General features: G+C 43.8%; 4 protein-coding genes across 5 annotated transcripts; 2 read left to right on the top strand and 2 right to left on the bottom strand.

Annotated features, from left to right (window-relative positions):
* Positions 1-7,829: 7,829 nt before the first annotated feature.
* MTMR10 (myotubularin related protein 10) lies at positions 7,830-46,219 on the top strand. Its single transcript, XM_065906842.1, has 16 exons — positions 7,830-8,450; positions 9,001-9,061; positions 20,137-20,273; positions 22,765-22,837; positions 23,287-23,429; positions 29,079-29,169; positions 35,056-35,215; positions 35,686-35,773; positions 35,854-35,942; positions 36,346-36,476; positions 37,520-37,589; positions 38,190-38,260; positions 39,753-39,922; positions 40,993-41,163; positions 42,272-42,454; positions 43,210-46,219. Exons 1-16 carry the CDS (start codon positions 8,391-8,393, stop codon positions 43,804-43,806), a joined length of 2,295 nt encoding a protein of 764 aa, XP_065762914.1. The 5' UTR covers positions 7,830-8,390; the 3' UTR covers positions 43,807-46,219.
* A 1,129-nt stretch (positions 46,220-47,348) lies between these two features.
* FAN1 (FANCD2 and FANCI associated nuclease 1) lies at positions 47,349-70,438 on the bottom strand. Of its 2 annotated transcripts, none has more exons than XM_065906542.1 (14): positions 70,297-70,438; positions 68,295-69,836; positions 65,922-66,062; positions 65,330-65,531; positions 61,524-61,757; positions 59,858-59,989; positions 57,146-57,254; positions 56,088-56,207; positions 54,143-54,307; positions 53,564-53,711; positions 51,935-52,038; positions 50,989-51,183; positions 50,224-50,352; positions 47,349-47,612 (listed from the first exon to the last, which is right to left on the bottom strand). In XM_065906542.1, the coding sequence occupies exons 2-14, from the start codon at positions 69,544-69,546 to the stop codon at positions 47,475-47,477; spliced, it is 3,069 nt and encodes a 1,022-aa protein (XP_065762614.1). In that variant the 5' UTR covers positions 69,547-69,836; positions 70,297-70,438; the 3' UTR covers positions 47,349-47,474. The 2 variants fall into 2 exon arrangements, with proteins under 2 accessions (XP_065762614.1, XP_065762616.1); XM_065906544.1 differs by having other exon boundaries at positions 70,284-70,425.
* A 3,324-nt stretch (positions 70,439-73,762) lies between these two features.
* On the bottom strand, positions 73,763-85,650 carry MPHOSPH10 (M-phase phosphoprotein 10). Its single transcript, XM_065906153.1, has 11 exons — positions 85,496-85,650; positions 82,511-83,192; positions 81,801-81,952; positions 81,166-81,337; positions 78,897-79,038; positions 78,081-78,148; positions 77,113-77,250; positions 76,270-76,380; positions 75,661-75,768; positions 74,384-74,614; positions 73,763-74,003 (listed from the first exon to the last, which is right to left on the bottom strand). Exons 1-11 carry the CDS (start codon positions 85,582-85,584, stop codon positions 73,854-73,856), a joined length of 2,043 nt encoding a protein of 680 aa, XP_065762225.1. The 5' UTR covers positions 85,585-85,650; the 3' UTR covers positions 73,763-73,853.
* Positions 85,651-86,093: 443 nt separating this feature from the next.
* MCEE (methylmalonyl-CoA epimerase) lies at positions 86,094-93,206 on the top strand. Its single transcript, XM_065906572.1, has 3 exons — positions 86,094-86,213; positions 90,174-90,508; positions 92,785-93,206. The coding sequence occupies exons 1-3, from the start codon at positions 86,162-86,164 to the stop codon at positions 92,935-92,937; spliced, it is 540 nt and encodes a 179-aa protein (XP_065762644.1). The 5' UTR covers positions 86,094-86,161; the 3' UTR covers positions 92,938-93,206.
* The last annotated feature ends 32,085 nt before the right edge of the window (positions 93,207-125,291 follow it).

Genomic DNA, 125,291 nt, shown 5'->3' with positions numbered 1-125,291 from the left:
TGACATAGCGACTAAACAACAATTACAACAATCTCTATTTCTGAGGGCAACCAAAAACAGCCAAAGACATGCTTTTGGGTGTCAGCAATAGTTTACTTAAGGGAGTAAGCAGCTATGTGAGAAAGGGAAATGAAAGAAAAAGCAAACAAGAAAGGAGGGGTGGAAGAGAAAACAAACTAAGAAGTGCAAGAAGGGAGGACTGGAAAGTGTACTTAAGTATCATATCTTCTTTATGGGTTTTTGTTTGTTTTATGTTTTCATGTTTTAAAATTACACAATAAGAAGAAAAGGCCACGATTATATATGGGTTTTTGTTTGTTTTATGTTTTCATGTTTTAAAATTACACAATAAGAAGAAAAGGCCACGATTATATCAAAGGTCACACTGTAATAGGGTAAGGTGACCAATAGTTTTGTTAATGTGTAAAGATAGTGTCCCATGTGAATCTTCTTGTTGTCACATAGTCCTGGATGCCAAATACAAATTAATTGTACTTCTGTATATTGCAATGGTCTGTGTAAAACTGCGGCTAAAATCTAAAGGATCCATGTTCGAGGTGGGAGTTCTCAAGAGTGTCAAAGATGAGTCACGGCTAAAAACAAAAGGTGAGGCTCAATTTGGAATTTCAGACATAACATTGCCGTAAAGTGGCAAAGAGTTGGGGAGAGAGGTAGAGAGAGAGAGATACAGTGCCGTTGTGCTAAAGGTACTGATCAGAGACTCTGGAGGCTAAAGAGATTCATGCCCAGATCAGAACCCCTGAACTGGGCTGGATTTATCAGAAAGCACTGCTACACCATTGCGTGGATGATGGGACTTTGACATTTAATAAATGATAACATTTATTTAATAAAGAAAACAATTGCTTATCTATTTCTACATTGAGACTGTTCAATCAATCCTGCTTCCTGTGTTATTTGACCCAAGGATAAACCCATTCTATTTGGCTTCGTTCCTAATTCTTTGCTTTGGATGCCCAGAAAACTTTCAGCCCTTTCAGTTCAGTCAGTTCAGTCTCCAGTGTTGGGGTTTCAGCTTCAGCATCAGTCCTTCAAATGAATATTCAGGACGCATTTCCTTTAGTATGGACTGGTTGGATCTCCTTGCAGTCCAAGGGACTCTTAAGAGTCGTCTCCAACACCATAGTTCAAAAGCATCAATTCTTCAACCCTTTGCCACACCCTTAAAAAAAAGTGTTTCTCAGCATAAGCTGGAGAACCTCTGACAGCCCTAGAGAACAGGTTTGAAGAAGGCAAAGTTTCTCTTCAGAATTCTCCACCTGTCCACTCACTACACAGCCCCCCATTCTAGGTCCCTCCCACCTTGCCTCAGGTGTGGGGCCTGAATCTATCCCCAGGAGTCTCACTGAGTCTCCTGTTGACATACTGGAATGAGTAGCTATTCCCTTCTCTAGGGATCTTCCTGACCCAGGGATTGAACCCAGGTCTCCTATATTACAGGTGGATTCTTTACCATCTGAGCCACCTGGGAAGCAATATTTCTAATTCTGGTTTACCTAATTTATTCATGTTTCCTGTCATTTTCTTTGTGTCTTTTAGCTCCATGAAATGCTGGGCGTTGTTTTGATCTGTATGGAGGGTGTGTCTTCCTCATGTGCTTTTACCGTCTGTAGGAATGCTATTCTGATCTTTTTTATTGTAATACTTGTCTATGGGATTTGACTTCCAGGCTTTCCCTTGATTATTGTCATGTGAAATAGCTTTTCTCAAACTTTTTGAAGACGGCAGTTCTCAGGATAGCTTTTCTAACTTCACAAGAAAACCTTCTTTATTTTTACAGTCTGGCATTAAAATTTTGTAAAAGCCAGGGGACTTCCCTCGGGGTCCAGTGGTTAAGATTCCGTTGCATAGGGCACAGGTTCAGTCCCTGGTCAGGGAACTAAGATTCCCACATGCCCTACAAACAACAAAAGAAATTGTACAGTCAGCTTATTTTCAGAGATTCCTGGTCCTTCATCTTTATTTGGACCTTCCCTTTCCTTTGTCTTGACTTGGCTCATTTTGTTTCCATGCCCAGCAGTCTGTCCTTGGTTGTGGCTCCTTTGCTTTAAAGGAAGTCCAGGTAGGTCAGTTTCAAGAGTTCCTCTAGCAGTTTCAAATTTTCCACCCCTCAGACCTCACCAGGAGCCCCTGCGCTCCCAAACACCATTCTCTACTTGCTCTTCTCCACTTGACTGACCGGGCCAGTAAATACCTTCTGGCTATTTGGGAATTCTCCAGATGCCTCATTGATTCTCTTTGCTGATATCACAAAAATCTTCTAAGTGCTGTGGTTTGCTCCTACTTACCTATATTTTGGAAATCTTGGGGAAACCAGTTCACTTAGATTTGTGGTGAATGTTGTCCATGGGGCTTCAATTTTGCACTATAGTTCCTTTGTCTATTTTCCTGGGGAAACTGAAAAATTATGCTGCTGTTGTCATCGTCTCAGAATTCCCCCTTAGGAAAAAGATGTTTTAAATGACTTAATAGTTATCTTCAAAGGCCATATACTCAGGTAATGACATAGTTTTGTAGACATTGTTGTTGTTTAGTTGCTTAGTCGTGTTCCGACTCTTTGCGACCCCATGGACTATAGCCCACCAGGCTCCTCTGCCCATGGATTTTCCCAGGCAAGAATACTGGGGTGTGCTACCATTTCCTTGTACACAACCACCATACACTACCTCTCCCCCACTGCTTCCACCATCACTTTCTGTTATCTGGACTCTTCTAACAGTTCCTAACTAGCATTGTTAATGAAAGTGGGGTCTGGCTGTTGGCTGCTCTAAAGTCAGTAAAGGAACAAGGTTGGTGGGAAGTTTGCTTTATTTCAGAAGCTGGCAACGTTGCAGGGGGTCGGGGGAGACGAGACTCCTGTTCAAAGGTTGACTCCCACCACTATCAGTGGGCAAGGGCTTTTCTAGGCAGAAGGAGGGGGCTTCATGCAGAAACAGCACAGGCAGCTCTGACAGTCATCTTGAAATTGGTCATCAGTGGTCTGACCAGTGTTATCTTGATCATTTTGAGTACAATTAATCTTCAGTCCTGGAGTTGGTTTGTTCCCATTTCTTTGAGGACAGTTCTAAGAATTGTGGTAGCTAAGGTCATGAACACAGTCTGGTTGTCACGTATTGATAGTTAACCTCTTCCGCCTGGTGGGGGTTTCAGTACCTGTAAGACAGTTCATGCGTTTGAGCAAGCTCCAGGAGTTAGTGATGGACAGGGAAGCCTGGCATGCTGCAGTCCATGGGGTGGCAAAGAGTCAGACACTACTGAGTGACTGAACTGACTGACTGAAGACAGTTCACAGGATATGGCTCAGAGTATTATCTATAGCCCCTGAGGAGGAACTAAAGGTCCTTGACTGTGCTTAATGACTAAACTTATTATTTTGTCCTGTTTGTCTGTTTTCCTTTGCTTCTACATTTTCTCACTTCTCTGATTAAATATATTCTTTGACTCAAGTTTTTCTACAGGCAAGAGGCAGGTTTAGGGCATGGGAGGTGGGGGCAGAAGGAATGCAGGGTCCTGTTCTATTCAGTCTCACAGCTTCTACCATTATGTACCTCTACAGTGGGGTGTGTGTGTGTGTGATTATTTTAAAATATCAGATCAAATCATTCTCAACTCAAAGCACTGCAAAAGCACCTAAACTTTCAGAACCTATGTGATCTGGCTGGTTGCTTTTCTCTGACCCCTTCTCCCACTGGATTAGGCTGCTCCAAACACACCGGCAGGATCTCAACCCAGGGCATTTGTATGACTCTCTCCTCTTCCTCCTAATTTCCACCTGGCTTGCTTCTTCACTCCCTTCAGTTTCTGTCTGCTCCAATGTCATCTGATCAGAAAGGCCTTCCCTGATCACACTGCATCTCCCATTGAAAAAAAAGCCCTCATCCTCTTCCCATATTTTTCAGTTCATGGCACTTGTTATACATTAATTTTGTATATCTTTCCACCTGTAATGAAAGTGCCAGGAAAGTAGAAACTGTCTTCTTAGTGACCCAAGTAGTTTTTAACACATAGTTAGCAATCAGTAGGGCTTCCCTGGTAGCTCAGATGGTAGAGAATCTGCCAGCCAATGCAGGAGACCCAGGTTTGATCCCTGGGTCGGGAAGATACTCTGGAGAAGGGAATGGCATCCCACTTGCCTGGGAAATCCCACAGACAGAGAAGTCTGGCAGGCTACAGTCCATGGGGTCAAAAAAAGTCAGACATGACTGACTAAAGCACACACACACGTAGCAATCAATACAAATTTGGTAACTGACTGAATGAATATATAAATTACCTAGCACATAATAGGTATTCACAAAGTGTTAGTGCGTTTTGTTCCCCTCTTCACAGGGAGAAGGAAATGGTCTGTAGGAATACCACTGTCCCCCACCATTTTTGTTCAGTCACTCAGTCATGTTCAACTCTTTGCGACCCCATAGGCTTTTCTGTCTTTCACTATCTTCTGGAATTTGTTCAAATTCAAGTCCACTGAGTCAAATGATGCCATCCAACCTTCTTATCCACTGTCACCCTCTTTTCCTGCCCTCTATCCTCCTATCCCGCACAACAGAAGAACCAATACAAGAAACAGAGTCAGAAAAACAGGAGGACAAAAGAGTGACATTACGGACAAAGAAGGAGATAGGCAGCTATTTCAAAGGTACAGAGTATCAAGGAGACTAAGACTAGTGCTTGGAATTGCACTGATTCTCCCCAAATTCAGACGCTAAAGCTGAAATTCAATGAGTGTATTTGGATAGGAGATACCTCTTTGCGAGGTAATTTATGTTAAATGAGTTCATAAAGACTGGGATCCTAATCCAACAGGATTAATGAATGCCCCTGTAAGATGAGGCACCAGGAACAAAATTAGGTCATTTGCAGATGTGGATGGACCTAGGGTCTGTTTTAGAGTGAAGTAAGTCAGAAAAACAAACATTGTATGTTAATGCATATATGTGGAATCTAGACAGATGGTACAGATGAACCCATTGTGGGGCAGGAATAGAGACGCAGACATAGAAAATGGACATGTGGACACAATGGAGGGGTGGGATGCATTGGGAGAGTAGCACTGACACATATATACTACAATGTGTAAAACAGATAGCTAGTGGGAAGCTGGTGTATAGCACAGGGAGCTCAGCTCAGTGCTCTGTGATGACTTAGGGGGTGGGATGGGGAAAGTGGGAGGGAAGCCCACCTCAACAGGGAGGGGATATATGTAAACACATGGCTGATTTGATTCATGTGCAGCAGAAACTAACACATTGTAAACCAACTGTACCCCCCAATAAAAATTAACTTGAAAAAGAAGAGGCACCAGAGTGAGTTCTGACACCCTGCACCCACCCACCATCCACCTCCCACCGCTCAACTCTCTCCACTGTCTGCAAGCCCAGAGTGCTCTCACCAGAATTCCATCTTTCCTACTTGATCTTGGGCCTCCCAGTCTCCAGAACTGTGAGAAATAAGCTGCCCAGTCGGGAATGTGACTGATGTTTCCTTAGGGCAACCCAAGCACACTACCACAATTAGATATCTGAAAAGGTCCTAACATTTAGGGTAGGTCAAGACAAATCTGGAAATCAATTTTTTGGTTTTTTAATTGTATGGTCACTTAATAGAATTGTAGATCCTAAAACCTGTATGGCAAAGCCCAAGTCACAGTAAGCCATTTCAGCATAAAGAAAGATCCATACATTCCTTGCAGAGCATGTGTGGGGAAAAAATCCATTTTGTCCAGTTTTATTAAAGTATAATTGACATATATCACTGCACAAGTTTAAGGTGTACAGTCTAATGATTTGACTCGCGTATACTGTAGAATGATTACTGCAGTGAATTTAATTGGCATTAATCATCTTATATAAATACAGTAAAGGGAGAGAGAAAAACTTTTTTTTCCCCTTGTGATGAGAACTCTTAGGATTTATTCTCTTAACTTTCCCATATAACATATATTATATGTTTTATATGTATTTATATGTATTATATTATTTCCCTAGTACTTACTTATCTTATAACTGGAAGTTTGTAGCTTTTAACCACCTCTCTCCTCTCCTCCCACCCCCTGCCTATGGGAACCACAAATATGATCTCTTTTTTCTGAGTTTAGTTTTTTTTAACTACTTAATGCAGATGAAACACAGATAATTCATAAAAAGGTATTAAATGTATGTGTACAGCAGTATCTGTAATACCTATAACTCGATGGACTTGATATTTTAAAGTACAGTTATAGTACCCGAGCAAAATGGAATCATATGTCACTGAAAAGAGTTAACCAGAAAGATCACTGGGGTTCTGGATCCAAGATAAATTTTTTTTAAAGGTAAATTTTGAAGTCTTCTTTAAATTTTGTTGTTTAGTCGATAAGTCTGTCCAGTTCTTTTCGACTCCATGGACTGTGGCCCACCAGGCTCCTCTCTCCATGGGATTTCCCAGGTAAGAATATTAGAGTAGGTAGCACGTTCTTCTCCAGGGGATCTTCCCGACCCAGGGATTGAACCCACATCTCCTGCATCACAGATGGGTTCTTTACTACTGACCCACCAGGTTGTTGTTCAGTTGCTAAGTCATGCCCAACTCTGCCATACCAGGCTTCCCTGTCCTGCACTATCTCCCTGAGTTTGCTCAAACTAATGTCCATGAAGTTGGTGATGCCATCCAGCCATCACATCCTGTCACCACCTTCTCTTGCCCTCTTCCCCATTGTGCAATCTTTTCCAGCATCAGGGTCTTTTCCAATGAGTTGTCTTTTCCCATCAGGTAGCCAAAGTATTAGAACTTCAGCTTCAGCATCAGTCCCTTCAGTGAATATTCTGGGTTGATTTCCTTTAGGATTGACTGATTTGCTGTTCAAGTGACTCTCCAGAGTCTTCTCCTGCACCAACACTTGAAAGCATCAATTCTTCACGCTCAGTCTTTTTTATAGTCCAACTCTCACATCCAGTACATGACTATTATTGTAAAAACCATAGCTTTTACTATACAGACATTTGAACCACAAGGGAAGCCCCTTAAATTTTTTCGTGTTTCCATTAGGAACACTTGTCAGAATGATTGTGACTCAGATGGTCGCACTGGAGCTTCCCTATGGCATTAATTATAAAATGCTAGATTAGGGATTTATTCTTCAAAACATAAGAAAAACCTAGTTTCAATTAATAATTTACCAAAATGTAACATCATCAGTCCCCTTCCACCCAAGTCGGCTCCAGTTCGGAAACATGCTAGAGTTCAGAAATGCTCTGGGCTTCATAAGCTAAAGGTAGCTGGTTCTTTGCAATTATTGGGTCCATAGCCTATTTGGTCCAAACAGTTAAGGTCTACCTCTCGCTGGGCTTTTTGATCTGCTCACTGGTATTTTCACACGTTAGGATAGCCAGAAAAAGAAAGGAAGGTAACTTGCTTAATATCTTTGTCCACACTGGAGTTTAATAAAGAGGGTAGAACTTAAAGTAAACGGAGGCGTTCACGTTGCCTGGCAACGTCCTCTGTCAACAGCCTCAGCATCCCACGCAATTCAGCAGGACACCCCAGTCTCAAGGATCCATGCACGGACAGACACACCGGGTGATGGGAGATGATCTTCCCCATTGTGCACCTTGAAGGCACCGCGCTGACCGTCTGATCCCGGTCACTGCCTGCTGCCCCGAGCCGCCTCCCCGGTGCCCGATCCTCACAGGCTGGCTGCAGACGGCGTGACCGGTCGATCTCGGGCTACAGGGTTCCCTTTCCCCGCTCTGGGCTCCTCCTCACTACGGAAAACACCGATCGCGAGAGCTGGGGAAATAGCGAGCGGCGTCCTCAGTGACCTGTCGTGACCCCCGCCGGCCTCCGTACGTCCCCGTGACCCCCACGGATGGCCTTCGTGACACACGCCGGCCGCCGTACGTCCCCGCGAGCCGCCGTGACCCTCGCGGGTCGCCCCCGTGACCCCAGCCGGCCGCCGTACGTCCCCCTGGCCGCCGTGGACCCTGCCGGCCGCCGTAGGAGCGCCCCCAGCCCCGCCCGGGCCGCGCTCTCAAGATGGCTCCCGGGCCTCACTCCCCCCCGGCGCACTCGCTGAGGGCAGGGCAGCGGCGCTCTGCACAGGCCTCGCGTTCCGGCGCCCGCACAGCCTAGAGGCCAGGAGCGGCCCGCCGCCGGCCCTGCGCGAGCCGTCTCGCGGGCGGGGCGGGGCGGGGCTCCGGGCCCCTTCCGGGGATGGGCCCGGGCTCCTCCCCGCTCGGGCGGGCGCTCGGCCGTGTCCCCGCCCGTCAGCCCGCCCGGCCCGGCTGGCTGCAGACCGAGCCCGGGCAGTCGCACCGGGAGCTCTCAGCCCGCGGGCGTCGGGAGGCGGGTCCCGGACCGCGACCGGGCCGTGCCGAGCGGGCGGCCGCATCATGTTCTCGCTCAAGCCGCCCAGACCCACCTTCAGGTCCTACCTTCTGCCGCCGCCCCAGGTAAACAGCCGTCTCCCCGCTACGCCCTCTCATCGCGCTTCCGGGGAGCCGCGCGCGGGCCGGCCCGGGAGGCTGTCCCGGACTCCGGACCCCGGCCCCGGATTCCGTTGAGGGGAAGCCACCTTCCAGCGAGCCCAGCCGGCTCGGTGGAAACTTGCAAAACTCCGCCGCAGCTGTTGTCGGCTTGGAGACGGAACTCCAGGGAGCGATTGGACCTGGATTTACTTAGCCCTTTGCCCGGCGGCTGTCCATGCTGTGACTGCGGGCGGGATTGCATCGCCTGCAGGCTTCTAGAGGGAGGGGTCACCTACCTGTTTTAAATGTGAACACCTGGAGGCGCCTCAGGCGGTTGTGCAATAGTGTTTTTATGGTCCGACTCCCAATACCTTCACGAACAGATCTTTACAGGGGTTTAGTAAAAATGTGAAAGAATTTTAAGTGGGGGGATACGTGCCTGTCGCGTGTGTCATCACTTAGAAAAAAAATTTGCCTTCCCTCACGAAGTGAGGGGGGGATTTTGATTTTGATTTGTTTTGCTGATGTGTTTCAGACTGACGATAAGAATAATTCGGAACCAAAGATTAAAAAACTGGAGCCCGTTCTTTTGCCAGGTAAGCTTGAGAGTTCTGGCAGATACTTTATTTGACAGATACTGGCCTAAGATTATTTTACCAACTAGTATCATGTGGTTAACTTTACTCATTTACTTTAAACTTTAGTGAGTTAAACATCTAACAACTGTGGAGAGGGGAAAAGTTGGTTAGAACTAAAGGACAGCAACAAAAAGTAATGATTAATTGATGTTTGTCCTTGAAAATTGAAGCATCATAGAAAACTGTCAAGAATGTCATTACCTCATTTTCTTTTTGTCTCCTGAAATGTTCTTTTTTTAAGCAGTCATGAATTGCTTAGGTAGTGAGAGGACACTGCTCTTCATGCCCATCGCAACTTCATGCGTTTGTGGTTAATAGATCATCATTTCAATAGTATGAAAAGCAACTTTTATTATGTCTCAGTCTCTGTACTAATAACAAAGCTTAGTGCACTTTGAATCACTTACTTGGCAGTTGTTTTTTTGAAGGTGTCAGCTGGCTGTGTTTGCAAATCTCCTTGTTTCACTTTAGAATGGAGTTTCCCAACAGAGACACTCCAGACATTTTGGGCCTGGTCATTGTTTTAGGGTTGTCTTGTGCATTGCGGGCTATTCAGCATCATTTCTGGCCTTTACCCCCATATGCTAGGAGCAACCCCTCCTCTACCTTTTGTGAGAACCAGAATGTCTTGCTAAACTGTTTTGTCAGCGGAGCTCTAAGCACAAAACTCTCTCCCTGTGGAGAAGCACTGGTTTAGAACAAAATTAACCTTAAATGACCTTAGAGGTATCAGTAAGAATTGATGGTAAATTGTTACACACTTTAGTTTTAACACATATAAGATATTTATTTGACTGGTAGTTTGAATTGTATAGTAATCATATGACAATTAGGAAAAATCAGTAGTTTAACTCGTTTATTGGGGACAGTAACCAGGAGAGCCCATTTTAAATCTGAAATGCTATCAAATACCAGTCTGTGTGGCTACTATCGACATTTTAAAATCTCAGTCATTACTTAATGCTAAATCTGGTAAAATGACTAAAGCTCTATAAGTAGTAACTGAACAAATATGGAAACTTTAAATTTTGTGCTGTAAAATTTTAAATGTTAAGTAGGAACAAACAAATTTAAAACATCAACCTTTGGTTCCATGTTACAGATGTTAACTTTTAAAATTGTTTCAAACTTAATTATGGAAGTTAGTTATAAATACTTTCTCTTTATTTTGTTAATGCTTTTTAGCCAAACTGCATGTACTAAGTAATCCTTTGCACTTGTCCCCAGAGTGAAGAATAGAATTAATAAATAACCTTTGCTCCTTGTGTGTGATCTGTTTTGGCCTTAGTCACTCTGGTCTTTTAAATGTCCCTGCGGCAAGCAGTGCTCATCCTGAATGAGAGCCTGTGAACTACTGAACTTTGGCTCCTTTTGCTCTGACTGAGCAGGCCCTGTTCTTTGATTCCCTGCTTCCAATACTTGATTTGATTTGACACTAATAAACCACATGGTCTTAGCTATAAATGATAGAGCTTGATTTTCATTAACTTCTGTGTTTACGATATGCTTGTGAAAGTGTTGATACATATCAGTAAGCTCTAAGCACTTTGTGCGCTTAGTCCCTCAGTCGTGTGCAACTCTTTGTGACCCCATGGACTGTAGCCTGCCAGGCTCCTGTCTCCATGGGCATTTTCCAGGCAAGAATATTGAAGTGGGTTGACATGCCCTCCTCCAGGAAATCTTCCCAACCCAGGCATCAAAGCCAGGTCTCCCACATTGCAGGCAGATTCCCTGAGCCACCAGGGAAGCCCAAGAATACTGGAGTGGGTAGGCTATCCCTTCTCTGGGGGAACTTCCCAACCCAGGAATCGAACTGGGGTCTCCTTCATTGCAGGAGGATTTTTTCCCAGCTGAGTTCAACTAAAAACTGGTTCAGTTGCTAAGTCTTGTCCAACTCTTTACGACCCTATGGACTACAGCACACTAGGCTTCCCTGTCCATCACCAACTCCTGGAGCTTGCTCAGACTCATGTCCATTGAGTTGGTGATGCCATCCAGCCATCTCATCCTCTGTTGTCCCCTTCTCCTCCTGCCCTAAATCTTTCCCAAAATCAGGGTCTTTTCCAGTGAGTTGGCTGTTCGCATCAGGTGGCCATAGTATTGGAGCTTCAGCCAGCATCAGTCCTTCCAGTGGATATTCAGGGTTGATTTCCTTTAGGATTGATTGGTTTAATCTCCTTATAGTCCAAGAGACTTACCTTTCTGTTAAAAAGTCAGAGTTTTCTGGGGAAGATGGAAACCTATTTCCTAACTGTCAGTGGTTTACTTGTCTTAGAGATTGCAGCTCAATCTGGATCCTCTTAGCCATGGTAGCATTTTTTTCTTTGGCTCTGTGTGTGCACACATGTTGGCTTGACACCCAGCATTCTGTCTGCACCTAACCTGCTCCTCACAGAACACTTAGTCCTAAATTAGCCTGTCTTTTGCCCTCCTTCCCCCTCCTGTTCATACCTTCTCCTGGCCTTCTCACACCTTTCCCATTCTTCCTCACTAGCCACCTCACCCTGCTTCACCGCTCAGGTTGCATCTCTGACTCCCGCTAGAACCTCTGCTGCTCTGTTTCTGGCCTGCAGCCACCTGCCCTCCACCTGTGAATCCTGGGAGACACATGGAGAGTAACTGCAGCATTGGTGATCTTAAGACCTGGGCTAGCTTAGGGCTTTTACTAAGAGAGCTTAATAATACAGTTCTAGCCTTCTTTATAGTTTAAAAGAGGATACTTGACCAAGTCACCTGTGGCTTTGCATAGGCACATGAAACAAGGAAGTAATTGTTCAGAGATGTAGTATTGGACATTACGCTTTGGCGTGGTGCCTTGGGTTCAAGGATATCCTACTTCAGCTGCCCAAAGTTTGAACTTTTAATTCAATAAGCAGATGAAAATTGGAACACACAATCAATTGTTTATTTGTATGTAGTTACTGTGTGTTCTGTTGAACTTAATGAGGCTATATTAAAATGATCTTCAGCTTTTATTAAGCATAGAAACAGAAGAAACTGACTAGAAATTTAATTTAGATGGTGGTTTATGTCAGTAATTCCCAGCTTGCCCAGTTTATGAAACTCGTTGAGGTGAAGGTTGTACCTAATTCAGCTTTGTGGCCCCGATGTCCAGATTCATCATTACCTAAGTCTCATCCTTAATGCGGAGAAGACAATGGCAACCCACTCCAGTGTTCTTGCCTGGAGAATCCCAGGGACGGGAGAGCCTGGTGGGCTGCCGTCTATGGGGTTGCACAGAGTCGGACATGACTAAAGTGGCTTAGCAACAGCAGCAGCATCCTTAATGACTGTGTTGTGTGTGTAAAATCACCCCAATCTTTTGAAAACAGGGAGAGTATGAATTTTAAACTGCATGTGTGCTTGTGTGTGTGTGTTCCAGCATATATAAGATTGTGTCTGTTTGGTTGCTGGGCTGGCGGATGCCCTCTCTGAGCTCCTCCTGGGAGCCAGGCACCCAGGCTGCAATGGGGGGAGGAGTGGGCTTGAATTGCAGCAGGGCCGGGGCAAGTTCACACAGCCTGTGGGCAAGGCCAAAGGTGACCTGGGCCAGTGGGGCCCAGATTCTCATCAGGGCCTGACTGGCATCACATCTAGATGGAGTTTTTATCCACCCTTGGTCAAACTGAGATAATGAGGGAGAATGGGGCTTTTTTCCATAAAGCTAAATTGATGTGATTAAAAGGATTGTCCTTTATTCTAAGATTATGTCTTTCCAGCTTCTTTGGTGTAGATATGTTCTTCTGTTAGCAGCTGTGACTTTAATTTTTTTGAGTTTTTAGCTTAGCTCTTGTGTCACTTCCCTAAATTATTTTTGTAGTGTACCTGTTTTGTGGAATCTGAACTGGAGATCGTTCTGTAAAATTATTGTTATGTTAAAGGTACAGTTTAATGAGCACTCACACAAAGAACATCTCTTACTTTGTCTGCCTGGAGTCTTTCCACTATCTTCTGAAAAACGTACCTCTTTTCTTTTGACAAATTCTCCTTCCACATCTCCACCCAGCCCGGCGTTCTTGTGTGGCCAGTGAGGGTGATACCCCAACCCTAGACTGACTGGCAGGCACACAGGTTTGCCTCTGGGTATCTTCAGATGGGCACTTAGGGAAGAGCTCCCTTTTGGTCGTGCTGCCTGTAGCTGAGGCTGCAGAGGACCTGCGCGAAAGAGTGATGTCAGATTGAGAACTGCAGAGGCAGAGCCCCAAGGAGGGGGAGGGGGGCAGTCTGGTGGTTCCCTTCTCCTTGAAGTCCAGCCGACACCAGAGACAGAATTCTTCTTCTTGCCAAGCCAGTTCCAGGCGTGTTTCTGACAGTTTTGATTAAGATCCTTAACTGATACATGATGTAGCCTGCAGGTAGCTCCTCAGAGCCACCCTGTGTGGCCGAGCTGAGCTGAGGCTGGTGAAGCACCGTTGATCTCATCGTGGGGGGTGATTGAAAGGAGTGGGGCCTTTCAAAGGAGGTGAGTTCTCCCTCCTCTGTGTCTGGGACGTGGTCTTTCCAAGGATCTGCAGACTGGGAATGAGGACAGCCTGAAGTGTGTGGCCCCCAGCAGGGAGTGGACTGTGGCGCTGGTGCTGCATGTGTGCTCCCTACTGCCTGGCAGAGGAGGACCAAGCAGAGAGGGGGTCCTGCCCTGAGCCTTGGTCCACTGAGGAGGGGCTTCAGTGGAGGGAGTGGAGGTGGTGGGGGCTCAGAGGAAGGGCACCTGAGCTGGACTGGGGAGGCCTGGGCTTGGGAGAGCACGTGCTCGGGGATCAGCTCCACTACCCCTTCTGTCTGCAGTGCCAGCAGCACTTCCACTAGAAGATTAACCAGTAGAGCGATAATGAATGCGTGGATTGTCAGAGTCCTTTATAATCAGATCAGAAAAGGGTACGACCTTGGGCCATCCGGAAATGAAAATAGCCATTGTTGGACAGCTATCTGGTTTACTTGCATTTTTTTTTTTAAACGTATTCACTGCTTGGACCGATCATGTATTGCTGTTCTTTGCCTCACCATAGGTCTTATTTCCTCTATTGAACTGTAAATCCCTTAAAGCAAAGTCTGTTTCAGGTGTCGTTTGTTTTGTTTTGTTGTATCTAGGATTTAGAGGTCACTGTAGACTGAATTTCATAGTATTTTAATTTTTAGATACCCTGCTTTTGAGAGACAAAGGCTTTTAATTGTTCCTTGGAACCGTGAGCAGTGTAATGAGCTACAGTGTCTCCAGCTAGGTCTGTTCCTCACTGGGACAGCCTCCTGAGGATTTGGAGCCAGCCACTCCTTGGCTCCTGCTGCAGGCCACCTTGGCGCTCCTGATCCTACGACTCTCACTCAGAAACTCTTCATGAACCTCCACTCCTGCTCAAGCAGGAGACCATCCCAGGTCTTTAATCTCTGTAATTTGCTGACCTCTGCTCTGCTTCCCAACGTTGATACCTGTCTTTCTCCAACCCAGATGACTTATTCCTTATCCAGGCCTTGGTTACTGTGATCACGTGTTCTCTCTATCTTGACTGTCATCTGCCGTCAAGATTTGCCTCTTCCTGAGGCCTGCCCTGCTGCCCTTCTCCAACCCCCATCATGGGCAGCATTTGCTGGGCCTGGTGCTTCATTCTGTGCTTGTTTGTGTCGTGTGTGACCCTGTGAGAACCAGGGGCAGCCTCAGATGGCTGGTGCAGAATTTCAGCTTTCCTTTGTAACTGGTAGGCCACTTTAATTCCAGGACCTGAATTTCTCTGCATCCCGGGACCCTCAGGTCCTGGCTTTAGTGTTGAAAGTCCCACACCTGGGAATCCTCAGCCCCAGGCCATCTGGAACAGTCACTCACCAGATGTAAGGCCACGACTGAGTTATGCTTTGGGCCTCTGCACATTCCATAGGTTAATTAGCTTCTGTGTATAGTGAGGCTTTGTCTTACGCTATTTTTCAAACTAAAATTTATGGGAAAGTTATTTTAATTCATCAAATATGTACTGACTTTCTAAACGTGTAAGATATTATGAAAGATAATGTGACAGGATTTTTTGGTTCTCAGGGAGTTAAAAACTTGCCTAGCTGTACCATTTAGAGACTTATTAATTTTAATTATATTTCCTTATCTTTACAGATGGAAAGGTCTTGAGAAAACAAACTTTGACGATTTCTTGATCCCTTACCAGGTTGCAGTAGAACGTCTTGGCCTGTCATCTTCTAGTTCGGATTTTTCTCTGGTGCTTTTCACATACCCTGCACCGAAGCTCATTTCCTACTTTTTCTTTCCTGCGGCCCCTGTAGCTTCCTGGCCGTGGTGTGCTGGCAAGTGCCTGAGGCTGAGGATCCTCCCACATGGCTGGCAGCACTTCGGCTTCCCTCCTCAGGGGAAGCCCAGGAGGACAGTCTCTGGGAAACCATCGAGGTTCTCAGGAGCTTTGAAGCTTTTGTGCTGAGTTTCCTCTTCAAGGTCACTAATTTAAAATGTAGCGAGAACAGTCTAGTGGCTCTTGTGTGTCTGTATCTGTCCCCTCTGGGAAGAGGACTTTGTGTCCCCTATTTCTCTCCCGTCTGTGAGCTGGTTTCCTGGCCTACAGCTGCAGGACGTGGCTGGCAGCCGCTGAGGATAGCTCCTACCCAGGGTCCCCGCTTGTTTATAAAGTGTGAGCAGAAGACTGTTTTGCGAGCAGAGAGCCGGCTGTGTGATCCTTGTACTATAAAGCCTGGGTCTATAGTGTCATCAGCTAAGCCTCCAGCCAGGTTAACTTGGCGCTTATTTAATGACGTGCTCACAAGAAGAAGCCCCTGCTCTGCATCTCCCCATGAAAGTGCCCTCTTGTTCTTCTACCTCCATCCCGCCCTCCTGCCTTTTCTGCCAGGGGCTCATTTCCACTCCATGCTTGAAAAGTTGTGCAACAGTTTTCCTTGAAAGACCACAGCCCAGCAGATCTCTATCTTACTTTGTTGTTTTATTTTTGGTTTGTATTGTTTGTTTCTTGTCCACTTTCTTTTCTTTGGTAATTTTATTTTAAAGTAAACGTTGTTGTAAAAGAGTACAGATAGTTAACACATAGTCTTCACCCAGCATCCCCTAATGTAACTATCTTATAACCTCAGTAAATTTAGCTGAACTAATAAATTAATTAGTCAGCCTGGCTGACAGTGGTAAAGAATCTGCCTACAATGTGAAAGACGAAGGTTTGATCCCTGGGTCAGGAAGATCCCTTGGAGAAGGAAATGGCAACCCACTCCAGTGTTCTGCCCTGGGAAATCCCATGGACAGAGGAGCCTTGCAGGTTGCAGTCCATGGGATTGCAAAGAGCTAGACATGACTTAGCAACTGAACAACAAGAAATTAACAGCACTATTAACTAAGCTACAAGTTTTATTCACATTTCCCTAGGTTTTCCTTTCTTTTTTTTTTTACTAATGGCTATTATCTGTTTTAGAGTTCCTGTCAGGACACCATAGTGCACTTAGCTATCTATCCTCTCTCCCTAGCTTCAGTCTGTGACCATTTCTCCATCTTTGCTGATGGATCATGAATTCTTTCATCTTGGCTCCTGTATCCTTTTGAAATATCCTTTCTCTCCTTCTTCCTCTCCCTCTCTCTCCCCCTCTTTCTCTCCCTCCCTCTGTTCCCTGCCCCTCCCCCCCCCCCCCAACTGTGGCAGACACATCCAAGGGAAGTCGTGGATCTTCAGCACTCTGAGTAGGCTTCCTGAGCCCCCTGAGGTCACTGCATCATTGCAGGTTGAAAGTGCCTGTTTTCTGATGGGACGTGCCCAGGTGCTTTTTCCAAGCCTCATTTCACTAATGTTAAGAGTTGTCACTTAAGTGACTATCTCTAGCACAGAGCTGGGCAAGCATCTTCTGTGAAGCCCCAGTCAGTGTTTGAGACTTTGCAAGCCATGAGATCTCTGGTGCAAGTACTTAGCTCTGCCTTTGTCCTGTGGAAGCAGTCCTGACAGTACACACATGAATGAACATGGCTTCATTTCAATAAAACTTTATTTACAAAAATCGGGGGCTGCCATCTGGGTTGGCCCACCTTGAACCCATTAAACGCCTTCTGCTCCTTTTCATGTTTGTCTCATTTTTGCTGCCTTGGTGGACTGCATCTATTATATTTTTGCCTGTGGAAGGAGAGTGCAACTGGTGGGGAAGGGCTGCCCAAGTGCAGATGTCATCAGCACGGTTGGCTAGCAGCACTACTGTGGTCGTATGTCCTGTCCCACAGGCCCACCATCCCTTCCTTTCCATCATTATCCCTGCTCCCCTTTCCAGGATCTTGAAATCCTGTGGCGAGGCTTTTTTTTTTTTAAGCAAAATTTATCTGAGTATAACATACCCCCAAAATGTGTATGAATTATGTGTTAACCAGGTGTGTTTTTGTAGCATTGTTTTGAGACTCCAGGTTAATTGGCTCCTTGAGGAAAGTGGCAGAGCATTGAAGTGTGGGCTCTGCTCAGTGAGCCAGGAGTTTGTGTAAAGAGCTCAGTGTTACAGGAGTGCCACCTCGAATTGTCTGAGCTGGAAATGACTCTTGTAGTTTTGGGGGTTTTTTTCCCCTCCAAGTTAACTGTTCTCTTACGATTGGTAGCTGTGATTTTCTAGTGGAGAGAAAAGGTTGAGTGTTCCGTTGCCAGATTCTGATATGGCATTTGGTAAACATTGTGTCCAGGGGGTTATGGAAGATTTAAATTTTATGTATTTGAGTTATTTGGTGAGAATCAACATATGTTGATGGCTAGCACTTTGAATCTGTAGTTCTGTTTGGTGCCTCCTGCTGCATCTCGATACAGAGCATTTAATTCTGTGTCAGACAGTAAAGAATCAGCTTGCAATGCAGGAGACCTGGGTTTGATCCCTGGGTTGGGGAGATCTTCCTAGAGAAGGGAACAGCTGCCCACTCCAGCATTCTTGCCTGGAGAATTCTGTGGACAGAGGAGCTTGGCAGGCTGTAGTCCATGAGGTTGCAAAGAGTCGGACATGAATGAGCGACTAATACTTTTCATAAAGAAACAAGTTGAAATCAGAACACTTGCTTGTAAGTTCCAAGTATACTGCTTGCTTAAGATCTTGGTCTCTCTCTCAGTCCAGGTCCCTCATCTGACTCTCTCAGCTGATGAGTTACTGAGAGAACCACATAGGAAAACATTGTGACCCTCCCATGGGAAAACATTGTGACCCTCCCACCAGAGGATTTTGCAGCTCTCTGTGGTGTGGCAGAGGAGCAGGATGGCCTGGGGCAGTTTTCCGAATTTGTGGTTACCACTAGCACTTATCTCCTGACCCTCTTGGCGCATGGCCCTATGACATCACTGGTTTCTGTCTGGCTGGAACCATGCCTGCCCCATTGGTGGTGCTGGTCTGGTGAACCCAGAGCAGTGAAGTGGTTCATTCACTTGTGTGCTAGCACTCATTGACTGGGCCCCAGCCCCATGCTCAGCCTTCACCTTACAACTACACTGTCAGCAGTGGAGAAAAATCAATCTGTGCTCTACCTCCAGGGACATGTGGTCCTGAGGGTGGGACAGGCACTGACTTTATGTAGAGTGTATGTCATTGTACAGTAGCTGTGATTAGGACTGAGAATTACAAGTAGATGATGCTGTGATTGAGGGAGTTAATCTCTATAGAGGTTTTTCTCAGGCATTCCTGAGAAAGCGATTAGACTGATGGAGAAGGAAAGAGTATTCCAGGGAATGGGCACAGGGTACGAAGACCCCATGGATGAAAGTAGTCCAGCCCCTGAAAGTGACTAGAAGCCCACTGAGGCTGGAGAGGAGGGAGGGTGTGAGGACTATGCGGGGGCACGAGGGACCTGGCAGGCCACATGGAAGAGGCTTGTCTGCTTAAAAGGGACAGTTACTCCACTGGTCCAAGCCAAGAATTGGACATGAGCACATTTAAATTTAATCCTCAAGTAAATGTTAGAGTTCTGTTCTTAAAATTAGTCTTGCGCATTTTAAGAATTTTGAAAGTTGTCTTTGCAATTCAAGTTTATTTAAGAGAGAAGATTGTTTTGAGACAAGTTGTGCTCTGTGAATTGGTGGGTGTTTGGGTCTTGTCAGCAAACAGTTCTGTCCATCACTATTAGAGGGTTTATCAGGCAAAGTGGATCAGCACCCTAACCCTTCCACCGAGGACTCTAGACAAGGATTATTTAAAAATATCCCTGGGTCTGATTGTATTTTAGAACTTGAAGGATTAGTGATGACCATGGTTTAAATCAGTTACAGAAAATCACTCTTTTCAAAGAACATTATAACTTTTGTTTTGGTTTCTTATATTTATTTCTTTTAACTCTTTTAACTCAAAAGCTATATTGTAGTTTTGTTGCCAACTAGTTATCATGTGAGTGCAGAAGGAAACTCGATTTGGCTTTGTGGGTTTATTTTAGGTTAAATGGGCTTCCCTGCTGGCTCAGGCAGTAGAGAATCTGCCTGCCATGCAGGAGACCCTTGTTTGATCCCTGGGTCCAGAAGATCCCCTGGGGAAGGAAATGGCAACCCACTCCAGTATTCTTGCCTGGAGAAACCTATGGACAGAGGAGCCTGGCAGGCTATAGCCCATGAGGTCACAGAGAGTTGGACACGACTGAGCGACTAACATTTTAGGATAAATAGATTGCATTCTTAATCTTGAGATTAACACTGAACTGTTTCTCATCCCTTATGAAAGGAATCGAAGACATGGTCTTTGGAGATCAAGTCACGTGTTAATAGAACACAACTATCACATCAAATAATACTCTGCAGGAGACAGGGCAGGTCATTTCTTCTCTGGGATGCCTTTCGATAAATAATGAGAGGCAGTGTAGCACAGTAGACAGTGCACACTCCCGCTCAGCCTTTCTGGTGGAACATCTCAGACCCAAGGTCTTTGTGCCTCAGGTTCTGTATCTCACAACTGGAACACAGTGCCCCACTGCGGCTGTTATTGTTGTGAAGTCCTGGCTCAGTGTTTCTTCTTACTGTCATCAGGAAATCTTCCTTCTAGATCACACAGCAACTGTTGACATTTTATGGTGTGTTTATAGTTCGCACAGTGATATGTTTCTTTTTGTAAAGGAGAAATTGTTGTAAATGAAGTCAATTTTGTGAGAAAATGCATCGCATCGGACACAAGCCAATACGATTTGTGGGGGAAACTGATATGCAGTAACTTCAAAATTTCCTTCATTACGGATGATCCAATGCCATTACAGGTGCGTTTGATTTGTATGCTGTTTAATTGTATGAAGGCTTTATACTCTTATACCTTATACCTGGAGAAGGAAATGGCAGCCCACTCCAGTATTCTTGCCTGGAAAATTCTGTGGACGGAGGAACCTGGTATGCTACAGTCCATGGAGTCACAAAGAGTCAGACACAACTGAGTGACTTCACTTTTATACTTTTATGCAATACATATTCTTACACAAAGCACAGATATGGAAAAATTACAATAAAATTATTAATAAGTGAGTAATGTAAGGTTGGATCTCCTTGCAGTCCAAGGGACTCTCAAGAGTCTTCTCCAATACCACAGCTCAAAAGGATCAATTCTTCGTCACTCAGCTTTCTTTAGAGTCCAACTTTCACATCCATAAAAAAAAGCTGAGCACCGAAGAATTGATGCTTTTGAACTGTGCTGTTGGAGAAAACTCTTGAGAGTCCCTTGGACTTCAAGGAGATCCAACCAGTCCATTCTAAAGAAAATCAGTCCTGAATATTCATTGGAAGGACTGATGCTGAAGCTGAAACTCCAATACTTTGGCCACCTGATGCGAAGAACCAACTCATTGGAAAAGACCCTGATTCTGGGAAAGATTGAAGGCAGGAGGAGAAGGGGATGACAGAGGATGAGATGGTTGGATGGTGTCACCAACTCACTCAGTGGACATGAGTTTGAGCAAGCTCCAGGGGTTGGTGATGGACAGGGAAGCCTGGTGTGCTGCAGTCCATGGAGTTGCAAAGAGTCGGACACAACTGAGCAGAGTCGGACACAACTGAGCAAATGAACTGAACTGAACTGAATGCAAGGTTAGGAATGTATTACATTAAAATTCGAAGTAAAGTTTAAGGAGAATGTTGAGACGGGTGCAGTTAGTGAGATGGTTTTAAGTCACAGTGCTATTTTTATCCTCTGTGATCTTTGCTTATGTAACCTTTTAAATAAGGGAGCTATTATTTCCTTCTAAATCTTTTAACCTACATATAAAAACAAAGAGATCCTTTTTGACTGGTCATAAAGAGAAAAAAGTATACAGCAAATAATCTCATAAATGCTGCATGTTTTATGTATTTCATAGTATCTAACTGGTATTTTTCCAAAAAAGTCAAATTCTTATTTTAAATTTCTAGTACAGTTAGAATGAAGAAAATATTGATTAATAACCTCTTGCTATTTTATTTTCTAACTGGATAAGAGTAGCTCCATATAATTTGAGTTCTCAAAAGTTCAGTCATTTAACAAACTTAATAATTCTGGACTTTTCCTCAATTCTCATTTTCTATTTTGATTTGTAAAGTGTTATATACTTTACCCCCTAGACTTTTATTTGTGATAGTTATATTTGGGTGTTAATTCTAAACTTTTGACTGAAGTGTGTAACTATGGATAAGTATATTTCAATCTATTGCAGTGTGTAGGTATATTTAAATTTAAGGCATTTAGAGATACTTGCTATGTAGAGACACTGGCTTATTAGACTGTAAACTTGGGTTTTTCCTTTTGTTTTTAGCTTTATTTCTATCTTTGGCCCCAGATTTCACTGTAAATGAGACCTGTATACCTGGAAGAGCTTAAATCCAGTACCACTAGTAGAAAAAAATAAGCCAGTGCCCCACCAACAGAAGGTTAATACCATCAGCTATGTCCTTAGTTTAAAAGTGTGTTTAAAAAGTGAGTTTAACAAACAAGCAGTAGTTTGACTAAAGATTTTTATTTCTGGTAGACTTTCTGCTCTAAAATCTCCATTGTGAAAATCAGGCCATGACTTTACCCATTAAAATCTGATGACTTTGAAGGCCCATTTCTTTACTATTTTAATGACAGTTTTACCTGAACTAGACATGCACATGTTTGCTGTGAAGTGATTGACAGGCTACTGTGACATACCCTGTAAGTTATAGTGACACTGTAGTGTGTAATCCGCCCTAATTTTATTGTTTAAAGTGTGGGAAAAAGGTGGAGAGAATGTGATCAAAGCAGGCATGTCATGTCTCTCTTCCTCCCCTGATTCCCACTGGAGTGTGTTCTGTGCGGCCACAGTGCCAGCACCGTCATAGCTGCTGCTGCTGCTGCTATGTCGCTTCAGTTGTGTCTGACTCTGTGCGACCCCATAGACGGCAGCCCACCAGGTTCCCCCATCCCTGAGATTCTCCAGGTAAGAATACTGGAGTGGGTTGCCATTTTCTTCTCCAGGGCATGAAAGTGAAAAGTGAAAGTGAAGTCACTCAGTCGTGTCTGACTCCTAGCGACCCCATGGACTGCAGCCTACCAGGCTCCACCGTCCATGGGATTTTCCAGGCAAGAGTACTGGAGTGGGGTGCTGTTGCCTTCTCCAACTGTCATAGCTACACACAGACAAGAGCTTTCTGTTCTTTTCAGAGAGCGTCCTTGCAGCTTCTCATCACACCTAACAGTAAGGCTTGTTATTACCATTGGGAAGTGATTGCTAACAGAATTAACATGAACATACTTTTTTATTTCAGAAATTCCATTACAGAAACCTTCTACTTGGCGAACATGATGTGCCTTTAACGTGTATTGAGCAAATAGTCACACGTATGTATTATACTTCACTCAGTTGCTAAATTCTCGCATGAAGATTTATATCCCTCAAGTGCTTTGGTTGAAATTTTATTTCTGTAGGTTTTTTTCCTTTTTTATTTTTTGAGTCCCAGGAAAATTAATGAGAAAGTAATCAGTAAGTTATTTTAAATAGAGATATAAAATATATGGCTTTTTATATTTTCTGGTATTTGTTCTCTTTTTAATTAAAACTTTAATCATTAAGTATAGATGGTCGTGATTTTGTGTAAAGAGATATCTTTGGTATCATCAGAAGCAGTGTTAAAACTGACCCCCCAAAGTTCTCAGAATCATATTTGAATAGGAAAGATTCCAGAGAAGCAGTACCCAAGTGGTGGGTGATCTTCCAGTTGTTCTCAGCAAGAGTTTGTTAAAGTATATTAAAGAGTAAGTATCAAGAAAGAAATTTTTTTCCTTTTCAGTAAATGACCATAAGAGGAAGCAGAAAGTCCTGGGTCCAAACCAGAAGCTGAAATTTAATCCAACAGAGTTAATTATTTACTGTAAAGATTTCAGAATTGTCAGATTTCGCTTTGATGAATCCGGTCCTGAAAGTGCTAAAAAGGTAATCCTGTTAAGTTCTGTCACAACTTTTGCACTGTGTTTATCAGTTGCAGTTCCTTATGGAAGTTCTCATTTCTCAGCTGCTCAGTTTTGTTGTTGTTTTTTTTGGGGGGGGGGGAAGTTATTAGATGTCTCCTTATGTAAAGTGGATGTCAGAAATGTTTCTCGAACTCTTTTCTTGGACTAGTTTATGGCTACTTTAAGCTATTCTACATAATTTTTTTTTTATCAACTTCTAAAATACAAAAAACTATCGTGTACCTTTTACATTAAGATCATTACCATCTGGTTTTTTTCTCATTAAAAAGATTGAAAAGATGATGCTATATTGTAATTGAGGTTTGGTAAGACTTAATTCAGAATCTCAGAGCTTTATCATCAACTAAAAGCTCAACTGAGGTTACGTAAGGTTAGGTAAATATGCAGTTATAGGAGGGGTCTAATAAATATTGGTATGATAAAGAAATTCTAATGAATTAATTTAAATGATATTCCACAGGGGCAACTAAAAGCTAAGGGCTTTTTAATTGCCTTGTTTTTCCCCTGCCTTCCAGGAAATGTTTACCGCACACTCATGGAGTGAGATTCAAGGGCAGAAATTCCTTCTTTGAGTCCATATTTTGGCTTTAGTAGAGGAGTGAAGCTGGTCCTAAGCAACCTCCCACCCCAGCTAGTCTATGGTGCAGCAAGTACAGAATCTACTAACAGAATCTCCAGGGGAGCCTTGCTCTCATGTATTGGGAATAGAGGAGCGATGAGGGAGTTTTGGGCCATGAGAAATGGGTGCATTTGTTCTCCATGGTCGGTAAACTTACTGTAGTTAATTTTCTGTTGATATCAGTGAGGCTATCAGAAAAATCTTATGGCAGCTGTCTTCATGTACTTTGGTGGGGAGGTGATAAGTTTATTTTTAGAACCAGAGTCAACAGTTTCTTTACAGGAGGGCAAACATGAAATGAATATCTGAAGATGCCTGGCCATTGCAGCTCGATTAGGTAGCAGAAGGGGTGGTGGGTCGGTGGCTGACCAGTTTTCAGAGAGTGTGTTAAGACCATCTTTCTGCATGCTGCAGGATGGGAAATTCAGCCAGATAACTTTTATGGCTGCTGTTAGCCATTCAGTTCTGCAGTTGTGATTTTGGCATTTTTCTAGTTTGAGGTACCTGTTCTTATGTAGAAAGACTTCAGAATTAATTAAGTGGTAGATTGCCTATAAAATAGTTGAACCAAGTTAATTTTTAAAATTCCTCTATAGTTGTTTAATCAAAGCACCAGGAATCTGCTTATGGAAACATCACCTTCAGGATGTATAGCATGTCAAGAATAGGGACACCATTGGAACTGAGGGAATGGAGTTACAACAGGATTTTTTTTTTTTTTAAGTAAGAAATTGATACAGTGGCCCAACAGTCTTCCAGGAAGTTTACGTTTCTCCCATCCTCTATTCTGTGTTTCAGATGACACTTGTGTCAGTCATTGAAAATCACAATTATCTAACTCCTTCTTGCACCATCTAGGATATTTGTTGCTAAGTATAATTGAGGCAATAAAGCGTGAACAAATGAAAAGTAAATTTAACAGTACAAAGTAGAAGCATGAAAGATGTTTCCACATAAATGATTAATTTCCAAATGAATGATACAGAAGTTCAGAATATCCCTTATCTGTTGTTGCTGCTTGCAAGTGCTTCAGGGGCCTCACTGAACCATCTACACAAAACTGGCCAGGCGGCTCCATTTTTTTATGCCCTTTCTGCAGACCACATTGCTGGCAAAAATCCTTTCCCCACTGTCTTAAAATATAAAAAGCAGTTACCTCACACCCAAAAGAAATACTGTTTTTGTACAATCATAAGGGGGGAAATACAGGAAAGAAACATAGGCATTAAGAATATAAATGGAGGGACTTCCCTAGCAGTCCAGTGGTTAAGACTCCATGCTTCCACTGCAGAGGACTCAGGTTCATCCCTGGTCAGGGACTCACATGCTATGTGGTATGGCCAGAAAAAAAGAATACAAGTGGAGAATTTTTTCCCTGATTTACATATCTTCAAACACAGAGGTTAAATCATGTATGGCTGCCAAAGTTTAATGTCTTCATGAATTTAAAACAAAAATTCTAGTATACTCTTTTATTTCATGTGAAAATTTTTGTTTGAAACTAGGTCACAGTCAGGAAGTTACAGCTTGATTCTACCTCCTGGAAACTTTGAATACTGTTTTCTCTGGAAGTGCTCTGATTTTTGTAAATTGTTTTAAAATGACCAGATGCATGTTCACAGTTCTCTGATGTATGAACTATTGATATTTTTGGAAATACAGCAGTTATATTCCTATTTGAATTATAAAATCTTGAAATGTTAAATTGGTTCACATATTGTTAAATATTGCTCCAAAGCCTTCTGGTAGTCTATTTTGTTATTGCCTAAATATCAATCAATAGTATTACAAAAAATTACAATTTCCTACAATAGCCAGGGCAAATGAACCATTTCAGAAGCAGTTTTCAAAGGTGTAGAGTTTTTCTGAAAATTTTTTAATGCTTAGGGAGTACATTACAAGATTGGAATAATTGTATATGAAAATGAGACCTACTTTTTTAAGTCTCTTATTACACTCTTAGTGATAGAACCTAGGAACGTGGACATAGGCTTTTTAGGTAGTGTGTGTGGAAAGGCTGAAGGAAGAGGACTCCTGGCTTTCCTGCTCCTCTCAGAGTGTCCTGCAGTGCCAGTGGGAGTGTGACACAGTTGTGTGCCTTTGTCTGGGTTCCCAGAGGTAGCCCGGACTGAGGTTACCTGAGCGGAGTCACGCGCACTTGTGGTTACACTGCTGACCAAGAGCTTAGGTCCGGCTGTGTCTCCTTCCCCCAGGATCAACTGTAGTGCAAGAGATTAAACTGAGTCAGTGTCAACAGTATTTCTGTAGTCTTCTTTAAATGCAAATGCAAAGGCTTGTTTCCTAACCTTTGTAAATATGATGTTGTGCTATTTTTAAGGACTTTTTAGAAATGGGCTGCACTGGGTTTTGCGTAACAGATAGGCTTGGTAGCCATAAAAAACATATTCCATCGTCAGTGATCTGTGGATTTCTTTTGTGTAAACACGACCCCTGACTGCTTTCTAAAGGTCTCAGAGAAAGTGATAACTAGTATGATGGACTTGGAGTACTTCCTGACTACATTAGGAACTCATTCTGTAAACTGGTATTTTCAGTGCAGCTGTTCTGAAGTGCAGAGCGCCCCCAGAAAGTACTAAGGAGATGGCAGAAGTGTAGAGTCTCCTGGGCTTCTTCAGATGTGCGCGGAGGCGTTGCCTGGTCTTCTCTTCTAAAGGACTAACGTGCTTTTTCCTTCCCTCACTTTATCACCTTACATCCTCTTCCCTCCTCGTTTTACTTTCCCCTTTAGCACTCACACTTGTCTCTTTTACTATAGACTTTCCTGTTGATCTGGTTCAGTGTCTGTCTTCCCCACTAGAATGTAAGCTCAGGGTGAGCACAAGGTTTGTGTTTGTTTTGTTCATCCTGAGTCCCCAGGACTTAGGACAGGTGGCTGCTCCGTAAGTACCTGTTGAAGGGAGGAGACATGGTGTCTGACCTGGAGGAATTGAACTTCATAGTAGAAGTAAAACAGATCCCGGTATCCTCCTCCTTATCCATGCTCGTGACTAGTATGTGAAGCCCTGGAAAGGACTGCTCCACAAGCTCAGTTAACTACAGAGCATTGACCAGAGATGACAGCTTCAGAGAAAGAGTGGTTGGTTGATCACTGGGGAAGGGCTTCTTGAGCACAGTGTGGAGAAGGAGGTGGCTGGGACTGAGTCAGACGGACCATATTCAGACAGGTGCGTCCAGACCAGAGACTGCTCAGGGATGGAGTGGGGGGTGGGGGTAGGTGCAGAGACAGAGGGCTGGTAGAGCCTGCCTGATGGAGGAGATTTAATTCAGCATGCAGGTATCTGGTAACTACAGCAGATAATCCAGAGAACAGAGTTGTTGCTCAAAAGTTCATCTTTAGAAGAGAATCCTTAAGTGTTATTATTTAATTTTTTTTAGAGTATAGGAAAGCCCAGAGAGATGCCATAAGGCAGGTATGGCTTAAGATTGTGGCGCGGGTAGTGCTGAAAAATGGGACAAAAATGAAAAAAGAATCTTGAGCGCAGCAAAGCTTATAAACTTATAAGCATAGTGCCCAGAGGAGTAGGAAGTGACAAGGACTTTTTCAAGGTGTAGATTCTGTAGTTTGCTCCTGGAAGAAGTACTCTAAGGACTGGTGAGCAGGCAGGGGATGGAAATGCAGGTCACTGTCTCCTAATCTTCCCAAGTGGGATGGACTCTCAGAGAAAGCTCTCCCACAGGCATTAAGAATAGCAAGGTATTTCGTATGTTTCAAGGAGCCATTATTATTGTTGTTTTTTGTCAAAACTGAAACTAATGATAACCATTCTCCTAGTTTTGTGTTTTAATTTAGTAAGACAGGAAGCATTTATTCTATAGAAGGCTTCTAACATGTATTTCTAACAACTGACACATACTTACCAGTGAATAGAATCTGCATCAGCCCACCGCAGACATGGCTAATTTGACAAGGACTAACAATTAACTAAACTTCTTGCTTGTTCACTGTCAAAAGCATATCATTCTGGCTTAATGCTTTTTCTTCTAAAGGATAACTTTTTGAGTAAGGTGGTCTGTTCTCTCCTTGCATCTGTCTTCATTTTCCTCTGTCTGTTCATGTGAGATTGTTTTCTCATCTCCCGTCATCTAGTCCAGGGCTCTGTAAGCATGGAATACCATCCTTCAGTCTGTCCAGTAGCAGTTGAGGTTGACCGCAGCCATATCCCCCGTGTGCAGCTGCTTCCGAGGCTGGGCGTGTGCTCGCGTTACCCATCCTTAGTGCAGTCTCGATTTCATCTTCATGGTTCACATGCCCAGACTGAGGCTCCAGGCAATGAGTTGACTTCACAAAGGTTCCTGGCAGGTGCTTGGTGGGGCTGGGATTCAAACCCTGGTCATTGGAATACAAAGACCATGCTTTTCCCAGCACAGGCAGAATCTCAACCATTTTACTTAAACAGTTGTTTTTTTTTTTTTAATGTATCTCTTGTAACCACCCATGAACTTTTGGGTTTCTTACTAATTTTTATTTTTTTGTAAGAAAAAAATTGTAGCTTTTCTGTTTTTAGATTTTTCTAAAATCTAAAATGAGATATGAACATTAAAATAGCATCCCTTATACTGAGCCTTCCGAATTGTTGGTATTAAAATAATTATCTATCGTCCTTAAAAAATGAAAATTTCTCTTTTTTTTTTAGGAGTAGATATGTCACTGCCTTTTTTGAGAATGCTTCATTTACTTTCCCAGTTGTGTTTATCTGAGTAAAATTATTTCCCTGTTAAAATTCAGCTCAGCAAACACGTACTGAACACTTAGCGTGTAGTCACTGAAGATTGAACAGTGTCTGGGGGCACAGCAGTGAATGAGGTCCCTGGCCTGAGAGAGCTCATTCCAGCTCTGGGTCAGCAGGAAAACATGGAAACAAGTGTCCATAGACCCTGCCCCAGATGATGCTCCCCACACCCAAGGCCTCGTTGTACGTTTCATTTAACCACATGTGTTGAAATCAATTCTAAATGTAGAATTTTTCCTAGGTATGCCTTGCAATAGCTCATTATTCCCAGCCAACAGACCTCCAGCTACTCTTTGCATTTGAATATGTTGGGAAAAAATACCACAATTCAGGTAAATATGAAAATATTAACTACTGTGACTAACTTTACATTGTCTTAAGTTTTATTCTTATGTTTTATGAGAAGCCTCCAAGTACCTGAGCCTTAATGATTGTTGAATTATTACCTTCATAACTATTAGAGAATTAAGCAGTCTGTACTAAAAGAGATAATATTTGTCAGATTATTTCCTTTAAAAGTGAAGAACCTATAAGCAACTGTAACAAAAGGCTTATGGGAAGCGTGTTAAGTGTTTTACCTGCAGTCAGTGGCTTGTATTTTATGATGAAGGAAGATAACTCTCCCTCTCCACCACTAATTGGTAGCTTGAGTTAAAGTAATCTTACTTGTTAAGAAAACTGGAGGAAGTTAAAAGACATCTGAAATTCATAATATTTTTTGGAAAGGTGTGATTTCGTGCAAAAGCTGAAGTGGCTGAACTCTTTAATGAACTTCATTAAGTCAAAATGTTGACTTTATAATTATGAATAAGATTCATGAAAGGAAGATGAGCATTCATCTGAAGGACCAAAAAAAGTATATTTTAAACCGATTTTACAAAAGTGAATAGTCTGTTCACATAGATGTCAGTGATGACACCACCAAAGAAAATTGCAAGTGGTCATATAATTCTGAGTTCTTTTATATACAAATGTAATTTTGATCAACCGGTTTCCTTTTTTTAACCTCATGAAAGACTAGAGAAAAATCAGTGAGGTCATGTGTCACTTCACCCCCTCATAGGTTAGTGACCGTCTGTCTGTTGCTTGCTGAGTCTCATGCTTGCCCTGCCTTTAAGGGAGCAGGATGACTCAGTTGCATGTTCATAGTGAAAGGTCCCTTCACTCAACCAGCATGGTCCTGATGGGGAGCCTGTAAGTTACTAATTTTACTGGTCTTTCACATTTTGTTAGAACATGTATAGTAATCTAAGTAATGTGTGTAATAAAAGTGTATTCCAGTATCATCATGTTGTAAGTGCATTAAGATGCAGGAGTAGCACATAGCACTTGCAGATACATGTGGTGTCAGTGCACTTCACTGCTTTAGACGATTCTCCTGAACACTACAGAGATGACAGGTGGAAGTCATACCTTTTGTCTTATGGTACTATACTTGAAGAAATTGGATAACAAAATGTTTGTAACTTAATTTTTAGTATCAGAATATAACTGTTTGTAACTTAGGCTTGAACAATACAAATAATTTTTTCATTTCTTAACATAAGGAAAATCCACTTATTGTCTAAAGATGAGGTGCTGTAAGTCTGCACTAGGAGGTGGACAGATGGCCCTCTGGCACATCATCAGGCTGCACATGCGATCCTCAGGCTTATCCCCAATCACACTCTCACCTCTCCTAGGAGGGCCTTTGATTCCCACTGTTCATGATACAAACCAGCTGCCTTTTTTCTGGTAGGAACAAGTCCAGTGTAGAGACCTGCAAGTTCTGCACAGTGTGATGCCTGGAACTCACTCAGTACAGTGAACTGTCTGATGCATTTGGTGACCCGAGGCCTGATTCCCTGACTACTCATGGTTGTCTCCATCTACTCCTTGTGGGCATCTCTGGGATGTTAATATTTTAAATAGTTTATTCAGTCCATAACCCTTCTACCACTGGGTTTCCTTATTCCCATCCATCACTTCTGTATCTTCTCACTTGTAGCTTGTCGAGAAAGTAATGATTGACGATTAACATGTAAAATATCTAGGAGCACTTACTATTGCATCCTTCAGACTCCTCCTCCTTGGCAGGCACTTTGTACACATAGTACTCAGCCAGAGTTGTGGGAAGGTTCCTCGTAGGGTAACATCCTTTCATACCCTCCCTGCTGTTGCAGAAGGTACACTGCATCTGTAAGATCAGAGGAGGCCTGAAATTTCCACACACTGCAGTCAGAATCCATACTGTGAATGGAAAACCCAGTAACCCTTGACCTTCAGGACGACACCTTGATTCAGCAGCTGGATTAAAGAAGCTCTTACTACAGGCAGGCAGGTGACAAAGCTGTTCTCACAGTTGGGATGAGCAGCAGGAGGATGTGCCCAGCAGTTATCTAAGAGCCTTTTAGCTGACCTTAGTCGTCCTGAGATTTTCTCTTGTGTTCAGCATCACTTGAATACTTCTGGGAGGATCTTGATGCTTGGGAAGATGCCCGGCACCCGTGGGGTGGGACATCCCTTGGGACAGCCCCCACACTGACACCGCGGGAGGCGTAGGCACAAACAAGAACAATAGTTCTGTTTTTCCTCCTTTAACCTGAAAGCAACCACGAGGATGCTATTTTCACCAGTCAGTGTATTATTGGACAAATATCATCCAAAAGATACAGGTCCATCTCTGTTATGAAATTGACAGGAGGTCAGATTGTCCTTCTAGACTAAAGAGTGAAAACCTCGGGTTCCTGGCAGGCCCAGGGTCAGCAGCTCCACCCTGTGACAGATCCCTGCTTACAGATGGGGCAACAAGATCTCGGGGTGCAGTGTAAACGCCGCAGGAAAGTCATGTTTTCAGTGACGTCGTTTTGTCTTGCAATCTTATCCTCCTTTTGTAAGCAAGGGTCTGAGTATTGGATGTTCCTTTCGGTGCTTATTGGAAAACCACTTGCAGAGTATGAACTCCATTCAAAACTGTAGAAAGTTTTAGTTTTTTGTTTGTCAGTTCTTCTAACATTCTCATGTAGCTGTGAATGGTTGTGACTGGTGCTCGTGTCTCTGCAGTAGGAATGCATCAATCTATACATCAGAATCCCTGTTGGGAGAGCTTTTAAAAGACAGTAACACTGGCGCCACCCAGCCCATGAGGTCTGAATGTTACATCCGAACCACTTTGTTGACTCAGCTCTCTGGAACTTCTTCATGATCACAGTTCTGTTTTTCTCTTCCTCGCCCTCTGTGTGACTCTGATTTCTGCAGTGTCATTGAAGTGATGGGCTTTCTTTTCCTGTGTTGACCGTTTTATGGTCTTTACTGTTGCTTGAGGCCATTCTAAATATGGAGGGGCTGGTTACATGGAAACTCTGTAGGGCTGGAGTCTGGGATAAGACCTGTGAACTGTGTCACAGGAGCTAGTGAAGGTCAGGGTGCTCTTGACCTTGCTCCGTTTCCTGTCCCTGTCATCTGGCTGAGGACAGCTATCCTGAGACCTAAGTCAGCAACGTCAAGGTGGCCGACTCTTCTAGAAGACCAGCCCAGCCAGCCTTCCCTGGGCATTCATACACAGGCACGGGCTTCGGTCCTTGGGATCCTGGAAAGCATAAAAATTGCCGGACTCGCTAGTGACAGACTTAGTACCTGCTGCACATCCCATAATAAGCTCTCGCTGGAGAAGATGTCAAGTGTCCAAGAGCCCTGATCCTGGCGGCCAAGACAAGGACAGGTTCTGAACAAGCAGAACCTGTGGAATAGCACACAGTGCAAGACCCTGTAGGTGCCTTCGCTTCATGTTCAGAAAAAGCCATCTCTTCCTCCTCTGATCTTGAGATTTTATATATTTTTGCCAGAGGAGCAGTCTCATAAACAGTGTGTGTGTTCTCAGCCCAGCTTCCTAGTCTTCGACCTCAGGACACTGAGAAGCACGCAGTCCTATCTCCCCGCTAGGGCAGAGCTGCCAGAGTATTTACAAGCTCCTGACGAAAGTCCACGGTGTTCTTTCAGCTTCTCTGTGGTGGTGGTCTCGGTGCGTGGCGGAGACCTCTGTGCGGTGGTGGGAAAGGCAGCGTTTCTTTTCTCGGTTTCAATGTGGATGATGTTTGCTGTTTGTTTCTGATAAATAGGCTTTATCGAGTTAAGGAAATTCCCTTTTATTCCTAATTTGCTAAAATTTGCTATTTTTTAATATCATGAGTACGTGTCGAACTCAAATGTTTTTCTGTTCTTGGGAGGGTTTTTCCCCTTTAATTTAGTCATATGATGAAATACTTAGGTTTTCTAATATTGGATAGTTTGCTGTGGGTTTTGGTGTTTTGGAACACTGTGTAAAGTGGGAATTACCTGGGAGTCCCATGTGGGTTCTGAGTTCTAGAGCAATCATGGGTCCCAGGTTTCCCAGCATGTTCCTGTGGCTGTCACTCTAAGAGCAGGTGCTGAGACAGAGCAGCATGCCAGGATGTGGGCTTAGAAGGAGCATTTTAACTTTTATCAAGCTCTGTTAGAATCATAATCATCATAATTCTGATGCCACTTAAAGGATAAAATTCAAAATTCCTAGCCTGGCGCCTGAGACCCTTCCTGATCTAGAGTCATGAGTGCTGTCCAGTGGTGGCGTGTCCTATGCCCTGCATTGTCCAGTAGAGAAGCCGCTGGCTGTATGTGGCTGTTGAGCACTGGAATGTGCCTGATGCAGTTGAGGAACTGAATTTAAAATCTCAGTTAAACTTAAATTTCAGTTGGAATGTAAACAGCACATGTAGCTAGCTGGTGCTTGCTCTTTGGTACAGCACACCTGTGCAGACGCACAGGCTGGGCATTCCCCAGCCTCCCTGCTGCCACCTCTGGCACCCTTACTGCTCTTAAGGTAGTTAGCTCACTACTCAATGGTGTACAAATCAGCCACATTTCTTAAGTCCAGCTCTGCCCAGCACGCCCCTCTCCTTCTCATCAGCCACTGGGCAGCGCTTGCTTTGGCTGGTTCCTTAGGACTCTGCTCCGAGCATCTCGGGTCAGAAGCCTTCTTGCCCCACCCAGCCTGTGACCCCAGCAACAGCGCAGGGCTTCCTGCTCCTCATCGCTCACGTCCACCCAGTGCACTGTGACAAGCGCCTCGAAGTAGGGGTGAAATCTTACTCATTTGTCCATTTTCAGGCCTTAGCCTGTGGTCAGATCTCAGAAAATATATGTTTTACATCAGGTTTAGTAAGTAGTCCATAGAAACGGGCGTGGCATGTTCACCGGACACAGAAAGGTCTTCACAACTATGGATGGGAGTTGGAGAGCACTGGGCAACAAGGGTCAGGGCAGGCCTGCGAGGGCACTTCAAGAGAATGCAGTTGGAGACGTTGGGGCAAGAGCAGCATCCTGAAAGCCTATTTCTCAGGAAGCGTGTCTTATGGCAGCAGTGGCTGGGCTGAGTGCAGCTCAAGTAGTGAGAGCCCAGGCTGAGAGGGGTGCCCTCCGTCACCCAGATTGGACCCTTCTTTCCCTCTGGTCCCTCTGAGGCCGTGCACATGCTCCCAGCAGGTCGCAGCACTTCTCAAGTGGAAAGCTTCCTTGCTTGGGAAGGTCAGGTCCTGGCCTCTGTAACCCTCCATTGCATCGGCCCTCTAGTGGGGTGTGAGGAGCCCATGTGACTTTATCATCAGAGGAAAGCTAAGTAGAGACCAAGAGTGTCACAGTGAGTCACAGTAGGCAAGGGCTGAGAAGTCAGTTGTGGAGAGATGAAAGGTCCAGAAGGCTCAAGAGTGCAGGCGCTGGTGGATGCATTCATTTCTCTAGGCAAAACCAGCAGTGACCTGGGTTCATGCTTCAGCTTGGGCAGGGGGTCAAGAGTGACCACGAACAGTTGAAAGTTGAGGAGGAGATGACTGGAGAGGAAATGTGGGAGCAGCATCGTTCAAACCCTGAGAAGGTAGTCAGTGAATGTAACAGGCGGTATGTATGATGTAGAGTGAGGGTGGTCCAGGTGGCCACGTGAGCGCCTTCTCTAGTGCTGGAAGGCGCTGCAGGCAGAGCCAGTGGGTGGACAGGGCATGGAGGTGCTGCAGGAGTGAATGCAAGGGCTGTCCTGAGAGAGGAGGGGGCTGCCTCTTGTCCAGGACAGGGGAGGACAGGCCAGGACAGGTGAGGTGGCCTTGGAGAGACCAGAGACAAACAGAGATGCTACATCGCAGTGTGTTGGTGACAGGAGGCAGGAGAGAGGGAATTCAGAGCAGGCTTAATACTGTTGCTTTTTCTTGTAGCCAGCAAAGCTAATGGAGCACCCTTGGGAGCTGGGGGTGGCAGCAGCCAGAAGACGCCACTGTTCGAGACGTACTCAGACTGGGACAGGGAGGTGAAGAGGACTAGCGCCTCGGGCTGGAGGGTCTGCTCCATCAACGAGGGCTACATGATTTCCACGTGGTGAGTTTGCTCTTGTAGGGTGCTCACTGCTGGGGTGCTTCTAGGAGTAGTTGTCAGACTCTGCCGTCATTGGTAACTGGATGGGAAACAGACGAGGGAGAGAGAAGGAGTCGATGCTTCTCGGTAGACTTGAGGGTCAGGTTGGGTTGGTGTGACTGGTGTTTCCTACCCCATAGCCTGTTGAGAGGACCAGGGTGGATTTTGTGTTTTTTTTAGAAATTGCATACATGTTTGATTAATAGTCATTCTAGACAATATTTCAAATGTTTCCTTTGGATTCTTCCTCTGCTATAATACAGCTTTTGGGATAACTGACCACGTTGCATCTGTTTTCGACTGTGTTTAGGCTCCTCAGTGTACCCACAGTGCTCACCAGGTGGGGTGCACATTAGTTAAAGTGGGGTCTGCAGAGCACGCTTGTCCCACTGGAAGCCAAGCTCTCACATCATGATTTGTGTTTTCATCTGCAGCCTCCCAGAGTACTTCGTGGTGCCGAGCTCGCTAGCAGATCAAGACCTGAAGGTCTTCTCCCACTCTTTTGTTGGAAGACGGATGCCAGTAAGTGAGGCCTGCTGGGTCTCTCCAATACTGTGTTCCACTTTCCAGCCGGTTAAGTAAAGACCCTGCTTCTCTCCTAGTTCTGGTGCTGGAGCCACTCGAACGGCAGTGCCCTCGTGCGCACGGCCCTTGTAAGAGACGTGCTGCAGCAGAGGAAGATCGAGCAGAGGTGAGTGGGCCACCGCCCTCGGAGCTTGGGGTATCTTTGTCGTTCTAGCTAGAGAGTCAGAAAGCACCATGTACTTCATACAAGCATTGCCATTGTGGAGAGGATGTAAAACGTATTAAAATTAACTCTCAGGTTATACTAAACGTAGTTTAGTTCTTTGGCATACAAGGATCTTATGTTGCTGACATCTTGCTGTAGTGTTGCCTCTAAAGAACTTTCAGAGTGCAGTGATTCCCGGTCAAGACACTGCAGAATGAATCAGGTTTTTCTTACAGTTCAGTGCGTCCTAGGTTTATCAAGTCAAACCAACTAAGATGGTGGCATAGTTAGCTCATAGTAGGTGCTCAAAACATATATGTTGAATAAAAGAATGAATAGTGACTCAAGGTTTTGTCTTTATTAGGATTTATAATGCAATAACTAAAAGTCATCCACAGAGAAGTGATGTCTACAAGTCAGATTTGGACAAGACCTTACCCAACATCCAAGATATTCAGGTGGCTTTTGTAAAACTTAAACAACTGTGTGTTAATGGTAATTTTATCCTCATTATATATATACATATGTAAACAATGACTAGGTGATTCTATGAGGCATTGTACAAGGCATGTCAGGAAAAATGACATTACTTAAAAATTTAGGAATAGTTAATAAGTAGAGGCTCATTGAGATACCTGTACAAATTATCATTATCTGAGACTGTCAGAAGCTCTTAGAAAATGAAGTTTAAGCTGCGTTTAGTTTTGGAGGAAAAGTGTCTGCTAGTAGAACAGCGTGCGACCTCACAAGTAAACTAAGACCCTAATGTGCTGAATTATGTTTTGAGCCACATGAGAATGTGTGCAGCCTCAGAGTTCCCATATTTTTGCTGGAGCACATGCTCACGGGGTGCTTCGATGTGCCTGCCCCTGGATGGCTGACTCACAGGAAAGGGCCCTTGGTGTGAAGGGTGCGCAGAGAGCCCCTCATCACTGGGCGGTGGAGAGGCAGCATGACTGGAAGGCGAGCTGGAGTGGGGCGGGTGTATGTTTGGAAACACAGCAACTGTATCTTTCAGCCATCCAGTACTTGGGGTGACTGGGGATGGGGTTTGGGAGGCAAGGGGCACCTTGAGACGAGCCAGGACAGGCCCTGGCAGGAAGATGCTCCCTTACCTGCAGGGTTGCACCAAGGCCATGTCAGCCAGGCAGTGGCAGCAGGGAGGGGTGGGAGGCAGGGAGGGCCAGGCCTCTGGTGGGGAGGCTGGGGAGGGAAGGCCAGAGTCAGGGAAGGCCAGGGTCAGCAGCTCTAGAAGGCAGAGATGGTCGGAGCCTCCGAGATTTCCCCGGAAGAGCCAGAGAGGAGACGGAGGCCTGGGGAGTGCTTGGTTCCATTCCTTATAGAACTGTAGTGCGACTTCTTAAATGTTTTTATTATTAAATGCAAATGCATTACACTTCTTGAAGCCAACTTTTAAGTATTAGAAACTGTGATGTATCATCTAACTCTCAATTTGATCATGTTAAGAAGCCCAGAAGTGTTATATTGAATATATATACGAGTGTATAGAATTACATACGGAATTATATTAATTGCAGAACCGTTTGAAGAAACTGAAGAGAAATGGCTATCTTCACTGGAGAATACACGGTGGTTGGAGTATGTAAGGTTTGTACAACTGCTTTCTTTTTCTCCTAACTCTTTATTTTGAAATAATTATATATCTGCAGGAGGTGCAAAAATATTACAAAGCCGTGCACTCCCTACCTGCTTCCCAGTGGTAACAGCTCACACAGTGGGTGATGGCTGTGGAGCCGAGGAGCTGACAGCAGTGTGAGCTGGGCCCTGTTCAGCATTGATAGACAGGTGTTCCTGTGTGCTTCTGTGTGGGCTCATCACGTTTTTAGACCCACGTGACCACCAACAGAGTCAGGATGCAGACCCCCCCATCACTACATCTCCCTCTTGCCACCCCTGGAGGGCTGCGCCCCCCTCCCCTACAGGTCCACCCCTGCCCCCACTCATCTCTTCTCTATCTCTGTAGTTGGGTGATTTCAAGAAGGTCATGTAAATTAGCAAAAGTTAATGAATTTCCCTGATACAGAAACCAAACTGTATTCATATAAATACTGAAGAAACTCAGAAAGGTTACAGAGACTACAAATGGGTATGGTGAGAGATTAGATTTGCTTGACTTCAAGTACTTTAAACAATATATCTGTAGTGGAAGTTTGGTTTTTAACCTGGTGTTTCCCTTTCTGTTTCCAGGGCATTTCTTAAACATGCAGCAGAACTCGTGTACGTGCTAGAGAGTAAGCGTCTGTCTGTAGTGCTGCAAGGTAACTCCTGACCACCGTGGTCCCTGGGCCATAGTATCTTGGGTGCTGTAGCTTTAGGGTACACTTTGAAATTAAGACATGTAAGTCCTCCAACCTTATTACCAAAATTGTCTTGGTTATTCTAGGTCCTTTGTATTTCTGTGTAACTTTTAGGATCAGCAAAAAGCCTACTGGGTTTTGGATAGGACTATGTTGAACTGGAGACTGGGGAGAATACTGTCTTAACGTGGAATCTCCCGATCCACGAAATGAATGTCTCTCCGTTTATTTGGATTTTCTTTCATGTCATGTCAGCTTTATAGTTTTTAGTGTAGAACCCTTGCACTTATTTTGTTAAATCTATGTTTTATTTTTGATGCTGTTGTGAATAGTTGCTTTTTTAATTTCATTTTCAGATGTATTGTGTACTCATTGTGTATAAAATTCCTTCAACCTTAGTAAACTCATTCATTAGTTTTATTAGTTGTTTATGGATTCTTCAGGGGTTTTATTTTACATATGGACACACATTGTCTGCAAATACAGTTACTGCTTGTTCCTCTCCAGTTTGAAATGCCTTGGATTTCTCTCTTGCCTGACTTCCCTGTGTAGAGCTTCCCGGACAACATTCAGTAGAAGTAACAGAACAGACATCCTTGTCCTGTTGCCCATCTTAGGAGGAAAGTGTCCAGGATCTCACTGGCAAGAGTGATGTTAGTTGTAGGTTTTTGTGGATTCCACTTGTCAGGTTGAAATTCCCTTCTCTTCCTAGATTGCTGAGAGTTTTTATCCAGAATAAATGTTGAATTTTAATCAGACAGATGCTTTTTATGTATCTAATGATATGATCATGTAATTTTTGTCCTTCATTTTTTATTATGGTGTGTTACTTTGTTGGGTGTTAAACCAGCCTTGCTTTTCTAGGATAAATTCTTGCATTCCTGAGATAATTTGGTTTGTTTATACTTTGTTGATGACATTACATATAAGGGATACTATATGATAGTTTTCTTCTGATTTTTGTGGCTGGCTTTGATATCAGAGTATTTCTGGTCTTATTATTAAAGGATATCAGATATGAAAGATGGGAGGGAAGCATTTGCCACCTTGTCGGATGATGGTGGATAGTTCCATTTCTCTTGTTCACCTCTGAGTCACCCTGTTGAGCTATCAGTGGAAAGATTGTGGGATATTTAATGCTGTTGCCAAAACAGGAATAGAATGGACTCTTGGGAGATTTTTACCACAGATGATTGACATGTAAAAAGAGTGAGGGCTATACTTCTGATATCTAGAAAACATTCATATGTAAAAGTCCATCTCTCCATTAAACATGAGTGTAAATGATCTGTAGGTAATATTTAGAGTTGCTGGCCTGAATGAAATGTCCTAACACGAATGATCTCGAAGGCCACTGCACACAGAACACTGCAGTGTATGCTCTACCTCCCCTTCCGTCCTTCTCTGAGCATGCTGCTGTGTACTGAGTGTTGTCTTTCCGTTTCACTGACAGAGGAGGAGGGAAGAGACCTGAGCTGCATCATAGCTTCTCTGGTCCAAGTGATGCTGGACCCCTATTTCAGGACCATCACTGGGTTTCAGAGTCTAATACAGAAAGAGTGGGTCATGGCCGGATATCCGTTCCTGGACAGATGCAACCACCTGAAGAGATCGGAGAAGGAGGTAACAAAACCTTTGTGCTTATCATCGGCCCTTCAGTGTGCACAGGGTGCAGCTGCGTCATCATGGGGAGAGAGACTGTGCGGAAGGGGACAAGGAAGCTTCTAAAACATTGCCTTCACTACATCCCAGCTTCTTAGTCCAAGACTGACCCGTGGATTAGAGTTCAAGTTGATGTGTTTATGAAGACTATCATAACTGTGTGATAGGCGACACTCTAAAAAGTAATCTGTTGAGTTTCTCTTAGTTGAAAACTGTTTGAAGAAATGCCATTAATACGGCAGGTCTTCCGTAAGTAGACAGTAGGCACATTAGGTGTTTTGGAAAACCAGCTTTGGAGTATCATAGTTTCTTAAAATGGGGTACGAGGGAGGCTGGGGGGCACATGTAAGACCTGCGAGGTTGGCAGGGCCTCGGGTCCTTGTGGGGCTGTGAGAGCCCTGCGGTGTCCCATGTCAGGGAGGCTCCTAAGAGCACTGCTGACTCGCTGTCGCATGTAACAGTCCCTGCCATCTGAGGAAGCCCCAGCAGGGAATGCTTCCCGTGTTGACTCTGACTCATCAAGGCACACTGGGTGGGTGCAGGGGCTGCTGCCAGCTGCTGCATTGAGGGCGTGCCCTGGGACCCCAAGGCCACACCAGCCAGTTTCTGAAACCCAGTTATGTCTCTGGATGCTGACTAAAGGGTCAGCCAAAAGTTGTTACAGAAGCTGCTTTATGGTTTGGAGGTTTTTGTTTTAAATGTTCTGAAGAACTATTTCCAGGTTTGGCTTAAACATGTATTTCCCTGTTCCCCCTTCACAGGGTGATTCCCTGCCTGTCTTTCTGGTTCACCACTTAAGCGTGGTGGACTTGTTGGACAGAGAGGTGCTGAGACACGTCCCAGGTCAGGCTCGGTCTCAGGGTGGCCATGGCTGTCTAGTCTACTCATGTATGCTGAGCTCAGCTTCGGGGCCACGCACACAGGCCTCACTGTCTACTAATCTCTTCCTTCACGTCAGTGAGAAGTTTGGGGGTAGATGTGGGCCCTGCAGGCCAGCACTGAGTAATCTCATTTCCCCGTGTGTCTGCCAGGCTCCCGTGTTCCTGCTCTTCCTGGACACCACGTGGCAGCTGCTGGAGCAGTGCCCAGCGGCCTTCGAGTTCTCTGAGACTTACCTGGCGGTGCTGCACGACAGCACCCGTGTGGCCCTGTTCGGCACCTTCTTGTTCAACTCTCCACACCAGCGTGTGCAGCAGAGCACGGTGAGCACCCGCTGTGGCATCGTGCAGTAGCTGCCTCCTGTTAAACTGTCTCAGTTGTGAATACCGTTTTAAGCTGTAATTTCAGATGGATAACAGTCCAGGAACCTGAACCTGTTGCATTTGTGAGTGAGCATTCTAGGTGTTTCTCTCTGATATTTATTGAAAGATGCAGCTTATTTTAACCACCGTAAATGTTGTACTTTTGTATTTATATGTTCACGTTTGAGCTGTCTGAATGGGTAATTGGTAAGATCCTGTTTGAAAACATTTATTTCCTAGGACAGTAGAATAAAAGGGGTATAAAGCAAATGATTTTTCTTTGAGAATTCTATGGGGAAGGAATTTGAGAGGAAATACAGGCATGATGCAAGACTGGAACTCTTGCTAGGCACTGCTTACTGAGTATCCTCAGACCCTGATGCTGTGGGGCAAGTCACTTTTACATAGGCCTGTCAGCTTCCTCTCCCAACTCTTAACCCAGAGGAAGAACCGTGACTAGGGAGGGTCTCAAGCCAGACTTGAAACCAGCTTCTGGTTGCCCTGGTGGAGCCTTCTGGAACCACGAGTTCTGTCTTATCCATGTCTGGAGCAGTGGGTGTAGCCACAGAAGCTGCAGTGCCCAGAAGGACGCTCTCATGGGCCTTCAGGAAGACTGTAAGAGGGGCTGCCTTCACAGTGAGCTGTGGCCCTAGCCAGGGCTGGGACTCTGCTGAGTCTGAGTTCCTGATCTGTGAAGCTGCTGCCTCAAACCAGCAGCTGAGCATCCTGAAGACGCATGCTGTTCAAGACTGTGGGTGTGAGCATTTAAGGAGAGGGTTTGTTCAGGCCACTGCGCCAGGGTGAGCTCCCTCCACGAGTTCACACTCATGAACATGCTCACTACCCAAGGCCCCCCTCCTCCTTATGCAAGGGCCATGCCCTCCTCGTGCCAGCTGCCAGCAACATCTGTTCTGGGGAGCAGAGTGTGCTGCTCCAGAGGGGTGGGAATCGCCCTCATTCAGAAAATTTCACTCGTATAATGATGAACAGCTCATCAAAAAGGAAGTTATCAATGAGAAAATCTTGAGTTTGGCATTTTTCACAAATGTTCAAATATTTTATTTTGCAGGAATTTGCTATAAGCAAAAACATCCAGCTGGGTGATGAGAAGGGTTTAAAATTCCCCTCCGTTTGGGACTGGTCTCTCCAGTTTACACCAAAGGATCGCACCCTTTTCCACAACCCCTTCTACATTGGAAAGAGCACGCCTTGTGTGCAGAATGGTTCTGTGAAGTCCTTTAAAAGGACAAAGGTAAACTACAAAAACGCACTAATGGTGGAAACCTGGTGTTTGCTCACACATAACCAAAAACATCTTTTTCAGAAGAGAGTATTGAAAGTCCAGGCACGTCCCACAACAGCATTGCTAATGCAGGTTTGAGGGGTCATTTGCTTTCTTTCTTTTATGGCTGTGCCGTACAGCTCAGGAGATCTTAGTTCCCCAACCAGGGATTGAACCTGTACCCTTAGCAATGAGTGGGAGGAGTCTTAGCCACACAAAGTTTTTTTCATTATTATATTTGTGATGGTGATCTGTGACCAGTGATCTCTGATGTGACTATTGCAGAAAGATTACAACTCGCTTAGGGCTCAGATGAGGGTTAGCATTTTTAGTAGTAAAAGTATTTAAGGTGTGCACATTGTCTTTTTAGACATAATGCTGTTGCACACTTAATAAATTACCATATACTGGAAACATAACTTACATGTGCCGGGAAACCAAAAACCTGGTGTGACTTGCTTTATCGCGAATCCACTGTCTCCCAGAGGTCTGCCTATGACAGATTGAATATATCAGCTCCACCCCCATACAGACCACAGCCTGGCAAAGTCAAGGCCCAAGTGTCCAACTTCAGTGGAGGAGGATTGGAGCAAGTATTACCAAGGGAGGGACAAAATGTCCTTTAAGGTTGAAATTCTACCTGAGTGTATGTTCACCATCACACTTTTACCATCTCTCTGAAAGGGGAAGCTCCAGGAGAATAATGCTAGAATCTCTCTGTACAGAAAAGCTACAGCTCCACACTGAGAGGAATGCCAGCCTCCTTAAAGAACGGCATCATCAGTGAGCAGGAGTTACGGCCAAGGAGAAACTCACTAATCCTACAGGTGAAGCCAGCGCCTCTGGAGCCGAGGGACAGCCAGGACTGGGGTGTGGAGCAGTTCTTCCAAGAACGGGCCTCCAGGCCAGCCGACCTGCATGGGACTATCCTGCCACGTCTCTCAGGGGCACACATCAAGCTGTGGAAACTCTGCTATTTCCGCTGGGTCCCCGAGGCCCAGATCCAGCACGGGGGCTTCATTACAGCCTTCCACAAGCTCTCACTGCTGGCCGACGAGGTGGACGTTTTGAGCAGGGCGCTGCGACAGCCCCGGGGTGGCCCCACGCCAGCCCCTGGCCCCGAGCAGGCCCCAAGCAGGCTGTACTTCCACGCTGGCGGCCCACACGACACCCCAGGCACGCCGGACTTCCTCTCGTCCTCCTTCCCCTTCTCCCCAGTGGGCAATCTGTGCAGGCGGAGCATTTCAGGGACACCACTGAGCAAGTTTCTCAGTGGGGCCAAGATATGGCTGTCCACTGAGACCCTCGCCAATGAAGACTGACCATCCTGAGGGACGAGCGGGACTGCCTACCCATGTGGGGCCGAGATACGGCTGTCCACCAAGACCCTCACGTGGAGACCAAGGGGGTCTTCCTGCACGTCCTGAGGGGTGAGCACAACTCCTGCCCTAGATGTCGGACATGCTCATCATTATCTGTAACAACTGAGATTTGCACTAATTCTTAAAAAAACGTTGAATTATGTTTCCTTCACAGTTTTTTAAAAGACAGGCCTAACTTTTGTTATTTATGTTCTCTTTCTCTCATGCGGGGTCTGGCTCATTTTTAGGTCATTTGCAGGCAGACATTCCCACGGTTTTATTACTGTGATCAGACTAATCAGGTTTTGTGTGTGGCATTTGTCTAACCACCTACTAAAGCTTCCCTGATCCTTGGTTGGATTAGCAGCCCGAGCAGCAACCATCAGGAGAGTCAAGAACTAGTGTCGTGTGTTTTCAAGAAGTATCCAGCAGACCCCAGTGGGTGTTCATGGGTATTTGTGCATTTTGCTGGTCACTTTCATTATCTCTAGTTGAACTCACCTTAGAGTTGTGTGTTCCCACACTGTAATTTATTTTAGATTGCTGTCTGGGACCGTAGATCACTGTGTTTTAAAATCATGAGTTTGCTTAGGGCTAACTTTAAAATGATGTGCACTGTGGACTTCAAAAGCATTTGCTATAGATAATATAATTAAACTTAGAAGTGCCTTTGATTAACTATTAAGATATGAATAACGCAGAGTAGAACAATTTGAGTTAGGATATCAGAGTCCCACCGCACATCAGAAGGAGGCTAGTCACGAAGCCTCCAGCTGAGAGTCAACTGGACACCCCAGGTTTGGGGGTGGGGGGGAGCGGAGCCAGCATTGGCAGTGTTACTGAGACCCAGCCACTCTGGGCACCTGCCCCTGGAAAGGGGTGGTGAGCTCAGGAGTCAGGTCACCTGCAGGGAAGGACAGAGTGCCGGCACTTGGGGAGGGAGGACAGGTGCGTAGAGGTGGACTTCTCTCAGGATATTGCCATTTTAACCAAGAGCACCTGCCCCGCCCCACCTGTGACAGCAGCGCTGAGGAGACAGACAAAGACAGGTGTGCTCTTGTCTGAGCTCCTGATGGCAGGTGTGTCACGGGAGCTGCACCAAAGCTGCAGGGCGAGAGCATGAGCTCATAGCGGCCATGCTGGTCAGAGTCTCCACACCCTTCACTTTTGGGAAAAGATGGATGTTTGAAATGTGGCTGTCATATCGTTGTCTTAAACTGCCATCTTATTTTTCTCAAAAAATGTTTAAAGTGTGCAGTTAGATTATGTCCTTTTCTAAAACAGGTTTTTTCAAAAACAGTGCTTTACCTTCATATGTAAGAAATAGATATTTCTGTTTGAATTACTTGCCTTTAAAAAATTGTTGGATAATGTCTCTGGATTTAAAAGGATGGAAGTTCCTATGCAGTGTCTAAGGAAATCCATCTTGTGGATAAACCCAATGTTTCTCCCAACCTGCCGAGAAAATAAGGGCTTTTTTAGTTTACGTAAGTAGCACTGTTGCCACTAAACATTTTATAGTCCTTGACTGGAACCAGCTCCAGCCCCCTGAAAACCCCAAAGCCCATCTTGCCACTGCAAAGTGTAACAGTTCTTCCCTATTTTTCACTAGGCTGCTTTTTAATTATTACAAATTGTCTTAATTTGTTACTGTTTTTTCAGGTTAAGCATTTATTTCTCTATAGCTTTCTTCCCTATCACATTTATTTCAATTGTTTTAGTAAATGTTTTTACCTTGCAAGTTTTAAAATGATTAGGTACTCTTAATGCTGTTTTAAAGTAGAAAATGTGCATATTTTTGTATGATAATCAAATGTAAAATAGTTTTTTGTTTTATTTTTGCTGAACAGTTGTTATATCATGATTATTGTGCCACACTTTATCGTGCATAATATGAACAACAACTATCCCGGCATTAAGTCCTAGCCCCTGCAGAGCCACTGGCCTCATTGCTGGCCCAGGATATGGGGACAGAGTCCGAGGGCAGCACCGGCCATGGATGCCCAGCTTCTGCTGACAGGGCCATGCGGGCAGACTCTCGGCTAGGACCTCAAGGTGTAAAGTGTCTTACTGTTGTTTGTGATGGAAACCAACTTTAAAACCAAAAGTGTCTAACTTTATTTAAGAAAGTATATTAATTTGTGCTAACAGAGGGTGAAAATTGTCCAACGCATACTTCAACAAACTATTCTTGCTATAGCAGTAACCTCGAGTAGCTGAAACTTGATTTTGAAAAAAAATGAAAACCTTTGTGCCTAAAATTGATTGTGACCTGCATTAAAGTAGGATGGGCAGGAAGGTGAGAGATTATGTTTTCCAGCAGTGATGAATGTGAAGGAAGTGCTGAGTGCTAATAAAATGTCCATAGAAATGGTTTCCTTTGTTATTGATGTGAGAGGCGGGATGTTTTCTTCTAGCTGCTGCTTGTGTCTCGTCCCTCCTCTAAACCTCAGTTCACAACTGGCTGTCGTCACAGCATGGGGGTTCATGGACCAGGCCCTAACTCGGCCTTGCACTGTATACATTAAAAAACTGGGGAGTGGTGTTTCCTTAAGAAGATCAGGGAGTAGGATCCTGGCCGAGCCGCCCAGGCCTCCCATCCTGATCAGTCCCTTCCTGTGTCCATTCCCCTCCCCACCCTGCCCAGGGCTCTGCACACCTTGGAGACACTGCAGGTTGGTTCCACACAACCACAGTAAAGTGAGTATCATCACAGTCTGCAAGTCATGTGAATTTCCTGGTTTCTGAGTACATATAAAAGTGATGCTTCTGGTATACTATAGTCTATTAAGTGTGCATTATATCTAAAAGAAGTGTACACTCCTTTTAAGTATTTTAAAATACTTTCCTGCTGAAATATACTAACCATCAGCTGAACCTTCTGCAAGTCAAACTATAACAAATATAATAACAGAGAAGTCTGAAATCTGTGAGAATCACTGGAATGTGACCGAGACCCAAAGTGAGCAATGCTGGAAGGATGGTGCTGACAGACCTGCTCGATCCAGGGCTGCCCCAGATCTTGGATCTACAAAAACAGTAGTGCTAAAGTGGGTTCTGCCAGCGTGGGAGACTGCCTCAGTCATCGGGGACATCCCCAAGGGTCAAGACGGAAAGGGACAACTAAATGCCTCTGGTAGCGAGTGTCCCTCCCCATGGTGATGCAGGCCCAACTGGAGCAAGCGTTGACAGAAATAACAAGGCACTTGATGACAATGTGTTTCTTAATTCCTAAAAAAATCAGAGAAATCAGAAAACATATAAATTCAAGAATCTGTTTCTAATATATTTTTTAGAAAGAAACATTGTGTGCTACTTTCATAAAAGACCAAAAGTTGTGAATCATCTCGTTTTGCAGTTTTCCAGTTTTCTGTAAATATAACTTAATAACATAATGCATTCAGCTCCTGAAACAGCCACCAAGGTTCTGACCTTTTTGGAAGTTCTTTACTGATACGTGGGATCAGTGAGTGCCCTGAAGCCAATACTGAGGTTGGTGATACAGACACTGTACGATGATGAGTTCTTAAGGTGCCAGGTTTATTATGACAATAACAAAACCAAAATTAAATAGGATGTAGTGACATTCTATGCCCTGATGGTCCTAGATGCTTCCGAGCCCTCAGCTCTCAGTCAGGACCCCTGCTCCTGGCCCCGACTGCAGCCACGTGGCAGACCTCCACGTCCGCCCCCAGCCGGCGCAGCTCGTCCAGCCAGATCATCTGCTTCTGCGACAGCCGGTCGTGGGGTCCCTTCACTTCCACCAGCTGGGAGGGTAGTTGTGGAGTGATCAGTGTTTTATTGAGACAGAAGGGCTATTCAGGTGGGCTGTGGCAGTTCCCACCAATGACCATTTATTTAGAAGGCTTGTCCAGCTGCACTGCTGTACTTACATGTCTATAATAACTAAACATGTACATATGAATTCAGTGAGAAAGTCCCCTATTCTGTAGAAACCAGACTGTCCTCCACAGAGAATTAGGAAATGGATTCATACGTAATACAGCAGCTGAAATAGTTTTCCAGCACATACAGCACTGTTACTCTCCTGCTCAACACCCCTCAGTCACTTTTTTGTTGTGTCTGCAATTAGACCCAAGCTCCTTGCCAGGACCCACAAAACTGTGTGGCCTGGTGTCTTCCCCACGCAAGCAGGGCCCTTGCCCGTGCTTGCCAGTCCCACCACCTAGTACACGTCTCCCTACTCTTCATGTGTCTGACACCTTCCCCCTCAATGCTCAGCTCAGATTTATTTCTAGGAAGGTCCTTCCCCTTCCTGTCTACTTGTTTATGATGTGTATCATAAGATAAAACTGCTCATCACACATCAGCTCCATGGAACCAGAATTGTGTCAGAGTTGTCTACCACAGAGCACCAAAATTCAAAACACAGCGATGGAGACTACCAACATGAACTACAAATGTTTTTGTTTTCTTTTTAAATTAATAAAGTATTTCCACAGCCTAACAGGAGTTAGAGAGATCTTAACAGAGATTCCAAAGGGTAGAACAGAGGGAAAAAAATATTTGAATAGATAATAGCTAAAACATTTTTCAAGGTTGATGGAAATTATAAACCCAAAGATCCAAGAAGCTCAGTGAACTCCAAGTACAGATCCCTAAAGAACACGACTCTAAGAAACATAAGTTGCATATAAGTTTGGAAAAAAAAAAAAAAAAAACGCAGGGCGGGGGGGATCTAATAAAGCAGCCAGAATTTTTAAAAGTCAGAAGAGAGAGACTACAGACTTCTCACTAGAAACAATACAAGCTAGATGACAGTGGACAAATATTTTAAGGCATTAAAAAAAAAATTCTTTGTCTAGGAAAAAATATCTTTCAAAAACGAAGACTTAAAGTCTTAAAATATATAAAACCTAAATAATTCATCATTAGCACACTTCCATTGCAAGAAATGTGAAAGGAAGTTCTGTCAGGAAGAGAATGATAGTACATGGAAATCTGAATCTATATAAAGGAGTAACCATTAGAATTTGTATCTATATGAGTAATTATAAAGGCTCATTAGTACACTGTAGAAAGCAAAATAATGTGTTACAGGGTTTATAACATGTTGAGGCATAATGTATGAATACAGCACAAAGGCTGAGAGAGGAGATATACTGTTGTAGGGTTCTTTATATTCTGTGTGGACTGGTAGATCACTTCAAAGTAGATAAGTGTAAGTACACACTGTAAACACCACTCCAACCACTTAAAACACATGAAGAGTCAGAGCTAACAAGCCAACAGAGGATAAAATGCAAGCTTAGACAAAATGAAGAACTGAGACAAAAAACAAATAGAAGGTTTAAAGCCAAACATGAATAATCACATTAAATGTAATATTCCCAATACTAACAAATTAAGAGCACAGGTTGTCAGATTAGATTAAAAGTAAGACCCATATATATGCTGCCTACAGAATATAAGAAACTCAAATATAAAAACAAAGATAAGTTTTAAAAAAGTATATTAACTGCTGGCAGCCAAGAGAAAGCTGGAGTGACTATATAATAAATTTATATCAGTTGATTTCAGAGCAAAGAACATTACCAAGAATAAAGGAAGGTCATTTTATAAAAGAGTTCAATTCATAATGGAGACATGACAATCCTAAGTTTATATGTTGAATAATAAAGCTTCACAATATATATAAAGCAGACATTGATAAAACTGAAAGGAAAAACACCCAAATCCACAACTGTAGTCAGAGGTGTCACATGACACCAGAAGCATGACCCAGAGAGAACAAATGAGCTGAACTCATCAAAATTAATACTTCAGCTGTTCAATACACTAGACAATGAAAAGTCAAGTCACACACTGAATGAAATGTATCTGATAAAGAACCTGTATCATAAGTTTTCTTTTCATCTCAAAATTCAGTAGTTTAAGAAAACCACTAGCCTGTGACAGGCAGGATGAGACCAGGTGAGGAAAGGGTGGTGGCCAGCCTATAGCATGTGAGCAGATGCTCACTCTCGGAGCTTAAAAAAATCACCCCCAGTCATCCCGGCCTCTTGGTGCTCATACCTGCTGAGTCCCTGCCCTTGACCTGCTTCCAGCAGTGGACACAGCACAAGCAATGGTTTGTTGCTGCCAAGCTCAGCTGATAAAAGAGACTGACTTTCGTCCTGCTTACAGCCTGGCCCTTCTCCCTCACCTGCTTGGATGAAATAGGCTGCCGCATGGGGAGAGGCCAGGTGTCAGCACTGTGGACACCTCTATCAGCAGCCACCAAACAATCCTAGCCCTCAGTCCAGCAACTCTTGAGGGATTCAATCTTGTCTATCACCAAGCAAGAAATGCCTGGATTATGGCCTTTAAGTTGATCATAAAATTACAAACATGACTTTCCATTCTAGCTCAACTGACCTTGACGTGATGACTCTGGGAGCTCCACACAACCAGGTCTGGGAGGCCCCCTCGGCAGTGCCTGAAGTCCACAGCCAGGCGCCGGCACACGCCACTGAGGATGGAGCCCCCTAGGCAGGACACAAGATCCTGGACAGGAGACACAGGGACGGTCAGCCCTCCCCTGGGATGGAGACCCTGGAGCCCCCAGTGATGGTGAGACGGGGGAGACCCCATGTGTCATTCAGCAGAGATGGGGTCCTAGGACACCAAGCGTCCTTCTGCCCCTGGTGCTGGCACCCCGGCCTCTGGGGACGCTTTCTCCTTGGTCAGTTACCAAGCTTTCACCTGGTCAGGAACATCCAGGGAGCAGCTAAGAAGAGAGGATTTGGGGTGAGCACTTAGGATGTGACAGTGGACCATGGAGGCCACTGGTCACAGGACGGGGAGAGTGTCCTCCCTCCAGGGGCCACAGGCCAGACCAAGGAGGCTGCCAACCAGATGGGCAGAAGGCATAACTGGGGCTTGTTCACACTTGGGACTGTCCCTTCAGGAACAGAGGCCTGTGGGCAGGGGTACGACAAGCACATGCATATACACATGTGTATGCATGTGCTTGCATATATACATGAACAGGTACACACATACACACAGGTACATGGGTGTGTGCATACATACAGGTACACATATATGTGAATGTGTGCATGTATGCTTTTTGTTACAATTGCCAAAAGGAAACCCACATTGGAGGCACTTCCTAAGCGAACCCCGCCTGCAGACTCTCACCTGGGCTTGCTGCAGAGAAGAGAAGCGATCCCAGCTGACCAGGGAGGACACCCTGCCTTCTTGGGCCTGCCACGCAGCTGCCACCCAGGCCCGCAGGCTCTCCTCAGGGGCGCTGTGGATCTGCTGCAGCCGGGCTTCCATGGCTGGTGCCCTGCTCTCGAAGAAACTGTCTGTGCAGAGGTCCAGCGGGGCCGCCTGTGTGCAGGGAGAACCAGCTCACACTAAGTCTGGGAGGCTGGGGTCGTCAGAGGAGCCAACACCCATCAAATCTGGAAACTGGCTACTCTGATGAAGTAGACTCAGGCTTTTTCTCAAAAGATATATAAAAATCACCCAAGTAATCTGATATAAAAGCAATTTATGACACTGGTTTTTTAGAGAACTAATTTGCAAAGACAAGCACAATTTGCCAAAAGAGTTCTTAGGTTAAACTAGTGGAGCTCTTGGACTTCCCAAGTGGGGCCGTAGTAAAGAATCCACCTGCCAATGCAGGAAACACGGGTTCGATCCCTGGGTCAGAAAGATCCCCTGAAGGAAAGTATGGCAACAGACGCCAGTATTCTTGCCTGGAAAATTCCATAGCAGGCTACGGTCCATGGGGTCACAGAGAGTGGGACAGGACTGAGCGACTGAACATGCACACAGAGTGGAACTCTTAGCAGACATGTGTGACAACACAGGAGTGTACCTGGGCCCCACCAGGGTGAAGCCAAAGACACTGACACTAAAGGTTTCAAGAGGAATGATTCCAGTAAAGTAGCTTACATTTTAAATTCTATGAATCAGATTTAAAAATTAAAAGCCATTCTTCAAGTGAAATTAGCACTAGGATCCAGAAGAGTATAACTGGGGTCAAGTTTCTGGGGCTGCAACCTCAGGGTCCCAGGGTGGGAGTGACTCACGTGTGAGTACAGAGTCTCTGCGGCCTGAACGCAGCCAGGGTTACCTGATAGGCGTTTCTGAAGGTGTCTGGCACCCCGTCCATGAAGATGATGTCCCACAGCAGGAGGCCAAACAGGGTGCTGAAGGTGGACCCCTCCCCATGGATCCCTAAGACAAGGCACATACGAGAAAAGTCCATCTCTTCTGTTCTCCAAAGACACCGCCATATCCTACTGCCAACTCAAGTTGAAGAAAGTAGCAAAAATATTTCAGATTCAAAGCACAGGCTGTTACTGTTTATAATAACCAGGACATGGAAGCAACCTAGATGTCCATCAGCAGACGAATGGATGAGGAAGCTGTGGTACATATACACCATGGAATATTACTCAGCCATTAAAAAGAATTCATTTGAATCAGTTCTAATGAGATGGATGAAACTGGAGCCCATTATACAGAGTGAAGTAAGCCAGAAAGATAAAGACCATTACAGTATACTTACACATATATATGAAATTTAGAAAGATGGTAATGATAACCCTATATGCAAAACAGAAAAAGAGACACAGATGTACAGAACAGACTTTTGGACTCTGTGGGAGAAGGCGAGGGTGGGATGTTTTGAGAGAACAGCATCGAAACATGTATATTATCTATGGTGAAACAGATCACCAGCCCAGGTTGGGTGCATGAGACAAGTGCTCGGGCCTGGTGCACTGGGAAGACCCAGAGGGATCAGGTAGAGAGGGAGGTGGGAGTAGGGATCGGGATGGGGAATACATGTAAATCCATGGCTGATTCATGTCAATGTATGACAAAAACCACTACAATATTGTAAAGTAATTAGCCTCCAACTAATAAAAATAAGTGAAAAAAAAAAAAAAAGAAAACAAAGCACAGGCTGTTTTCGTGCCATTCCCAGCTCATTTTCTTAACATTAGATTGCTTATATACAGAAGCCTTGCTTAAGGATGAAAGTCTTAGTAATTATGACAAAATTCAAATGCATGTTTCAGAGTGGAAAAACCTAAGGGACGTGTTTAAAAACAAACAGGAGGTCTGATGTGGGAGGGTGAATGCCCAGGAGCCTCTGCCTTCTGACCCCATTCGCCTCCTTCCACAGCACTCCTCTGCCTCAACCTGGACACCACATAGTGCCAGGGTTTTTAAGACTCGGGGTTTTACAGAAAACTTCCAGTCAGAGACCACCCAGTCCAGACCCCCTGTCCCCACCCCACATCCAGACCACAAGATGGGGTGGTAACCTCAGAGAGGCCCAGCCCAGTTCCAGGCCACGTGAGCAGTGAAGCAGGGTCCCCAGGGCTGGAGTCTCTCCGAGTGGGCCCCTCCTGGCCCCTTGGCACACCTGATGCCCCCACCCGAGACCCCGGTGCTCCTCCACACACTGCAGTACCTCTGAGCGGCTGGCTATGGCCAGCATCTTGTGGTCCTCCCCCAATCCTGTCCACCTGCCTGACCCAAGATCTCCAAGAACAATCTAGCCACCCTTGCTCCTCATGTCCCCACCAGAACATGCCACCCTCATGGTGGTAGGTGTGAACACTGGCCATGAAGAAGCACACGGCCCTGATGAACTGGGGTGATAAAATTCTCTCCTGAGCCCTCCAGGGCCTCCCACAGGGACAGGATAGAGTGACAACACCCCCAGTGTGGCCACATGGCCCAGAGTTACCCTGGTCAAAGCCACAGTGTCTATAATGGGCCAGCGCCAGCTCCTCCACAGAGCACAGGAGAGTGGCGGGGGTGGCCCCCCCAGCCTCCAGCACGAAGACAGACTTCCCTGATCCACGCTGCGGGCACAGCCGGCCTGTGACAGTCACCTGGGTGGTGGGGAGGAACAGCCGTTAGCCCCACTCCTGCTCCAGCCCTGAAGCCCCAGACAAACTCTCCCAAAGGCCCCCCAAAGGCCACCTGTCCTTAGTGCAGTGGTGGGCTGGTCTGTGAGGACGTGGGCAGGTCATCGCCTGGCCCCCAGGAGCGCTGCTCCGGGCTGCTCTCCAGGGTCCTGACTGTGCTGTGGGCAGGAGGCCTGGCAGGGGTGTGAGCTGCTGACTGGGGCAGAGTCATAGCCCCTGCTGACCAGGCCTCTTTGACACCTCGATGCCAGGCTGAGGTTGAAGCAAGGCTGGGTCACTGCCAACAGCAAACCAGAGGGCTTTCTATGAGAAATGTGTGCTGGAAACCGCTCTTAGGCTATGTTCAGGAAAAACCCCTGAAATGAACCCACAGTGCCCCCAGAATATTCACGCACGTGTCTGACGTCCTCCACGGTGACCTCTGGGAGCTGGCGGAGGAGGTGCATGTACTTCTGGCCGCTGGGAGAGGCCCGCAGGCGCGCAGCCCTTTGGTACAGTGCCAGGCGGTGGCCTGTCCGGACGTGAGGATCGGCCAGCCCTGCAGCGATGCACTGGACAGCCTGCGGAGAGCACGGCACTGTCAGTGTCAGTAAGGCCCAGGCAGCGGCACCCCCATTTCATGGGACGGGAAGCCCCACCATCAATTAATCATCCCTTTTGCTAATTAGCGGTGGGCAAAGCCGCCCTCCAGGGACAAGGACATTATTCCTGTAGATCTCACGCAGACACGTTCAACGCATAGATGGAGCACAGACCCTGAGGCAAAGGTGTGGGGCAGAAGCAGTCATGTTCCCAACACCATGTCCTGGTCACACGTGTGGACACACTGCCTCAGGAGACTGGGGAGAGGGACCTGGGGTAGGGGTACTCGGGGCCCCAAGGGATGCTCAGGCCAACTGCAAAATTATATGTGGATTTTTGACCATGTGGGGGTGGGGGGGTGGTCAGAACCCCTAACCTCTGAGTTAGTCAAAGGTCAGCTATATAATTAATGCCACTGAACTGTAAAATGGCAAGGTTTTTTTGTTGTTGTTATATATAATTACTACAATAAAAGAATAAAAAGTGACAACAACAACAAAAAACCCAGAAGTCAGTGAAGATCAGACCATCAGAGTGTAGCAGCCCAGAGGAATCCAGCAGAGAGAATGAGGCCCTGCTGGCTACTCTGCAGCCCTAACGGAGCCGGGCTGGCTGTAGGGAGGGGTAGCCTTGGGCTCGGCCTGGCCAAACTGGCTGCTGGGCGGACATGAGCCTCTGCTGGGCTGGCCATTGCCTGCTCTGGAAACTGACATACAGAGGGAAGGAATGGTGACAAAATCACAGGTTATGAGTGGCCAGCAAGACCTCTAGGAAAAGGCTAAAAAAAACCAGGATGCTCCATCAACGTCAAAAATAACCTCTGAGCATTAATGAATACTCCTCTCAGCAGACCCAAATGACGGGAAAGTCTATAAACTCCTCTGAAATTTTATTTCAGGGAGAGAGAGAGGCAGTGTGCACATGCCCTCTGTCCACACTGGGTGGGGGCCAGCAGGGGCCTCTCCTGACACTGGGCAGGGAGCACCATACCCACCTCCAGGAGAAGAACAGTTTTCCCTGGGTCGAAACACTTGAGGTGACAAGGCGTCTTTTAGTTTCAGGCAGTAAATGGAACATGTCCAGGCCCAGAGTCAACTTTTCCAACCCTCCATCACCGGATTCACGTGACCTGCCACTGGAAGAATAAAAGCTCCCAGGGCAGCAGTGCCCTCCGCTGGACGCAGACATGGGGTTGGCAGGGACAGGGGACCACAGGCGGCCACACAGAGGGCCACTGTCGCTGCCTCACAAGGCCCTACCCTGCTGGCCACAGTGGCTGGCAGCCAACAGTGTTCTCAGACTCAAAGTCCCTACCAGAGAGGGCAGCACCCAGATGGGATGGAACCAGACGCCACGTCTTCACCTATGTTTCTACCAGGAGGCCCTGGGCAGTGAGTGAATGAAACCACCATTTCCAAACCCGAGAGCACACCTGTGTGAAGGTGGGGGACACCTAACCCTCCAGCTCCTGACATGATCCACCCGCTGACCCCACAGTCACCCTGTGGTCACACCCCTGCTATTTCTGGGGTTGGCAGAACACAGACAAAGAGGGATATTTAAGAAATCAATGCTTTAAAAAAAAAAAGAAATCAATGCTTTAAATCAACTATAGTCCAATATAAAATATAAACTTAAAAAGACAGAAAGAAATCAACGCCCTAATGACATTTAGAGTCTTAAGGTATTAACAGTTTGCTTTAATGTTTAAATGTACGTGAAGCTGAAGAAAGGTTGGTGCCCCTAGCAGCTACGTACCGGCTCCAGGTGCTTCAGGTGCTGGTGTAAGTTAAGGGCCAGCCGGTCCCACCACCGGCCCCTACTGTCGGGACAGTACACGTCCTGGGACAAGAGGTTTTCAAGCTCTTCCACGGCTTCCTGCAGCAGCAACAAGAAGGGACATGCATTAGACTCCTGCACACTAAGGCCGCTGTTACACTGAGTTGTCAGGAAAACTGGCAAAGGGTATCAGCATCCTTTCCACTCTAAAATAAGGCCCAGATCCAGGACTGCCAGGAGGGGGCCCTGGGACATCCCCCAAGAGTGGCCTGAGCTCCAGAGGCACCCCCACTTCTCAGCAGGGCCCCTGCCAGCTCACGTGGATGCAGCTGTGACACCGCATGGCACTCTCTGTGCACCAGGTCAGCAGCACCGGCCACACGGGGCCAGGCTCTGAGCAGGAGCAGCAGCTGGGCTGCAGGTCCACATGCTTTTGGGAACCCAGCTGGCCACACGGCCAAGGGTGCGAGGAATCGGGGAGGGGGCTGGATAGGTATGAGGCGGGGTCTCCACCCAAAGGCCCCACCTCAACAGGCGGACTTTGTGGTCCATGTTCATGGCTCACGTCTCATGCTTATCTTTTGTGGTTCCTGAATCTCTTTGAAAAATCTGATTCTCCTGAGAAAAATGCACAAACCCCAGAGATGCAACTGCAGATCCACAGACTGCTGAAGCCAGTCCCACGGAGCTGCCCAGGGTCCATGGACCCAGGTGAGGAAGCCCAGCTCTAGCAGAGCCTCTTTGTAAGATGCCGAGTTTCAATACAGAAGTATCTGCACAGCAAAAGCTGAGTCCAGCAACCTCACAGCTCTGAGTGTGAGCAGGGGCGTGACTGGAGCCCTCACTCCTGACTGTAGATTACTTCCAGACTGTCCATGAGTGCTGTCCCGGGAACTTGAGCTGAGGCAAGGCTTCCATCTCAGAGATGTGGGGAGACCCTCCCCATCACACGGGGGCTCTGAAAGCAGCTCAGCCTGGCTGCAGACCACGTTGGCAGGAGAAGTCAAGAGCCAGGGGCGGAGGGCTGGTGCACTCACCTTGTACAGGTGAAGTCTCTGCAGTATTTCAACGTTTCGGGACAAAATCCTCGTGTAAACCCACCCAACAGTAAAACACCGGAGGAAGAGAGGTAAATTCTTGTGGTACCTAAAACGAAGACGTACACCAGGAGTTTAGTGGTTTGGTGTGTATATTGTAAGACAATCCTAAGAGGTGATTTAGAAAAGGCAGAGGAACCAGAGATCAAATTGCCAACATCCACTGGACCATAGAAAAAGCAAGAGAATTCCAGAAAAACATCTACTTTTGCTTCATTGACTATGCTAAAGCCTCTGACTGTGTGGATCACAACAAACTGTGGAAAATTCTTAGAAATGGGAATACCAGACCACCTTACCTGCCTCTTAAGAAATTTGTATGCAGGTCAAGAGGCAATAGAAGTGGATGTGGAACAAAGGACTGGTTCCAAATTGTGAAAGGAGTACATCAAGCCTGTACATTGTGTACACTGTCACCCTGCTTATTTAACTTATATGTAGAGTACATCACGCGAAATGCCAGGCTGGATGAAGCACAAGTTGGAATCAAGATTGCCAGGAGAAATATCAATAACCTCAGACATACAGATGACATCACCCTTATGGCAGAAAGTGAAGAAGAACTAAAGAACCTCTTGATGAAACTGAAAGAGGAGACTGAAAAAGTTGGCTTAAAGCTCAACATTCAAAGAATAACGATCATGGCATCCGGTTCCATCACTTCATGGCAAATAGATGGGGAAACAATGGAAACAGTGAGAGACTTTATTTTCTTGGGTTCCAAAACCACTGCAGATGGTGACTGCAGCCATGAAATTAAAGGACACTTGCTCTTTGGAAGAAAAGCTATGACCAACCTAGACAGCATATTAAAAAGCAGAGACATTACTTTGCCAGCAAAGGTCTGTCTAGTCAAAGCTATGGTTTTTTCAGTAGTCATGTGTGGGTGTGAGAGTTGGATCATAAAGAAAGCTGAGCACCAAAGAATCAATGCTTTTGAGCTGTGGTGTTGGAGAAGACTCTTGAGAGTCCCTTGGACTGCAAGGAGATCCAACCAGTCAATCCTAAAGGAAATCAATCCTGCATATTCATTGGAAGGACTGATGCTGAAGCTGAAACTCCAATACTTTGGCCACCTGATAGGAAGAACTGAGTCAGTGGAAAAGACCCTGATGCTGGGCAATATTGAAGGCAGAAGAAGAAGGGGACAACAGAGAATGATATGGTTGGATGGCATCACCGACTCGATGGACATGGGTTTGAGCAAGCTCCTGGAGTTAGTGATGGACAGGGAAGTCTGGCATGCTACTGTCCATGGGGTTGCAAAGAGTCGGACACGGCTGAGCGACTGAACTGAACTGAAGAGGTGAAAAAGCAGACTGAATTTCTTTCTTCTAAGAAGATACATTCTGAACACTGCCTGTCATGTGCAGTTTTTTACACCACAAATCTATGTTCTCATGGCCACCTGCTTGAAGTCACCAGACGGCGATGTGAAGTGAGAGCCAGAGGTCAGCAGACGCCAGCCCCCAGGCCAGACTCAGGGCCTCCACCTGATTTTAATAAAAGTTCAGTGTGGTTTCCATGTTTATAAATGGCTAAAAGAAGTCAAAAGGAGAAAAAGTGTGTGGCATGTGAAAATTACAAGAAACATACATTTGGTGTCGGAGAACACACCTGCACTGGGACAGTCCCGCCCACTCACTGGCAGAGCCTGACCACTGCCCCACTGGGCCTCCACACAAGAGGCTACTGACTTCTGTCCTACAGGAACCCAGCTTCCCAGCCACGAGGTCTTATCTTATTTTTTAACCAAGAAAATCATCCATTAACTTGTTTTAACCATTTGTTTTGCTGTTTGGTCTGAGAAATGTTTACACATTTGCCCAATTATCTTAAGAAAATCCCCCAGGGTCCATGCACATCATGGGCTAACACTTGTTGTAAACACTGGTTATCTCCTTCCTACAAAGGCCTATAAGTAAATGCCTCACTCTGTCTGAATTACTCCCAAACTAAACACGGAGAAAATATTCAGTTGTTTTTTCTTAACAGTAAAGGCTATTTTCCTGGCTGTGGTTTTTAAGTTTGTATTATTTCTGTGTAGACTTTTGTCCTAAATGTTTTTCTGAAAGAGATATCCAATACTATTAATTTTTCTCATCACTTTGTACTAAGGAAGGAAAAAGTTTCTTAATCCTATGGAACACGTTGAACATTTTTTTTTTTCCCATGTTGAACATTTATTAAACCAAAAAGAAAGAAGGATCATGTGCTGTGTACTTGAACTCTTGAAGTAAATGTTCAATTTCATTTTCTTTTTTTTTTTTAAGGTATGATTCATTTTCTTGTTCAAAACAACAGCTCCTGGAATTTCCACCAGAAGAAGACAGCTTCTGTCCTGCAGCCAGGCTCCCCCCATGGTTGTAATTCAGCTGACCAAACCCCAGAGGGGCCAGTCCCCCTGCAGGTGGCAAGCCACTGTCTGCCACAGACGGACCAGGGTTATAAAAATCACTCCAAACTTTCAGACACTCCCTGCTACACACCCGGCACTTTTGACCCCATGCAAAGCGAGGAGGAAGTTCAACTACACACGCTGGCCTCACCACAGAACAAAAGGAGCACATTCCTCATGAAGAAGATGATCTTACGCAGTTAGAACAACTAGGTCAGTTGGTAACCCTCACAGGCACCAGAGAACCACCTCACCTCAGGGACGGGTGGTCTTTCAGTCCATCCCAGTTCTGCTTTGCACACCGAGCGAGCTCCCTAGCCTCCTCCCAGGCCCCGCTGGCCATCGCCGTGGAGATGTCATTCAGCATGTGCGCGGCCACCGCGTACCTGGCGGGGGGAGGTGGGGGACAGGTGGGAAACCACGACATTCAGGTTTCAGGGGGGGATGAGCACTGATGTACAGAACCTCATATCCCCACATCCCACCCAACACATTCAGATCTGCTTTTGAAAACACAAGGGTTATGTTTTATCTCAGTAATAATTTGACTGTTACTCCATGAATAGCCTAGAAGTGTTCATACAGGCCTCCCAGCCAGAAAGCTGAAGACACACACACCTTACCATCACATCACATGTCCCATTATATGATGCAACACTGACCAGGTCTTCCTCCCTGACCTCCAGTGCCCACTCACTCATTCATCCAGTCAACAATCTGGGAGCAACTATGACAACATGTAACCAATCTCAGGATTATACAGAAGTGTAGGTTTGGTCATTTAATCACTAAGTCAGAGATGGCCACAGGGATACTGCCCAAGCTAAGAGAATTATTTGGGATTTTCAAAAACAACTTCAGGGACAGTATCTGGGAGATGGCAATGCTGAAATGTTCTGAACCCATGTAACTGAAGAGAGACAGCTTCTCAGCATGTCTTTAGATACCAAAGCAAAGATACGGGCCCCATAGTTCTGTAACACTGAGTGCACAGTCACTGTGCTCTGGACTCACCCTTGAGAGAAAAGCACACACCAGCACTGTGTGCAGAAACTGTCAAATAAGCAAAAAACAGTCCCCCAAGTGTAAAAATTTGCTCATGCACGCTTCCAACTAGCTCTCTTTTCATACTCAACTGGACAGCTCTAAGGCAATGAAAAATGGAATTGGAGAAAGCATTCTAACTAGAAGATCTGACTGAAAAAGTTATTCCCACTGAATACAAATAAGATACTGACCATCCTAATAACTAAGGCAAAATGGGCTAAAATCAGTTTACACTGACTCTGTTTTGATCCAATCATTTCAATAGCTTATTTTTTAAAGCACATACTAGACAACACTTAAACATCTTTCCTAAAATCAAATATCAGAAACCATTTCAGCTAACTTTGAATCACAAACCTGCAACATCTATGCAATTCTTTTAAAATCAAAATCCACTTTTGCTAAACACTGGCTAAATCCATGCATCAAAGCAGATTCATGAAAACTTCTATTGTCTGCATGATTCTGGTATATGGTCCACAAGTTGGTTATTAGCTTTATTTTAAGCGTTATTACCAGGAAGACATTCAGCCTTGTTCATGCCAACAACATACTCACAAGGCAGGTTTGTTCAAATGTCTATATTTAAAAAATGCTCCTCCTGCCAAAGCTATTTGGGAATATAAACCAGGGGAAAACAGTGTAGTTCTAACTCAAAACTTGTGGGTTTTGGCAACCTTAATCAAACTGCATTTCTATATTCTCCTCACAGTCCTGGAAAAGTATACAAGTAAGCAAAAAACTAAACAGGGAGCAAAAACTTAAAAAATGGTTTTGAGCAGATGTTTCTCTTGTGGATGGCAAAAACCAATAATAGATCCTTCTGCATAAATTTAAAAACACACAGATGTTACAGTGAGCAACCACTCTTACCTAATGAGATCATCCCTGTCCTGGAAGATCGGGGTCTTCCGATTGATGGTGTATCTGGGGAACTCCAAGCGGCCCAGGTTGACCAGCAGCACAGTGGAGAGCTGACCCTGGCCCCCACAGGCGGCCTCCTCATCTTCCACCATGTCGCTCAAGGAGAAGAGCAGCAGGGCCCGGGAAAATACTGCCCGAGGGCCTCGAGAGACTCTCAGGGAACGTCCCGCCACGTCTTTAGCTCTGAAAAATACACAGTATGGAAGAGACTTGCTGGTCTGTAAGCATTTGGACATCAGATTTCATAGATTATTTCAAGCTAAACAGTATTCATTATTCTAAGCCTGAAGCAAACCTTTGGCCTCTGGCTGTGTGATGTTAAAGCATTTGTTAACCTCTCTGGGGTTCAGAGCCCCACCTTGGAACACGGTGAAGATTTGATGAAATTAAACCTGCAGATGATTTCACATAGTGTTTGCCTGAATAAAAGAGCAGAATAAGGTTTATGCTGGTCCCGAACATGTGAAATAACCAGAGAAACTCAAAGTGTTACCTGTTTGACATTAGCAACTCTCAATTCTTGACTCCAGTGACAATTTAGATTAAATAATAGATATTCATTTATTTAAGATAACTATATTTATGGCAGTGCTGGGTCTTTGTTGCTGTGTGCAGGCTTTTCTCTAGTTGCAGCAAGTGGGTGCTACTCTCGAGTTGTGGTGCACAGGCTTCTCATTACAGTGGCTTCTCTTGTTGAGGGGCACAGGCTCAAGGGAGAGTGGGCTCAGTAGTTGCAGCTCCTGGGCTCTAGGGCACAGGCTCAGTAGTTGTGGCACATGGGCTTAGTTGCTGGCAGCATGTGGGATCCTCCCACACCAGGGATCGAAACCGCATCTCCTACACTGGAACATGGATTCTTTACCACTGAGTCACCAGGGAAGCCCCACAGGTCTTTATTTAGAAAGTCATTATCCAAGGTTCTTGGTCAGGCAGCAGGTCACAACCAGGGCCTTCTGGCTCTACCAACCTGGACACCATGCATGACAGGGTTTCTCTATTGACATCTGGGCATTAGACAATGCTCAGCTGTGTCCCTAGCCTCCACTCACTAAATGTCAGTGGCACCCACTACCCACCTCAGTCACAACAAGAACGCCTCCAGATGATGCCAGGCATGCCTGGAGGTCAAGGTCCCCCAGTGAGAGCTGGAGTCCAGTGGAGGACCTCATCCTTCCTACCAGCCCAGAAGCTATGAAACCAAAGGCAGAGCTGACTCCCTAGGGTGTCCAGAGATCAATGCCCCCAGCACAGTCTCGAAGACACAAGGGTAGGGTTCCCACCTCACCATCATCTACATGAGGACCACGCAGCCACAGAGCCTGACAGCACCCCAGCCTTCCTCCCCATGCAGTCACGAGGGTGTCCAGTGGCCCAGGACTCCAAGTTGCAGAAGGAAACATTCAGCGTGACTAAACACACAGAAGGATTCAGAGAGTGCAAATAAGGAGGCTTTTTCTGCAGAGGAAGGTAACCAGGTATCACCTTCATGTGGAGACTCAGGTTCCACTCCTGGGCTCCACAGCTTAATGAAGAAATAAAGGACACTGTCAACAGACAAAATGATAAAGATGTGCTATATAATGGAGTATTAGCCATAAAAAAGAAATTCTTCCATTTGCAACAATGTGGAGGGATCTAGAGAGTATTACCCTTAGTGAAACAAGTCAAAGACAAATACTACATGTTATCACTTCTTTGTGGACTCTCAAAAACAAAACAAATGAATGTATATAACAAAAGAGAAATAAATTCACAGCTAGAAAAAATAAACTAGTGGTTACCAGCAAGGAGAAGCAAGCAGGGAGAGGTGAGACAGGTAGAAGAGTAAGAGAGATGAACTACCCTATAAGAAATAGATAAGCAACAAGGATGTACTGCACAGCACAGGGAAATACAGTCATCATTTTGTAATAAATTTAAATGGAGTATAATCTGTACAAATACTGACTCACTATGCTGCACACCTGAAACTAATATGTCAACTATACGTCAATCAAAAAAATTTTTAAAGGATAGTAATTCTAGTAAAAAACTAGAATACTCTTAACAGGCTTTCCTGGTGGCTCTGTGGTTAAGAATCTGCCTGCCAATGAAGGAGACACAGGTTGGATCCTGCTCCAGAAGATCCTGCATGCCACAAAGCAGCTAAGCCCATCCGCCATTAACTACTGAGCCTGTGCTCCACGGCAGGAGAAGCCACTGCAGTAAGGAGCCCTCACATCATAATCAGAGCAGCCCTGCTCACCGCACCGGAGAGAAGTCTGCACAGCAACAGAGACCCAGTCAGCCAAAAGTAAATAAATAAAGTTATACATGTAAAAAATGGTCTTAAGATTCTCATTTCTCTATAATTCTCATGTCAGTGATAAAAAATGTTCATCTTAATTCTATTTCTGTTCCTACATGCTCAGTGCTTACACTGAGAAACAGCTAATTTAGTGTTCACTTACTTTTAAAATATTACACACATGAATACCATGAAACACTTAAGAAATAAAATTAAAGACTTAGAAGACATTTAACCAAAGGGATGAGGATCTTATACCCCTAAATCAATTAAGTATAAAAACATAATCTAGTTAAATACTTTTGGAAAATCTACAGTATAAACTTTTTGAAATGTTGACAGTGACATTTTTCTTAATAATGTATGCCTTATTTATGTCTGTGTTTTACTAAGATTAATATTTGTAGTATCTTCCCAATAAGGATGGCTCTTGGCACGTTAACAGCTCAAAGTTATACACACACACACACACACACACACACACACACACACATACACATATATAAAATAACAATGATGTTGCTTTAAACTGTTTGCCAAAAGCATTATCTCATCTCATTTTCAACAACTCTGGAAAGTGGATTTCCAGACTAAGGTTGATATAGTTATACTTTAGACATAACATGGGCAGAAGAAATAAATTCTGAGATTTTTATGATCTTTCCTAACCTGAAACTGTTCAGGAGCTTTTATAAGGACAAAAGAAACCATCCACACAGCTTTTGGAAAATTTTAATGTTTTAACTCAAGAGAAATTGCATATTATTGCTGACAGATCATGTTTCAATAAAAAGTCTACTGAAATAAAAAATTTGTCTGGATAATTCATGTTTAAATCTTGTTTAGGAGAGTAGTTAAAACTGCATTTTTCTTGAGTAATAAAACACTAGAATATGCTAAGGGCCCAGTGCCTCTAACCTCTTGCTTCTTGGTTTTTTTTGTCCTAGAAATCAGTGTGGTATGACAAGAATTACGAAAGCTAACCCAAGAAAGAATCCAGACCTGATCATTAAGGTTCTCTGCCTTTTCAGTATGGCAGCAATTGCAAAAACAATCACAATCTGGAAACACGTATCATCCATTTTAAGACCTTAGTATGTGCTGTGTGTGTGTGTGTGAGTAGTTCAGTCATGTCCAGCTCTTTGTGATCCCCATGGACTATAGACTGCCAGACTCCTCTATCCATGGAATTCTCCAGGTATGAATACTGGAGTGATTTGCCATTTCCTTCTCCAGAAGATCTTCCTGACCCAGGGATAGGAACCCAGGTCTCTTGCATTGCAGGCAGATTCTTTACCACTGAGCCACCACGGAAGCCCAACCAACAACTCAAAAGTTCTTACTGTAACAAGTTCCTTCGCTGTTCACCTGAAACTACCACAACATTGTTAACTGACCACACCCCAACGCAAAATGTTTTTTGTGTTAATAAATAAATAAAATGATTTTAAAAAAAGAGCCACAAAACCTTTTCAGGATCACTGCGCCAATGCCAGGCTGGTTCCGGCCCCAAGTACAGACTGAAGGCTGCTTGGCCAATCTGAGGAACGCGTCCACCAGCTGCTGCTTCTGCCCATGGGCACTCGCCAGGTGGAAGGTCTTTGCCAGGGCTTTCAGTTCCGGAGCAGAAAGGAGCTCCAGCACCTCAGGGAGCTCCTGCAACTCAGATTCTGAAAATTTTTTTTAAAAAAAAGTACTTTAAATAAGTTTATTATTTTCCAGTTTTATTGATACTTTAAGAAGAAATCTTATTTGTTGTCCTAAGATTAAGAACTCAATTTAGGGATTTCCCTAGTGGTTCAGTGGTTAACTCTGAGCTTCCAGTGCAGGTGGCCTGGGTTTCATCCCTCTTCAGGGAACAAAGATCTTACATGCCACAACAAAGACCCAACACAGCCAAATAAATTAAAAAGAAAAAAAGAAAAAAACAATTTAAAAGACACACACAATCACTATGTCTCAGGCACCAATCAGTAGATGACATGAAACTAGCACCACCCTCATTTTGCAGAAACTCCCTTCACGGTGTTTCCACTTTGGTTCCCCTGGACGAACCATACCTGTCTGCAGGAAGCCTGCATGTGTCAGCTCTCCAACCACAGGGGTTAAGTCAGCAGAGATCTCTTCATAGGCCAGCTTGTTCTCCTTAATCCAGCCGAATTTACGTTGAAAAAGTCTTACGTATAACTTCTGACCATTGGCTGTGACAAAGTTAAAATAATCAGTGAAAATCATTCTATTTCTTCTCTAAAACCACCTCAGTCCTGCTACCACTTCCTTTTGTAAACCAGAGTAAAACATGCTGTTACAAATGCACATATGCTGACTCAACTGATCTTCCAAGAATATAATTTTCTTCCTTTGGAAGACAGAACTTATTTCAAATACAAAGTCCTGTGGGAATGTCTCCTTGGCCTGTGTGCAGGACAGGAGGAGCAAGAGGACACAAAGCCTTTGTGACAGTCTTTGGAACTAAGGCTCCCTCTTCTCTTCTGTCATGAAAAGTGGGAGTGGGGGCCAGTAACACCATCCTCCCAAAGCCGGTGAAAAGATTAAACAAGATAAGTATATAAACCATTCCAAAGTTGGTAATGATTATTAGCCACTTAAAAACCTAAAGGACTTCCTTGGTTGTCCAGTGGTTAAGAATCGCCCATCCACTGCAGGGTCTCTAGTCAGGGAACCAAGATCCCACATGCTTGTGTGGTGTGGCCAAAATTAAATAAATAAAATTAAACAGAGAAATAACACCATCTATTTAAATATATATATATATATCTTTAAAAAAATAATAAAAAATAAAAGGGTAAGATGAAAGTTCCCCACTATCTAACTAACATTTCTAGTCCCTCAAGAGAGGCGCACCCCGTCCCCTCACCGAGAGTTCCAGTTATTCTGTTCTCTGTTTTTGGTTTCATACACAATATTCTATTTTAGGCTGAAAATCATATGAAAAGGATTTTTTTTTTTAAAAGTCTGGCTTTGGTAGAGCAGCCATCTCTAACTCAGTGATCTCCATGAAGCTATTTAATTAACCTGGTCTCAAGTTTTCCTATTACCCAAATTATCTTTCAATTTCCAAATCTAGAGTGGTCTCGGGACTTCCCTGGCCATCCAGTGGTTAGGACTCTGCTCTCCCAATGCAGGAGGCACTGATTCCATCTTTAGTCAGGGAACTAAAATCCTGTAATGCTGCATGGTATGGCCAAAAATTTAGAAAAATAAAATGATACAACCTTATTTATTAAATTTTCTAGTTATTTCCCTTTTCTCTTGAAAGAGGCAAAATCGATTCACAGTAGCTATTTTCACAACAGAGACACTAAAGATGATCCTCTGTGGAGGGCAGCCCATAAGAATCTACAGAGTTTACACTAGGAAACTGTTCCTACTTCTCATCACCACGGCCCAGGGTTACTAACTACTTTCATAAATGTTCGTACGCCAACCAAAGATCTGTGACCACCCTGGATACAAGAGTCGATGGGGTGTCACCCACACAAGCAGAGCCACAGTTCCACTGTGTGAACGTAAAACTGAATTCCTTCTCTTACCCGTTATTGGTAACGTTCAGGATTTCTTTTTTGTAACTGGACTGGGAGTCAGACCTGCTACTATTACTAGTGGTCAGCATGGCCCCCAAGGAAGCTTTACCTGCTTGAGAGGGACTCATGTGCACATAGCCATCAAGGTCCTTTGAATAAGCAGCTGATGGCGTGTGGAAGTGGGGCAGGAAGGAGTGCATAGCTCTTGCTCTAAACCTTCGCTATTTGCTTTGAGCCACACAGCTGGCTGCCAAGGAATTTAGGTATGTTTTTAAATGTACCAATTTACAAAATTAAAAAAGAAAAAAAATTAACGTATCAATTTAGCTTGAAAACTTCCATTTCCTGCATACTTTTACTTTAAAAGGCAGAGCCCAGGCAACTCAAGTGTGATTGGAGGAAAAAAATATGCCTCAGTACCCCTTAGTTTGTTTATTTGCCTGTATTTTATTTTCATTTTTGAGGAAATGGCCCGCAAAAACAACAAATCCACCAAATACAACCGCAAGCTTGATTACATGCCTGAAATGCAAGGTACACTTTTCTAAGTTACACTATTTTTTCCCCCTAATCTGGGAAAGGCTGTTTTTACAACCATCAGATATACATAAAAAGGACAAACAACTGCTTCCATTACAAGCAAAGTACAGTGTATAAGGATGACAGTGCAGAAGCAGGCATCACCTGGCCCCAAATCTTGTCTCTTTTTAAAGGCACATCGTTGTTGAGCTGAACACCATCACTGGCTCTGACTCCCCTGAGTTTTCCCAGGGGGCTCCCCAAACCACTGACTCCTTGGGGTCATCAGCTTTCTGCCCATCACATCCCAGACCAACTCAGGGCAGCAAATGGCAAACAAAGCCTCAAAAGCAAACAGGCTCAAGATACCTGATAACTGATGAAACTTAGTTACAATGCCCTTCTCGTGTTCATCAAAGAGCATCCTGTCTTCTTCATTCTCAAACACGGCTTTCAGCACCACCAGGAAACTCCGAAGGTAGTAAGGATGGTCTGGCACTTCTGGACTTGTGACCCAGGACACATCACAGCTTGACCTCTTCTCCAAAGGCATCTGATGAGTGCTTTTATCCTCTAAGCTACTGTCAGATTCTGGAGGAAGCATTTGGCTGTTGGTCTGTATAGAAGCATCAACTGTGGAACTCGGAGGTTTTGCCTCCCAAAGTGAGCCCTGATTTGTCACTTCTGAAACAATAGTCATTTTCACCTCTTCACAATGAACTGTCTCACATTTTTCAGTAACTTCACCATCTACTCCTTTGACACTCTCCTGCTTTGCAAGATGGTCCTTAGAAGCAGACTTTCTATGCCCGAGAATTAAATCTGATGAAAACACAGGCACATCACCTGTGCAGGCAGGTGTTAGGGTTGATTGCTCACATTCCTGGGCAGCTGTCTGGCCTTCAGCTTCCTCCACCTTAGTGCTTTCCACTGTATGTGCTGGAGTGCTCAGTTCCTCCTGAGAATCACCAGTAAATATGTTCTCCTTTTGAGAGCTGTTCTCCAGAAGTGGATCCTGGCCCTCCACCTCCAAATGCTGATCAACCAGGCTCTTAAACTTTGTGCATGAGGACCTCTGCAGACTCTGATTAGTGAACCCCTCATTCTGATTCAGGGATCTTTTAGCCTTTATGTATCTTCTGGACAATTTAGAGGACAGGCTTCCCAGAGAAATGACTTTTACATTATGATGTCTCAGCTCTTCTTGATTTCTGCACACCGAGTCACCTTTACTTTTAAAGTAGGGGCTGGTCTGCTGTTTTTTGCCCATTTTTGATGAATCATTTTGGCCAGGGGTTAAATTTATCGTTGATGGTGACGACTTCTCTGGCGTTATATCTTCTAAGGCAATATTGGTCAAATCTATGGTGGGCACATTTGAACTTAGGCTGACATGCCCGGGACCACCTGGAGTCATGTTGTCGTGGTCAGCACACATTTCATCAAGGTGCCGGTTCAGGTCATATCTTGGCACCATCTTACTACAAATAGGGCAGGCAAGTTTAGCAGGGGGTGCATTGTTAAAAAACGAAATAATAGAGTTAGATTCATTTTGTTTAGTTTTGCTGCTTGATAAACTTGTACGAGGCCTTTTTTTTGAGGATTTGCCTACAGACATCATGAGTATTATTAGGAAAGCTGGGTAGGGACTTCCCTGGTGTCCAGTGGTTGGGATTCTGTAATTCCACTGCAAGGGGCCCAGGTTCGATCCCTGGTCTGGGAACTGGGATCCCCTGCATGCCCCAATGGGCAGCCGAGGGAAAAAAAGCAAAGTTGGGTGTTTGTTTCAAGTAGTAAAACACAAGGTAAGACCTGGGAAAGATATCAGTGGTTTACTTTTACTTCCCTGATTCGAAATCATAAAAAATGGGATCCTATTGAACTTCATGTTACTCATTTAGTTTCTTCTTCCTATGAAACAAAACATGTGAATTAAGAACATATTTATGAATTCAACACCAGAGGCGGGAAACGATCAACGATAGTATCTCACGGGATGGGGCCTTGAATAGACCCTGGCCTTGGAAAGAAAAGCCCAAGGCCCGGCTGTCCACGCGACCCCAGAGTGTCCGCGAGGATAAGTTCTAAGACTCCTCTGTAAGATCTAAATCAGCCACCCTAAAAAGGGACGTCTGACTACGCGAGGTCTTCGTTTAAAACCGCCGCACGAGTAACTTCTCCCAGGCATAGCACGCCTATCCCGCCCGCACAGGCCTGTAATGAGAAGCGCCGCCGGGAGTCGCGGGCATCAGTCCACCCCCCCGGCCCCGCCTCCCCGCGATCCTGCAGCTCCGGCCGCCGAACCTCCTGAGGCCAAAGCTCTGGCAGGCCAGCCCTCCCCTGGGATTGTGTGCGCACCTGGGATACGAACCTGGGAGGTGCACCTGGGACTCCGCCGCCAGCCCGGCCGCCCTCCTCCCTCCCTTCCTCCTGTTCCCCTAACTCGCTCTTCCGGCCCTGCAGCACCCAGCAGCCAGCTCTCCTCTCACAGCCCCCAACCCCGGCCAGACAGCCCCGCGCCTCCAACAGGCTACGCGCGCCAGGCATTCCCAGCCGATTCCCGAGAACTCGGCCGTCACAGGCTAGGCCACCGGAGGTTCGAGCAATCAATCGGCCTTCCCTCTCCCCTTAAAGGCAGCCGGCGGTTCGCGGAGGCTGAGCCAGAGTAGGTCGGCCCAGACTCCCCACCTCCTGCCTTTCACAACCTGGCGGAGGCGGGCGGGCGGGAAGGTGGGCAAGTTGCTGTGACCAAGGAAGCCGCCTCCTGGGAGGAGACACAGGCGAAGACTCCACTTGGCCAGCAAGCGTGTGCTGAGGTTCCTGGAAGAGATGCTGTTTGCTGCCGAATGCAAGAGATTCCAAAACCTCAGGAGCACAGGAGTCCAGGGCCATACCACCTTGAACTGAACGCACCCCATCTCATCAAGAGCAAAAGACTAGTAGATCAACAAGGACCTACTGTGTAGCACAGGGAACTATATTCAATATCTTGAGATACCCTACAATGGACAAGAATCTGAAAAAGTACACACACACACACACACACACACACACACACACACACATCTGTATCTATGAATTTGCTGTTCACCTGAAATATTGTAAATCAACTGCACTTCAATTAAAAAAGGTAAAAGAATAAATGTATTGTAGGTAATAGGGAATGGTGAGTTTGCACATTTTTTACATTAAAGTGTAGTTTGTAAATGTAGTTTTTCTTTGTGCTAATAGTTTAATGAGGCTACATAATTTAACATAATGGTTATGTGTAACAACAAAATTACTGAAAATTTATCAGCCAGACCTTGAGTGCAGTTATTCTTATGGCAGAAAGTGAAGAACTAAAGAGCATCTTGAGGAAAATGGAAGAGGAAAGTGAAAAATTTGGCTTAAAGCTCAACATTCAGAAAACTAATATCATGGCATCCAGTCCCATCACTTTATGGCAAATAGATGGGGAAACAGTGACCGACTTTATTTTTGGGGGCTCCAAAATCACTGCAGATGGTGATTGCAGCCATGAAATTAAAAGACGCTTACTCCCTGGAAGGAAAGTTATGACCAACCTAGACAGCATATTAAAAAGCGGTAGACATTACTTTGCCAACAAAGGTCCGTCTAGTCAAGGCTATGGTTTGTATGGATGTGAGAATTGAATTATAAAGAAAGCTGAGCATCAAAGAATTGATGCTTTTGAACTGTGGGGTTGGAGAAGACTCTTGAGAGTCCCTTGGACTGCAAGGAGATCCAACCAGTCCATCCTAAAGGAGATCAGTCCTGGATGTTCATTGGAAGGAATGATGTTGAAGCTAAAACTCCAATACTTTGGCCATCTGATGCAAAGAGCTGACTCATTTGAAAAGACCCTGATGCTGGGAAAGATTGAGGGCAGGAGGAGAAGGGGATGACAGAGGATGAGATGGTTGGATGGCATCACCGACTCAATGGACATGGGTTTGGGTAGACTCCGGCAGTTGGTGATGGAGAGAGGCCTGGTGTGCTGCGCGGTTCACGGGGTCGCAAAGAGTTGGGACACGACTGAGAGACTGAACTGAACTGAGTGCTGATGTCAGCTGGTTCCAACACCCCAAGGGACCCAAATGGAAACTTTCTAAGGACGGGGCGCCTGTCTGTGGTCCCTTACCACTGCCTACAGCAGCAGCCAGCACTGTGTGATTACTCCATAAATGTGTGCTGAATGATTGCATGAATAAATGAACAAACCAAAGAGAAAAGGGATGTGAACAGGGAATTCACTGACAAATATGTATTGAGTGCCAACCTCATGCCTGGTAAAGTCCTTCGTGCTGTGAACAGAACAAAGAATGCAGAAATGAGGGGGGAAATCTTTGTGGCGAATACATTCTGATGAAGGAAGATAGAGAAAAAACAAAAATATACGTAAATTGTAGAGAGTTTAAAAGGCAAGTACAGATTAAATGAAATTCCTGTTTTATGGCAAGGTGAGAAAAATTTAAACACGTCTTTCCCAGTTTGGGCTTCTGCATTAGTATTGTGTGTTCTGTTATCAGCATTAATCAGACCTCCTTTTTAATCTTATCAAGGGTCACAAGTCCTTAGGAGATAAGCTTCCTTCTCAATAGTGATGGTCCATGACCCACTTCCCTCTCATGCATAAATCTTGATGTGTAAACTGTCAATAATACAGCATTTAATGTACAGATCTGTGTCTCAAAACCATATGTAATTGTGCCTTGACCTCTAACAGGTGAAACAGTTGTCAGAGGGGAAGGAGGCTGCCAGGAATACCCTTTAGGCCAGCTTTTCCCACCAGGAAGGAGACCAAGAATAAACCTCCCATAAATTCCCTCTTTGGGGGCATTTTATGGCTATGAAGATGGAAAGACCCCTGGCACCTGAATTTGCAAACATTATCACAAACTTATCTCCCATTTGTTCTAGACATCTACCTGCTTTTCTTTTCCCTGACAAGTTAGGTGGATAAATCTCTAACCATTTACCCAGCTGCTTCTTTTGTAAAACTACAATACATGAATACTTTCTCCTGTTAATCTGTCTTCTATTGTCAGTTTATTTTTATTTTTTATTTTTTCTATTGTCAGTTTAATTCACAGCTCTCAGGGACTAAACCTAAGAGGGTAGAGGAAAAGTGTTTCCTCAACAGCAAAAAATCTAGATGGCTCTTTCAAGAGGTTTAGTCGTGAAGGAGAGCAGAGAGGTGAGGCAAAACTGAGCAGGTAGGTGGGGTTAAGAGTGTTGTTACTAAACAAATGCTGCAAAGGGTATGGAGAAAAAGGAGCCCTCCCACACTGCCCATTGCTTCTTCAGCGTCAGCTTTGTTCTCATCCTCTACTCCCAAAAGGGTAATGTGAGGCCCTAATAGATGAAAGACAGTCTTCCTTGGCTGGGAGGTCAAGACAGGGAGCACCATGGTGGTCATGGAAGGTTCCAAGGGCCACCAGTCTGCCCTCCCAACACACTCACTTCTCTCCTAGCCATGTCACCCGCCTCCTCCCACCTGAATGGGGATGGGGCTCCCCAGCCTTCACAAGCCTCTGCTCATGCAACGCGAGATCACTTCCCAAGGAGAAGGATGTAAGATACATGGATGGAAACCCCACTGTCCTGTGGAAGGATGGCAGGGCAGTGGGAGAAGAGAACCAAGGCCCCCTGAAGACACGTGAGGACCTCTGCTGTGGGCAGCTGGCTGTGACAGGGAAGGGGGGTGGGGTCCAAGCCTGCAGACTGGCCCCTTCCCTGGCCAGGCCTACTGTGGGGGGGCGCTCGGAAGAGAGGTCCCCATACACACCCAGAGGAAGGCTTGCTATTCTCAAACATCTGTAGTCTGTGTGAAGAAAAGTTCTCAAAAATTTTATTACAAAACTGAATCATGACAGAATATAAGCTTACACATGTAAATAGTATTTACATTATATGCAAAATATATTACAGCTTTAATTTATGAACCGATATATCCTGGTTTTTCTTCTTTTTCTTCTCAGTTTTCTTTGCATTGCTGATTTGCATTTTCACTTGATCTTGTAATTTAGAAAAGAATGCCTGAGATGATTTTAAGGCTTTGTCTTTACCTTCATCCTGCAATTAGAAATAACACAAGGTCATGCTGTAAGGTATTATGCTTAAAGATGAACAAAACCAAATGATTACAACAGGGCATCACGGTGTAAATGTGGAAAAGAACTAGACAGAAGAATTATGACAGCCTGTGTCAATTAGAGCAGGAGTATTATACACATTTTAAATGACTACAGTGGTCTCACAACGTCAGGTGACCATGAGCCCCTGCACTTGAAACCCAAGGTTTAGGCTGTAACACAGCCAGTGCCCACGGCCTCTCCCCTCCCCTCCCTTCCCTTTCCCTTTGTGGGTGGGCTTGGTCACTAGACGCCCAGGTCACCTAAAGTGTGCCATCGGCCCTGTATTCAAGCCCCGACAGCTCTCCTCCCCGTCCTCACCTTTAGCAGAGAGGCTTTGCCCGTCTTGGTCAGCTGTTTCAGCTTTTCAGAGGCTACTGCTTTGGTATATCTCCCTGCCTGGTCTGGGTTATTCTTTTCAAGAAGTCTTCTCCGCTTTTCTTTCTCCTTTATTTTCAAATGCTTTTGATATTTCTTTTTTCTCCTTTCTCGTTTCTTATCTGTAGCTGTTTTCTCAGCAGCTGTTTTTATATCTCCAGCTTTATTTTTTTCCTATTGAAAAACCACCAACAACACACTCATTAATCTAACCTAATGACTTCGGAAGCTGTAAGAGAAGCAACTGCATGGACTGTGGCCTAAGTGTGAGAAGCAGTCCGACCCCACCCGGGCTCTGAGGGGCTCTGGCCACTCAGCGATGTAAGACCTGGGAAGCGCTATAAGACCCAGGAGGCACTGTAAGACCCATGACGTGTGATCTGACGGTGACAGTTCGGTCTGCATACTCCTTCACGAAGGTGGCCTGGAAAGCATGGGTGTCAGGCTTCCCCTCTTGGAGAAGCAGGCAGACCCCATCCTGGGCTTCAGGGACCTGCCTAGGCTGCCCAGCTCTGAGCCACTGAGGGCAGGAAGGTCCTGGTGAAGGTCCACTTCCTCCCTTTTCTCCTCCACTCCAGCCCAGCCTAGGGTAGCAGGCAGAGGCTCTGAAGGGTGGGTGTGGGTGGAGCAAAGCAAGTGAGCACAAAAATGGAGGGCTCTGCTGCCAGGCTGCAGGGGGGATGAGGCCCTGGGAAAAATCAGTCCTCCTGGCAGAAACCACTATCCCTGTGCCAGGCAAGGGCTCCCAAGTACACAAGGCAGGGGTGTCCTGTGTGTGGTATGTCCAGCTCTTCCTAGACCCCCACACTCTGTTCTAGACCGTGATTCCAGGACTGATAAGCCTCACGTGGATACAGCAAAAGGGGGAAATGCTAATATCAAAGCACAGCTAAATACATGCAGTTTGTTTCAAGTCTAACATCTTAGGTAACATCTAACAACCTCAAACTTCTAATATTCAACCTGAATTATAACAAGATACTGATGCTAGATATTTGTAATCAGCATTTACAATATTTCTCAAACCTACATCTCATAATAACACCTGATTATAGAAAACTTGTATTTGAATATTCTATAATATTACTAATTTGATAATAGGTGGGAACTGCTGAGATATGCTAGAATAAACACTACAAGCTCAGAGAAAACGATGTTAAATGGAGATCTAACTATAAACTACCAATTTATAAACAGACACTTCGATACTGGCTTCTCACCTTGACCTCCTCTGGGGCCAGGAGGGCTGCGTCACTGACACTCACGGGGGCAACCTCCTCCATGGTGACAGCGGGCAGATTTGATACCACTTTGATCTCTGGAACAGGCTAGAAAAAAGACAACACATTTGATAGGAAGTCAGAAGTAGTCCTCATGTAAAACACTTAAATAGTGAACCTAAAGAAGTATAATATACTTCATGGAGATTATTTAAGATGAGAGGTGTGAGGTCTGTTGGCTGAGCTAGTGGACATGAAGGATCTAACCCAACAGGTAGCAGACACTGATAAATGCCAGGTATAGACACCGCCCACACCCCAAGTCCATCACACAATGAAAACACAACCAGAGACCAGACAGGGTGGGAAAGGGTGGGAAAGGAGGAGAGCCTGTGGCTAAGGCTGAGGGTCTGGCAGGGACCGCCAAGGAGATGGAAGTCAGGCTAGACCAGCTAGGGGGCCCAGATCCATCCTGGGTCCAGACACGAGCCTTCCACATGGGAGGCCCAACCTGTGGTTCATGGGAAACCCTGCAGGTGTGCATTCTGAACCCAACCAAACAGCGAGTCTCTCATCTGTCATCTACTCCCCGAGATGTCACACACTTACTGGCTTGGGGATGAAGTGGAAGTTTGAAAGCGCATCCAACTTTAAGAAGAGGGAGTCCATCATCTTCTGGATTTCTACATGCTCTGGATTTTCTTCCTCTGCTGTTTTTTGCTGAGGAAATCAGTTCAACATAATCAGACTAAAGTGGCGACACAGGACAGAACACTCAAGGACCATGAGAGCATCACCAGTTTCTCGTCATCAGGTTTCAGCTCCAAAGACACTTCCCAAGGTAAGGTCACTGTCACAACTGAACTGCTAACATTTAGAACTTACAATTTAGTGCCCTTAATAGTTAGGCATTGTTGGCGGGAATGTAAAATGGTGCAGTCACAGTAGGAACACGTCTGGCTCTGCCTCCAGAAGTTAAACAGAGCATCACCATAGGACCTGGCAGCTCCACTTTTACGTATATGCCCGAGAGAATTAAAGCAGGTACTCATACACTTATTTAAGTACATATACATGTATGTCCACGGATACACTATTCACAAAAGGCAGAAACAGCCCAAATACTCATCAACTGTTGAAACTGGATCTGTAAATTGTGGCACACATATAACAGAGTATTATTCAGCTGTAATAATTGCTGGAAAGCTAATAATTAGCTGTGAGAGTACCAGGGGACCAAGAGTGACTGCAAACTACCCCTAGCCAGTGATACTCCATGGGAGCACTACAGCCCCTCTGCTCCTATAGCCACGCTGCCTCATACTACACAGTGTGACCCCAGCTCTGGACTTCTGTCTCTCACACCTCTTGAGTAGTAGGTAGAATCCACAGAACTTGTTCTCTACATCTCCTCCCTGAATGGCAATGGCTTTGCCATAGTGGCCTCCTCACCTGGTTGAGTTTGATGTACTCCTGTTCGTAAATTTCAGCAAGGCTCAATTTACTCTTCTCGTGGTCCAGTGTTAAACGCTTTTTATACTCAAATGCATCCTCTTTAGGCTTTTCTTTGCGTACAACGTCATCCCAAGCCTGAAACAGGAAAGGCACATGGAACATAAATTGACAGACAAAATCTGTAACTTCTTTCTAGGGTCCCTTAGGCCTCTTCCTCTGGAATATCGATTATCATTACAGAGAAAGCAAACTGCAGCGAAAAGGGAGGCATTTTCTCAAAGCAGAGAGGGCATCACTCAAGTGTCCTTTTTTGTTTTAAATGCTGGTTACCAATTTGAATTCCACAGCTCCCCGTGGTGGTTTGTCCAACAGTCAAGACAAGAGTTTGCTTCATTTCAAATGAAAAGATCCTCTGTGTATCATACCCATCCCTCAAAACCCTTCCTATTTTAAGCATACACATCTTACAAAGTCATCTCTTGCTATACATGCCCCATACCCAACTTTTACTCTAAGTTTACAAAATAAGATCAGTTTTTAAACAAAAACTCTTTGGTAGGTTTTACACACTTGAAAACTAGACCCTTCATATGTTACACTAGACACAGTGCCTGGACCAAGGGTCCTGGGTGTGAGCATGTCAAGTCAGACCCCAGTCGCCCTCCAGAGCTTCATCCCACACCACATGAAAGGTTAGCAAGGCTGGGGGGTTGTGGGGGATGGCAAGGGCTCTGGTTACTTTGTTCTCCTCAGGAAGAACACCCTTCTTTCTGGGGTGCTAGCAAGGACAGTACCTCACACAACAAAGGTCAAGGATACCTTTGGGGTAGACTTAGGGCTTTTAAACAAAAACTTGATAGGAACAAATATTCTAGGAAAAGAGAGTGCTATTCCTACTCCCAAAATATTCTATTTCTAAATATGTCAGTGAACTTTGAATTAAGTTAAATTTCATTCTTACTGACCTGATCTCTTATCCTCTGCTTAATGATATCCTCTAGTTGGAGAGTGGTCTCCTCTGTGATCACAGGTGCTATAGGATACAGAACGTGTATTGTTAGGTAGATAGAAATGAACCCGTGATTTTGTGAATTCTTGGGCCACCCCACACCTCCCATATCAGAAATGGGGGAAAAGGGACACTAATGTGTGTGTTAGCTAACCTTTTTGGTGCTCCCTCCAATTTGAGAACCACAAAGCTACAAAGTACACACAGTGGTAAATGCTAACACTTTTAACCTGTGCACCTGGGGATGCACTCCTTTATACACTAAATACAATGAAAATTCATTCTGACATAATGGGTACAAGAAAGAATTCAATGAGATGGTCTGGGATTTTGGCTGGAGTCACAATTTAATCACTGGACAGTAACAGCAGGCACTGTAAACAGATTAGCAGCAGGACTCTAATTATGGGTGACACATTAGGCATGACCAGTACAGTAGTAATTCATTGTGGCTGTACAGGAGAATGTTCTAGTTCTCGGGACCAAAGTGTCATGATCCTGGGTACTTACTTTCAAATGACTCGGGGGGAAAAAAAGCACACACACACAGCCACACATAAACAAGGGGAGAAAGCAAACACGGCCAAAGGTTAACAATCGGCAAACCCAGGAGAACGGCATACATCTGTTCACTGTACTCGTCTGCAACTTTTCTGTATGTTTGCAAGTTTTTAAAATAAAAAGTTTGGGGGAAAGAAATATTACTCCAAATCTATGAAAACCACCGAAAAGGGTACGTGAACACCTGTGGAAGCCCAGAGGGCACACGCACCCATGCGCACGGCGTGGTCGAAGTGCAGGGTCTCTTCCAGGAGGCTGTTCTCGGGCCGCTTCTGCGCTGTCACTTCTCCTTGAAGCTGCCAAGGTTTCCTCTCCAACAACTCTTTTTCCAAAGATGCAATTTTTTCATTCATCTGAGAAAGAGACAGAAAGAGTTACCACACATTTGGAAACAGAATTAGACATACAGGTGAGTAAAAGCAACTAATATTTTTACTAGTGGGAAAGCAAGAAATGCATTGTTCCTGAATAAAATCCTGCTTTGTCTTTGCATTTTTTTTAAGGATGGCAGTAGTGACTTCTACTCCTATCTGGAGATAGGATAAGGAGTTATAAACGACCTCTTTCCCGCACTTGTTTGAAATGTTATGTTTACTATTTACTCACCTCTCCCAGAAGCATTTGGGTGTATTTCTGGGCTCTATTCTAGTGAAACTGACCTATTTTATTTATTCACAAACCACTATCAACTTAATTATTAGAGCATTCCAAGACTAAGTAATTTTTTATTAGAGCATCAGTATCTGATGGAGCCTGACTCTTCTGACTCCAGGCTTCCCAGGTGGCTCAGTGGTAAAGAATCCACCTGTCAGTCCCTGGGTTGAGAAGATCCCCTGGAGGAGGAAATGGTAACCCACTCCAGCATTCTTGTGTGGGAAATGCCATGAACAGAGGAACCTGGCGGGCTGCAGTCCATGGCGTGGCAGAAGAGTCACACACGACTGAGCACATACATACTACCCCCTTGATCCACACCCACAATCCAAGTTATCTCTAATGTCTAAAGAGGTGGCATCCATAATGACTTCATGGTGTATAAGATGACAGCATTTTCAGCAACCTTACCAAATTATTTTTTCTAACAGCTTTCCAGTTCCAGTTGGTTTTTCTAGTTTTCTCTCCAAATATGAAAGCTTTCATTTCAGTTTTCTCATCTCTTTCTAGTGTTTTCTTTCATAGTTGCCCTGGATGAGTAACACTTCTATAAGAAGCTTAAGTAACAGTGGAAATAGTAACAGTGGTAATGGAAATAAGTCTTATTCTTGATTTTAAAGGGATGTTTCTAGAATTCCACCATTAAGCAGGATGGCAGATTTGGGCTAGATACACTTATATTTTGCTAGAAGTGAAAAAAAAATTAGGAATGAATATTGAATTTTACTAAGTGTCTTTTTTTGACACATATGGAGGTGACTATATGATTTTTCTCCTTAACCTACCGTAACAAGTATTAAGTTAAATGCATAGATTTCCTAATCCTAAATCAAGAGGGCAAGGCCCACACAGCTATGGTAGCGTTACTTTTTTGCATTTCCACATCACTATTCACAAGTGAGACTGTGCGTGTTTCAATGTTACATGTCAGGTTTGGGTACTCGTGTAATCATAGCTTCACAAGAAGACAATTTGGAAGCTTTACTCTTCATACGCGGGAACTGATCAAACAGTACTAAATTATCCACTTCTTGAAGGCCTGATACAATTCCCCAGTAAACTAAACCCACTTTTTTTTTTGGGGGGGGGTGGCAGTGTAAGGAGGGAAGGTCACCAACTCAAGGACAAGTTTCTCATTTTCTTTTACTTTTTTTCCTTAAAGACTTTCTCTTCAGGGAACAATCTGATAATCATAGATTTAACTCAGATTCTCTTTTTAAAATAATGCTCTTGATATCCTTGGTATCTTTGGTTATTTACTTATTCTCATTTCAAGTTGTGTGATATAATTTTAAGACAGTTAAATGATAAAGCCCAATGTCGAGCCAGGCTATATCTATTATTTTCAAACAACATTTTGTCTGACAGCATGTCATAAGGGAATAATTTTTTATCAACTTTGGAAAATGTGTTTGAGATGGTATTAATTAGAATTCTGGCTGCATGGCACCTCACAGATACAAGCAATTGAAGTGGTTACCAGGAGAGGCTCATAGGACAGCCAGTTACGAAAAAACCTGTCTCAGGTGTAAAGACAGCAAGGACAGAGAAACAAGTTTTATACACGGGCTCCATACTGAAAGCCACAGGTTCGGAAATGCAGCACTGAATTTTGTAAATTAGCTGCTTCCCACATGGTTATCTCTATGCACTGCCACAGAGAGCAACAAGATTTTTTTTTAAAGGATAATTAGGTGTACCATCGGAAAAAACAAGCCCCCTGCCATACACACACACACAAAACCAGGGCAGATTAGTTAGTAGTCTGAGTTCGACAATCACTGTTAAACATAATTTAAAAATCCCTTAAATTTCCTAATTATTACCTTTTCTTGTCTTTTTTCAAAAGAGGACTTGACTTCATCAGAGTCTTTCTGTACATTTAAGATATTTTTATCTTCAGTGTCCTCATCATTGGGCAGAGCAATGGCCACTCTTTTCGAGGTTTCTTTATGTTGTTTACTGTCTCCACTTTCTTCAAGGTCATCATCTTCATCCCTATGAGACCAAAACACTTATGAAAGGAAACATACCAGTTTTCATTAGAAAATCAAAAAGAAACAAACTCAGCAGTTAAATTTCTTTTGTAGACAATGCAATTAAATATTCAGAACTTCCAGTATTTAGGTAAAATAGAATAATTGTCCAATATATAGAAAACAAATTATTCATCAATCTATAATACAGACTTATCTCACTTAAGTAACAACAGGGTATTTTTATTGGCACAGAAAACAAATCAGAGTTCCCGGTAAGGAAGGTCTGCCTGTTACTGCCAGTCAGGCTGATTTGCACTAGGCCGTCTCTGACATCCCTTCAAATTTGGTGACTTCTTCTGGCTATTCTGAGACTGTCTGACCTTAGAGAATCCCACTTCTTAGGACAATCACATCTGACGACTAGTAGTACACAGATGACTGGGCAGCTCCAGCTTACAGTGTAAAAGACTCAAAAGACTCACGTCTCAGAAATGCTTTCTTCTCCTTCAGCAATCTCTTCCTCTTCATTTGAAGCCAGTTCATTCCCATCATCGTGGACACTTGCTACGTCTTCATCACTTTCAACTGGATCAAAGAAATCTTTGTATTTCAGGTTTCTGGAACTTTTACCTGACTAAAACAAAAATGCTTTTAAAACCTTTAATCAAGGATAGAAAAATACATTAAATCACGCATAAATGTGTATGCATACTGTGTAGGGGAAGTCGGCAACTAATAATACTACTACAAAGCCCTAAGAACTATTAGAACACAGCAAACTGAATGGAAGCACACATTCATTTATAACTGAAAGACAGAGCACCACATTCTTCTCTCCAAATCTTCTAACTACAAGTATTTCCAAAACATCCCTGACTACATAAAGTATACAAACATCTTCTTTCATTCTTATTCTTAGTGCTTGGTGAAAATCCATGTTTGAGGGAAAATTCTGAATCTCCGTAACATGTGTGACTATGGTTCTGAAGCTAAAAAGGAGTGTTTCATGATAAGGAAATGACGGCTTTGGTTTAATTTCTCCAGTCCCCCCCCCCTTTTTTTTTAACCTGATCTAAATATTTCACTGATCCCCTGGTGAATTTTGAAGCATTTTAACCCTCTTCTGGAGAAATAGAACCCCATCTCATGTGATGAGGCAAAAAGAACACTCTGTCCTCTCCCCAGACTTTACCTTAAGATCTTGGCCTCCAAACAGTCCTTCACCTTCATCGGAATCCACATCTTCAAAAAAATCAACATCATCTTCCTCTTGGTCATCTCTGTGTTCCTCTTCCTTTTCCATGTTTTCTAAAAAGGTTTCCATTTCAGAGAGCTTGAAGAATTTATCATCTACTATAGACTTTTCTGTTGGTTTCCTAGGCACTCTGCTTTGCACCTTGCTCTGACGTTCCAGTTTGCTGATATCAAAATCAAGATCAGAGTTCTCATCACTGAAATCTGGGCTTTCCCTCAGAACCAATCTGCTTGAGTTTGTGGCTCTCTGATCTGCTTCAGGATCATCAGCACTCAGGTCTGACACTTCCTCCTCCTCCTCCTCCTCTAAATCTTGTTCCAGGTCCTCCTGGCCAGCAGCCTCCAGCTCCATCACATCCTCTTCACACTCCTGCTCTTCACTCTCTGGGAGAAGACTGATGTCTTCATCTTCAATGGTTTCACTAACTGCACTCTGGAAGTGCTGCAAAATTGGTTCATTTTGCAGTTCCAATTGTTGCCAAATCTGCTCATCATCGAAATTATTTATCATCAATTTTTCTAAAGGACTCCCATGTTTCCTGTCATTCTCTAGTACTTTATTAAAGTCATAAAGTACTTTTGTTAAAGAAGTAAACTTTGATGCCAGTTCATGTTGAATGCTGTTAAGAGGCAGGGAGAGGGAGTTAAGTGAGATTTATAATTAGAGTTAACAAGTTCACAGCACTCAGAAATGAAAGGAAAAAAAAAGGCCAACACAGGTGCAAAATCAAATTTTTTAAAAGTTGAAGTACTGCTTTACAATATTATATTAGTTTCAGTGATTCAGTATTCTTATTGATTATACTCCATTAAGTTATTAGAAGCTAAAGGCCAAGATCGTTCCATTGCCGTACAATAAATATATCCTTGTTGCTCATCTAGTTTACACATGGTAGTTGGTATCTCTTAATCCCACACTCCTATTTCATCCTACAGGTCCCACTCCCCCCCAGCCCCCAGCAACCACTTTTTGGTTCTGTATATTTGTGAGTCTGTTTCTGTTCTGCTATATACATTCATCTATATTTCTTTTAAAATTCCACATGTAAATGATAACATACAGCATTTGTCTTTCTATGACTGACTGCAACAGGCATAATATTCTCTAGGTCCTTCCAGGCTAAGGCACATGGCAGGATGAAATTTCCATTTTAAGAATAGATTCTGGCCCCCAAGAGTGTACTGTCTTGCCCAAGAATTGCATTAGTATATAAAAGGTGACAACCCAGTATCTCTGAATCTGCTAGATTTCAGGCAGGGAACCCATTACAGACCTCTCTGCCTAGAGATAAAGAGTGAATCTTCTGGATGAGGAAATGGCAACCCACTCCAGCATTCTTGCCTGGAGTCCCATGGACAGAGAAGCCTGGCGGGTTATAGTCCATAGAGTCACAAGAGTCAGACACAATTGAGCATGCATGGAGTGTATCTTAGCCTTAAATTCTCAACTCTGCTATATCACAGGCCACTCCATTCAGTCAGTCCACAGTCAACACCTGCTGTGGCAAGAGTGGTCACAGAATAGCTGTGACATCTGAGCTGATACCTATCTGTAAGATGACAGTCTGACAAAAATCTGGAGACACATATTTTAGGCAGAAGAAATAGCAAGAATAAATTTCCTAAGTCAGAAATGAGGCTGGTGAATCTGAGAAGCAGGAAGGCCAGCTTGGCTTGAGTGTGGTGAAGGAGGCAGAAAGGAAGGTTAGAGAAATGGGTGGGAGCCAGATCATGCAGGCCTCAGAGATAAGAGGCTGTTATTTTCATAAGTGAAGGTTTTGGGTACTTCCCTGGTGGTCCACCGGCTAAGACTCCACACTTCCAATGTACAGGGCCTGGGTTTGATCCCTGGTCAGGGAACTGATCCCTGACCTGCTGCAACTAAAAATTCACATGTAGCAACTAAAGATCCTGAGTGCTGCAACTAAGACGCGGCACAGCCAAATAAATCAGGAAATATTGAAAGTAAATAAATGGAACAGTACAAATATTTTAAAATCTTTTTTAAAAAATTAAAGATTTTAAAGCAGAGAAGCAAAATGACCTGACTTATGCTTGGAGAGATGGCCTGCCAAAGAGAAGGAATGAAATGAAGGTGATCAGGAGGCTGATGCAGGCAAAGAATGCACAACTGTGCTGGGATCAGAGCTGCGGAAATGGTGAGAAACAGTCAAATTCGGAATATGGTTTGGAGATGCAACTGACAGGATTTGCTAATGAACTGGATGTAGTGGAGAAAAAGGAAGACACTGAGGAAGTGGCTTGGTTTGCGTCTGAAAAACTGTAAAGATACAATGTGATAGGGAAGGCAGGTGGAGAGAATGGGGAAAGGATCTCAAGGAGGGCAGAGAAGCAAACAGAGCCAACAGTTCATTTTGGACAGACTGAATCTAAGATGCTGAGTGTACGGCTGTAGTTGGCTGTGAGCCTGGAGCTCAAGGGAAAGGTCGGGCTTGAAATACAAGATCTCTATATAGTCTTCGAACAAAAACACCAAGAGCTCGTGCTGGGAAGGGAGATTAAAGACAATCCTAATTTTCAAGAGGTTCAGTCGTGGGGTGGATAGATAAGCAATGAGTACTTTCAATAAAGTCTGATGATGAGTAAGTAAGCACTGGATGCTCTGGGAATAGATGGGAGAAAGAGCACGCCACCCGGTGCGTCTGTGTGAAGGATGAGGGCATGGAGACCTCGAAACTGTAAAAACCCAGGTTAGTTTGAGTTCAGCAGCACAGAACTGAGAGACCCACAGAACATAGCTCTTAACTATCTAAAGAACTGTGACAGGCCAGGGGAGCGCAAACTATCTGAAACGTAAGGAAAAGAGCTCTCCCCTTCCCCTAATCTGGAACTTGCCCGGAGCCCGCAGCCCGCGCCCACGCGAGTCCTACGCCGCCCCAGAGCCCGGGATCTGAGCACTTACGTGAGGAAGCACTCTGGCCTGTCGGTGGCTTTACCGACCTCCCTCAGGCACCGCTCCAGGGTCCGCCGGCGCCAGGCTGGCGGGGCCATGGCTTACTGCCGCTCGGGACACTGCGCCGCATGCAAAGGAAGTGAGCCACCGCCCGGAAACCGCGCCGCAAAGATTCGCCCCCGCGCGACTGAAGCCAGGAAACTAAGGTTCCGCGGCGCACAGGTTCCGGACCCATCTCCAGCCTCAGCCAATGACGGCCCGAGAACTTTAACCGGTTTTGCGCAGGGTGGGGTCGCGGGCCGGGAAACCGAAAGTTGCCTTTAGTCAGCTGGATGAAATTTCTCCAAACTTTTTGTTTTGTATTCCTGAGGGGCCCACAGGAGGTCTCGCGTCCTCCTTTTAAGTTTCTGCTTTAGATGCACTCGGTGACTTCAACGTTGTGCTGTAAAACAGAGGGCCTGCTCCCCCGCACACACAAAAACGCAGCACACTCGCCAGGCCCCGGAGATTTTGTTCGGCTCTTAGCCTCGTCTGTCCCGCCCCTCCGCGCTCTTGCCCCGCCCCTAGCCTCGTTTGCTCCGCCCTTTAGGCCTCTCGCACCGCCCCTAACACGGTTGTCCCGCCCCCTGCCGCACAGTCGCCCCTCCCACGGAACTGCAAGTCTGAAATTAGCAGATGCTTCCCAAGATGGCACGAGTGCTGAAGGTGGCGGCCGCGAGCGCCGCAGGTGAATACTCCGGGATCGGGGCTGTCCGAGGGGTGGGGCTCGCGGGAAGGGAGGCCGGGGCGCAAAGAGGCCGCGTGTGGTCAGCACACCTGGGTCTGCTGCGTTCTGCCCCCGAGTCGCGTTCCTTGGCTGCTGTCAGCGCCTGTAGCGTCCCAGGGACGCCTCGGGTTAGCCTGGGGATTTCCTTCTGTGTTTGCGTCTGAAGTTCAGCAGTTCTCTATGTGGCCCCAGAGGCGGGGTCGTCCAGCTAAGGGGCAGCCAGGCCGAGCCAGACGCAAATGTAGTGAATGGCAAAGGGACAGTGAGAGACGGGGGAGGAACCAGAAGAAGCGCTGAAAACGCAGGCTGAACTCCCGGCCCACTCTGGAAGGTCAGTTGTGTAAAGAATATGGAAGGTGTGTGTCTTCTTCCCACGTGTCCTAAGATATTCATGATCTTGTATAAAGCCAGGGAAGAAAGCAGCAGACGGATGTGGAAGGTTTCTTGAGTCCTCTATACCACCATTAAAAAAGAAACAAAACCCCTCAAGTTCTCTGACATCCCAGTTCATCTACTTTCTCCTCTTTTTTGTTTTTTTTTTTCCTCTTCGTTCTTGATCAGGGGGTAACTATTTGTCTTAATCTGAAATTCCCTGATAGGAACGAGTTACCAAGTGGTGATATCTCAGAGTTACTCCTGAACATTCGTGACAAATACTTAAGCTGAGCACCTTCAAAAAGTGTTCAAGGGCATGAACCCTAAATAATGTTAGGTTTCTCTCCTAGAAAATGCTGTCTTGAAACTTACAGTTAAAGTCCTTTAAAGTCCTGTCTCTAACTGAACAAGTACTTTATTGATCACTGTTTTTGGCTCCCAGGTGGCTCAGTAGTGAAGAGTCTGCCTGCCAAGCAGGAGACACAGGTTCAATCCCTGGGTTGGGAAGATCCCCTGGAGAAGGAAAGAGCAACCCACTCCAGTATTCTTGCCTGGAGAATTCCATGGACAGAGGACCCTGGCGGGCTCTGGACCCTGGAGGACCCTGGGGTTGCAAAGAGTCAGACATGACTTACTTAGTGTCTAAACAACAACAACATAGTCTTTCTTATAGTCACAAAATGTCTTATACATCTATCATTGCTAGTCACCAAATCTAAGTGATGAGCCCTATACAAAGTGCACCGTAACAGTTGTAACTGTCTTAGCCCCAGATCAGTTTAAAGAGGTGATATATACATGAAAAAATACTCACAAAACAGTCATCTCATCTCTTAGAAAGCTATTTCTTAGAAAATAGATATTATTCATAGGCTTTACCCTAAAGATATTAAAAACTGAGAATCAAAGAATGGTAAAGAAGGACTTGCCTGGTGGTCCAGTGGTTAAATCTTCATGTTCCCAATGCAGGGGGGCATGATTTTGATCCCTAGTTGGGGAACTAGCATCCCACATGCCACACAGCTCAGCTAAAAAAATGGTATATAATGTTAGTAGAATGGGAAAATTAAACATCGTGGTTGAACAACATCAACTTTGTTGTCAAACAGACCTGCACTTGAGACCCAGCTTTGCCACTCATTGTGACCTGGAAGAAAATCAGACCAGTTTTTTTTTTTTCCCTCTAAGTGGGAAGACTATTAAAGTACTCCCTTGAACTATGACTATTCACTCTAATTTATGGCCATCAAAACTAATAGGCAGAGCTGGACCACCTCACAGTGCCCTCCTGTTTCAGAATTGGTGATCACAGTTTGCTTAGGCAAGATTGTGTGGTAGTATTGTTGCGTAACTCTAATGTTAAGTCTTTGTTGGGAGAAAGGTCAAATCAACGAATTGTTACACCATGGGATCTGTCCTCCACAAGTGAAAGATCCCAGCTGTGTGGAGAAGGCGTAGAGACTGGGCCGTTTCTGCAGTCTGACTGATGATTTTCTTGGTTGTTAGCATTTTTAAAATTCACTGTGCCCTTCATATGGCTTCTTGGTCTCCACAGAACCCTGCTTGCCACTGAACCAGCAGTCACTGTGTGTCATTAACAATAAGAATGGCCAAATTTATTGATTGCCAGTTATATATGTCTTGCACTGTAGTAGTATATTTTTGACATCAAATACCTAATTTTTACAAGAAACTAGCAAGGCAGATATTTAGCGGGTAGGACCAGTATTTTTTTTTAACTGAAATAAAATAGAAGAGAAAAGATTAGAACACATCCCATCTAGTAAGGATTAGGTATTCTTTTTATGAAATTTGCTTTAAATGGTATCTTTATGTGTGTACTGACTTGGAGCACAGTTGAATTTCGTGGTGATACATCCAAAGAACTGGGGTCGCCAAGGAGAACATGAGCACCAGTTGGGACAGTGCGTGGAGAAGACACAGAGCAAGATGACGTCGGTAGTGGGTGTCTGTCCCCACGGCCAGCAGGTCTGTCTCCCTGTGGCTAGGGCAGGACACTTTGGCTGTACACGCTCCCCTTTGCCACAGTGCCGCAGTACAAGGAGCCTTGTCCCGCCCCTGCGGAGGACAGGTGTGACAGTCAGGCTTTAAGCAGAGACAAAGGAGCAGTCACTGATCCTGGGTGAGGGAGAGGCCCCACACGGTGGTAAGAGTGACTCAGGCTGTGAGCTCTGTGTCACCCGGTGAAGTATTCCAGGCCCCGCCCGCTGCAGCTGAGGAGCCTGCCTTCCCAGCAAGGAAAACCCTACAGTCCTCAAGCAAATCAAATGCTGCTGCTTTAATTTCCCTGTTAATCAAAAAACTTTAGTAAAGGGAAATTAATAATAATTTTAGCTTAGCCGAAGCTCTGTGATACTAGGTACTATTTAAAGTGTTTTTCATTAAAAACTAACAACCCTTTGTGTAAAATATGTGTTCTTGGGATTTCCCTGGTGGTCCAGTGGCTAAGACTCCAAGCTCCCAATGCAAAGGGCCCAGGTTTGAACCCTGGTCTGGGAACTAGATCCCACATGCTGCAACTATGAAACGTCCCACATGCCACAACTAACACCTGGCACAGCCTAGTAAATAAAAATAAAATACATGTTCTTCAACTTGCTATTTCATACTTGTTTATTAAGTGATGTAGTTTTGCAAGATTATATTTAGACCTCATTACTTATTTGTGATTTTCATTCTGGTGGGGAGTCTAGCTCTTAAAGTCCAGTGTTTTGGAGAGAACACCTTGCAGGCTGCTTCTGTTTCCAGATGCAAAGTTTCTTCACAGTTAGAGGCATTTCTGCTTCTAGTCTTTCAAAATTATTAAAAGAACAATTAAACTCACTCAGAGAAAGTTCTCATAGGTTTAAGTACCCTCTTGATCTTGGCCTGTTTTTCCCCCTAATGAGATATTTTCTTTAGTTGATAATCATCCACATAAAGTACACATTAAAAGGTGCTTATAGTTATGACTTTTACTAACTTACTACAGAATGTAAGACAAAAAAATTGGCTGTAGGTAGACAAGAAAATTCCTTGCTCTCATCATTAAATGCATGTCATTTCACTGTCACATTCAAGCTTATCCTTTATGAAATACAGAGAGTAACAAATGATTCTTTGTGATATGCAGCTTTCCTTTAAGTGTTATTAGTAAATATAAATTCTTATGAAAAATGTCACCCTTTGTCCTGAATCTAAAAAGCACAGAAGGGAATTCCCTAGTGGTCTAGTGGTTAGGACTCTGTGCTTTCACTGCCAAGAGTGTGGGTTCAGCCCGCGGTTAGGGAACTAAGATCCCAAAAGCTGCATGGTACAGCCAAAAACAAAGCAACAGCGAATAAAAAGTTCAGAATTACCCTTTAATTTCAGACAGTTATTTCAGAGCAGGATGAATAATTCTGATGTACGTTTTTCATTTATCTCCTCTGATTTAATTTCCCTAATTAAAAAGAACGAGTAAATAATTTTTACATGTATTTTTAAAAATTAATTTTAGATATCAGTTTTCAAAAGAGGGATGTCAATGGCAGTTCAATTTTTCAGGGCTTTTCCCCAGACTTTGGACTCCAGTTTCAACAGTGAGAACTTGCACGTCGCTGTCCTCACATCCAGGGGCTGGCCCTGTATGGAACCTGGGTCGACTCAACCATGTTGCAATCGCAGTGCCAGACTTGGAAAAGGCCAGAGCATTTTATAAAAATGTTCTGGGGGCCGAGGTGGGTGAGCCGGTCCCTCTTCCAGAGCATGGAGTGTCCGTCGTTTTTGTCAACCTGGGAAACACCAAGATGGAGCTATTGCACCCACTGGGAAGTGACAGCCCAATTGCAGGATTCTTAAAGAAAAACAAGGCTGGAGGGATGCACCATGTCTGCATTGAGGTATTTAGTTACTTTAATCCTTGGTGTTGTAAATTTCTCTTTTAAAATGTCTTTTATGTTTTTTAAATTTCTCCTTTTGATTTGGTTTGATTTCCTTGCAGTCCATGGGACTCTCAAGAGTCTTTTCTAGCATCCAAGTTCGAAAGCATCAGTTCTTCAGCACTCAGCCTTCTTTATGGTCCAACTCTCATATCTGTACATGACTACCAGAAAAATCATAGTAATATTGGTCCTCTTCAAAGATTGATCTATAGATATAGTCTCTTTCCCTCTAGAAAACTGCAAATCATAATGAAAATATGTCTCACTGAAGTTTGGATTTAACTGTCACTATCCACTGAAGTTGGCCAAAACAGAGTTGCATTTTTGCTGTGGTATTTACTGATCATGTGCACCTTCTGTGCAGTAGGAATACATTGTTTTCCTTGTCACAAGGCAATTAGAAGAAGCAAGTGACAAGACTTTATAAAGTAAGAATTTCCATATATATGCTAAGTATTATAATTATTTTCTATCTTTAAAATTTTAATAACTTGACCCTTATTACAAAGGCAATACATTTTCAGTTACCGACTGTGATTTCTCACATCTTCTCAGTTGCATCTGCTAACAGTTTCTGGGGAAAAAAATGTTAGACAAGAACAGTCTCTTTAGAGAGGCTTTATCCATAAATGTTCATGTTCTGAAAACTGCTTTTGGAATATCAGCAGTATTAATTATGCTTCGATTTACATTATTTTGGTAGGATAGGTCTCTTGATTTAAAAAATGACATAATTAATAGTTAGGCTTCATTCTCAGTCCAGGAAAGAGGGAGGTTGGATTCCAGCATGAACACAAGTATTTATTCAGTTCACATTGCAAACGTATTAGAGAACCTATTGCGTATCCTCCACCGAGCACTTGTGTTCAGAAAGAATGTACTCTGTTTGAAGAGATTATAGTTTATTTTTAGTAACATTTGGCATCCTCATCCGTTGTTCAACCAGTTTTAAAAGGCAGTATGTAATCCTTGACTCTTTGAAAATAAGGCTGTATAAATGTGAACATTTGTTAAGTCTATATTTGGATACATGGATGTTATTCTCTCTGGGTTTTTTTTTTTTTTTTTTTTTAATTGTTTGTGAAGCTATTAGATCATTAAACTCCAGGGTGATGTAGGACTGCCTCAGAATGCAGGGGTTCTTACTATCCCTTTCTATCTACTTATTGGGTTCCCAGTCTAGGAGGATGACTTTCTAAGACAGGTACGTGTTAAGTCACTCAATTGTGTCTGACTCTTTGTGACCCTATGGACTGTAGCCCGCCAGGTTCCTCTGTCCATGACATTCTCCAGGCAAGAATGTTGGAGTAGGTTGCCATGTCCTCCTCCAGGGGATCTTCCTGATGCAAGGATCAAATTGTGTCTCTTATGTCTCCTGCCTTGGCAGGTGGGTTCTTTATACTAACACCACCTGAGAAGCCCTCAGAAATGAGAAAAATCACTCTTCCATCAAGTATTTAGAAACACATTTGCTCCTTTCTAGACTACCAATAAATATGAAGAAAATAGAAATGGCTTAGAAGAGAGTTGCAAAATTATACATGTCTGGATTTTTCAAGAATGGTGAAAGATATATTGGTGACAGTTTAATAGTGATTTTCATGTATATGAAGTTCTGATCTCAAAAGTAATAACCAGTGATTTCCTTGGTAGTCCAATGGTTAAGAATCCACACTTTCAGTGCAAGGGACGCAAGTTTGATCCCTGGTCATGGGAGTAAGATCCCACATGTCATACTGCATGGCCAAAATAAAAGTAATAACGAGACAGTTTGGCAGATGGGAGGTTTGGAGATCAGGGAGGCACTCATATCTGTTGAGTACCTTCTATAAACTGTGCTCGAAGCTTCTCATCTGTTATCTCATTTTGAACTCTTAGCTATATGTATGGTGGGCCTCATCTCTCTCTTGTAAATGAAGAAGCCAAGACTCTTAGGAAAAATAACTTGTGAAGAATCATCAATAGTGCTGCAACAAGAACATGCTATGAAGTAAAGCAGACATCATTTAGGTCCTAAGGAGAAACATTTACTAACAGAGAAAATGCTTAAGCACTGTGGTTGCTCACCTAGGAAAATTTAGCAAACTCTTATTTTTGTGATGGTTAAAGAATGGTTCTGCCCAAAGGCAGAGGAGTTAGACACATGTTTGCAAAGTTTCTTCTACATCTTACGATACTGTAGTTTGGTATTTTTATGATCTCAAATGTGTTCTTGTTTATTTCCTTTTCTCAAGGTGGATAATATAAATGTGGCTGTGATGGATTTGAAAGAAAAAAAGATTCGTATTTTAAGTGAAGAGGCCAAAATAGGAGCACATGGAAAACCAGTAATCTTTCTCCATCCTAGTGACTGTGGTGGAGTCCTTGTGGAATTGGAGCAAGCCTGATGAATAATTCACAAGAAACTGATCACCCTGAAAAAGTCTTATCACAGGGTGCTTCAACATCAAGTCCTTCACTGCTTCTGTCACAGAACTAAATTACGGAAGAGATTTTTTAAATTATATGTGTGTATATATATATATATACACACACAAAATATTTGCTGATTATGTTGGATTCTTTTTTCTTGATTTGGAGAAAACTTTGACTACTGAATACTTATGGAATATTATTAAAGTCATATTCATAGAAATAAATTATTCTTGTTCTGAAATGGGGTTGAGTACAGTGAGTCTGCTGAGTGGAAAGGGGGGCAGGATGGAGGTATAGAGGACACCTGACAGCCACATGGCCACGTATCTGGGACAAGGGCTTCCTAAGGATGTTACAGAGAATGTTTTTAGAGCAAACTGTTTAAGGATAAAGAGTGTTGACCTCAGAATTTTTGTTCTTCTGTAGCAGTGCATGCTCACAAGCTCTTTATTTTGGGGGCTAGTGCTGGATTATAAACAGGAAGTTTTGTGGCAAACTTGGTGCCTAATCTAGTGGGTACATAGATAGGTGATTTTTTTTTAGTCAGTAGACATAGAAAATTGGAAATATTAAAGGAATTGTTCATCCAAAGATGGGCACAGTAAAGGACAGAAATGATAATGACCTAATAGAAGCAGAAGAGATCAAGAAGAGATAGAAAGAACACACTGAAGAACTGTACAAAAAAGATCTTAATGACCCCCAATAACCACAATGATGTAGTCTCTCACTCAGAGCCAGTCATCCTAGAGTGTGAAGTCAGAGCCAGTCATCCTGGATTATGAAGTCGAGTGGGCCTTAGGAAGCACTTCATTTTTAGCCAAGAAAGCTTAGTGGGGGGATGAAATTCCAGCAGAGTTATTTAAAATCCTAAAAGATGCTATTAAAATACTGCATTCAGAATGTCAGCAAGTTTGGAAAACCCAGCAGTGGTCACAGGACTGGAAAAGGTCAATCCTCATCCCAGTCCCCAAGAAGGTCAGTACTAAAGAATGTTCAAAAACCACCAGACAGTTGTATTCATCTCCCATGCTAGTAAGTTTATGCTCAAAACCCTCCAGACTAGGCTTTAGCATTATGTGAAGAACTTCCAGATATTCAAGCTGGATTTAGAAAAGGCAGAGGAACCAGAGATCAAATTGCCAACATTCACTGGATCATAGAGAAAGCAAGGGACTTCCAGAAAAATGTCTACTTATGTTTCATTGACTGTGCTAAAGCCTTTGACTGTGTGGATCACAACAAGCTGTGGAAAACTCTTATTTAAAGAGATGCGAATACAAGACCATCTTACCTGTCTCCACATACAGAGAAACCTGTATGCAGGTCGAGAGCCAACAGTTAGTACCTTGTATGAAACAACTGACTGGTTCAGGACTGAGAAAGGAGTATGACAAGGCTGTTTTTGTTGTCACCCCGTTTATTTAACTTATATGCAGAGCACATCATGAGAAATGCCAGGCTGGATGAGTTATAAGCTGAAATCAAGATTGCCAGGAGAAATTTCAATAACTTCAGATATGTGGATGATACCACTCTAGTGGCAGGAAGCGAAGAGGAGCTAAAGACCCTCCTGATGAGGGCAAAGGATGACAGTGAAAAAGTCGGCTTAAAACTCAACATTAAAAACACTAAGACCATGGTATCCACTCCCATCACTTCATGGCAAATAGAAGGGGAAAAGGTGGAAGCAGGGGCAGATTTCCTCTTGTTGGGCTCTGAAATCTCTGTGGATGGTGACTGCAGCCATGAAATTAGAAGACTATGGCTTCTTGGCAGGAAAACGATGACAAACCTAGATAGTGTGTTAAAAAATGAAGATATTACTTTGCCGACAAAGCTCTGTATAGTTAAGGCTATGGTCTTTCCAGTAGTCATGTACAGATGTGAGAAGTAGACAATAAAGAAGGCAGAGCACTGAAGAACTGATGTTTTTGAATTGTGGTTCTGGAGAAGACTTTTGAGAAGCAAGGAGATCAAACCTGAACATTCATTGGAAGGACTGTTGCTGAAGCTGAAGCTCCATTACTTTGGCCACCTGATGCGAAGAGCTGACTCGTAGGAAAAGACCCTGATGCTGGGAAATATGAAAGGCGAAAGGAGAAGGGGGCGACTGTTGAAGAGATGGTTAGATAGCATCACCGACTCAGTGGACGTGAGTCTGAGCAAAGTCAGTGTTACTGAAAGTTACATTATTTAATTTTCTTCTGGCAGAGTCATCTTCCATTGTGTACATGGGTCTCTTTTTCTTTATCCATTTATCTCCCCATTGACAATATGTTTATTTCCATTTTTTTTGGATATTGTAAAGTGTAGTCCAGTGCAAGCTTGGTTGCATGTGCGTTTCAGAATATTGTCTTCTTCTCAAATATCCCTTGGAGTGCTTCTGCAGGATCTTATAGTAGCTTTATTTTTCTTTTTTAAGGCAGTTCCATTTTCACCTCTATACTGTTTTTATCTTTTACCTGCTACAAGCACCATAAATGGGTTCCCTAGTCTCTGCATTTTCACTGTTTCTTCTCTGCAGAATGTTCATGATGGCCTTTCACACTGGTGCATAGTGATCCCTCATTATGCTCTTGACTCACACACATCTCTCATAGATCACGATGTTCAGCAATTTGGGTATTTTTTAAAATGGTGTGACAAGAATTTACAGTTGAAAGTATTTTCTTGTAAGTCTGCCAACTTTTAACTTGTTTTGATGGGATTCCCTTGAAAATTTTTTACGGTCATGTATCATTTAGATCCCAGCACTGCTTGTGAATATGAAGTAACTTAGAGCAGTATTTTTAGGTTTCTGTTTTGAAAAATGGACACAAGGCAGAGGAACACCTTCATGCCCAAGTTTTGTTACTATGGGATTCAAGGCCTGAGTTGTAGTCTTAGAGCCCAGTTGTAAATTAGAGTGGAATATGTGAGAAGAAGCCACCCAAAGCTTGTGTCTCTTTAAAACTTTTGTTTCCCCTAATAGTATGTATTTTTAATTGGAGTAAAAATGACTTACAAGGTTATGTTATAGGTGTACAGAATCTTGTTCAGTTATACTTATTTCTGTGTCTATTCATCTTTTGGGTTTTTTTTTTATCATGTAGTTTATTACAGTGTGTTTAGTCCAACACACTTTCTCAAGTAGACCTATGTTGATCACTTATTTTTTATGTATTTGTGAGTATGAGTTATTTCCTCCCTCCTAATTTATGCCTTTTTTCTCACCATCCCCCATGGGTGACCATAAATTTATTGCCTAAGACTGTTTATTTCACGTGTCAATAAGCTCATAGTACTGAAGATGCCTTAGCATGCACGCATGCAATGAGTACCTATTGCCCACCTGTACATGATATAAGAATTCTCTCTCTCCATCTGACTGACTTTACCTAGTGATATTACCTCTAGATTTATCTGTGTCCCTGCAGTTGATATTATCTCATTTTTTTAAGTCAGAACCATATTTCTTTGCATGCGTGTATTCCTTTTTCTTTATCCATTCGTCTGTTCATGTACATTTGCTTACTTCCATATCTGGGCTTTTTTGTGAACTGCTGCAGTGTGTGCTTATGTGCACAAGTTTTCCAAAATCTGATTTTCTCCACATACGCTCTCAGCAGTTAGACTGCCAGATTATAGGGTCCGTCTGTCTCAGCTGTTAAAAATGCACATCTACGTATGTCCTCCTAGCAACAATTACCAATAAACATTCACCAGCACTATCTAACGGTCATTTTTCTTCACCCAACTCTTGTGTTCTTTGTCTCTAGAATTTTTGAGAGTGATCTTTTGGACTTCTCTATGGCCATACATTGTTGTCATTTTGATTGTCCTATGTCTAATTCACCTGAGAACATTTTCCTGTGCTTTCTTAAGAAAAACTTGTGGACTATATTTACCTCTTAGTATTTTCTTCTGATAGTTTGACCTTTTTTTGCACTGTTTATTCTTTAGCTCTGGAGACTTCTTGATATCAAGTGTCATTTAGAGCCCAGCAATTTTTGTGAATATTAAGTATTCAGAAGCAAAACCTTTAAGGTTGCTGCTGTGGGGAATTGCCAGAAGACTGCAGGACATCCTTATGCCCAAAGGTGGTGACCCTGCCAGTGAAAATTTTAGAGTTTTAACTGGGGTCTGTACAATATTCTGGGCTTCTCTGGTGGTTCAGACGGTAAAGAATCTGCCTGGAATGCAGGAGACCTGGGCTTAATCTCTGAGTCTGGAAGATCCCCTGGAGAAGGGAATGGCTACCCACTCCAAGATTCCTGCTTGGAGAATCCCATGGACAGATGAGCCTGGAGGTCTACAGTCCATGGGGGTCACAAAGAGTCGGACACAACTAAGCGACCAACCCTTCAGACAATATTCTGGCACGTACTTGAACCAATACCCAAAGGTTTATTTTAACGATGTGGTTTGCCTACCAGTAGCGTAGGAGCATTCCATTTTCTCCAGTCCCTGTTACCCTGGTATGATATCTCAAAACTGAAAAACTCTTAATTGTTGATAGGAATATCAATTTCATTTTAGCTGAGTTTGAACAGAGAAGCAAAAATATCAGGGGTGAGATGTATGAAGAGAGTAACATGGAAACTTACTATACCATGTATAAAACATATAGCCAATGGGAATTTGCTACGTATGATTCAGGTAACGCAAACAGGGTCTTTGTAACAACCTAGAGGAGAGGGATGGGGAGGAGGGAGGAGGGAGGCTCAAGAGGGAGGGGACATATGAATACCTGTGGCTGATTCATGTTGATAGTTGACAGAAAACAACGAAATTCTGTAAAGTAATTATCCTTCAATTAAAAAATAAATAAATTTTAACAAAATCAGGAGGCCTATTTGTTCAGGTTTCTTCAGGGAGAAAAATGAAACTATTAGAAGGCAAAGTACATGCAGCTTATGGGCTCTTTGAATCAGTATTTTTGCAGAAAAATTCTTACATATTTTTTCAAATGTGACCTTTCATTCATATAACAACAAATAACAGAATTAGAAGGAACTAATTTGAAATGATGGCTTGTTTCTACCCAGAAAATCTGAATACAAAGGAACCAATGAGAACTGCAATGATTAGGGTGCCAAGCTTTTAAGAATATTTTAGGTTTGCAAATAATAACTAGTATGCTTGCAAATTTCAACAATATATTTTTATTCTGATAAAGAATATACTTTTCCAAAGGCTTCTAGTGTGGTCGCCTCCTGCTGGAAGCCTGGGATGCTGGAATCAGGTCACTTCCTGTCTGTCTTTACAGGACACTGGGCTGCACTCTAAGAAATTCCTGGATCTCCCCTGGATCCTGACCATCATGTGGCCAGAGAAATTGGTAAAATTGTTTTGCCAGTTGAGATGTTTAATAACAAGATTCTTTCAGTTTCTTGATGTGGGTGAAGTGTGGAGCCCAGTGATGATTTCTTCTTCAAGAAATGTACATCCTAGTTCCCACCCGAGGGTGAGCCGCCTGTACAATGCTGAGAGATCCTGCATGTGTGTGACCTGTGTCTCCTGGGAGACCAGCCCTAAACTAGTCTGAACCTGACCAAGTTCCGTCTACATGGTAGGTTTAGACCTCTCTAGGTCTACACTGATGCTGTTTAGACGAGACCACGTGCTTTCTGCAATGAGAACATTTAGACCTGACCTTGTACTCTGTGCACCAGGACATGGAGACCTGTAGTAGGGTAGAGACCTGGCCTGGCCTCTGTCCTGGAAAACTCCGTGCCTGCGTCTGAATGTCAGTTTTCAGATGTCTGGGGTCTGGGGCTGAGGTGGGCTTCTCTGGGTAACCGTGCTCTCCTCTGAGTGGGGTTCCATGGCCCTCCCGGGGTCAGTGCTGTGGTAGGGATCCTAGTCTGTCCCCTGCCAGGTTCATCTCCCTGGGGCTCCTGGAGACCCCTCAGGTGGGCTACCTGGTAATCATTCGAATTTTCCAGCACATTCAGGTTGAGTAGGGAGGCAGGTTCACCTGGTGAATTGGTTCCAGGGCACAGGGATCGGGCATAAAGTCAATGGGCAGCAGGTGAGGTTGCTGCTCTGGTCTCCTTCCCGTCGACTCTCTCCCCCGAAGAGAACAGAGCTGCCCCGCGTCTCTCAGCCCAGCTCTTCTGTGTTTCTCAGCACCTCGGCGGAACAAGAAAGACAGAGCCTGCCAGAATTGAGGTAGTGTGTTCACGTCTAGCATGAGCTTTCAAACCAGCAAAAAAATCACACAGAATGAAAGTGAAAACAGGAGGGGCCTGACTTCTCAGGGACAGTTGAGGGGAGAGGAGATGGTCCCTACACTTCTTTCTAGGGTCCCAGGAGGACCCAGAGACCTGGCTTGTTTACACATTAGGGGCCTGCTGACCACAGCCATGGTGTCCTAACCAAGGGGATGTGTGACCCCAGGTTGGGGGACTAGGCACTGTGTGACTCTCACTCCATCTGCATGGGTCAGGATTATATGTATGGAGAGACCACACACACACAACTAAGAAAAGGAAGAATACATGAGAGCTTCACTGGTGTTTAGGAATTCATGCTTCACAGTATTCACTTTATCCAGGTCCGTGCCTGTTTGCCTCTTTACCCCTGCAAGGTTCACCCTCCCTGGGGCTCCTGGAGACTCCTCAGGTGTCTACCTGGTAATTACACCAATTCACCAGGATGAGCGTGGTGGGGAGGTAGGTTTACCTGGTGAATTGATAGCAGGGCACACGGATCAAGCAAAAAGTCAATGGGCAGCAGGTGAGGTTGCTGCTGTGATCTCCTTCCAATCGGCCGTCCCTTCTCAGCAGAGACCAGACTTAGCCCTCGTCTCCCAGCCCTGCACCTCGTGTTTGTCTTCTCAACACCTCAGTAGAACAAGAAAGGACTGAGCCTGCCAGAAACAAGGTAGTGTGTTCAACATTATCATGACAACTGTTAATATCACATAAAACCAAAGGGAAAAGAGGAGGTCTTCCTTGGGACAAGTGTGGGGAGAGGAGACTGACTCTACACTACTTTATGCCATCCCAGGAGGTTACAGGAGCCCACTTGTTTTCACCTTAGGGGCCCAACCAGCAGAGACCTGGTGTCCTGGGACCAGGTGCAGGGTCTGGGGATTGTGTGGTCTCACCCCATCCACATGGGTCAGGAACCAGTACCTGGAGACCACATATCTGCTCTTTACCTGCAGTGTGTCTTGTCCCCTCTGAGATTCCCAACATCTGAATTGAGGGTGTTGCCCTGATTAACCTGTGGTCATTATTCTTCATCTTGTTGCGCTCATATGAGGTCAGGCACCTTAGCGGGTTGCTGCTATGTGTTCTGCTGAGTGAAAACTTTTGGAGATGTCATATTAATATAGCATATCACATGTGTAATTCATAGTGTCACTACTATCTGATTTCCCCTTCACCAAGCTCAGATAATTTACTTTGTAATTTAATTTTTATTTTATATTGCACTAGAGTTGATTTCCATTGTTTCATTGGTTTTAGGTGTATAGGAACTTGATTCGATTTTATATAGAAGCATATCTATTCTTTTTTCCATTTTTTTTCCCTCATATAGGCTATTACAGTCTTTTCAATAGAGTTCCCTTCTCTATTCAGTAGGTCTTATTATCAATTTGATAAATATTAGTCTTTATATATTAATCAAAACTCTTTATTTATCCCTCCCTTTTAACTTTCTTTTGATAATCAGAATTTGGTTTTCACAATCTGAGTCCATTTCTGTTTTGTACATTAGTTCATTGGTATGTATTTATAGATTCCACCTGTACATAATATCTTAGGATGTTTTTCTTTTTCTCTGACTTACTTCACTTGGTATGAAAATTTCTCAGTCCATCCATGCTGCTGCCAATATTATTATCTCATCCTGTTTAGTGACTGAGTAGTATTCAAGTGTACAGATATACCACATAGTCTTCATTTTTCTGTCAGTGGACATTTCGGTGGATTCTATGTCTTGGCTGTTGTAAATAGTGCTACCCTGAAAATTGGGGTGCACATGTTACTTTGACTGATGAATTTCTCCAGAACTAAACCTGGATTTCAGTGGGATTTCAGGATCATATGATACCTGTATGTTTAGTATTCAAGGAAACTCTTGCTGTTTTCAATAGTGTCTTCATTCACCATTTACATTCCCACCAAGATGGTGGGAGGATTCCCTTTTTTGTACTTTCTCTGCAGTATTTATTCTTTGCAGATCTTTTCCATGATGGCCATTGTGACCAGTGTGAGGTGATACTTCACTGTAGTTTTAATTGGCATTGATTTAATAATTACTGATGTGAAGTATGTTTCCATGTACTTTTGTTATTTTACACCTTGTGAGTACAATTTACCTCTTGAATCTGCTTTCCTGAAAGTTGGCCCTGTTTGGAATTCTTTTCCGATGATTTACCCCAAGACATTTCTTGAGGGTGGGTGTCGTTTACAGCCCTGTCAGACTTGTGACTATTAAGACCCTTCAGCACTTTTTTTTTATGTTATATATATTAGTCTGAACCAGCTAATTGCTCTCTGCCCCCTTCAACTTTCTTCTTTGGTAACCGTTAAGTTTCTTTTTTAAGTCTCTTTTTTAAGTTTCTTTTTTAAGAGAATCAGCCTTGCTGATTCTCTTGTAAAAAGTTCATTTGAATCCATTTTTAGGTTCCACCAGACATGAAATCCTATGACACCTGTCTTTCCCTGTCTCACGTAGTTCACTTAGTATGCTCATCTCTAGTTTCTTCCCTGTAACTGGAAATGGCATCATCTCATCCATCCCTCTTTATTTCTGAGTAATATTGCATTGTGTGTATCTGCGTCTTCTGTATCCATTCATCTGTCCTTGTACATTTAAGTTGCTTCCTGGTCTTTGCTATTGTACCCAGTGTTGCTGTAATCATTGCGATGCAGGTATCTTTAAAAATTTTGGTTTCCTCTGGTCTATGCCTAGGTATGAATTGCTGGGTTACTTAGTACTTTTGTGCTTGGGTTTTTTTTATGTTTAGTTTTATAGATAACTTCTATAGTGTTCTCCCTAGTGGATGTACCCATTTATATTTCCACCCACGGTGGGAGGGTTTTCTTTTCTCTGCAGAATTTATTGTTGTAGAGTTTTTGAAATGATCATTCTGATTCATTGGACAATTGATTTGCCTTTCTCTAAGAACTAGTGATGCTGAAAATCTTTTCTTGTGCTTTATAGCCATCTCTATGCCTTTTGTGGAGAAATGTGCATTTAGATCTTGGGCCAATTTTTTATTGGATTGTTTTTTTTTTTCATTGAGCTTTATGAGTTGTTTGTATGTGTAGAGATAATTTTCCTGTGGCTATCTTCTTTTGCATGAATTTTTTTCTATTCTGATTGTCTTTCTTTCACTGATGGTTTCCTTTTTGTTGTGCAAATGCTTTTAATATTTATTATGTCCCATTTGTTTATTTTTGTTTTATTTGTACTTATTCTTAGAGGTGGATCAAAAAAGATCTTGCTGCATCTTATGTCAAAATGTGTTCTGCTTTTTTTTACTCAAGAGTTCCATTGTATCTGTCCTTTTATTTAGACCTTTCATCTACTTGCTGTTTATTTTTGTGTTTGGTGTTAGGGAGTAGTCTAATTTCATTCTCATTTTCATGCTAAGGAACCTGCCCAGTGTTCTCCAAGTGGCTGCTCCCAATTTCCATTCCCAGCATCAGTGTAAGAGGGTTCCCTTTGTTGTGTACCCTCTCCAGCATTTATTGTTTGTAGCATTTCTGTCTATTGCCATGCTGACCGGTGTAAGGGGATACCTTGTTGAAGCTTTGATTTGCATTTCTCTCATATTTAGTGATGTTGACATCTTTGCATGTGATTTTTTAAAACAGTGTGAGTTAAAACTTACTTATTCAAATTGGCTTCTTGAATGAATTCCCTGTTTTAATATTTTTTCCGACGACCTCCCCTAGGACATTTCTTGAGGGCAGGCGTTTTTTTCACTTAAGCCCCTCAGGCCTTGTGAATGTTAAGTGCCCATGAGCAGTGGTTTCAAAGTTGTTGTTATGGGAAACGGCCACAAGGTGGCAGCATGTCTTTATGCCCAACTCTGGTTACTGAGGGAACGAGAGCCTTGGGGAAAGGCATGTTCCTGGATTGTCAATTAGAGTGGAATGTACCAGAAAAAACACTTAAGGCTTATGTCCCATTCCTTCTTTCTTCTTTACCCCTATCCCTTGGCCAAATCCCAATTCCTGAAACACCACTCTGTGGAGAGTGCTTTCGTCCATAGGTGGGGAGACCCTAAGGAAGGAGGCTGGAGGTGGGAACCCCACCACCAGGAGAAAGGAAGCCCATGGGGCTTTTCAAAGCTCTTCCCGCCCAGTTTCATTGCATCTGGAGGTGGTGGGCCCATGCAGAGGGGAGCAGGCTCACCAGGTCCATGGAGCAGGGCTCATTGGCTGGCACACCCTCCCCAGCTCTGTCAGCCCCATGACAGTCCATCCTTGGGAACCAAGCCTGCCCAGGCTTCAGGGATGTGGCATCAGCCCAGGTCACCAAGGCCTGAGGGGAATAGAGTCGACATTCTCTTTTTGTAATTTGTACTTTGTATTGGTGTTGTTGAATTGCAATATTGTAGGGTGTGTTTGTATGTTTTTTTGTTTTAGTTGGACAACAACATGATTCACTTATGCATATATGTGTACATGTTCTTCCTTGGGTTCTCTTCCCATATAGTATATTATGCAGTGTTGATTAGGGGTCCTCGTTGTTTACTTATAAACAGTAGTGTATATATGTTCATCAACACCTTCTCATTTCTCATCGCCCACCACCTTTCCCTTTTGGTGACCATAAGGTGCTTTGCTATGTTGTGAGGCCATTTCTGTTTGGTAAAGTTCATTTGTATCCATTTTTAGAATTTACCACTAAGTGATATCATATGATACTTGTCTTTCTTTGTCTCACCTCACTTAGTATGATCATCTCTACTTCCTTCCTTGTTGCTGGACATGGCATGATGTCACCCTTCTGTGGCTGAGTAACATGGCACTGTGTGCATGTACCCTATCTTGTTTACCCACTCATCTGTCCTCATCCACTTAGTTTGCTTCCTTGTCTTGGATATTGTATATAGTGCTGCCATGAACATTGGGAGCACCTGTCTTTTAAAATTACGATTTTCTCTGGATCTATGCCCAGGAATGAGATTGCTGGTCCTATGGTGCTTCTCTGTTCATTTGTTTTTTCCCGATGCTCACTCTTTTTTTTAAAATTAATTAAATTATTTTAATTGGAGGCTAATTACTTTACAATATTGTAGTGGTTTTTGCCATATACTGACATAAATCAACCATGGGTATATATGTGTTCCCCATCCTGAACCCCCCTCCCACCTCCCTCCCCTTCCCATCCCTCTGGGTCATCCCAGTGCAACAGCCCTGAGCACCCTGTCTCATGCATCAAACCTGGACTGGCGATCTATTTCACATATGATAATATACATGTTTCAATGCTATTCTCTCAAATCATCCCACCCTCGCCTTCTCCCACAGAGTCCAAAAGTCTGTTCTTTACATCTGTGTCTCTTTTGCTGTCTTGCATATAGGGTCATTGTTACCATCTTTCTAAATTCCATATATATGCGTTAATATACTGTATTGGTGTTTTTCTTTCTGACTTACTTCACTCTGTATAATAGGCTCCAGTTTCATCCACCTCATTAGAACTGATTCAAATGCATTCTTTTTAATAGCTAAGTAATATTCCATGGTGTATATGTACCACAGCTTTCTTATCCATTCATCTGCTGATGGGCATCTAGGTTGCTTCCATGTCCTGGCTATTGTAAACAGTGCTGCGATGAACACTGGGGTACACGTGTCTCTTTCAATTTTGGTTTCCTTGGTATGTATGCCCAGCAGTGGGATTACTGGGTCATATGGCAGTTCTATTTCTAGTTTTTTAAAGAACCACTGTTCTCCATAGTGGCTATACTAGTTTGCATTCCCACCAACAGTGTAAAAGGGTTAGGGTTTTTTTAAAATGAACCTTGGGCCTGATCTTCTTCGTGGATTTCTTACTTTCATTCCCATCAACAGGGAGGAAGTTTCTTTTTCCTCTGTATCCTCTCCAGGATTTATTGTTGTAGATTTTTTGATGCTGACCATTCTGACCTGGGTAAGGCAATACCACACTGTAAATCTTCTGATTTACAGTTCTCTGATACTCACAGGTGCTGAGCATCTTTTCATGTGCTTCCTGGCCACCACTATGTCTTCTTTGAGAAATGTCCATTTAAATCTTGTGCCCCTATTTGATTGATATTGAGGTGCATAAGCTGTTTGTATGTTTTGGAGATAAGTTCCTCTTGTGTGTCTTGGTTTGCAAATATTAGTTGCATTTTGAGGGTTGCCTTTTTGTTTTGTTTATGGTTTCCTCTACTGTTACAATGCTTTTAAGGGTAATTAGGTCCCATTTGTTTATTTTTGTTTTATTATTCATGATTCTAAGAGATGGATCACAAGTGTTGCATTTTATGTCAAAGTGTGTTCTGATTTTTTCTTCAGTTTCATAAAATCTGTCCTTTTATTTAGACCTTTAATCTATTTGCAGTTTATTTTTGTGTATGGTGTTAGGGAGCAGTCTAATTTCATTCTCATTTTCATGCTAAGGAACCTGCCCCGTGTCCTCCACAGTGGCTGCTCCCAATTTCCATTCCCAGCATCAGTGTAGGAGGGTTCCCTGTGCTCTACACTCGCTTCAGCATTTATTGTTTGTAGAATTTCTGCCTGTGGCCTTTATCATCAGTGTGAGGTGATACCTTATTGAAGTTTTGATTTGCCTTTCTCTCATATTTAGTGATGTTGACATCTTTTCATCTGTTTTTTTTAAAACAGTGTGAATTAAACTTACTTATCCACGTTGACTTCTTGAATAAATATTCAAAACATCTTCCCTGTTTTGAATATTTTTCTGATGACCTCCGCTAGGATATTTCTTGAGGGCAGGCATTTTTTACTTACAGCCCTGCAGGCCTTAGGAATATTAAGTGCCCACGAGCAATGGTTTCGAAGTTGTTGTTATGGGAAATGGCCACAAGGTGGCAGCATGTCTTTATGCCCAACTCGGGTTACTGAGGTAACCAGAGCCTTGGGGGAAAAGTCCTGTTCATGGGTTGACAATTTGAGTGGAAGGTGGCAGAAGAAGCACTTAAGGCTTGTCTCCCGTTCTTCCTTCCTTACCCCGTCCCCTGGACACATCCCAGTTTCTGCAACACCACTCTGGGGAGGGTGCTTTCATCCATAGGTGGGGCGACCATAAGGAAGGAGGCTGGAGGTGGGAACCCCACCACCAGGAGAAAGGAGCCCATGGGGCTTTTCAAAGCTCTTCCAGCCCAGAGGCTCCACAGCCTTTGGTGCAGTAGGCATAGTTTCACTGCAGGAGGGTCCTCCTGGATCTGGAGGTTGTGGGCCCGTGCAGAGGGGAGCAGACATGCCAGGTCCATAGGGCAGGGCTCATTGGACGGCACATCCTCCCCAGCTCAGTCAGATCCATGACAGTCCATCCTTGGGAAACAAGCCTGCCCAGGCTTCAGGGACATGACAGCAGCCCAGGTCACTAAGGTCTGAGGGGAATAGAGAGCATCTTTTGTTGTTTACTCTGTTTTTATCCTGTCATTTGAACCCTCTGCTTTCATTCAAACTTTGTCCCATTTTTTTCTCGTGGTGTATATATTTTTGATACTGAGTGGCAGGGGCTGTTTGTATATTTTGGAGATGAATTCCGTATGTTCGTGTTGCATTTTTTATTTCCCTTGGTATTCAAGTGCTTTTAAAGCTAATCAGTCCCTTTTTCTGGTTTGTAGTTTATTGTTCATTATCCTAAGATATGAATCCATAAAGAATTTGCTGTAATATATGTCAAATCATGTCCTGTTTATATTTTTCTCAAGAATTTCTTAGTATCCATCCTTACATTTAGATATACTTCAGTTCAGTTCGTTCACGTCGCTCAGTCATGTCCAAGTCTTTGAGACTCCATGAATCGCAGCACACCAGGCCTCCCTGTCCATCATCAACTCCCAGAGTTTACCCAAACTCATGTCCATAGAGTCAGTGATGCCATCCAACCATCTCATCCTCTGTCATCCCCTTCTCCTCCTGCCCTCAATCTTTCCCATCATCAGGGTCTTTTCCAATGAGTCAGCTCTTCGCATCAGGTGGCCAAAGTATTGGAGTTTCAGCTTCAACATCAGTCCTTCCAATGAACATCCAGGACTAAGCTCCTTTAGGATGGGCTGGTTGGGTCTCCTTGCAGGCCAAGGGACTCTCAAGAGTCTTCTCCAACACCACAGTTCAAAAGCATCAATTCTTCTGCGCTCAGCTTTCTTTATAGTCCAACTCTCACATCAGTACATGACTACTGGAAAAACCATAGCCTTGACTAGACGGACCTTTGTTGACAAAGTAATGTCTCTGCTTTTTAATATGCTGTCTAGGTTGGTCATAACTTTCCTTCCAGGGAGTAAGTGTCTTTTAATTTCATGACTGCAATCACCATCTGCAGTGATTTTGGAGCCCAAAAATTAAAGTCAGCCACTGTTTCCCCATCTATTTCCCATGAAGTGATGGGACTGGATGCCATGATCTTAGTTTTCTGAATGTTGAGCTTTAAGTCAACTTTTTCACTCTCCTCTTTCACTTTCATCAAGAGGCTCTTTAGTTCTTCTTCACTTTCTGCCATAAGGGTGGTGTCATCTAAATCTGAGGTTACTGATATTTCTCCCAGCAATCTTAATTCCACCTTGTGCTTCTTCCAGCCCAGCGTTTCTCATGATGTACTCTGCATATAAGTTAAATAAGCAGGGCGACAATATACAGCCTTGACGTACTCCTTTTCCTATTTGGAACCAGTCTATTGTTCCATGTCCAGTTCTAACTGTTGCTTTCTGACCTGCATACAGGTTTCTCAAGAGGCAGGTCAGGTGGTCTGGTATTCCCATCTCTTTCAGAATTTTCTACAGTTTATCGTGATCCACACAGGCAAAGGCTTTGGCATAGTCAATAAAGCAGAAATAGATGTTTTTCTGGAACTCTTCCTTTTTCGATGATCCAGCGGATGTTGGCAGTTTGATCTCTGGTTCCTCTGCCTTTTCTAAAACCAGCTTGAACATCTGGAAGTTCACAGTTCACATATCGCAGAGTCGGACACAACTGATGCAACGAGATGAAGGAACCGTCTTTCATGTTCCCTGAGAACAGACATGGGAAACAACCCCTTGAAGGGACAGCCTCCACAAGCCAGAAGAAAAAATTTCAAGACAGCTAAATCTAGGATTCTAATACTCTCACCTGGGCCTATAGTATGGAAAACTGTCATTCAAAAGGAAAAATGTACCCCAATGTTCACTGCAGTGGTACCTCCAATTGCCAAGACACAGACCTAAGGTAAGGTCCAATGACAGATGAAATCTTAAACAAATGTGGTACAAATATAAAATGGGCTATTTACTCAGACTTGAAAAATTGACACTGAAATTATGAAATTAGGCCAATGGTCCCCACAGTGATGGACCTTGGAGGAAAATATGCTAAGAGAAATCAGCAACGGAGGAAGAAAATAGCAGATGTACTGGAGGGAAAAATTGAAAAAAAAAAAAGAAAGTCGTTTACAACATACAGACTCTGAGATGCAAACACAAACCCAGAATTCCAAAGGGGGTGGGGGGAGGGAAAGAGCCAGGGATGGTTAGGAGGTCAGCACTAATGTACCCATGGAAATCTGTGTAATAGGTAATTCACAAGGATTATCTCCTCCTCCCTTCCTTCCCTCTGTCCTTCCTTCCTTTCACATAGGCGCTGAAATCTGTATATCCAACATATATCCAGAAATCTCTATCTGTATGAGCTAATCCACAAGGCTTATCTCCGGCCTTCCTTCCTTCCATGCGCATATACACAGAAGTATTTATCTCTAACATATACAGAGAAATCTGTCGCTGGAACAAACAATCTACAAGGACTGTTTCCTTCCTTGATTCCTTGCACATGTAATAAAAATCTGTATCTCTAATTGAAGGAGGAAATAGACAGAGCTGGACTCCATCTTAGGCCAGGCTGTGAACATTAGACTACATGCATGGTCACCATCCCAATGGACTCTGAACTTTGTGCCTGTGTTTATAGAAATGGCATACCCAATGGAAAACCAGACCCCCTGGATAAAAGAGCCTCAGGACTTGGACTCTCCGTTGCCTAAAAGAATATGCTAATTATCTCTATAAAAGAACAAAGTGGTAAACTCCATTATGTTTATCAGGATATGACCACAGGCCTATTGATAAATATCCACTGTTTATCTAGTCTTGTGACACATGAATCATGGGTTAACTTTGATTGTATTTCTCATTTACCTTGTCCAGACTAGTTTCAAGGAATTTGGGGAGGTGGATTTGAGCAAGTACACTTAGGGTATATATGGTTTTCACAAAATGGTCAGGGTCCTTGGATAAGAGAAGACTCTGCCTTGGGCCCGCCGGTGTAATAAACTGCACTCCACTATCTGCATTGTCCTTCTGAGTGAATTTGTTTCCCAGAACGCGTGGCTACAACATAAAAAATAGTCCACAGGGACCTGATGATCAGAATCGAGAACTTTACTGAACCTTGTTCAATAAACTCCATGGAAAAAAAAATCAAAACAACTACATATATGCTGAATGTATCTGTCCATAACCAAATCATTTCGTTGTACACTGAGGACAGGCACAAAACTTCAGATCAACTAAACTGAGCATAAGGGCTGAGACTAAGGAAAAGAAAAGGAAAAAAAAAGTAATTCCTACTTTATTCCCGCCAGCCTCCAAGACTGGGGCTCTTATCCCATCCTTGAACCATGAGGAAACTTCAGTCCCAGTGCTGGCCTATGGTGGGGTCGAGATGGCCCGGCAAGGTGCCCTTCAACCTCTTAAACCTGTACTGTCTGTCTTTTTCTGGCTGAGACCAGAATCCCTAGTGCACCCCAGCGATGGTGGCCTGGCCCTCTGGTCTCGAGGATACAGAGTAAAGTCACCTAGTGTCCAGGGTCTGGGCACTGGGGACACCAGTTGAAGCCTCCTCCCTGAGAGTGCAGCCTCCTAGGCACCTCAGCAGGGAGCAGTGCCCCAGGTAGGCATGAGTCTGGAGGGGAGGGGGAAAGCTTTGGGGGGAAGAAGTAGTGAGACGTAAACCCTTGGATGTTTGCTCAGTCACATTCCGCTCCAATTCATGGCCCAGGAAGCCTACTTCCCTAAGGTTCTGGCTGCAGGTGGAACAAACATGGGCGTGAAGAAGTGCTGCCGCCTTGTGGACATTCCTGTAACCACAACGTGACGACGGGTCTAACTGCACTTTGGTGCCCTTAGGGATGGCTGCCTCAGGAAAGGTCTTTCAGCAGGTTTTGCAGAAATAAATTCCCAAACCAGCCAACTTTCAACAAGCCAATGGCAACAGGTAAATTTTGCTCACACCCTTTAATGAAAAAAAAAAAAAAAAAAGAACCCAAATCCAATCAGCCAGAACCAAGATGCTCAGCAACCCTAATTATGACAGAAGGAATGGCAATCAAAACGACAACAAGAAATCAAATCCCATCTGACAGAACCACCATCCTGACTGTCGGCAATCGGTAAATGGTGGGGATGGCAGGGAGATGACAGAACCCCCCAACAAGTGCCATGGGAATGGATATTGACAACAGCCCCTAAAGTACAGCCTCCACAGGCCAGAACTAAAAATTTTAAGAGAGCTAAGCCTAGGAATTTAATATCCACACTTGGGCCTCTGTTACGAAAAACCATCACTGAGACTGATTCATGCATCCCAACGTTCATTTGCAGTGGGACCTCCAGATGCCAAGAGACAGACATGAGAAGAGGTCCATCCACAGATGAAATCTTAAAGAAATGCGGTACACATGTACAATGGGCTATTTCTCAGACTTGAAGAACTGCCACTGAAATTATGAAATCAGGTCAATTATCTCCACAGAATAGACTTTGGAACATCATACACTAAGTGAAGCCAGCAACGGACAAAGAAATAGTCAGATGATGTCCCTTCTAGGCAAAATAACAGAGGTACAGGGGAAGTAATGTACAACACAAAAAGAGTCTGACATTCTAACACAAAGGATTCCCCCCCAAACAATAAATAAAAGGAAACTGCCAGGGATGAGTTAGGAAGTTGCTACTAACCATACACAGAAATCTATACCTGTAATAGACAAACCACGAGGATTAGCTCCTTCCTTCCACATACGCACTGAAATCTGTATCTAACACGCTTGTTGTTCTTTGGTTGCTAAGTTGTATCCGACACTCTGCAACCCCATGGCCTCTAGCCCACCGGGCTCCTCTGCCCATGGGATTTCCCAGGAAAGAATACTGGAGTGGCTTGCCATTTTCTTCTCCAGTATCTCTAATATACTCACAGGAATATGTATCTCTATTAGCTAATCCACAAGGATTCTCCTCTGCCTGCCTGCCTGCTTCTTCTCCCTCATGCACGTATATAGAGAAATATTTATCTCAAACATAAAGAATTATATCAATAGCCATAATATGTAATCCACAAGGCCTACATCCTTCCTTCGTTCCTTGCACATGTACAAAAAAGCTCCACCTCTAATAATGTCCTAAAGGCGTCTGATGTTCAGCACAGAGAACTTACATGACCTTGCTCAATAACATCTATGGCATAAGAATCAACGGAAAGTAGTAAAGCCCGTATGTGTATGTCATAGCTGAGTCAGTCCATTGTACACTGTGCACAAGGACAAAACTGTAAATTGACTTCAACAGAGCATGGGCATGAAATGATTTCAAAAAGATAAGGGAAAGGAAATCATGCCTAGTATATTCCCTGCACCTGTTGGATTTGGAATGCTATCCAATTTCTAGAACGTAGTAGGCTTGAGTTCCAGGGCTGGACCAGGGTGGGGTAGAGAGAGCCAAGCAGGGTGCCCATCATAGACACCTCTTTTAATCCCCAGACCCCAGGTCTCCTGGTGCTGGGGTCCCCAGCTCAAGACTCCTTCCTGAGAGTGCAGCCTCCTAGACACCTCAGCAGGGAGCAGTGTCCCAGGCAGGCATGAGGCTAGAGGAGGGAGGGGTGAAGCTTCAGGAGGGAAGAAGTAGTGAGATATAAGCCCTTGGGCGTTTGCTCCCGCACATTCCATTCTAAATCACAACACAGCAACTGGACTTTTCCCTAAGGCTCTGGTTGCAGGTGGAACCAGAGTTGGGCATGAAGAAGTGCTGCCACCTTGTGGAAATTTCCTGCAACAGCAACTTGTCCAGCAGTGCTCACTGGCACCTCCAATTCAAAAGGCCTGTGGGGCAGTGAATGACAGCTGCCCTCAGGAAAGGTCCTGAGGCAGGTATTGCAGAAATGAATTCCAAACACAACTGACTTTCAAAAGCCAATTTCAAAGGTCAGTTTTCCTTACAACCTTTAAGGAAAGAAAAAAAAGAAAGAACCCAGATGACCACAGTACAAGATGCTCAGCATTGCTAATTATTACAGGAGTGATGCTGGTCAAAATGACAACAAGCAATCAAATCCCATCTGACAGCATGTGCATCCTAAGTGTCTGCAAACAGTACATGGCGGAGAGAGCCAGGAGATAATGAAACCCCCCTTCATGTTCCCTGGGACTAGACATGGGCAACAACCCCTTAAAAGGACAGCCTCCACAGGCCAGAAGAAAAAAATTCAGGACAGCTAAACCTAGGATCCTAATACCCACACCTGGGCCTATATTATGAAAAACCATCACTCAAAATGACACATGCACCCCAGTGTTCACTGCAGTGGTATCTCCAATTGCCAAGACACAAACCCAAGACAAGTACCAATGACAGATTAAATCTTCAACAAATGTTCTACATATTTACAAAGGGCTGTTACTTGGACTTTAAAAACTGCCACTGAAATTATGAAATTAGGTCAACGGTCCCCACAAGTATGGACCTTGGGGGATAACACACCAAGAGAAATCAGCAATAGGGGAAGAAAATAGATGATATCCCTGGAGGGCAAAACTGCAAAAAGGTGAGACAGAGGAAGTCATTTACAATGTAAAAAGTGACTCTGAGATGCAAACACAAACCCAGAATTCCAAAGGGGAGGAAATAAAAATAAAAGGGAAAGAGTCAGGGATGATTTAGGAGGTCAGTACTAACGTATACACGGAAATCTGTGTCTGTAATAGGTAATTCACAAGGATTATCTCCTCCTTCCTTCCTTCTTTCCTTCCTTCCTTTCACATAGGCACTGAAATCTGTATATCCAACCTATAACCAGAAATCTATATCTGTACGAGTTAATCCACAAGACTTATCTTCAGCCTTCCTCCCTTGCTTTCTTTCTTCCTTCCTTCCTTTCACATATACACGGAAGTATTTATCTCTAACACAGACATAGAAATCTGTCGCTGGAATATATAATCTACAAGGACTATTTCCTTCCTTGGTTCCTTGCACATGTACAAAAAAAAAAATCTATCTCTAATAAATAGTCCACAGGGACGTGATGATCAGAATAGAGAACTTTACTGGACCTTGTTCAATAAACTCCATAGAAAAAAATCAAAAACAACTACACATATGCTGAATGTATCTGTCATAACTGAATCACTTCGTTGTACATTGAGGATAAGTACGAAACTTCAGATCGACTAGACTTCAACATAGCATCGGAATGAGACTAAGAAAAAAGAAAGAAAAGTAATGCCTACTTTATTCCTTCTGACCTTCAAGACATGGGCTCTTATCCCATCCCTGGACCTGAGGAGGCCTGAGTCCCAGGGTTGGCCTGCGGTGGGGTGAGATGGCCAGGTGCCCTTCACAGAGACACCTTCATAGTGTTAGGGTCTCCTAAACCTGTACTGTCTGTTTTTTTTTTTTTTTCTGGTTGGGACCAGAATCCCTAGTGCACCCCAACGATGGTTACCTGACCCTCTGGTCCCAAGGATACAGGGTAGACTCACCAAGCTGAAGCCTCCTTCCTGAGAGTGCAGCCTCTATACTTTGTACTAACATAAATATGAAATGTGAATCTGCAATAGATAAACCCAAGGATTATCTCCCTCCCTCCCTCTGTCCCTCCCTTCCTTCCTTCCACATATATACAGAAATCTGTATCTCTAGCATACACAGAAATTTCTTCTCTAATAGTTAAGGTCCATATAGTCAAAGCTATGGTTTTTCCAGCAGTCATGTATGGATGTGAGAGTTGGACCATAAAGAAGGATGAGCACCAAAGAACTGATGCAACACCACAGTGGTGTTGGAGAAGACTCTTGAGAGTCCCTTGGACAGCAAGGAGATCAAACCAGTCAATCTTAAAGGAAATCAACCCTGAATAATCACTGGAAGGACTACTGCTGATGCTCCAATACTTTGGCCACTTGCTGCGAAGAGCCAACTCAGTGGAAAAGACCCTGATGCTGGGAAAGACTGAAGGCAGGAGGAAAAGGGGATGACAGAGGACAAGATGGTTGGATGGCATCACTGACTCAATGGACAGAAGTTTGAACAACCTCTAGGAGATGGTGAAGGACAGGGAAGTCGGGTGTGTTGCAGTCCGTGGGGTCGCAAAGAGTTGGAAATGACTGAGCGACTGAACAAAGCTAGTGGAGGTGACTGAAATCCAGCTGAGCTGTTTCAAATCCTCAAAGATAATTCTGTTAAAGTGCTACTCTCAATATGACAGCTAATTTGAAGAACTCTATGATCCAATGGATGTTGGCAATTTGATCTTTGGTTCCTCTGCCTTTTCTAAATCCAGCTTGTACATCTAGAATTTCTCAGCTCATGTACTGTTGAAGCCTAGCTTGAATGATTTTGAGCATTACTTTGCTGGCATGTGAAAACAGTACAATTGTGTGGTAGTTTGAACATGCTTTGGCATTGTCCTTCTTTGGGATTGGAATGTAAACTGACCTTTCCAGTCCTGCGGCCACTGCTGAGTTTTCCAAATTTGTTGTCCTATTGAGTGCAGCACTTTAACAGAATCATCTTTTAGGATCTGAAATAGCTTGGCTGGATTTCAGTCGCCTCCTCTAGCTTTGTTCATAGTAAGGCTTCCTTCCAGGCTTCCCACGTGGTTCAGCCATAAAGAATCCACCTGCAATGCAGGATACATGGGTTCAATCCCTGGGTAAGGAAGATCCCCTGGAGGAGGGCCCAGGGACCCACTCCAGTATTCTTGCCTGGAGAATCCCGTGGACAGAGGAGCCTGGTGGTCCATGGGGTCACAGAGAGGTGGACACAACTGAAGTGACTGAGCACACACTGCTTCCACAGGCAAACCTGACTTCACCCTCCAGGGTGTCTGGCTCCAGGTGAGTGACCACACCTCCATGGTTATCCAGGTCATTAAGACCTTTTTGTACCTAAGTTCTTCTGTGTATCCTTGCAGCCTCTTCTTAATATCTTCTGCTTCTGTTAGGTTCATACCATTTCTGTCTTTTACCGGAACCATCTGCACATGAAATGTTCCCTTACTATCTCTAATACTCTTGAGGAGATCTCTAGCCTTTCCCATTCTATTGTTTTACTCAATATCTTGCATTTCACAAGACCTGGAGAGCTGTTAATGACAGCTGCCCTGAGGAAAGGTCCTATAACATATATTGCAGTAATAAATTCCAAACACAACTGTCTTTTGAGAAACCAATCACAGCAAGTAAATTTTCCTCACATTCTTTAGGGAAAATAGAAAAAACAAAACAAAACAAATGGCCATAGGACAAGATGCTCAACATCCCTAATTATTATAGGAGGAATACCAACCTAAAAGACAACAAGAGTTTGTAACAGTTTTTAATAAACATAAATGTAACAAAAATAAATAATAAAAGACAACAAGAAAGCAAATCACACTTTTCAGAATGGCCATCCTCACAAATCTACTAAGAATAGATGTGGGAGAGAGCTGGGCAGAGAGGAAACCCCTACATGGGTCAGTGGACATTGGCAACAACCCCTAAAAAGGACAGCCTTCACAGGTCAGAAAATAAATTTTCAAAATAGCTCAGCCCATGATCTGGCATACCCACACCTGGGCCTATATCCCAAGAAATCCATCAACAAGAGTCACATGCACCCAACGTTCACTGCAGCACCACTTATAGTAGCCACAACACCAGGACCAGCAAGATGTCGTCTGACAGACTAAAAGTTAAAGAAGATGTGGTTTGTATATACAATGGAGTATTATTCAGCTATGAAAAACCACCACTGAAATTGTGAAATTATGCCACTAATTGTCACAAAGATGGAGGTTGGAGAATCATAGATAAGTGAAGTCAGTCAAACAGAAAGAAAATAGCATATGATGTCCCTCTGGGCAAAATGAAAAATGAGAAACAAAGGAACATATTTATTAATCAAAAAGAGACTCTGAGAATTCAAACACAAAGATTTCCAAGAAAAAGTGAAAGAGCAAGGATCAATTAGGAGGTCAGGTCTAACATATACACAGAAGTCTGTATCTGTAATAGAGAATCCACGAGGATTATCTCTTTTCTTCCTTCCTTCCTTTCAAATATACAAAGAAATTTGGATCTCAAACATATACAGAGAAATCTGTATCTGTAATAGATAATCCAAAATCATTATCTCCTATCTTCCTTCCACATACACACAAAAATCTGTTTCTCTAATGGATACTCAAGAAGGACGTGATGTTCAGCACAGGGAACTTGGTCTACCTTCTGCAATAACATCTAGGGCAACAGAATCCAAAAAAGAATAGATGCACTGTAGGTATATGTCATAAGTGAATCAGGTGGCTGTACCTTGAAGATAAACACAAAACTGCAACTATACTCCAACATAGCACAGACATGAGATTAAAGAAAAGGAACAGAAAAGTCAATGCTGAGCTTATTCCCTCCCTCCTCTCTGACCAGGGCTTCTCTCCTATCCCTGAGCAGGCTTGTGTGTTCACATCTGGACTTGGGTGGGGTCAAAGGAGCCGAATTTTAATAGAGACAGGCAACCCTGTGATTTTGGCCCCACTAGGTATAATAACCAAGACAGGAAAGCAAGCTAGTCATAGAAGCACATGAATGGAAACAGACCATGGGGTACATGTACAAAATGAAATGTTTCTCAACCATAAAGAAGTAGGAAATAACATCAAGTCCAGCCTCAAGAAAGAAAGTAGAGATGATCATTCCCAGTTAAGTTAGGGAGACAGGGACAGACAAGTATCATATGATATTGCTTCTAGGTGTAATCTAAAGATGGATACACATGAAATTATTGCCCCAAGACACAGCACCACAGACTAAGAAACTTCCGGTCACCAAGATATAGAGATGTGGAGCAGGGAGAAATGAGCTTCTTCAGACTAATATATGCACAATACTATTTATAAAGTCAGTCACCAGAACCCACTGTGTAACACAAGGAAACTTACATCATGCTCTGTATTAACCTATAAAGAAAAAAACCAACAAATCACATATACATCTGAGTAGATGTGAAACAAGGCAGGCGCCCAAGCAGCCAACTGAAGAAGTAAGTTTAACTCATGCCCTTTAAAAAATATCACATGAAAAGATGCCAACATCACTATTTATTAGAGGAATGAAGATCAAAACTACAGTGAGGCATTTCCGCACATGGTTTACAACAGTCACTGTCCAAAACTGGAGAAACAATAAATGCTGGAGAAATTGTGGGAAAAAGGGAACCCTCCTAGACTGTCAGTAAAAAGGTATATTAGTAACAGCCACTATGGAGAATGGTGTGCAGGTTTTTTAAGAAATGAGAATGAAATTAGAATACTCCCTAACAGCATACACAAAAATAAACTCCAAGTAAAGACCTAAATAAAAGGATGATAATATGAAACTCTTGAGGAAAAAAAAGCAAAACATGCTTTGACATAAAATGCAGCAAGTTCTCTTTTGACCTACCTGTTAGAATCATGAAAAAATAATAACTGGGACTGAATTTTCCTTAAAAGTGATGGCAGGGCAGAGAAAACCATAAAGACAACAAAAAGACAACCTTCAAAATGTAACTAATACTTGCAAAAAAGACATCCATGAGGAACTTATCTCCAAAACACACAAAGAGCTTATGTACCTCAATATTAAAGAAAAAAACTCCAATCAAATAGAGGCACAAGATTTAAATGGACATTTCTCCAAAGAAGACATGGAGGTGGTCAGGAAGCACATTAAAAGATGCTCAGCATCTAGAAGTATTAGAGAACTGTGGGTCAGAGGTACAATGTGGTATTGCCGCACATGGGTCAGAATGGTTAGCATCAAAAAATCTACAACAATAAATGCTGGAGAGGGTATGTAGAAAAAAGAAACCTCCTACCTGTTGATGGGAATAAAGTCAATATTCATGAAGGAGAACAGAACGGGTTTTAATGCTTCATTAAAAACTAAAGAAAGAAGTACTCTAGGACCCAGCAATCCCATTACTGGGCATAGATCCAGAGAAAACCATTATTTTAAAAGACAGGTGCACACTACGTTCATGGTAGCACTATGTACAACAGCCAAGATTTGGAAGCGATCTAAGTAGATAAGGACAGATGAATGGGTAAACAAGATGGAGTACATGCACACAGTGCAATATTCAGTTCAGTTCAGTTGTGTCCGACTCTGCAACCCCATGAATCGCGGCACGCCAGGCCTCCCTGTCCATCACCAACTCCCGGAGTTTACTCAGACTTATGCCCGTCGACTCAGTGATGCCATCCAGCCATCTCATCCTCTGTCGACCCCTTCTCCTCCTGCCCCCAATCCCTCCCAGCATCAGGGTTTTTTCCAATGAGTCAACTCTTCGCATGAGGTGACCAAAGTACTGGAGTTTCAGCTTCAGCATCATTCCTTCCAATGAACACCCAGGACTGATCTCCTTTAGGATGGACTGGTTGGATCTCCTTGTAGTCCAAGGGACTCTCAAGAGTCTTCTCCAACACCACAGTTCAAAAGCATCAATTCTTCGGCACTCAGCTTTCTTTACAGTCCAAATCTCACATCCATACATGACCACTGGAAAAACCATGGCCTTGACTAGATGGACCTTTGTTGGCAAAGTAATGTCTCTGCTTTTTAATATACTATCTAGGTTGGTCATAACTTTCCTTCCAAGGAGTAAGCGTCTTTTAATTTCTTGGCTGCAGTCACCATCTGCAGTGATTTTGGAGCCCCCAAAAATAAAGTCTGACACTGTTTCCACTGTCTCCCCATCTATTTCCCATGAAGTGATGGGACCAGATGCCATGATCTTAGTGATATTACTCAGCCATAAAAAGGGTGATAACATGCCCATGCCATGTCCAGCAACAAGGAAGGAAGTAGAGACAATTATAGTAAGTGAAGTGAGACAAAGGAAGACAAGTACCATATGATACCTCTTGGAGGTGGATTCAAAAAATGGATACCAATGAACTTCTTTACAAATAGAAATGGGCTTAAAATATAGCAAAGCACCTTATAGTTAACAAAAGGGAAAATGGGTGGGCATTGAGAAACGAGCTGGTGGAGATGAACTACTCTTTATGAAATAATCAACGAGGACTCCTATTAAGCACTGCATAATAAACTATATGGGAAGAGAACCCAAAAAAGGACATGTACATGTCTATGCATAAGTGAATCATGTTGCTGTCCACCTAAAACTAAAAAAAAAATAAACACCCCTACAACATTGTAAGTCACCTACACACCAAAACACAATACAAATTATAAAAAGAGAATGCCGACTATTCCCCTCAGGCCTTGGTGACCTGTCACATCCCTGAAGCCTGGGCAGGCTTGTTTCCTAAGGATGGACTGTCATGGGGCTGACGGAGCCCCATGATGATTTAGTATAGGTTTAACTCGAGACAGTATCCTTCAAATCAAATGACTGAAAAATGTATGGCTTGTTCAGGAATTTCAGACAAAGTATAAGGATTAGGCACTTAAATATCTTGAATTAGTCTCCATTTATTATTTGACATTTTTACACCCAAAATAGGAGTGTTGTATGGATTGTTATAGGGAATAAATAGTCGTTGTTCCTTTAAACTTTCAATGATGGGTTTTAACTCTACCTTAACCTCGCACTTTGTGGGGCCACCCAAGACAGACGGGTCATGGTGGAGAGGTCTGACAGAATGTGGTCCACTGGAGGAGGGAATGGCAAACCACTTCAATATTCTTGCCTTGAGAACCCCATGAACAGTACGAAAAGGCAAAAAGATAGGACACTGAAAGATGAACTCCCCAGGTCAGTAGGTACACAATATGCTACTGGAGATCAGTGAAGAAATAACTCCAGAAAGAATGAAAGGATGGAGCCAAAGCAAATATAACACTCACTTGTGGATAGGACTGGTGATAGACAGAAGCAAGGTTCGATGCTGTAAAGAGCAATATTGCATAGGAACCTGGAATGTTAGGTCCATGAATCAAGGCAAATTGGAAGTGGTCAAACAGGATATGGCAATAGTGAATATCGACATTCTAGGAATCAGCAAACTAAGATGGACTGGAATGGGTGAATTTAACTCAGATGACCATTATATCTACTACTGTGGGCAGGATCCCTTAGAAGAAATGGAGTAGCCATCATAGTCAACAAGAGGCTCCAAAATGCAGTACTTGGATGCAATCTCAAAAACAACAGAATGATGTCTGTTCGTTTCCAAGGCAAACCATTCAATATCATGGTAATCCAAGTCTATGCCCCGACCAGTAATGCTGAAGAAGCTGAAATTGAATGGTTCTATGAAGATCTACAAGACCTTCTAGAACTAACACGCAAAAAAGATGTCCTTTTCATTATAGGGGACTGGAATGCAAAAGAAGGAAGTCAAGAAACACTGGAGTAACAGGCAAATTTGGCCTTGGGGTACAGAATGAAGCAGGGCAAAGGCTAATAGAGTTCTGCCAAGAGAATGCACTGGTCATAGCAAACACCCTCTTCCAACAACACAAGAGAAGACTCTACACATGTACATCACCAGATGGTCAACACCGAAATCAGATTGATTATATTCTTTGCAGCCAAAGATGGAGAAGCTCTATACAGTCAGCAAAAACAAGACCAGGAGCTGACTGTGGCTTAGATCATGAACTACTTATTGCCAAATTCAGACTGAAAATTGAAGAAACTGGAGAAAACCACTAGACCATTTAGGTATGACCTAAATCAAATCCCTTATGACTACAGTGGAAGTAAGAAATAGATTTAAGGGACTAGATCTGATAGACAGTGTGCCTGATGGACGGAGGTTCGAGACATTATACAGGAGACAGGAATCAAGACCATCTCCAAGAAAAAGAAATGCAAAAAAGCAAAATACCTGTCTGAGGAGGCCTTACAAATAGCTGTGAAAAGAAGGGATGCGAAAAGCAAAGGAGAAAAGGAAAGATACACCCATTTGAATGCAGAGTTCCAAAGAATAGGAAGGAGAGATAAGAAAGCCTTCCTTAGCGATCAATGCAAAGAAATAGAGGAAAACAATAGAATGGGAAAGACTAGAGATCTCTTCAAGAAAATTAGAGATACCAAGGGAACATTTCATGCAAAGATGGGCTCAATAAAGAAAAGAAATGGTAGGGAACTAACAGAAGCAGAAAATATTAAGAAGATGTGGCAAGAATACACAGAAGAACTATACAAAAAAGATCTTCATGACCCAGATAATCACGATGGTATGATCATTCACCTAGAGCCAGACATCCTGGAGTGTGAAATCAAGTGGCCCTTAGGAAGCATCACTACAAACAAAGCTAGTGGAGGTTATGAATTCCAGTTGAGCTATTTCAAATCCTGAAAGATGATGCCATGAAAGTGGTGCCCTCAGTATGCCAGCAAATTTGGAAGACTCAGCAGTGGCCACAGGACTGGAAAAGGTCAGTTCTCATTCCAATCCCAAAGAAAGGCAATGCCAAAGAATGCTCAAACTACTGCACAAATGCACTCATCTCATACGTTAGTAAAATGATGCTTAAAATTCTCCAAGCCAGGCTTCAGTAATACATAAACTGTGAACTTCCAGATGTCCAAGCTGGCTTTAGAAAAGGCAGAGGAACCAGAGATCAAATTGCCAACATCCGCTGGATCATCGAAAAAGCAACAGAGTTCCAGAAAAACATCTATTTCTGCTTTATTGACTCTGCCAAAGCCTTTGACTGTGTGGATCACAATAAACTGTGGAAAATTCTGAAAGAGATGGGAATACCAGACCACTTGACCTGGCTCTTGAGAAACCTGTATGCAAGTCAGGAAGCAACAGTTAGAACTGGACAAGGGACAACAGACTGGTTCCAAATAGGAAAATGAGCTCGTCAAGGCTGTATATTGTCACCCTGCTTATTTAACTTATATGCAGAGTACATCATGAGAAACGCTGGGCTGGAAGAAGCACAAGCTGGAATCAAGATTGCCGGGAGAAATATCAGTAAACTCAGATATGCAGATTACACCACCCTTATGGCAGAAAGTGAAGAACAATTAAAGAGCCTCTTGAAAGTGAAAGAGGAGAGTGAAAACTTTGGCTTAAAGCTCAACATTCAGAAAACCAAGATCATGGCATTCGGTCCCATCACTTCATGGCAGATAGATGGGGAAACAGTAGAAGCAGTGGCTGACTTTATTTTTCTGGGCTCCAAAATCACTGCAGATGGCGATTGCAGCCATGAAATTAAAAGATGGTTACTCCTTGGAAGGAAAGTTATGACCAACCTAGACAACATATTAAAAAGCAGAGATATTACTTTGTCAACAAAGGTCCATCTAGTCAAGGCTATGGTTTTTCCAGTGATCATGTATGGATGCGAGAGTTGGACTATAAAGAAAGCTGAGTGCAGAAGAATTGATGCTTTTGAACTGTGGTGTTGGAGAAGACTCTTGAGAGTCCCTGGGACTGCAAGGACATCCAACCAGTCCATCCTAACGGAGACCAGTCCTGGGTGTTCATTGGAAGCACTGATGTTGGAGCTGAAACTCCAATACTTTGGCCACCTCATGCGAAGAGCTGACTCATTTGAAAAAGACCCTGATGATGGGAAAGATTGAGGGCAGGAGGAGAAGGGGATGACAGAGGATGAGATGGTTAGATGGCATCACCAACTCAATGGACATGAGTTTGGGTGGACTCCGGGAGTTGGTGATGGACTGGGAGGCCTGGGGTGCTGCGGTTCATGGGGTTGCAAAGAGTTGGACACTACTGAGCAACTGAATCAATTGATTGATTGATAACTTCAGGCTTTAGTGGATACTGCTTTTGATGTGGAAATAGGTGAGGGTCTTTGAGCTTGATAATGACAGGAACAGCATTTTGTGCTGGACCCAGTTTTTCCATAAGCCCAGACCCTAAGAGTTACATATTGTTCAATTAAAAATAGCAGATTCCATATTTGTGAAAACAGAGACCTGGACCTTGTTCAGTATACCGCTCCCCAGAATGGGTGAGGGAGACTCTGGCCTGATTAGAAACTTGTGAGAAAATAGCACAGAGTCTCAGTTGCACCTTAAAGGATAACTGAAATAATAGCATTTGGCTTGTCTAGCCACCCCCAGGCCAGGGGCTTCAGTAAGTACAGAGTAAATTGCCCCAGTGTCTGGAAGAAAAATTGGCCTCCCACAGTTATTAATACCTAGGGTTCCTCAGGTGTAATTAGGATTCGAGCTTGTGGGGGGGACCCTCAAGCACTGTTAGTCTTGATTGTCCTGAAAGTCCAACCCCTGGGCCTATGTCTCTGGAGGACCGTCTATCATCAGGTGTGGTCCTTTACAGACAAGACATAAACCCTGGGGCGGCTTTATGTCTGAGGGCAATCCTGCTTGAGATGTCCCTCCTTTCCGTAGTAATAACAAGCTCATCCCTTTTCACCTGGGTTCCTCTGGGCACTTTTCCTCAGGCTGTTTCAGAGCAGATCTAACAGCCACGCTGGGGCTTCAGTCTTTGCCCAGTTCTTTCTTTTTTGTCTCCTATTTTCCTCCTCCTATTCTCTACCATAACATACCATCTGAGCCAGCTGCGACAGTTTTTCTAAAGACTAATTTGGTTCAAATGCCTGTTTATGTAGCTAACACCGGATATCTGGAGCTGACTGAGTGAGAAATCTATCCTTTAAGATCATTCCTCCCTCTGCACTTTCAGGATCAATGTCAGTTTCCGTAGTCTATCCAGAAATTTACTAGGAGTTTCTTTCTCTCCCTGTTTTATGTCAGCCAACTTAGCATACTCTCAAGTCTTAGCATGTGCTCGCTTGTGTCCTTCAAGAAAACATCTGACAAAGTGGTTCTGATCCCACCCTCTTTTAGCCATGTTATAGTCCCAGCTTGGCTCTGTGATGGGAACAGCTTGGCTCCCAGTAGAAAGGAGGGCTATTTCATGTTCCCTCTTTCCCCTTGTCTCACGTTCAAGCCATTCATCTCCGAAAGTAGTAGCTTCCCTAAAACTCTAATTTTTGAGTCAGGGGTCAGCGTCTATTCCAAGACACACATTACATCTCTCTAAGGGAAGTCATAAAGTAAAGTTAGTCCCATAAGGGCATATATATATATAGTCTCAACCGCAATTGGGACTGTTTGAAATTCTACTAAGACCGAGGCAACCTCTCCTGGAAGGGTGCCCTGATTCTCAGCCTGTTTAGTTGGGAATCCCAGATACAGGGGCAAAGTAAGAGGACAGGAGGGAGCTGAAGGTTTCACACCTGAATCTGCACCCTTGGGACATAAGTCTGGCATGTCTCACAGAGAGATAAAGAGCAACACATATGGCACTTCTACCCATTTCTCTTGTTTTCTACAGAACTGATCTAATTGTAAAACAGTATTACAATTAAGAGACCCTTCAACCTGCCAGCATTCCCCAAAAGATACTGTGGCCATTCAGTATCACAGAAGAAGATCAGATGTGTCTTTTTTTTAATTTGGGGGATCAAACCTGTCCCAGTTTTTTAAAAAAATACATTGTAAAGTAGTGGTTCTAGAACTGTTAGCTTCCATCTGTAAGAGAGAAAAAAGCAGCATCCACAGCCACAGCTTCTTTCCATCGAGAGTGTGCCTCCCTGCTCTAGATGGGGGTGTAGGCAGACTTTCCACCAAAGCTTTCCTTCCCTGGTCAGACTTAGTCTGTCCCTTACCGACGCAGGCACCTTACTCGTCCCTCCTGGTTCTACCACCGAGGCGGGGTGAAGATGCACCAGGGGTAGACCTGATGGCATCCCAAACTGATTTAGATCCATACCAACAAGACCTTTGATTTAATCTGTCCCTTTCCTCTGACGCCTCCCAGGGTGTAAGAGAGCAGCTTCCCGGAATGTTTCCCGAGCTAGGACTACGAGGGGAGGCATCCATTTCACATGTGCCTGCGCA

Source organism: Muntiacus reevesi, chromosome 15 (genome assembly GCF_963930625.1).
Source record: "Muntiacus reevesi chromosome 15, mMunRee1.1, whole genome shotgun sequence".
Taxonomy (NCBI): domain Eukaryota; kingdom Metazoa; phylum Chordata; class Mammalia; order Artiodactyla; family Cervidae; genus Muntiacus; species Muntiacus reevesi.
This window is presented reverse-complemented; position numbering and strand designations above follow the sequence as displayed.

Coding starts and splice junctions, on each gene's coding strand:
- MTMR10 (XM_065906842.1), top strand. CDS start 8,391: ATGTTCTCGCTCAAGCCGCCCAGACCCACCTTCAGGTCCTACCTTCTG. Junction 8,451..9,000: donor ACCTTCTGCCGCCGCCCCAG/GTAAACAGCCGT, acceptor GATGTGTTTCAG/ACTGACGATAAGAATAATTC. Junction 29,170..35,055: donor GAAAAAATACCACAATTCAG/GTAAATATGAAA, acceptor TTTTTCTTGTAG/CCAGCAAAGCTAATGGAGCA.
- FAN1 (XM_065906542.1), bottom strand. CDS start 69,546: ATGATGTCTGTAGGCAAATCCTCAAAAAAAAGGCCTCGTACAAGTTTA. Junction 52,039..53,563: donor ACACTGTGGCTTTGACCAGG/GTAACTCTGGGC, acceptor GCCTTGTCTTAG/GGATCCATGGGGAGGGGTCC. Junction 50,353..50,988: donor CTTCTCTGCAGCAAGCCCAG/GTGAGAGTCTGC, acceptor TCTCCTGTCCAG/GATCTTGTGTCCTGCCTAGG.
- MPHOSPH10 (XM_065906153.1), bottom strand. CDS start 85,584: ATGGCCCCGCCAGCCTGGCGCCGGCGGACCCTGGAGCGGTGCCTGAGG. Junction 81,953..82,510: donor TTGGAGGCCAAGATCTTAAG/GTAAAGTCTGGG, acceptor TTTTTGTTTTAG/TCAGGTAAAAGTTCCAGAAA. Junction 75,769..76,269: donor TCCACTTCATCCCCAAGCCA/GTAAGTGTGTGA, acceptor TCTTTTTTCTAG/CCTGTTCCAGAGATCAAAGT.
- MCEE (XM_065906572.1), top strand. CDS start 86,162: ATGCTTCCCAAGATGGCACGAGTGCTGAAGGTGGCGGCCGCGAGCGCC. Junction 86,214..90,173: donor GGCGGCCGCGAGCGCCGCAG/GTGAATACTCCG, acceptor TCAATTTTTCAG/GGCTTTTCCCCAGACTTTGG. Junction 90,509..92,784: donor TGCACCATGTCTGCATTGAG/GTATTTAGTTAC, acceptor CCTTTTCTCAAG/GTGGATAATATAAATGTGGC.